The following is a 144,179-nucleotide window of genomic DNA, read 5'->3' on the forward strand; positions in this document are numbered from 1 at the left end:
GCCCTAGTTCCTTCTGCTGTGGTGTGAGAAATGGGAACATGTTCAGCAGTAGATGTGCGGTATAAAGTCAATGTGGCAGATACACACAACAATATTCCTCTGCAATACACTCCAGCTTAAATAGGTCTTATGCCATATCTTAAGACAGACAAAATGAGGTACAATTCATTTCATCCCAACTCATATGTCAAGTCTAGAGGGCAATGTTAATAGGGATGAAACTGAAATTCTGATAGTTGAAGAAAGGGTCAGAATAAGAATGAAGAAAAGCTTTTGTAAACCTCTTCTTGTCTCATCTTTACTATCTGACACACACACACACACAGAGAGAGAGTTCTTAGGGAAATTAAACCCTTCCTAATTAGAATGCAATATTGCAGGCCAACTCTGCCCACTGCCTGGAGTTCAATACTGACTGGCTCAAGGTTGATTCAGCCTTCCAATCCTTTCGAAGTCAGTAAAATGAGGCCCCAGATTGTTGGGGGCAATATGCTGACATTGTAAATTGTCATAGATTGCGGTAAAGCATATACGTTTAAGTGCTATCGCTACTGGTAACTATTGCTTTATATAGCTGCCATGTACCAAGGCTGGTATGTGGGAATGATCAGGGGAAAGGAAGAGCAGCAGCCTACAGAGTGGTCTGATAAATGAAATCTGAGCCTGAAGAAAGGGTGGAAAAGACATCTCAGAAAGGAATCCTCCTTAGATTTCAGGAGAGTAAAAGTAAGACAGGAGAGAGGTACTTTCAGACTTAGAAGATTCTATTAATGGAACCTTACAATAAAGGTAGAGTAGGTAGTCATTGTTGGTGGTTTTTGTCTGGATTGCCTCAAAGGGCTGACAGTTGGATATTTGTTTTCCTTATTGTGGGGCCCTGCAACATGTTGAGGTAGGTACAAGTACTCAAAATATGAGCATGGCCAGGAAAGAATAGGTGAAGTCAGAACAAAAGATGGGAGAACAATTAATATTTGATCAATAAACGCCAAGATAATTCTGCCTCTTTAGGAGATACCCAAGTGCTTCCAAGTGACCTAAATAGAGAATGTAAAATGTATCAGCCAAGATAGTTTGCTTTATATGCCACTCATCAGTATTTTTTCTTAAAGAATTTTTCTCGAATTAACTAGATAGTAAAAATATACCTATAGCAATTTGTAATCAGGTGTAGCATTTTAAAAAGATAAAAGGAGATGGTTTAAAAGACAAACCTTTCAATTCCAAAATACTTCTGAAGTTTAATTGAATAGGATCCAGGTGGGTTGAGGAGACTTACTAAGTTTTTTTTATTTTATCATATGTAGGCATCTGCGTTCTAAATGTTTTACATATGGACATCTTTAAATAAATACATTTTGAATGCAATTATCTTTTTAACTGCATTTCAGCCATTTCTTTAGTTTTCAGTATGTCAAAATTGTGCCTCTGTTTGACATCCAAAACGATGTACAAGAAGTTGTAGCTACCAACCCAAAGCCATTAGAGCTCCCAGATACAAGAGTGGGACCAGGCAGTTCTTCACTGCAGAATGATCCTGTGAAGAGATCGGGAAACAATGGCCATGGGAAGCATGCAGAGGTCCAAGATGCATCAATATCACCCCAAAAGCAAACCAGGAGTAGGCCTGTCATAGTGGAAACTGGTCAAAAATCAGCCAAGAAGAAAGAAAGGCCTTCATTAAACAAAACTCAAGCTAAAGAGAGTAAGGAGATACCTGCAGCAAGCCAAAACCATGCCAAAATTTTGGTTGAAACACGATCATTTAATAAAGATGGGAAGACTAATTCACCGGCCTCCAACAAAAAGGAAGAAACAAATAAAAGTATGGCACCAGGAAATGAAGAAAAGGAGAAAGCAAAGGCTAAACGGGTGACACCACTACCCATAAGAAAGCAGACTGCAGGAAAAGCAGCCAAACAACAACAGTTTCTTGGTAAAAATGCCACACTGCCCTCTAGAGCTAATCAAACTCACTGGAGAAAGCAATCCAACAAAACAAACTTCATTAAAGAACACTCTGCCAAGGCATCAGTATCTGATGTTCAACAAGTCACACATCCGGCTCCTTTAGCAACAACCCCTAAAAGGTTAAAAGCAGCTGACTTTAAATCTGAACCCCGCTGGGAGTTTGATGACGTTTACCTCTTGGATGATTCAACGCCACCGTCAGTAAGTACCATAGCCAGATTTTACCATAAATTTCCCGAAAACAAATATGCTTGCTGCAACATATACATATATAATAATTTATGATATAATAAAACAAGGGGTAGGTTTTATTACGATGCCTGATGCTTCCTGTTCACTTCACTTCATTTCACTTCATTTTTCTCGGAAACCATATATTATGAAGGCCCGTCCTGGGCTGCACCTTCTGCTTAACTTCGCTTCTAGCAGAACTCAGTGAGAGTAAATGTCATGCTTGCCTGCATGGTTGTTCCAACTTTCAGAGAACTTTGGGATTGAACTCTTCAATCACATAATCCAAATTTATTTTATTTACTTATTACATTTAGGCACTGCCCATCTAGCTAAATGGATAAGATTGCACAGTGGTAGGATTTCAAATTTTTTAACTACCAGTTCTGTGGGCATGGCTTGGTGGGCGTGGCAGGGGAAGGATACTGTAAAATCCCCATTCCCTCCCCACTCCTGGGGGAAGGTTATTGCAAAATTCCATTCCCTCCCCACTCCTCTAACCTGCTTTCCAGCTCTGTTCTCCTGTTCAGGGCAACAAAAGAGGACCCAGCAGATCAGGTGGGACTCGGGAGGCAGAGAATAGATGGGGGTGGAGCCAGTCAGAGTGGCATTTGCCGGTTCTTTGAACTACTCAAAATTTCCACTACCGGTTCTCCAGAACTGGTCAGAACCTGCTGAATACCACCTCTGGGATTGCATAGGATTTTATGGAATGAGAAAATAGCAATATTTCTTAAAGATACATTGCAACAATATCCACAGAAGATGAATCTAAAGACTAGATCTTGTTGTGATTGTGCTGTTGTACCCTGTCGGGGAGAAATAGTAATTCAGTGATTTTCATATACAGACATTAATATTAAGTAATCTAGCATCTACATTACGATTCCTTACACATGTTTGAGGATTTCGACTATTAATGTACTCAAATATTTCACCGATTCTTGTTGCTGCCAAACCAAGAATGTTTCCAGACATCTGGTTTCTAGTCCAGGTGGTCCTCGATTTATGATCTCAACTGAGCCCAAAATTTCTGTTGTTAAGCAAAACATTTGTTAAATGAGTTTTGCTCAATTTCACGACCTTTCTTGCTACAATTGTTAAGTGAATCACTGCAGTTGTTAATTAGTAAAACAGTTGTTAATTAAGTGAATCTGGTTTTCCCATTGACTTTGCTTGTCGGAAGCTCACAAAAGGGGAATTACATGACTATGGAGACACTGCAACCGTCATAAATATGAGTCAATTGCCAAGTGACTGAATTTTGATCACGTGACCATGGGGATGCTGCAATGGTCATAAGTGTGAAAAACGGTCATAAGTTACTTTTTCAGTGCCGTTGTAACTTTGAATGGTCAAATGAACTGTCGTAAGAACAAGACCACCTGTATTACTAGTCTCAAGGAATGTTGCGACTTTTAACAGATAAATTAAGAGAGAATAGTAGGAAAATACTAAGAACATTGGGGGATTATAATTGGAGAGCAGTATCTGGACGCCTCATAAAATTATTTGAAGAAAACTTAGTGTATGGAGGGTTTCTACAGCCATCACTAAAAAGAAAAAGGAAAGGAACACTCCATAGGGGAGAAAAATCAGCAAGAGTACGTTTACTTTAAAAAAACACACCCACACAGCCTTTGGACTATTTATTAGAATACCTGACAACATGCAGATCATTTTTACTCTGAGATCACATATCAATTATTGTCAGAACTCTGTAAGATAGTCAACAAGGATGGAAAGCTGCTGTGATTGGGCAATACTGTTTTTTTAAACAGTTGTCTTGTAACTTTTCTTCCCTTCTTTTTCCACTTCTTAGACCTGCCCAGATTCTTTGAGGAACAAGGCTGCCAAATCTGATTGGTTACATGATGTTTTCCTCCCCAACATCACAGTCTTCATGGACAGGAGTCACTTCAGTGACAGTGAATGGAAGCGTATGGACCATTTTGCTCCACCCTTTGGCTTCATGGAGCTAAACTTCTCATGTGAGCATGGGGTACATAGTATGGGTTAAAAGCAACACTACTTCTTCTGGTAGAAGGTATTAGAAGTCATATATTGAGCCAGTTATCAGTCCATCCACCCAAAACCTGCTTCATGTTTCCCCATCTTGTGATAAGGGAAAAGTCCATATTCTCAGCGTGATCCTAAGAAAAGAAGAAACATAAGTCATAAGATTATTGACATGTGATTGCATTAATATTTATTACAAAATTTATGGGCAGTAATAGGGTGGGTTTACTATGCACCATAAGATGATGCCGACAATTATACAGGACGATGTCGACAATTATAGCCTTTTTTAATGGCTTAAATTGTCTTATCTCCCAGTGGTGTTCTGCTTCAAAACCTGGGTGCAATATTACTGATCCTCAGGGCTAAATACAATGCCATTAAACACATGAGTGAAAATAGATCCTTCATACAGAAAAATTGTGAGGAAAGCCAATGAGAACAAATAGTAGCCTCCAGGGGTGGGATTCAAATTTTTAACAACCGGTTCTGTGGGAGTGGCTTGGTGGTGAGCGTCACTTGGTGGTCATGTGACTAGGTGGGCGTGGCTTTGTAGTCATGTTTTTGGCTGGGCGTGGCCAACTCAACATCACTCACATCGAGGCATGCATCTCCTCGCCTGGCCTCTCAAGACTGTGAGGATGCTGCAACAGTCGTAAGTGTGAAAATGGTCATAAGTCACTTTTTCCAGTGCCATTGTAAGTTTGAATGGTCACTCCACACAAGCAAAGTACCAGCAAAGGAGGGGGAAAAAAACTCCAGAGACGTTCCTGAGACGGAAGTCTAGTCCTGCCAAGAATGTAATAAGGGTTAATGGAGAGGCAGTTTCTATAAGCAACACCAGAATGTTTCCTTCCTGCCTTCCTTACAGGATTAGGCCAGTAATTTCTCCTAACAGCCGGTTCTTTGAACTGCTTTGAATATTAACAACCGGTTCTAGCGAATAGGTGCGAACTGGTAGAATCCCACCCCTGGTAGCCTCTCCTTTGATGACTAAAGCAAGCCACAGGGTCATATGATCATGGCACAGAACCAAGTTATTTGTGGGACCCCTTATCTCCAATTATTTCTGCCCATCCCACCTGATCTGACACAGCAGGCATGCTCCCCGTCTCTTCTATGAAACAGAGGAATGGGATCCCAAAAGCATGTGTTCTCTCTCGTGGTCTCTCCTTTATGAAAACACCCCACCTCCACCTCCAAAGACCCTCTTGGTCTTCCACTAGGCCTTTAAGATCTGGCTATTCCCTAAACCTTACGTGAACATGATTCATATAGCAATAGCACTTAAAGACTTATATACCGCTTCACAGTGCTTTTACAGCCCTCTCTAAACGGTTTACTGAGTCAGCTTATTGCCCCCAACAATCATGGATCCTGATTTTACCAACCTCGGAAGGATGGAAGGCTGAGTCAACCTTGAGCCTGGTGAGATTCGAACTGCCAAATTGCAGTCAGCCAGCAGTCAGCAGAAGTACTGCACTCTAACCACTGTGCCTCTACAGCTCAATGATTTCAGTGTTGGGAGGGTTTTACCAATTAAACCCCAATGAATTGTGCTGTATTGATCGATATTACCTGTACCGTTATTTTATTTATTATCAGTATTGTTGCTGATTTAAATTGTTGTTAGTTGCCCAGACTCTCATACTGAGAAAGATGGACATAAATAAAAACCTGCTAAAAGATTTGCCCTGGCTACAAGTTATCTACTATGTATAATTTAATTTTTACAACTCTATAAATGTCTTAGAACACAATTATCTGCAGGAGCACCTCTCCTGCTATGAACCTACCAGGTTACTTAGATTAGCTGGGGGGGGGGGGAAATCATCTGAAGATGGTCCTGCTGCTAGAAAGTAAACTTTTGGAACTATGGAAAAGGAACATGCTCCATAGGAAGCATGTTAATGAAAGTGATTGGCTTTCATTCAGAGTAGAGCAATACTGCCGTGCAATAGACTTGGCATGCAGGGGACCAAATTTCATTGCAATGTAATGATATAATTATGGACATTATAATATTAAGCAAATGATTCACTTTTTGCTATTGCATCTGTGGGCAAATACTACAGAATGCAGGTGGAGGGATTGCTACAAGGGGATGCATGCTAGGAAGTACAAGTTTCTTGGAATCCTGTCCACCATAACCAGGCTCCTCGGGGGGAACGGTGTGAGTGGGAGTGATTTACGATCTTCTCTGCCAGCTTCCCCATTGACTTTTCTTGTGGGAAGCTGGCAGGGAAGGTCCCAAATGACAATCCTGTGACCATGGGACACTGCAACCATCTTAAGTGTAAGCTGGTTGACAGTTGCTCAGATCATAATCACATCACCACAGAATATAAAGGACTGGTCGTAAGTATCTCTTATGCAGCACCACTGTAACTTTGGATGGCTGTTGAACAATCGTAAACTGAGGACTGCCTATATAATAATAGAATCTTGCAGGTATCTCTTTCTCCTTCCAATACTCCAGTGATTTCGGGAAAACATTTTAGCTTTTTATTTCCTGGTCAGGATTATGTAATGGCACTGACAATTCCAGATTCAGTTTGTATCAGAGAAGATCACAAGCTCTATGCACAACTGAACTTTCAATGCCAAAGACAAGATGGTCAGTGTAATATATTCTAATTTAGTTTTTCAGCTATGCCTGAATTATTTGTTGTGTCCCACCCTATTTGGACTTGTCTGATTTTATGTAACCTGCTAGCCTCTTCCTATGAATAATTGTGTCTCATTTCTTTCCAGTGGTAAAAGAAGTGATATCCATGCTTCCTTATAAACCCTACCATCACATTCTCTTTGCACGCAACAGCAGTCAGACCTCCAAGTGCATCACTTGTGCAGTAGTAGGAAATGGAGGGATACTGAATAATTCCAGAATGGGCAAGGAAATTGACTCTCATGATTATGTGTTCCGGTAAGAAGAACAGGAGTTCTGCAGAAAGTCTGAGGTTGTATGCAGCGTTATCTATTAAAATGCTACCTGCACAGTCACAATTCTTCTGCTGTCATCCCTGAAGCATAGCTACCTCCTCTTCTCCAGGTTAGTTGCTGCATCCTCTACGTTACAGCAGGGACTCTTTATCCAGGTAGTAAGTCTACCTTTCAGAAGACTTCTGGATGCAGGAAAAAAAAACTGGAGTACTGGAGTAGGCAGCTATATTTGCCCTGTTTGTATTCTGTGCTACGGCAAGATTTGCAGACACTGGCTAGTTCCACCCCACTTTTCTTACATCCATTTGGAGGAACAGAACTGGAAAATGACTCTTCAGCTGCCACTCCATAGAGAGAAGTAAGCTTTTTTGGGATCTGGAGAACTGGTACCAAATATACTTACTTCCAGAGGTGGTATTCAGCAGATTCTGACCAGATCTGGAGAAACGGTAGTGGAAATTTTGAGTAGTTCAGAGAACCAGCAAATACTACCTCTGACTGGCCAATCTATTCTCTGCCTCCCAAGTCCCAACCAATTGGCTGAGTCTTCTTTTGTTGCCCTGCCCAGGAGAACGGAGCCGGAAAGCAGGTTAGTGGGGTGGGGAGGGAATGGGGATTTTGCAGTATCCTTCCCCTGCCATGCCCACCAAGCCATGCCCACTAACCCACCCCCACAGAACCAGTAGTAAAAAAAATTGAATCCCACCATTGCTTCCTTCCTTCCTCCTCTTGCTACTTTTCTTGTCATCTGCTGATTACTAAAAGAGATGGGAGAGTTTTTTTTATTAAGAGAAGTGAGAGAGATGGGGAGGGTTTTTTTTTTTTTTTTTTAGCACAGAGTGGAAGCTGTCATTCACCCAGTGCCAGAAAGCAGATGGAGCTGAAAATCAGACATCAAAGATCAGAGAAAGGTCTATAGCAGCTTCAGTAGGCCAATTAACCTTGCTTCTAATCTTATCTTAGTCTGATGCTCTGTGTGACAGTCCAGATCCATGGCTACTACTGGAAGAAGCTGGAAAATATAACCTTGAAGCAATTTAAGAAGAGATAAGCAGTGGCTGCCTTTGCAGTGGACCAGAATAGATAGAGGACAATATTGTGTGTTCACATTCTCCACAAACAATGAGATATCTTCATGCCATGGCAAGCAGGATGTCTGGATGATTCCTTGATTTTACCCAAAGAGAAGCCAGGAATAGCCAGCTTTAGTTCTATTCTGTCAATACCAATATAATACTGCTAATAAAACATTTTCTTAAGGTTTATTGGAAAACAATGTGATTATTACTCTATCATATTTCAGTGATGGTGAACCTTTTTAATGTGGTGAGCCGAAAGCATGCATGCCTGCTGGCACCCACAATGCAATGCGCCCTGCCTCCCTGCTCATGTGCTCGCAACACCTCCACCCTGCCCCCTTACCTGCACTATGCATGTGCATGCCTCCCAGCTGATTTTCGGCCCGCTTGAGGCCGTTTTTGCCCTTCTAAGGCTTGAGGGAAGCCTCTGCAGCCTCAGGAGGCTGAAAAACGGAGGACTTCCAGTTTGAGCTTCTTCAGCGACAGACCGAAACCTCGTCTCTGCAAGGCTTCGATCTGTGCTCGCCGCTGGAGCGCCCTGAGCCGGCTGGTTTCGGGGCTAAGCCACCCCATAGAGGTGGTGAAGAGGGGGGAGACTGCTAGCAGGGTTGAGGAGAGCCGCATCTCTCCTCCCCAGCTGGCCATTACTCCCTTTCCTGAAGGCGGTTGCAGCGGTGGTCAGAAATGGCCACCACAAAGAAGAACTCGACCAGAAAAGAATGTGCAGGAGGAAGATAAGAAGATAAAGTTTTGGTTGACCGGGTCAAACAGCAAAAGCAACAAATAAGTTACCCTGGAATTGAAACTGTTAAAAAACAATAACATTGTTCCCTAAGAAGATTTTTAAGCTGCGAAGGAGAGAGAAAAGGGAAAAGATTTGGGTTTTTTTCCCCCTCCTTTTCCTATACTGACAGCTAAGAGATTTAAGCAAGAAATTGGAAAAAAAATCCACTTTGACATCAATAGGCATTTAATGCTGAAAATAAAAAGTCAAAGGGATAATACAAATTTCTGGATAATTAAAAGCTTTTGAAAACAGGAAAGGAGAGAAAAAGAATAAAAGGGTAGGATCTGGAAGGGAGGAGACTGCCTGGAATTAAAAAAGAATTTACAGCAAAATCTCAACAAGACTTCCAAAAGATACATTCTAACTGAAATATCGCAACAAAAACCCCAGGAAGAGAAAGTCGAAAAAGAAATAAGAAGATATAACTTGGGACTATCTGGATTACTTGATGATTTCTGGATTCTTGGTTATTGTTTTGAATGACTAAAATCAATCGGGTGGTTGTTTAAAACTGTTTAAAATGGCTCCACTTTTAGAAGAACTGAAAATGGAACTTAAAAATACAAAGAAGATGCACAAGAAGGGAAGGGTTCTTTTGGCTTCGTATTTCAGTTTTTAGAAATGGAGATTTGGAATTATGAGAAACAACAAGAAATGCCTGCAGAACAAGAAGATTGTGACAAAGAAGAAGCCATCTTTAATGAACAAGTAATCTTAGATGGGGGAAAAAAGGAAAGGGGGGGAAAGAGAATGGAAAGTTTAAGATTGAGAAAAACAACTCCCCCCCCCAAAAAAAATAGAGTGAAAAATAAGTATAAAATCAGAAAGCAACAGAAGAGGGAAATGCAGAAGAGAGAATTAGAACTAGAGAGACAAGGGGGTAAAAAGGGGAGGGAGAAGATGAGAGGGAAGAAAGAAAGGAAAAGAAGTTATAAAGGACAGAAGCAAAATATAGAGAAACAGGGCCTATTTAGAGATAATGGGGGGAAACTTAATGGAAAAAGGGATTCTGCAAAGGTGCATAAGATAGTATGGTTATATTAGAAGCAGAAATAATTTTAGAAAATATGAAACAATGTATGATTAAAATGTCTGATAAAATAGCTATCGTAATTCAGTGGAATGCTTGTCAATAAATAAATGTAACAAAAGGTATATTTAATGATTTATAAAACATATGTGAAGAGAAATAAGAGAAAAATTAATTATGGAGATTATATGTGTTTTTAAGGAATTATTATATTTAATTGAAAAGAAGTGTTAAAGATGTTAAGATTTTAATGATTATTAATGATAGAACTGAACTGGAATGGAATGAGGGTTTATAATTACATATATTTACAATCTTTCTTTAAAAAAAAAAAAAAAAAAGAATATAGTGTGTATTATAAGAATGTACCAAGCAGAATTTGATTGGAAGTTATGTATTATATTAAAGGTCATAAACCTAAGGTATATATTGAAGTTTAAATAAGAGTTGAATAGATGTAATTAAAAGATATAAAGGTGTCATACTCCAGGAGAAAACTTGTTTAATGAGAAAAGATAATATGAAATTGAAACAGAACAGACAACAGTATAAATATAATGATTTGAATTGAGATGAGATAATCAAAATAAAATTGAGAAAATTAAAAGAGGGGAAAAACTATATAGAAAATGTAAAATAGTATAAGATATGGAATAGAATACAAAAAGGAGCATGAAATTGAGTTTTGTGTCTGTATAAAGAAGTTCAACCCGGGACCATGCTATTTTCAAAAAAGATGTTTTACTTGTACTTTGTATGTGTGAAAACCCAAATAAAACTTTATTAAAAAAAAAAAAAAAGGAGGAGGCTGAAAAACGGACCTTCTGGAAATACCAGAAGTGCCCATTTTCAGCCTCTGGAGGCCCCAGGAGCCTCGGGAGGCTGAAAACGGGCCCGTTTCAGCACTTCTGGTATTTCCAGAAGGCCCATTTGTTTGGCCTCCTGAGGCTGCAGAGGCTTCCCTCGAACCTTGGGAGAGCGAAAACGGCCTCAAAGGGGCTGAAAATCAGCTGGGAGGTACACGAATATGCAGTGCAGGTAAGTTTGGCTGGGACTCGTCTTGTGCCTGCAGAAATGGCTCTGCGTGCCATCTGTGGCACACGTGCCATAGGTTCGCCATCACCATTACATTTGATAGGCTGAGGTTTCTTTCATATCTATGCCTGGGCAAGGAACTTGGGAAAGTGAGCTGATTAACTATCAGCTCGGTTCTTCTTCCAGAGGAGGGCACTTTTGCAAATTTCCTTCTAGAGCAGCAAGGAAGATGGATTCCCATTGATGGAAATTTTCATCTTGTTCCACTTCCTGGTCCCTATAACTTCTTCCTGCATCCTGAGATTTTCTGGCAGATCTTCTTCCCAGACAACTTCTCCACAGTGACTGGCTGGCTTTGATTTTTTTTTTTTCTTCTTCACATGAAAGCTGCTTTTTTGTACTTTCCCGTTGGCCAGCTGGAAGCATCAGAGAATGACTTACTGGAAGTCAGTGCTGTGGAAATTAGACAGTAGAAAAAAATGTTGCTAGTGGTTGGACACACAAAAAAGTCCACAGTGGTGCTCTGCAAAAACTTAAAGCTAAGACATTCTCTAAGTCCAATTGGAATTATGAGAGCAATTCTCACTCATCAACCGATGGGTATGCATGTATGGAATGTATCTTAATATTCTCCTGGAATCTTGTAAATTATGTATATGTATCTGAAGAAGCTCCACTTAGCTAACTTGGTAATTTTATATGATCCCTTTTACCAGAGTGAGTGGAGCTGTGATCAAAGGTTATGAAAAAGATGTGGGAACAAGAACTTCTTTCTATGGATTCACAGCTTACTCCTTAATGACTTCAATTATGATTCTGGGGAATCGTGGATTCAAGAAGATCCCTGCAGGAAAAGTAAGGCAGATATCCTTATATTTCTCCTCCTCCTAGTTGAACATTAGTTGTGAGAGCAACTTAAAGGCACATATCCTTTTATTTCTCCTACTACTACTTTGAACAGTAGTTGTGAGAGCAACTTAGATTAGAAAACTCTAAACTTTCCTTCAAGTTTCACAAGCCAACTCTGATTTATCCCTCTTTTACTCAAGACTAGCAGAGAGTGCCCAGCCCTATCTTTTATACTGTGGCACTCCATCTGCTGTGCCCCCTCCGAGTGTATCTGTGGCATGTTTCCTAGGAGATCAAGTATCTACACTTCCTGGAAGGGACAAGAGATTATGAATGGCTGAAAGCTCTTCTTCTGAACATCAATGTCAGGAAGGGATTTTTGGACGACTATGGGTGAGTAGTGCTGTGCTTTCTGGATAAGGGCTCCCACAATGGAAGGTAAGAGGGAGCAAATAGCAAGACATGCAGTGACAAGAGGTCATCATGCAAATGTTGTGATTTGCATAATCTCATAACCTCAGGTGTTGGGAAGCCAGTACATAATGGTATTGGATATGCCTGATGACATTGGCATGTCACTGTGTGGTTTGCTATGGACGCTGCTGAGGAGGAAAATGCAGAAATGAATACGTATGAATAGAATATGGGCATAAAATGCCCATTGAAATGCATACAAATAATGTAGCATAATAGACATGGACAAAGCTGGACAAAGCAGGTCCAGATGCCGAGGTTTATCCAAAGTATATCTGGATCAGGACAAAGTAGGCCTTTCAGTCTTTATTATCTTGCAATTTTTCTGCCTTGGCAGAGTGGAGAGTTTTTCTTGACCTTGCACTGCTGACCCCTTGCAAATATTTTGAGGATCTTTCTCCAGTGTGTAAAATGTTAATGAATAAGAATGGCTGCATTTTCATAATTTATTAACATTTTGGCACACTGTGCCCACATCTCATTTGGCAGAACAGAAAAATAACATTCTCAAATAAGAACTCTGAAAACATTCCCCCCACCTTCAATAATTTAATGAATAATCAGGTGATGAACCAGACAAAATTTAGATTAATTTTGTGAGTTCTGCTTTCAAGAATCTCTGGTGGCCCATCAGTTTCCTGTTAATGAAAATAAATGGCTAAGAGATTAAAAAAAATTGAGTATAACAATTTCTATTGGCTTTTTCATAGGGCTTATCCCTTCAGCCTTGTTATGATATGCTTTCTCCTGTTCTTACAATGGAAGTGAAGTGTGTTGTTTTGAAACCTACCATCCAATTTCTTGCCCTCTAGTGCCCTTTCCTTCCCTCACTGGGGGCTTACATGGCACTTTGACCAACAACTTTAAGAGTATTCTGAAGTTGGTTGTCCAGCTGACTTTCACCATTGCAGTGGCCCTCTCCATTTCTTGTTAAAGAGTTGTGGTGTGAAATGCTTGGAAATGAACATTTGTAGAGTGTTCAATTGTCCATTTCTATTTTGCGGAATGGCCCAGTTTCTTTGTCTACAATTTTCAGTCCCCCATAATTCTGTCAAAGATCAATTAACATCAAATAACATTCACCATCCCAGTAACATTTTAATAATTCCAAAAAGGAGGGGGGGAAAGCACACAGACAAATAAAGCTTGAACAGATTGGTGTATTTCCTGTGCACTGCTGTAATATTCCTTCCATGATTGACTAAGATGGAGGACCAAAGAGGAGAAGGACGAGCAAAATAAGTTTTTGTATCATTGCCCGTTTCACAAAGGCCTTCATCATGGTAGAAGATGCTACAGCAACAGAAAGTCTGACCTCAGAGAAGGAATTCCACAAAGTCAATATTCCCTGAGTTGAAAAAAAAAAAGAACATTTTAGTGAAGTTTTGTTTTCTCTTGCAACCAAAGAAGGGATGACTTTGGAGGCACAGAATCCCATTGCCAATGATATAGCATGGTCTTATCATTTGGAGCCCTGAAGGCTGCCAATGTTTCCTAGGAATACAGAATGTTTACACAGATGCTTTTGTTCCGTTTTCTGATGGAAAACGTTACTTTCCTTGACCTGTTCTCAGCCTGCCTCAGGAACAGGATGGCAATATAGAGGAAACACTGAGGGAAAGAAAAGTGCTCCACAAAGGATAAATGAACTTCTCAGACCTATGTAGATGAACCCACAGTTAGGCTGGGTAGAGTTCTAAGCAAATCGGAGGGAGGCCAAAATGTGCATAAAGGTATCCTTCAAAGACTGCCGTTAAGTACATATATCCTGACATATGTTTTATATCACACACATTTTGCCATATGCCTCTGGCCCCTTTTTAAACAATCACATTCCTTAACATTTTTGCCACCTTCTCTCTTTTCAAAAAAAAATAAAAGCTCTGTTGATCCACTATTTTTTTCTCACTTTTCCTTTTAATAATAGCTGTTATGTCAATGTGACTTTAACTGAAGAATACAGTTCAAAAATATACACACCTTTGACTCCTCAGTTTTCCCCATTCCGATCTTAGATACAGTGTGCAAAAAAATAAGACCTTTCATCATCACGTTAACTTATAGAAAAGCTAGCCAAACCAGCTTTGGTTTGAACTGTACATAGTTTGCCTAAAGATATACTTTTGTTTTTATAGACCAAGGCCCCGGGATAAATTTGACAATTTCAATTTGGATCAATACTTTGTGATTCATCCAGACTTTCTCAGATACACTAAAAACAGGTAAGACATAAGTAAAGTGAAGGTCAAACCTCAGGAACAGTTTCAAGATTTTAAATTAGCAGCATTGGCAGTATGGATAGATGTACAAAACAATGTCTTGTTTCAAACTTGCAACAAAGTACAAAACATTCCATCAAAATTATTACAAGCTGGCTGTTTTCTATTGGAATGAAACATAAAACAGGTTGAGCATTCAATAACTGGTCAAAACAAAACCCAAAATATTTTTTGTTCTGACTATAGGAAACAATGAGAACATGGAGCCAGCTGCTGCTGCCTTATTTTCATTCTAGGATTATAAGAATTAGATGGTGGTGGTGGTGGCATTTCATTGATTTATTTAAATTACAGGTAGTCTTCAACTTATGATCAGAATTGAGCTCCAATTTTTTTTCTGCTAAGTGAAATATTTGTTAAATGAATCTGGCCCCGTTTTATGCTCTTTTTGGCATAGTTGTTAAGTGAATCACTGCAGATGTTAAATTAGTAACATGGTTGTGAAATTAATCTGGTTTTCCTATTGACTTTGTCAGAAGGTTGCAAAAAGTAATCATATGACACTGCAACGGTCATAAATGTGAGCCAGTTGCAAAGTGTCTGAATTTTGATCATGAGACCATGGGGATGCTACAATGGTCATAAGTGGAAAACGGTCATAAATCCCTTTTTTCAATGCTTTAACTTTAAACGGTCACTAAGTCAACTGTTGTAAATCAGGACTACCACCCAGATTTATATGGTTGCCTTCTTGCTAAATGATTCTGGGTGGCTAAACAAGGATTACAAATATCTAGGAGAAGGAAAATGATAAAATATAAAATATAATGTGAAACACACTATACCAGCAACCAGATACATAGTTCATGTTGCACAGCAAGCTCCTCTAACTTCCTGGCCCAGTGGGGGAAGAACTGCTCTGCCATCAGGGCGACAAACTAAATTGAGGAAATCTGTTCCACAGCGCAGATGCTGCAACAGAGAATGCCACAATGCTCAAATGGAAGAACATTTGACCAAATTTGTGACTTTAAAAACATCAACCTATTACAACAAATCTCTGCTGAAAATAGTAGAAACAAATTTCAAAAACACCTGAAAGTTATATTTAGATTAGCATCTGTTATCAGCTCCTTTTCCATTCCCCTACCTCATTCTCAACAGAAATAATGTTTCTTAAAAGTAAATCTTCAGGGTCACTTACCCAACACATTAGGAGACAAAGAAAGCAACTAAACTCCCTAGCATTTCTTACAGTCTTTGGTGACTAATTCGTTTTCTTAAAATTTGTTTATGTTTTGGTTTACCTTTCCTTAGCTAAGTTTCAGAAGGCACAGATCTTTATTTTATTTTTCAGCCTGTTTGCCAGGTGCAATCCTGACAAAAGCAACATTATGATTTTCTGATGGTTTTGTTTCCACCCTGAGATGAACCAGCAGGTTGTTGATGTTTCCTAACTGAAAGAATAATTCTGTAAAGTTATGGTCAGATATGAGAGCACACAAGGGACATACACATACACATAGTTCAGCATGCCAATCCTCTATTATTAATCTTTGTATCTGAATCTCAGGAGCAGTATAGTTGAAAACTCTTATGGAGAAGACACAAAGTTCTGAATCTTCCCTTTGTATTATTTTCACCTTCTTTTGCCATGTATTTACCTTCATTATTTTTTCTTCCCCCTTAATATTCTATACTCACATTGCTCCATCCACTCTCAGACAACAGTAGCAGTAGTTCCAGCTTCTGAACTAGTCAGTATGAAACATTAAAGGAAGAAGCCCAAACACAAAACACAAAACAGCAGCTCCATCCCAGGATTTGGAGCAGTCAGAATCCTCAAAACTAGGCCTCTTGAAATTGCTCAAATTTTCTTTCGTGCTTGGAATAAAATAGTGGGAGTTTTATTTCATGCATGCACAGAATAAATTTCTCAAAGCACCTACACTCAGAACATTGAAACAGTTCTTTTGTGCTTGGCATATTCCAAGGTTGGGACTTTTTGCTATCTCCAGCTTCCAGATTCAGTTCAGGATGGGATTCTTGGAGTTTGAGTAATCAGGCTGGCATTAAGCAAGATTTGCCTGGAATGTAGCTGTGAAAACTAGTGTGTCTCCTGAAACTATTCCTCCTTCACAGCCTTAAAGGTAGAGAGGATCCCTTATCAGATTGAACCCAAGGCAAGTTTAAAAACAGACACAATTCATTGTGAGTCTATGGTCAGTTTTAAGAATGCCTTATAAATGTCTTTCAACCTGTTTGTTGAGTGCTGAACGCCAGCTCATTCTCTGAGAAGGCCTCAAGGAGAGGACCTGCTCAGATTTCATTGTCTTCCTGTACTACCTTTTGAAATCTCCTTTTATAACCCACCCCAGGTTTTTGAAGTCCAAAACTCTAGAAAAGCCCTACTGGCGCATATAGAGGCCTACAACAGGTGCCTTCCTTCTTTTGACTGCACTCCACCTCTGTGATCAGGTAAGGGTTCAAAGATGCTGCACAGAATTTAAAGGTGAGCCACAAAGTTAAGGGACATTTGTCTCTTGCACCATCCTTTAGGAAAAACTTATTTAGCAATCAGTGGATCTGCTGCTATTTCAACATTTGGTGTTTTTTCTCTACTTCACTAGAGAAATGCCTCAGGGCAGGGATAGATGCTTTTAGCCCTTGTCCCCTCGCATGACCATTTCTGTGCTGCTGTTCCTTTAATCATATTCTTTCAACCCTTCATTTCTTGACTTAAAACAACAGAAACCTCAAATTAAAACCCTTTCTGCCTGAGTGAGTTATCCTGGCCCTGATTTACTTCATGAACGCCACATCTGCATGCCAGCCACATAATGCAGTTCTAATGCTAAACTTGTGGCTAACCCTTTTCTACTGCATGTCTTTCTTAGTGAAGTTAATTTCAGTAAAAAAAAATGTTTGAAGGAACTCTGAAAGTCCCGTCATCCCCAAGGCTTCCCGAAGAGCAGATTTTAATGAGATAAGCTCATTTCTTTCCTCAACTTCCTCTACAGCTTTGCAAATTCTTGGATTTCTTTGACATCTCCACAGAGTTAATTCACCATATCCATAGAGGGGCAAAGTCATTTCCCATTCTTCCAAAAGGCTTTAAATTAATCTTGCCTTCTTCGTCTTCCCATTTCTCTTTCAAATTTAAACTGTTAAGTACCATTCCCCCTCATCTTCCAAAGCCACAATTCTCAGTTGCAGAAGAATGGTTGCTGTACTAGCACAGATTTTTCTCCCCACTAGCTTCACATAGCTGGTTTGAAGTTGTCTGTTTCCACATTATTCATGGGAATGCTCTCCAGAGGAAGGACGAGGTATGGATTAGTTATTCATTGAGCAACTAAGATCTAAGCTTTACAGACATTTACTCAGTGTCCTGGACAAAATATAAGAATACGTAACTCAACATCTTAATGGTCCCAGTGTTTTGGTCATAGCTCCTAGTTCTTGTTGTCTAAGGCAGTGGTCCCCAACCTTTTTTGTACCAGGGACCAGTTTCAAGCACAAACACTTTTTCAAGGACCGGGGAGAAAGAATCCGAGTTTGGTGGTTTGCTTGCAGACGTTTCATTACCTGACTAGGTAACATCTGATGTTGTTACCTAGTCGGGTAATAAAACGTCTGCCAGCAAACCACCAAGTTCAGGGAGCGCCTCGGCCCTGCCTCCCTCAGCCCCATCCCTCAGGTGTCTCCCTCCCTCCCTCAGGTGTCTGCCCCGTTCCTCTCTCAGTCGCTTTCTCGCTGCTCCACCAGCCCAGGAAGAAACTGCTTCAAAGAAGCCGGGGGTGGCTTTTCCTGTTGCCGCAGCTCCTCCTAAGCACCCGTTTACCCCCACCCCGCCCGCCCGCGCGCGGTTCAACCCAGTGCTCCGTTCTGCCTGCCTGCCTGCCTGCCTGCCTTCGTTTCGGAGCAGCTTCGGCTGATAAAAAGAGGCGAATAGTTATTATTCTCAGCCGAAGCTGCTCCGAATCAACCAGACAGGCAGGCAGGCAGAACAGAGCACTGAATTGAAGCGCGCGCGGGCGGGCGGGGTGGGGGTAAACGGGCGCTTCGGAGGAGCTGCGGCGACAGGAAAAGCCACCCCCCCCCGGCTTCTTTGAAGCAGTTTCTTCCTGGGCTGGTGGAGCAGCGAGAGAGCGACTGAGAGAGGAACGAGGCGGGAGGAAACCAGGCTGCTGAGCCAGAGAGCAGGACAGGCTTCGGTTGCTTCCTCCCTCCCCTTCTTTCATTTGTGTCCTTGATCCCCGATCCCAGCAGCATTCACCGAAGGCAAAGAAAGCCGCCATTTTTTTAAATTTTTTTTTCTTTGCGGCCTGGTACAGAGTGCTCCACGGACCGGGACCGGTCCGCGGCCCGGTGGTTGAGGACCCCTGGTCTAAGGAATGCATGTTTTATCTAGATAACAAACATGCATACTTTTATGTATGTTATCATCGATTTGCACTGTTCTCCATTTTCTCAAATCAAAGTTCTATAAGTCTGTGGATAATGTGTGGCATACTTGGTTAGGTCTGATGTCTCTTCACCATCTCTTGCAATTTATCCATTGTATTATAAGAGCTGCCTTTAAGATTGAGGAGTCAGTGCTCTGAAGAGGATTGATGCTTTCCCCACCAATCCCATAGGAGTAGCATTTAATGTAGTTTTGCCTTTTCTTCTTCATCATCATTAACCCTGGAGGAAAGAGCAAATCGCCACTATCCCAGTCTTCCCATGAAGCTATTGGTAGATGACGATATTAAAGAAGCTATGTCTGTAAATCCAATGAGCTCATGGGTTTATTTATTAAGTATCTTTCATGTATCTAGCTAGGCTTTTTTTTTTCCCAAACCAACCACATTTATTTCCCTCCCCAATGATAATCCTTTGCCTTCCCAGGTGAGCGCTTATGGATATATCACCGAAGGCTACCAAAAGTATTCAGATCACTATTATGATAAAGAACGGAAGCGTTTAATCTTTTATACCAACCATGACTTCAATCTGGAACGGAATGTATGGAAACAACTTCATGACGCAAATATTATGAAGCTCTATCAACGAACCTGACGGAACCAGATTATGAACTCCCGATTGGAGTGGGTTATTTTGCTATAGCACAGAAACTTTGAAAACAGGGGTGTTATTGGAACATGCTGCTATCTAAGATGCACTAGTAATTTTTTTTCTGAATGGTTCCATAACACTTAAGGTATTTCCAAAAATATCCATTCCATGAACCATTATTATCCATCTAGGACAAAAAGATACAAAAAGATTATGCAATTTAAGAGGATAATTTAATGTAGGAATAATTAAATCCTGAGTATGAGATTACATGAAGGAGAGAGGGAGTGTCACAGACAATTTATGATGTCTGACCACTTTTTTCCAAACGTTCAGACAAAGAGATTTTTGATATTGAGGTTAGAACTAATAAACCTGAATCCAAATAACTACTAAATAGGAGCAGATAACTCTTAGGTGCTACCTAGTGGCTCTTCCGATAATTGGAGCCCCCAATATACTTGCCCTACCTGAAATACTAGTGTTGAATCTTATCTGCATACATGTGAACCTTTTTTTCTTCACCAGTAAAACAAGAATCATGATAGCTTAGTTTTAATGTGAAGCCATTACCTTTTAATGTGAAAATGGACTTGGTTTAACAGTAAAAAAGTTTTTTTTTTTAATATGTAGATTATGAAGAGTGTTCTTTCTTTCTTTGCTCTAGAATCAAGCTAAAAAAATGGTGAAAGCAGATATTTATTTATATATATGAATCAAACTTATTAACCGCTCATCTCCCTCAAAGAGGGCCTCTCATATTTTGCACACGAAAGGGTCTCATTGAATCCCTGGAGTTTTAAGAGACCACGAAAAATCCCCTTATGACTCCCTGTAAAGCTGCTGGTTAACAGAGTAGGCACTACTGAGCAAGTTGACCTAAATTAAGGGACCCTCCTACAGGTATGTTGGAAAGGAGAGAGAAGTAAAATTTATTTCTCTAGAGAGAGGTTTCCCCATCCTTCGCACTCAGTTGCTTGCTCTCAAAGAGCAGAGCCTCAGCTTTTGAGTTCTCAGTAGGGTAGCAAGGAGTTATTGTTCTCCTTCCCACTCTGGAATCCAAATCATGCCACAGTGCTCCAGGTTGCTAAGTGACAACTCTGTCCTGGTATTCTTCAAGCCTGAATAGGACCTTTACAATTCCCAATAAGTTTTGTTTTTCAAACGTTTTTCTCTATAGAGAGGCCTCTTTCTCCTTGTGTTTTTTTTTTTGTTGCAGAGAGGGCATTAATCTTAGTCTCCTTCACAACATGGAAGATGGTGGAAAAGTCCTTTAGAAAGTAATTTACAAATTTTAGAATAAATAAGGATATAGAAACATGAGCAAAGATTATTTGTATAGCCCAGACTATCTCTATATTATTTCATACAATATCACATGAATGGTTTGAGATCAATAATAGTAGTTCTAGTGGAACAGAAATCATGATCTCATAAGATCCAGAAATAGTTAAAATATCAGCTAAATTTTATCTTTATGGTAAAATTGGAAATGGGATCAACTCTGAAATTTTTATATCAGAAACAGTCTGATGATATTAGGACTACTTGGATTTATTTTATAATTACAGGTGTACTGAATTTACCAAGAGGTCATACCCAAACACGTAATTGCATGCCATGTTTACAAATGGCTACAGTGGGTGCAGAGATTTTCAGTCAGGATTTTTTTGCACTTCCTATTGGTTGTTCATCTGTTTCAGTCTAGTGTAAGAGACCCCTGTTCCAGGTATCTGAGATGTACTGCATATACTTACTGGCCTTCAATAATGCACAGATAGAAATGAGTACAGCAGAAATCACTTATTATTGAAGATACATTACTCAGTTTCAGTCCTCCCAGGTTGCCAAGCTCAAGAAACAAGCAGTGGGGATTTTATTGTTGTAGGGTATAATGACAGCATCTTGAAGTCTGACAGAGTTTCTCTCTGCCCCATGAAACAGAATCAAAGTGGGGTTATTTTGAGTTTCTATCTCATGCTTTTTCTTGCTATTAAATTTGTGATTTCTTCTCCATTAATGTTTCATTGCTCTCTTCTCCCTTTCAAGGCCAGGTCTCTTTTTTTTTTACAATCAGCAAAAAAAATATATTCTATTTATATTCTAGGCTAATCTATACAGGTATTACCCACTTATAGGTAGTCTAGCGCATGACAAAGAACATTTGTTCACTTGGGGCTTGACTCAGAGCAGAGAGCATGGGAGCTAAGGAGAACTGCTTTCTAGTTTGAAAAATTTTCTTATATTTGGCATGTTTTCCTCTTAAGGATTCTATGTCCTAAATTTTTGTCAGCATGTTTCAGGAAGCATACACCCATTAAAACTCAAACATGGGCAACAGAACAAACCATAGTTAAACCCAACATGCCATAGCATGATGCATGAATCCAACCACTGCACAGGGAGATGATGAATTCTCATCAGAGTTTGAAGAAAAGGCTGGCCCACTAAGATCCTATACCAGCAGACTGCCTGCACTACTGTATATTTGATCTTCTAGATGATCTTTGATGACCTTTCTGATTCTGGGTATTTTACTAGTGCTTATTATGAAAATGCAGGAAAAACAGGTTTTATAAACAGCAAAGAACACATGACTAAATTGGACAGAGAGGCAGGGAAGGAAGACATTCTGATTCTAAAGACGGACATTTCCACTGGACAGCAGAGCTAAGCTCAACAAAGAAACCAAAAAGGTTGCTATAATTTGCTTTTATCATTTAAAGTCAAAACTCTTAATGCTACTAATAATAATAGATGTGATTATATAATGGCAATATGGCAAGTAGATGACAATAATGAAAAATATACCTCTCCAGATGTTACTTGAAAAGTTGTTTTTAGTTGGGATGACCAAAGATAATTGGTGCCATTAATTGTTATACACCAGCACACTGGAGCATCAAAGATTCCCCATCCTTGAAAGGTGGAGAAATCTGAAAAATAGGGCATAATTTTCTGAAATACTCAAATAGGTATTTTTGAATTTGAACATTGAAGGTACAAATAAGCATTATTCAGTGGCCAGTTCCCCATCTGAACCACACATGCCTATTATTCTGTTCTTTCTACAAGTCCACATTTCCACAAGTCTCTTGCTAGTAGTTTAAAACTACTGAATGTAGTTTGGATTTCCTTTGGAATTCATAAATGGATCAAGATATTATATGAGTCGCCTACATCTTAAGTGAAGGTTAATGGTATGTTTTCTCCTATGTTCTCACTATTTAGAGGAAATAGACAAGGATGTCCACTTTTATGCATTCCAAAGAAAATCCAAACTTGTCTAATATGGTAAACATGTATTGTTTATATATTTTGTCAAAGGCTTTTTCAGCAACTAATGATAAAATTACAAGTTGTTCTTTACCTTTATTCAAATCTCTTATGACTATAATTAACCTCATGTTGTCTGCTGCTTGCTGAATTTTTATAAACACTGCCTGATCAACAACAAACAATATCACTTGTTATATTTGCTAATACTGCTGTTAATATTTTTGTATCAACATTAATCAATAAGATTGGATGATAATTAGCACTTGAAGTGTGATCTTTACCTGAGTGTGATCTTTGGTATAACTGTAATATAAGCCTGGTTAAATGCTGCTGATAAAATTCCCTTATCAAATATCTCATCATACAATTAACTAAGTTTTGGCATCAAAAGATCTATAAATGTTTTATACCACTGAATAGGGAATGCATCCAATCCTGGTATTTTACCACTTCCCATGATTAAAATTATTTGTTTACTCTCTACCTCAGAGAGAGGTACAAATAAAAGTTGTTTTTGTGCATCAATTAAGTGAGGTAAATTAACTTATTTAAAAAAGATCTTTATATATTTTTATTCAATGTATTCTCTTTTTTGCTATATAATTCTAAATAAAAATGGTCAATTTATATGCAGTGAAGTTTTACGGTATATATTTAATCTCTAATAAGTGGAATCAGTGCCCTATTTTTTGTTTTTTAAATTTATTTTTGCTTTAAGTGATTAGCCATAATTTTACCAGGTCTTTCACTCTTCTCCCAATATCTTTGTCATAAATATATCCACATAAATTCGGTCTGTGTGATATTATAGTATGTTTTGCAATGTCCTATACTTACTAAGTTTTGGCAGAAAAAAATGGATTATATGAATATGGTTGTGTAACAAGAGCTAAAACTTTCAGAGGATAACATTCTCCTGAAATTATATATCTAGTATTGACAACCAGACAATGTTAATGGATTCTATGCCCTTACTATGGCCAAGACTGATACTGCAGCATTGCAAAGATAAATGTATTGCTCCATTCATTCAATGGAGTCAAGACCTGGTTGCATTTGCCACCATGAGCAGATTGCCTATAGACATAAAACTTTGTATGGAAAAGTAAAATGAAATATGGAACTTATTTATACAAAATACAGATAGTTAAAAAAGAATTGTATAGGTATACTATAAATATATACATACATGAATAATATTTGCATTGGATAAGTATATATAGCATTGTAACTGTTTACTGTTATAATATATCATACCATTTTTTCCCTTTATTTTAATTCTTCACTTTTTTGTTAAAACAGCGTCTATGTATTTCTTTTTCTTTGAAGTGTATCACAGTTACCTGTGTGTTCCTTTCTTTTGTTATTTTAAAAGCAATAAATAAAAAAAAAAATCTGAAACTTACATGTTTTAAACTCACCAAGTTTGCTATTTTAATCTTACCAAATCTGAAGATATTATTTTATTTTATTATTTGGAGGATTTGTATTGCCACTCAATTCACACGACAGAATTCTGTATTCTTCTTTACAAAATTATTTTGATTAATTTCTCCTAAATAATTTGGTGTTGTCGCTATTCCTGATTATCTGTCATCCCTAACAAAATTGGTTTCAGTGCTAATTTCATGCCACTGTTTGCATTTCTTTGTGAGGGCCCATTTTCTGTTTCCAGTTCATGAAAAAGTCACTAGTCCATATGAGGGCTTCTTCATTCTTCCCAAGGCTTTTTCAGGGTGACTTTAGTGCAGAATTTCACCAAAAGGCTATTGAAAATAGAAGGAATCATCCGCAAGTACAGTTGTGCACACATGTTGGTTCATTCTCTCTCAAGAACTTTAAATGGTGACTGAGGCAGAGGTTTCCTTTACAGTAAAAGTATGGCTTTTATTTTGGTAAGATTGCTCATCTCTCTGAGGGGTTATTTTCTCTTTAATAACGTTTTGACCAATTTATAGTAATTTCTATACTATTTATTAATTTATGAGCTAATTAGCCTTTAAAACCTTTCTAAAAATTCTGCTGTAACTAATCAAATGAGGGACAGTTTTGCAAAACATAAAAATAAAAAATAAAAATCAGATGAGATGTTTAAGCTAAATTCTTGGATAGCTTCTGAACTAGAAACTTTAGGTCAGTTAAGTTTTCCTGGAATTGATATTTTTACCTGACGAACTGATGATAGGAATGAAGAAAAGTTTTTTATTTATTTGGGAATGAATAAAGCCACTTATCTTAAGCAAATAATTCTGGATGGCTAACAATATAAGCTAATACAAAGCAATAAAGTATGGTACAATAAAGTACCTTATGATTCTTGACTCTTGACGAATGCATCTTTTCTTTTATGTACACTGAGAGCATATGCACCAAGACAAATTCCTTCTGTGTCCAATCACACTTGGCAAATAAAGAATTCTATTCTATTCTATTCTATTCTATAAAAATACAATTAAAAACCACCATAATGCATACAAAATACACCAGATTGTTACTTGAATTGCCCACTTAAATTTTTTCCTCTTTTTCTATGTTAGCTACTAAAATAAGCAGCCCTAGAACAAAATATTAACTTCGGTAGAGATTTATAGAATTATCTCTTGAGACACCAAGAAATTATTTATTCAATTTTAATTGTTGCTCTGCAGAGAAATGTTTCACTATCTGGACCTTAAACTGGATTCTCTTACTGTGGTAAGCAGTTACACTGTTTATAAAGTTTGGTTTTCTTGTATTGTGTAAACTCAACTATTATTTAATATTAGATTTATATCCTACTTTTGTTTTATGTAACTGAAGGCTGAAAGCCCATCTTCTATTTTGCCCATAGCAACAAACAAAAGTCTTCCAGCTGACTTTTATGCCTAAGGGAAGACTTGAACTCACTGGTTTCTAGTCTAGGCCTGAGCCACTGCAACCAAATAAATGTGACAAATTCTTTTCTCATTTCAACGTTATGCAAGACCAACCATGGCTTATTCGATAAATGTAACTCAACAATATATGAACTGAGAAAGAATCAGGAATGGAACAGAACTCAAATCAAATGGAGCTAAATCCAGCCAGGTAGCAGACTTCTTGCTAATGTTGACATTTTCATCAATTAGGCTGTATAAACTTTGCAAAGAGAGATCTAAAAGGCTTATAAAGATATGAAGGTTTAGCTGGGCTCAGAATCTTAAAAAGATAAAATCATCTGGTTAAATAAGTTTTGAATTTGAATTCTCTCAGCCTAGTCTACTTCATAGAGTTGTTATAAGGATAACATTAAGGGAGAGCCACGTCAGAACTACTGTCAGAGGTGTAAGCAACCAGAACAGTTTCCGTAATGGATCAGGTAGGTTTATTTATTGTTGATTGCCAGTTTATAAAAATCTGGCCAGATTGTCCGTCTTCCTTAGGGGAAGCCTGATATAAACATGTTTCCTCCCCTGCATGGCCTTTAAGCTGGAATACCTTTTAACCCTAGATATCTTTTAATATCTTTTAACATTGGGGCTTCCTCTCCTTCCTTCATGGTTCCATCAAAACTACCTTGAAGTTCATGAAAAAGAGCAGAATATGCCCAGTAAAATCATAAATTAAAAAAAAACCAAATGTTATATTCAAGCAGCTTTATTTGCTATATTTATACCCAGCTCTAGAAAGTATAGGATATTCCAGAAAATATCAAAGCTAAATATGGGGGCACCCTATTTTCAGACCTATAGTGCCTGTGGCCTGCCCCATATGAAAATACCCCTCATTCTACTCTCTCATAGTCTTTTTAATCAGTATTTTCCTTAATTTTGTATGTTCTAGCTATAGCTAGCTCTAGAGTTGCTTATTTCCCTCAAATTGCAGAACACTATTTTGTCATTAACTTTTTGACAAATGTACTGAGACTGCTTTTTATATTCTGACTCCATGCTTTACTGTAGTTGAGAACATCAGCAATTCTTACCATCAAATAGAAGGCAAAGCACTCAGTTTTTCCTCAGGATGAATTGAAGGGTGGATTTGATCTTTAGAGCACTGGTAGCTTCCCTCCCCATAATACAGAGCTGTCAAACTCCCCGCCCACAGGCTGGATGCCTCAAGCACTGCCCAATTTAGCAAAGGGGAAAGAGGTCTGGATATATCACATGCTGCCGTGATGTGAGTTTGATATCCCTGCAATAATATATAGGAAATACCTTACCTGTACACATACACACACACACTTTATCTTCCCCTAATTTTTGGAAGGTGCAAATGTATTTAAAAGCAAGGAAACAAAACAACTCTATAATGATATCAATTCTATTATTAGAACCACCCAGAGTTGTTGGGAGTCAAGCGGCATAAAAGTTTAATAAATTATGATTATTATACTACTGGAATAGTTCTAAATGCAAGACTGGTAGAACTAAAATAAGAATGATCATCTGGAGTGCTATGCCATCAGCAATCTGATTTCTGATTGAGGATAGAACACAGGCGCTCAGCTCCAGTTTGATTCTACCCCTTAGGCAATATTAAGGACACCTCCATACTACATCCTTGGCACAGGTTCGGAATCAACTCTATCCCTGTGCAATTACACAGCAATTTTTAAAAGGTGGGGAATCTACTGAAGTTTATTTGAAACAGTTCATTTGGTGTTTTCTTTGTTAATGTGCTGGCTCTGCTGATTTTCTGTAATTTATAGTATTATCACCTAATGATCTGCCAAACACATGCAGAATCTCAGGTCTCCAGAAACGTGTTTTGCACATCTCTCATTTTCCTAATTGGTGGGAACTGTTGGCTTCATGCTGCCTCTTGATCCTTGGATTTTAATCATTTATTATTTATTGATTATATTTACACCTGTGATAGAATGTAGTGAAGATTTGGATCCCCAGGAGAGAAGAGGTGCATTCCAGAGAAGTAATAAAATACTGTAACCCAGTCCATATATTATGTATAAGAGTTAAGATAACAGCCCCTCTTTTAATAGTTCATTTAATATTGTAGATTCAGTCTTTAATCTGAGACAATTTTGTCTATAGGTGTCAACAATAAAGCACTCAGCTTGGAAGAATTGCCACATTTCATTCTTGCTTTTGGATCTGACAACACCTCCTTCCACTGAGATTCACCTCCCTGGCCTGCTGTTTATAAGATATTCTTCCTCTCTCCAAACTCAGAAATGACGACAATAGCTGTAGCAGTAGAGGATGCACCCATTCGCAAAATGGTTACCATGCCATCATTTCCTTGCAGACTGTAAACAGTTTATAAATGCAGAAGGAAATAAAAGTTGTGAACCCAGTTTCCACTCAAACCAACTTGAGATAGCAATTTGGTTTTTGCAACCTACCAAATACACCCATGAAATAAAAACGGGGTTGGAAAAAAGGGACATGAGCAAGGGTGGTTTTTTGTTTTTTTTCTCCTTTTCTTTCTTTCTCCAAAACAGGTGACAACTCCAACTGGAGCAAATTGAATGATGTTCTTTGCACTCTTATTGGTCAGCTGCATATGGTACTGATTGGTTCATAGGGTGTTTTAAGCATGTTGAGGTTGGCAGAAAATCTCTCAATTTGCTCGTTCGACGTTAGGCCTTCCCTATGCGACCACCGTTCGCTTGTCGGTTTCTAATGACTGCTCGTTTGGCCAAGCCAAGCCGGCATTGAAGTATCGGATCATTTATTAAATGACTGCCACGAAGCACACTGTCAAAGAAGTTCCTCCACTGTCTCCCCCCACCCCATCTCACTTTTATGCACTGTAGAATAGGAGTTGGCAGAATTCACGCCGCAGCTTTTCCTTTCCGGATGTACCCTGGTCTTGCGTTTTGCACCGATCCGTGCAAAGTGTGGGTAAATAGGTGACTCTAGAAAAACCGCCCGGTATATCTCCGTGAAGTATTTTATTGTGTGATACTTCTTTTCAAGGTCGACGTGAAAGAAGAGAAGGGGCTTCGAAGGGAACCAGCTCCCAGGAGCGTCACCCCCTCTCCACCATTGCAAGCGAGTCCGAACCAGTTAGTCAGGCGCGGCGTTTCTCCCACCTCCGCCCCCCATTTTCTCGCTCTCTTAGCTAACCGGATGAAGGTACATCAAGCAGCGAGCAACAGATGGAAAGACTAGGCGAGTCCGAAGTCTTTATTGCGGGGCGACAAGGCACAACACCCGGGCTCCGGAGGAAGAGCTTTCTCGGCTGAGCTCCGTAACTTTTCCAAAGAGCGAAGAGGAGGAGGAGAAGGAGGGAGGAGGAGATAAAGCCTCCGCTGTTTAAAGCTTGCGGGGGGGCGTCGCTGGACGGTGGAGGTGACTTGATTTCTTCCCTACTCAGAGTTAGGGTGCTCCAGCCTAGCTAGTTAGACGAGTCCCCGCGGCGCAGGCGGCGCGTTTCCCCTCAGCGCGTCCTCCTTTTCCTGAATGGGGTCTCCCCGGAGGAAAAGGCTCTGCCTTTTGTTCCTGATAGGATTAGGATTCTCTGTCATTTTCCTCGGACATTACTACACCGCGGATTCGCCCCTCTGCGCCGGGACTGAAGCCAGGTAAGACGACTTGGAAGAGGCTCAAAAGGGAATCTTTCAAAATCAAAGCCTGGGGGGGGGTGGGACGGGACCCAAAACCTTTTAATGCTGTTGGTGGTTGGGAATAGAGATTTGCTCGGAAGCCAAGGGCAGCCACCCTGGTGCTGGATAAGAGGAGTGACGGTGGGAAAACAAGGTGTAATTCTTTTTTTTCCTTTTCCTTTTTTTGTGAAAACCAACAAATGCACAAGCTTACCATTGAAGTAGGACTTTGCAATCCTGTGGAAGAACAAAGTGCTCAAAGCAGCCAGGAAGGTGGTGGAGCTACTACTTAGTGTTCTTCACCAGCCTCCCAAGGAAGATGTTAAAAGTTTCAAAGTAGTCAGAGCCATAATTCAGAGGACCTCTTTCGTGTTTTTCTTTTAAGCTGAAGGGTTTGAGTACATTGTAAGTTGCTAATCGGCTTTCCCCTAACTCTGCGTCCTGCACACTTGTGTGGACTACACAGCTCCCAGAATGCCCATCCACCATGGCTAATAGCCCATGGTGGCTAGCAATTGTAATCACAACTGTATCTAGGAGCAGCAGGTAAAAGAAAGCTGTGGTAAGGGTTAGAATTGTGTTACTTCATATTTGTGGTCTAGCTCTGAGCGAGCAGTACATTCCATGGTTTCTTTGCTTGTGATCAAGAATCCATGTAGGAGGTAGAGAAGTTGCAAATGGACTTAATGCTAAAAAATCTTCACCTCGGTATTGGAAAAAAGATGCAGAAATTTAATAGGATGTGACTTATGTTTTAAAGGAGAAATCACACAGTGTATTATTGATTACTTAAGACATATACTTTTTGGGGGAGGGTACCTATTTTATAAACCAGGGAGAGTTTAAACATTCAGTTCAGTGCTTCCCAAACCTTACCCCAAATTGGGTAAAAATAGGTATGTTCTTTTGGATAATAACACACAAAACCCATTAACCAATCACAACAGGGATAAATGTTTAAATGGCCTTAAAGTGTTTTGCCTACATTGGGTAAAAAGGATTTTCTGATAAGCAGTTTCCGCTAATGAAAAAATATATGGGAAGGTCCCCTTTCCTCTAAGATTCTTGCATTGTGTAAAAGAGGATACACAATGCAAGAATCTTAGAGGAAAGGGGACCTTCCCATATATTTTTTCATTAGCGGAAACTGCTTATCAGAAAATCCTTTTTACCCAATGTAGGCAAAACACTTTAAGGCCATTTAAACATTTATCCCTGTTGTGATTGGTTAATGGGTTTTGTGTGTTATTATCCAAAAGAACATACCTATTTTTACCCAATTTGGGGTAAGGTTTGGGAAGCACTGAACTGAATGTTTAAACTCTCCCTGGTTTATAAAATAGGTACCCTCCCCCAAAAAGTATATGTCTTAAGTAATCAATAATACACTGTGTGATTTCTCCTTTAAAACATAAGTCACATCCTATTAAATTTCTGCATCTTTTTTCCAATACCGAGGTGAAGATTTTGAGCTTTTAGAGTTTTAAAATGAATGAAATATATTTAGAGATAGCTAAGGGGGAGGCCTGAATGGAGGTTCCTTGTGGACAAGATAAGTCATGTCAATTGGTTGTTGTTTTTTTAACTTTGTAAATGACAGTGGCCATTTCTTTACCTATTCTCCATATCGCACATGCTCAAAATATTTTTTGTAAAATTAAGAAATGATTAAAATGTTATCATATCCACATAAAGATGTATGAACTAATCTTTCCTGCCATGATAGTGTATGGGAGCAGTGTCCACTCTGATTCTTACCACATTTCAAAGCAGGATATAATTCTGAACAGTGTTATTTTTAAGAATGAAAAGTTCTTGCTTGCTCTGATAGACACTATATACATAAATGAATAAAACCACAAGTAAACCTTCATTGAGCCTTTCATTTCCTAGATCTCAGAAAATCTTTCTGCACCTGTTTGCTGGCTCCTGAAAATACATTCAGAAAGGGAAGAATGTTCCCATTCTTACAAAATATGCTTATAGCATAACCTATGTCAGATCCATCCTGGCTATATTCCAGTTGTGCCAATCGCTTATAAACGTGGTTTCAACCTGTCTAATGGAGGGGAATAACTACAAAAACCACAACAGCACAAAACAATCTGATCCTAGATAAACTTGCAAAACAGTATATCTGACTGGATTCTGAATGAAAAATGCATGAGCTGTAAGGGAAAAAAAAACAGTTCGTGTAGTTTTATGTAGGCCTAAAGATAGGCTGGGAAGCACCTACCTTTTAGAGCAATTGAACTTTCAAACTTTATCATGCTTATCTTTCTTGCAACAGCATCCCAGATCCCAGAGAGATCTTTGGCACACACAATTTCTATGTTCTGATTCTAATGATAGCATCTGTAATTGTGGTCAAATTTTCTGTGGCAGCAATCAAGAAGTCATCAAATAATGTGACCCTGGTTATGATAAGAGTAACTTTTTATATTCTTGTATATGCTAATGGGTATGGATTACTGATTCTAATAATGTAAAACGAAGTGCACTGTTACAGGACTCCAGAAGAATTTTGGAGATTTACTGGTTGTTCAATTACATCTAGGAAAGATGTGTGTATTCTATAAAAACTCAAAGTCATATTGGGAAACTTAATATTTTGATAATGTTTGCATATGGAAGCTATAGTATCAGAAAAAAATACTTTATAATCTTGTCTGAGTGGTTCAGCACTTTTGACTATACTATAAACTCTCTGTGAAACTAAAGGGAATAATTAAATTATTTATCTAGATCATCATAGTTTGGTAGAACTAAAAGGAATTCATGATTCTTTTTTCAATGTTATATTTTAAAAGGTCATATATGCTCATAATATATTGGAACCTTTGGTTCACTCTTCTACCATTCCATTTTAAAAAACTATTCTTAAGTCTTAGTAAACAAACTATTGAGGAGATATGGGATTTCAAGGCTGTATTGCATTATCTCTTTATCAAAAAGTTACAGAGAAGCCTTATTACATGTCTCAGAAGTGTGTTAAAGTCAGACACAGTATTTGTGAGCAACCCTGCTTTTATTAAGCTTTAAGGTATGCTTAAATATGGGAAAATGAGAGAAAACGATAGTTTGCAGATCTTTTAGGAACTACTGGGAGACTAATGCTTGTTTATTTTCTCCAGGAAAATGAAAGACTTGAAGCTAAGAGCAAGGTTGGACAACTTAATCCAGGATCTAAAGTGGGGACATGTCATGTAAAATGCAAGTTGCACAGGCAGGTTGTTTTATAGGCGGAAATACTGCTAAATATTCCATGTTCAAACCCTTCTTAATTTTAACAATCTTCTCATTTTGTTAGTGGTCATAGTAATTGTCATTTTTAGATTACAATCTTAATTCCACTAAAACAGCTTGCAAAATAAATCAGGCTGAATGGCTCAAACTCGTCACTGACTTTCCCTAGTTAACTATGGACTTGGATCTGCCTCACCTTATTCCCAATCCTACATGGCAGAGGACTTGGGTGTATTTACAGGACCATCTGTCTCCAATTATCTCTGCCCATCCTACAAGATCTGGCAGGGTTGGAGTGTTCCAGGTCTATCAATTTAACAGTGTCATCTAAAGCAGAACCTCAGGGACCACCAAACTCATAATTTTAAATCCCAGGGACCACTAACTGGTTCTGTGGGTGTGGCCTAATTTGTAGGTGTGGCTTGATGGTCATGTGACTGGCTGGGCATGGCTTGTGTGTAAATATAAATATTTATATAAATATTGATTTTTTTTAATAAAAAAGAGCAACTTTTACCCAAAATCAGGCCAGGCAGGCAGATTGAGTTGCTCACAGAATCACAGATTCATTCAGAGATCTATCTATCTGCCATTGGCTAGCTCAGTCTGTCACATAAAATTTTCTTGCAAGCAAACTCACAAAATTAACTCACAACACATCATGTATGTAAACATTGAATTTTTTATAAAAAAAGAGAGCAACTGTTACCCAAAATCAGGCAAAGCAGGCAGGCAGATTGAGTTGCTCACAGAATCATTCAGTGATCTGTCTATCTGCCATCGGCTAGCTCAGTCTGTCACATAAAATTTGCTTGCCGTGAGTCTGCACTGAATAATAGAACCTTCAGTCCTAAGGGAGGTTCAGCTGTGCTTAAAAGCAGAGCCGAAGATCTAAAGACTAGCTAGAAAGCAAGAAACCCAACCATTTCCCGCTTCCTAGCTAATCTAAATCTCCCGGCACAGCAGAACAGATGATGGTCAGAAAAAGGAAAAATAGCAATTTAGCAGGCAAGTTTGCCGGGTAAGGAATGAGTGGGCGAGGAGGGTTCCTACGGGCCATATGGGCGGCACAGCCTTGTGTTTCTGTGCAGCCTGGATTAATTGCTTTGGGGGGGATGCTTTGGGGGTGACATTTCTCTGCAGCCCACCAAAATTTTCTCGCAGCCCACCAATGGGCCGCAGCCCACCAGTTGGCAATCACTGATCTAAAGGGACTTATTTTAAATAAGCAGGTTAATAGATAAGCAGACAAATAAGCAGGGATTAACACCAGACAGACAATCAAGCAGAAAACAATACCCTAATCAAGGAACTGCCAAGGAGAAGACTATAGCCCTACTAATACTGTATATAAACGGAGAAAATCCCATACTTATTAGTACTGATGATATTGCTTAGTTGGGTGTTCAAATGTCTGCAAGGAAACAATCGAGTTTAGAGAGACCAAGGACTCCACCTTTTTAAAGCCTTTCTTGTAATTTCCTTGAGTTATTTGGTGAGTGGCAACCATGTCACTTCAATTAATAATTAGAATATATAAAAATAAATTACTCTTATCACCTCTCTACCTTTCAGTGTAATATTTAAAAAGTCAATTGCTGAAAAGATCACAGTAAAATAATATATTTGACTTATGTTATACTGAAGTTTAAGAGTTTATAGTGAAGTTAAGAATTGGGAGAAAAACAAAGAAAGTCAATTGTTTTTTGCTTTTTTTTTTTTTTTTTAGTCTGAACTTTTAAACTGAAGAATCCATACAGATTTCGCTAGGGCTTTCAGGTCTTTCCTATTCAAGTCTTACGACTTTTTTTTACCATAACTATTCATGATGGATGAAATAAATTTGGCTCAGAAATTCAGAATTGCCTGAGGTCTGCTAAGAAGTGATTTATTAGTAATTCTTCACTTCGCTGACAAAAGGTCTGCTTTTCATCTTAGTTCTAAAAAAAAGTGTTTTTCATTGTACAATGCATACTTAAAATAGAAATCACTGCTATCAGATGACAAGATAGTTTTAAAAGTAGCAGGGCAAATCAAGGAAGAATGGTCTTCAGTAGCAGTCCCTATTTGTGAGTTTCTTAAAAGCATCTGGTTGGCAATTTTATGTTACAGAATCCTAGATTAGATGGGTATTGCAGTTGAATTATTGGAGGAATTACCGAGAGGAAGATCAACTTCAATTTTTTTCTTAACATCCCCACTCCCCGTGGATTTCTGTAGATAAAAGTACAAAGAATCTTACAAAAGCAAAAGGCAGCCACAGGAAGAGCAGATTTGAAGTAGAAAAATACTCCTGTGGAAGTCTTTTTCACAGAAAGATAAGTGACTGAAATTAATAAGCAATTTCCCCAAACTCTCTAGTCTAGAGATGTTAGCTAAGTACACATCTCATTGCTTTAAATACATGGTGCTTTCTCTCACTTATGTGTGTCTACTTAGGCTCCCACTCTTTGTCCGTCTTACACCCAGCTTACTAGATCCAGCCATCATTGATTTTCCCCCCTCTCTCCCACTTTTAAATTTCCTAAAACTTCCATGTGCCCAGAAACAAGCACGTGGCCCTTTGCCAAGGCATGCCATTCCTTATCCATTGCTTTTGCAGACTCCCTGAGCTATTACAGCCCTATCTTAGTCTCCCAGCTTTTGTTGCCTCAAGTCATCCCCACCTCTCTCCTGCTTGCCTCACTGCCATTCTCAGAACCTTTCCTTATTAGGTAGTGGTAATGAGATCTGCCTGTCCAGCTTTTCCTTTCTTTTTTGCATCTTGAAAATGCTTCAGAACAAAGCCTCGCCTCCAGATACCTACCATCTTTGCTTCTAAAATGGCCTAGTTTCATCTGGGGAGTAAAATAACAGGTGGCTAGATGCCAGCCTTTCACTTTGAAGCATCCCTGCCACCATTCTTTAAAAGAAAGTGTGTATAATGCTTAATGAATTAACAACTAATTGTTAATGGAAAAAATGAAGGAGGTGTATAGTTTTGCTTCCTTTGGTTCAACTGTTGATAAAGATGCAGAGTGCTGGAGAAGTGAGGAAGACAAGACACTTAAAAAGAAATTATTTCTGTTTTATGACAGCAAGAACACAGTAAACTTAATTCTTTTTCCAGAGAAAATGTAGGGCTGTGAATGGTGGTCATTGAAGAGAAGGAGATGAAAGGATTTCAAGTTTTGGATTGAAAGATGATGAGTTCATAGTTCATTGGCTATAGGAAGGCTGCAGACTGCAAGATGAAACATCCAGACCCTCCTAGATGAAATATGGATAAATACTGGTTTTCTGATTTTGCTGAAGATATATGGCAGAAACTAGCTAACTTACAGACTCATGTAACATTCTTATTATCTGAAATAACTCACCATGTTGCATCTATTTGGGAATGAGTTGTACTTCAAGTAACAAAGCAACATCTGCCTGCATCTCTTTACTTAGTCACATTTGGAAATGTGCTCTCAGGGACACTTCCAGACCCTTTTAATATGAAATCAGGGATTTTTCTCAGCCAGTATATTTTGTAGAGAATAATAGGCAATATCTCTAGCGTATCGTCTTGTTTACAGATTTATTTCATGAACTTCATTTTATCATCTGGCATCACCAAAATTAACAATTTCTACCTGCTTGCAGTGTTACAGTTTGTTCTCAAGAAAAACGACAGTTAAGGGTTTAGACTGAACTTTAAGGATGCAAAGCTGTGCGTGTGTGCATGTGTTTGTACAAATGCTAAGTGTATGAATGAGGTAGTTTTTGTTTCTTGGTCTCATGGCTTCTTACGAAGAGAGCTTCCCCCAACCATTTTTAAAGTAATAATTGAAGTGCACGTTTTAGGGCAATCTTTTGATCTGAGGTACATAAGGTGCCTGGAGGGAATTCAAACTAAAACAGGGTAATATTAAAACATCCACAAATGTGCTTCTAGTGTCTTCAGAGTAAGAAGAGAGACTAGAATGTTTCTTAAAAGTTGTAAATGCCTTTGATGTGGTGTTTCTTATCTTCTTGTGAGTCATTTAAATGTGTCTCTGAAATGTTGACAACCAAAATGAAGAGTGTTAAGAACTGTAGAATCCCCTTTGGCCATGGTATATCTTTAGTCTCTTGCAGCAAAATAATAAAAGCCCTGTAGTACTTAAGAGAGTTAAAAGTCATTTTTCTTGGTGCTGTAACTTATATCAGCATTCTTCAACCTTACATCCTCAGATTAATTTGGACTACTACTTTCCTTCACCTTCCAACATCTTTTCCCTAGTCCAGATTACGCAACATGAGGAGTGACCATTTTCGAAAATGTCTTTCTCTCATCCAACCATTAGAATATATAGACAGAATTCCCACAGTCTAATTTCAATGGATATCTTACTCTGTCAATATAAGAGGTCCGTTTAAATTGGAAATGGAACTTTTGTCTACGCTTCCTAATCTGGGAATCACATGTTTATACTTCTTAATTCAATTACTGCAAGCCAAACTGTTGGTTTTCAAATCACTCTTTCTTCCTGTCAGCTAGAAACCAGATTTTACGCATTTTGGTGAATATCAATTTCTGTCTCTGTGTGTGATGCTCTATTTATATACAGTATTTCACCAGCAATTACTGAAGTTTCCACATTGGTTCTAGTTGACTATCATGCTTATCTGTTGGACCGCTTCAGCACATTGCAGAAGATTTGATTGCATGCTGCATGGCACAGATGAAGAGTTTTAATGTGCCCTGAAGTGCATCATTTAGTGGCCCAAGTCCATAACTCATAGTAGGTAGGGCTCAACCACCTTCGTTCACTTAGACACCATTCAGGTTTACCTTGCAGTACATGTAGGTGTGGGACTCTTCTTTGAAGAATACAGAAAGAATCCAGTCTGGATCAGTCATCGGGACCAGAGGTTTTCTCTTCCAAGCGTTTGGACTCATGCTGGAGCCCAAACTGGAAACTAGAGAGAGGATGGGCTCCAGCACGAGTCCAAAAGCTTGGAAGACAAAATCTGTGGTCCTGGGGACTGACCCAGATTGGATCCTGCAACATTATCCTAGGATACACATATTCACCTTCATTCATAGAAAATCATTCATAGAAATCTAGGAAGAAGTCATGGAGGAAGAGATACAATATCTTTCTCCCCTGCTTGCATTGTACATAGTCCTTCACTTATGACCACAGTTGGCACCAGAATATCTGTTACTAAGCAAGGCAGTGGTTAAATGAGTCGTACTCAATTTTACAACTTTTTTCCCCCACTGTTAAGAGAATCACAGATTTGTTGAGCAAACCCAACTTCCTCCCCATTGACTTTGCTTTTCAGAAGCTGGATGAGAAGATTGCAACCATGATCATGTGACATAGCAACCATTGTAAAGTAATGTTGGTTGCCAAGTGCCCGAATTTTGATCAGGTGACTGTGGGATGTTATGACAGTTGTAAGTGCAAAGACCGGGCATAAATGCAAGGACTGGTTCACTTCCAAGTCACTTTTTTCACTGCTATTGTATCTTTAGCCACTAAACAAATAGTTATAAGACCTGTTTTATATTTTCTCTGGGCTTACAGGGAGAAATACAGTAGCTATGTTCCCCAGAGCATACAAATAATCTAGTGAGAGAGAAAATCAAATATTTCCGTAGATTCCACTCTCTCATGTTTTGGGAGAAGTAAGGTTAAGATTTCTACCAAGGCTTCAGTGGAGCAGATGAGGAAGTAACAGAATAACAGAATAATAGATTGAAAGGGACCTAGGAGATCTTCTACTCCGAACCCCTGCCCAGGCAGGAAATCCCATACCATTTCAGACATTTTTTTTTCATTCCACTGGTTAATTATTCTCTATATTAAGCTATAGTTCTAGGTTGGTACTTTCCTTGATTAGTTTCCATCCATTGCTTCTTGTCCTGGCTTCAGGTGCTTTGGAAAATAGGTTGACCCCCTTTTCTTTGTCTTCAGGGGCTGGAAATTGTATTTATTCCTCAGTAATTGTCTGAATGTTTTGGGTTTTATTGGCTGATTAAACTGATTAAACAAATGACTCTTTTTATGCCATACTGCAAGAGAAAAAGCTTCCATATACTAGCTGAAGTTGCAGATTATGTGGAGAGTACCATGTTGTGAAATGCTGCCCTACTATAATTAACTAATTAGATTACCATTCTTCCCCATTCTCATTTTAGAAGCTACTAAGCCTGTTTCTGATTACAAAAAATATGAAAAAGTTGATTTCAGATATACTGTATATCACCCATGATTTTATCCCTGGTCTGTATTTGCTGTGTAATTCGAAGAATGATTGTGATGAAGCAAACCTAATTAGGAATACCAGCCTTCCATCTGCCCCAGACTCTGATCTCGCTTTACAATAAACGTTGATCTAAGCATTTATATCAAAGTTTAGTAGTTCATTCACAGAATGATTTTTGCAAATGTGCTCATTAAAATCAGTCAGCAGCTTAAAGTAGAATATGTGTCTCATTAAATATTAATTCAAAGCATATATTTTGGGGAAGGCTAAGAACAACATGCAGTCAAGAAATATGTCTAAGTCAAGTTTTAACAGAATAAGAAATTGGACATTTTTTCTTACTGGAAAAAACCTTATATTTTAGTTCTCGTTAATTTTAAGTTCCCTCTAAAAGCATCGAAATGATGTGGCAGATGCTTGAGCAAGTCAAATTATTTTAAACTCTGTTTACTAGCCTAAATAAATTTCTCAAACATTCCCTTATGCAGTAATATTTACTTTACTTTTTGTCCTCCAGGAAAAAACTTGATCAACTCTGAGAATCATTGGCAACACATAATATCCAGAGGCTGTGTTCCAATTTATATATTTCAACTAATTGTAATTAACATTCTTTATACACTTGCATAAAAATGATGCATGCCATTGAAACAGATGGAAATAAGTGCAGGGTTTCAAGGATATTTAAGTTATTAACTCCAAATGTGAAATCTTTCTTGGATGTTATTGGTGACAAATCAGGGTTATATATACAGTACATTTGTTTCTACAATGCCACATGGTGCTTTTATTCAATCGGGTGTTTGGGACTGGAATTCTCCAGATTCCAAGCCACCATTGTTATTGGCCATACCAAAAGCTACTAGAAAATACTTAATTGGAAAATAACTACTTCAGTGTACCTTGTAATAATTACCGTACTACAGACTACTTTAAACTTTCCATGACAATGAATAGGAATACTGCGGGGTTCCTTACATTCATAAGAATCAGGAACAAGGCAAATATACATCAAGGAACAACTTCATTGTTTATTTTGGCTGGCTTTCTCTCAGTACCATTCAACCCTTCATGAAATAACTATATAACATATGCAAGAAGTCAGAGGATCATTCATCACCTATGAATAACTCGGCATGAAACATGTGCTTGTAGTAGTTCTCAAAAATCAGATATTTTGGAAATAAGAGAAAATCCATAATTTCCTTTAATATTGATTGGGAGCCAACCAGAGTTTATTATAAGATAGCAACTACATAAATATGTAAGAGAAGGGCTAAGCAATGTCTGACTTCGCAGATGATGAATTCCAAACTTCCAACAACCTTGAGCCTTATGGGCATGTATTACTGGCCAATACCATTTGGAAAGCTACTTACTTAAAATCTAGAGAGTATTTTTGTGCTAACATAGATTTGGAGTTTTGACGGTATACTATAGCTAGTCTCTGAAGATGGCTGCCAGAGTGGGTATAATTAATCTGAAAAAAGTGCTCAATTTCAGAGACAAGAAACTGACTAAAGTTGTTTCTTCAGCCAGCACCATTATTATTTTATAATCAAGTTTAATGGCCTATGTGGAACTTAAAAATGTTCTTGGAATTAAAGCTATCACAGAGGCTGGTATTTTGCTATGTGGTGTATTATGGTCCCAACTGATTTTTAACACATTCAAAGTACATATTTACAACAATGAAGTTAAGTGAAATAGGGCTGTCAGGCTTCAGAGAAGTTGACTGTAGATATAATATGTACCACAGTCATTGAGGCTCTGCTAGAAAAGAAGTATGTTTCTTGGAAATTCAGACTATTTCATTATTTATCAGATACATGTAACAATCAGTCTTCTGTTCCTAACAATTTATCCAGAGTCTTGTATTGGTTATATGAATTATATTAAGAATAGCTTTGCTGCATCAGCTAAAGGCTTATATTATTGTAGCATTTTATTTCTCCCCTGGGACAATCATATGTCTTTTGAGAGCTTTCCAGGCAATGGAGATAGAGATGTCCCCTTAACTGGAATTTGAAGATTCCATTGTTTCTAAGACTGACAGCCGTTGGTGGACTTATCCTCAGTGAATTTATTCAGTCCCCTTTATGGTTCTCCCAAGTTTTAGTGACCATCACTGTATCTCATACTAAAGAATTCCACAACTTAAGTAAGGATATTATCCTTCTGCAATCAGATGCCATTCAGCTGCATTGGCCAGCGTATCTTTGAATTCCCAGGCTCTTCAGAAATCTAGAAGACTGCTAAACGACAACAGGGAGATGGCTTTCCTGTTTTACTTCACTTTCTTCTAATTATGATCAGGATTTTTGCAGCCCACATCCGTTAGTCATAGCTGTAGTTCAATATACTTGGTAAGTACCATAATAAGGAGAAGCGTGAGGTGAATAACTGAATTTTCAACTCTGACAAAAATATAAAATTAAATGAATACCAATGTTACAAAATGTGCCAGCATCTAGGAGGAAAATTATTGTACCATATGTACAGAACAATGCATTTTTATAAGTACTCTGTATCAGTCAGGTGCTTCTGAATTTAAAATAATACAATAAACTCTCTTGAAGGACAAAAACAGGTTGTTACTACTTAGGGAGACAGCTAATTTTGGAAAATTACTACAGGTCATCTTGGCCTAGACATGCCTCTGATGGTCTGTTTATATCCTGTGAAAGTTGTTGAAGCCTATTTATCATCACAACACAAGCATAGTGATTTTTTTTTACAAAAACAACTTTTGGCTCATTATCTGTTTGCTATCAGCTTCAGTCTCTGAAAAAGAAAGAATTGAACCACTGAAAGGAGGTAAATGTCTAAGTTATAATTATACCCCAGAACCATTAGTGAAAACGAAAGCATATTGGTGGGGATGAGTGCTTGTTTCACTTTTAGCATATTTTGACAATAATGCCAAGTTCTCAGGGAAATGGCTATCCCCTTTTTAAAAAGGGACAGTGTTGAGCACTAGCTATAGACCCATTAATCTCTTGGACATAATTATTTGGCTCTATGCTAGACAATTAACTTGGAAATTCCAGGATTGAATCAGGAAAATAGAAGAGAAGCAAGCTGGATTTAGAATTGATCAATCCACCACCATTGACTGGGGAACTGGATTTGGGTAAAAACATTCCATGAAGCCCAGAACTTCGTTGATTTCAGTGACAACTTTAGCTTTGATCTTAAGAAAAATCCTATGAGAAGAAAAATGTATTACTTTGTATATGAAATATATAACAATTCTGATGTGACCCACAAAACAAGCTATATAATCAATTTTCCACATAGAAGAAAGCTAAACAGGTTAGTGTATTAACACACTTTTTCAGGTGCTTCATTTATTAAGCATCTTAAAGATTTGGACTTTACAAACCCTCAATTAATTGGGAAATGCCTGTCCACCCATTGTATACTATTGAGGTTATGACCTCTCACAGTATCTTCCAGGCCTTAGGAAAACCTTAAGGTTTCTTAATACTGTGCTGCTACCCACCTTTGAATTAGTTATCAAAAGGTAAAAATTAATGGTCTTTGCTAAAAGACCAAGGATATGTAAACCCAGCACCAACTGTAAGGTTATTGATCTAGTTAGATGTTTAAACCTCCCAGGTGCAATATTTCATACTGCAGGAAGCAAGAAAGCTCAAGTCAATTAAGTGACCTTGTTGGCCAAAGAGAAGTCAGCAGCTGTTCTGCACTTTTTCCACTTGAAAGGAGTTGATTTTCTACTAGCAGCTATAAAGTTGTTTGTGACTAAATCACTAGCTCAGTTTCATTAGGGAGTCCAGATAGAGCAATGTTTCACTTTTGCCAACTTTAAGAGAGTTCAATTTAAATCTTAGGGCTCTCCTTCAAGGACCAGATTTGTATCTGATACAGTCTTTGCTTGGAAGCCGAAGTGCTGAACTTGCCTGTCCAAGTTTAGCTGGTTGGTTAAATTTTATCATTTGCTCTCTGCCTTTTGAGTATCTTGGTTTTTAAAAAATATATATAATTGGACTGTTTTCATTCCAGTAGTTCAAACTTTGGGGTAGTGTGACTTTCTAATTGCTCCTTTTCCTCATTTGTCTGACAGATTTGACAGCCTAGATTTATGTTATTCATTTCCTGACTGCAATAGTCGACTTCAATCCATCCCCTTCAAATCTATGATCACTGTAAATTTTTAAACCACATTACTCATCCTAGGTTTATATGGACAAATTTGAAAATTATATTGCTGACACTATATTATCACTAGCCTATGTTCTTCCAAATTATGACCTCCTGGAAAAATATCGCAGTTTTAAAAAGGGTATTTTGTGGATGCTAAGAATTTTAAACAGTGTGTCCACCTTCACATTTGTCCTCCTTCCCAATTGCCCCATCCTTCTAGCCTGTTCAGATATCTAAGCTGGTCTGTCTTTTTTAGTATGTATGTATGTATGTATGTATGTATGTATGTATGTATGTATTTATTTATTTATTTATTTATTTAATATTGCCGCCTATTCACCCATGACGACTCGAGGTGGCTTACACTGGTAATAGTCAACTTGAATGAAAGTGTATGTATGCTTGTTCTCCAGAGCTCCTACTACCTGTGAGTCATGACTGGCCTGGAAACATGCTTGGGTTTTGGATTGAGAACATTGTGATTTATGCAGAGCTCCCCCTTCATCCAAATCCAGAATTTGGAGGCTTAATCCCAGCTGAGAACCACCCTTTCGCCAGTTTTGGTTGGCCCTAGATACTAAAAAGGGAGCCTGTGTAATCTAATAGTTAAGTTATGAAACTAGAAAAAGGGCCAGTCACTTTTGCAAGGGCAAACCATTTCCTGAACCTTGCCAAGAAAATTACAGGGAAGACAACACTGACTTGGAAGCAGAGATATTAGAAAACCTTTGTAGGGAGCATGTTTTAATATATTGCCATTTACTCTATTTCATTGCCAATTACTGAACAACTAGATTCAATAATAGATTTAATCATTCCGTTTTTAATGAACCCATTTCCCCTGAATCCTGGAAATGGTTGGCTGGATTGTCTTAAGCTGTGATTTAAAAAAAAATACAGATAGAAACAATGGCTTGTTGTTGCCTTTTTAATTGTCTCTTTCTGGGTATTAAAATGAGTTTTTTGCATTCTTTATTTTCTTTCAAATAAACAGCCTATTGTTATATACAAGGTTGCTGGATTCGCTAGTAAAAAAGCCAGCTAAAATTATTGCAGGTTCACCCATTATCTGTTAATAGGTTGCATGTCTGTCAGTGTTTTATCTCCAGGATAAATTTTGCTGCTGTAGTGAGGTTGTAAATACCATCTAAGTGGTAATAGAGTGAATTTGTATTCCAGAGCTAAAACATTTAAATATTCCCTCTAGCTGAGATAAACATCTAGTGGGTTACACATGAATGTGATTTGGCACTGTCTTTCTGTGGGATATTTTTAACTTCACAGCCTAGTTTATAGTCCTGATTCTTCATTTTTCATTCACTTGGCTTTACCTTGCTTAGGTCCAGGGGACTCTACCAAATTTTAATGTATCCTTAACTTGAAATAATTCTCAATTTTTCTATATTTATGGTCTCTAGACCTGTGGAGATGAGTTTCTTGAAATCCATTCTAACTATTACAGCTTAAGGACTTGACCATATGCCAATATGTTGTGGCTAGAGCTAGACCAAGTTGTCTACCATAGAAAACCTTTCTGATGCCCAGATGGAAATCTGTACATTATTGTACATTAAGAAACCAAATATATAAAAATTTATTTGCATTAGCTTCTGCACTGAAAGCTTGAAATGCTAACTTAATCATATTTGAAGCTTTATATGAAGAATCCGTGCAGTTATCCAGCTAGGCATGGCTTATCTTGTAAAAGAACCATATTGATGAAAGTTTTTTGTGTGAAAGGCAGCTGCCAGAGCACAGGTCAAAACACCAAAGCAGTTAACCAGGACATACAGGTTTATAAACTATCTCAGTTGTTTGTGTTAGGATGTAGAAATTGTTCTCTTAGAGCCATTTACTGCTGGCTCCTACTTAGACTGCAAAATAGTCAAAATGTTCATAAGATTTTACTAGTTAGGTGCTGTTATCTGTTACAGATTCTGGAGGGTTAACCCTATTGAAAAATAACTGGACTTAACATCTGAGTACACCTCTGTATAATTGCAGGATTAGTATCATAGATGAAGCCAACTCTCGCTGGTCAGGGTTTTGAAAGACAGAAGCTTCTATCTGTTTATCAAATGAAATACAATTTTCATTATTCATTACAGGTAGTCCTCAACTTAACATAGTCCATTTAGTGACCGTTCCAAGTTACAATGGCACTGAAGAAAATTGACTTACAACCATTTTTCACACTTATGAATGTTGTAGCATCCCCATGGCACATGATTTACATTCGGATGCTTAGCAAATGGCTTACATTTATGACGATTGCAGTGTCCTGGGGTCATGTGCTCACCTTTTGTGACCTTCTGACAAGCAAAGTCAGTGGGGAAGCCAGATTCACTTAACCACTGTGTTCCTAATTTTAACAACTGCACCGATTCACTTAACAAATGTGGCAAGAAAAGTCACAAAATGGGGCAAAACTCACTTAACAAATTTCTCAGCAACATAAATTCTGGGTGCATTGTGGTTGTAAGTCGAGGACTACCTGTAATTTCATCATTCTGTAACAGTGTAAAATATTTGTGGAGAAAAATATTTTTAAGATGCCCTTTATTTTTTTATCAAATCTGTCCAGCGGAATGATTTTACAGCTTTCATGTGGCAATATGTGAATGCCTATATGGATTGTAGTCTTTGTTGCTGACCGGTCAGCTGCGTTCAGGGTCATCAGCAGGGTCAGGGGGGTAATCAGTGATGACAAACTGGTAGGCATAACTGGGGTTATCAAAGCCTCACCTCTTTGGATGGTATGCGTGCAACACACATTAAAAAAGGCTTTGATCACTTGATTCTACCAATCACTTTGACACTGTCAATTTTCTCTACTGATGCCCCTGGCTCTGATGTCTGTAATCAGGGAATGGGCTATTGAATAATAAATTAACATTGTTATTAGCAATCAGGTCTCACCAAAGCTGAAAAGGACTTGAATGCTAAAACACACTATTTCAGGCTAATACTATAGAGTTAGAAATGTTGCGCAGCTGGACATAAGAATTCTGTTCACATGCATTGTGGTTTATTGTTTCTGGAGAATGCAAAATCTCAGATCCAGAGAACCTGACTTCTCATTGTGTTTTGTGTTTGTGTGTCGCAATAGTGCTGTCAGACAGAGTTATTGGCTTTGTCAGTTCTGTGTCTAAGGTCTGTGGTGTTCTCCTACAGGCAATCAGTGATGCCTGAGCTGAGAATATTAATCATTTGGGTGATGAAGAGCAGTGGTGGGGTACAAGACGGCCCGAATCAGGATCAACATCTCCCTTTTGTTTCTAGCCTTTTTCAGCATGACGAAGAGTGAAAAGTTGTGCAAGGCTTTTAGTTCTGCAACTTATGTGTACTATCCCATATTAGTAGGTGATTGTGCAGGACAAAAAACTTGGTTAGCTATGGTTTGATAGACTTGCAAATTTCACTTAGGGCTGATGGCATAAAGAATGTCTTTTTGTGGTGACTGGATCACTGACATTCTACACCTCTCTTATAAGTTAGCCTCCCATGTTAATTTTTGTACGACTTGTCTTTTAAGAGATGGATTTAATTATTCCATAATACTGCTTTATAAACTGCTTCAGGAATGTGTGCTATGAGAAGCAGCATATAAATACTTTTGTCAAAAAAAAATCAGTAACATACTTCTTTCCTGTCATGTCTGCAACATCAGGGAAGATTTACATTTGAATGTAAATTGTTGAGATGATTAAAAAATGGATGTGTTTAAGATTGTTTCTCAACAGTTGCGCATGTAGTTTTTGTGAACTTGCGGAGTACTTGGCAAGTTCCAATCAACATTAGAAAGGGAGACTTGTAAACTTAATGTTCTTTAAAGGGCATTGCTGTGTTTGCAAGAAAGGTATGTTGAGAAAGAGTTATCCTTGTGGTAAGATGGGCAGCCAATAAATTGGATGGATGGATGGATGGATGGATGGATGGATGGATGGATGGATGGATGGATAGATAGATAGATAGATAGATAGATAGATAGATAGATAGATAGATAGATAGATAGATAAGAAAGATGGTTGATCCCTTCATCTCCCGGTGCTCAAACCTACAGAAAACTGCTGTCCTGTAGTCTGCTTGCAAGGAGCAACCGGAGTATTCGTAGGCGATCTCCTGTCCTCCCCTTTTCTGGAAAAGTTAAGAAGTATGGTTGCAGAAACCGGGTATGTCTAGTCTAACACAGAGAAAGAAGGACTACAGGTAGTCTTTGACTTATGACCACAATTGAGCCCCATATTTCTGTTCCTAGGTAAGACAATTGTTAAACGACTTTTATGACCTTTTTTTTTGCCACGGTTGTTAAATAAACCACTGCAATTGTTACGTAAATCTGGCTTCCCCATTGGTTTCGTCAGAAGCCAACTGGGAAGGTTACAAATGGTGATCACATGACCCCGGGACAGTGCAGCTGTCATAAATGCATGCCGGTTGCTAAGCACCCATATTTTGATCACGTGCCCATGGAGATGCTGCTACAGTTGTAAGTGTGAAGACACTTTGTTCCTTCTTGTTGAATGGTTCCAAGTTGAAGACTGTCTCTAGGCCAGCAACGCCACAAGCCTGTCTGTGGCCTCTTTCTAGCTCACTAATAAGGTACTCAGTGGATGTCTCATCCCGAGCTGTTCACTTCTCAGAGCAACAAAAACACAATCCCCTTTTTCCCTGTTTCATTTAGAAAGAAAATTGAATAAATTAGCTGCTCTTATATGTCCAAAATGTACTACGTGCATTTGTCTATAAATGTCTTATGTTCACTTGCTATAAATGAGAGGCTGTTAAGCTTCCATTCCTTCGTTGCACTTAAAAGCTTACTGGAAGTTGTGATGATGAAAGAGAGTATGCTGGTAATTGTACAATGAAATGCTTTCCCCGGTGACTGTAATAGGGGCTGCATTTTTTTTTATAGTGGAGATAAGAGTCTAAATCAGGGATGAGCAGCCTTTCGGCTTGCCACATTGAAGAGGAATTGTCTTGGGCCACAAATAAAATAGTTAATGTATATAAATCACATATTAATATTAAAGGTTACATTCTTGTGGGGCCTCATTACTGGCTGTCAATGGCAACATGTGGTGGGCCGTAGGTTGGACACGCTTGGTCTAAATAATGTCAACAGGCAGGGCGCCAAATATTGCTAGGGAGCGGGAGAGACCGCCTAGGAGAGACTGAAATCCTCTCCACACAGAAGGACCCCACACATGAGGCAGTTCAGTGATGGGATTCAAATTTTTTTTACTACTGGTTCTGTGGGTGTGGCTTGGTGGGCGCGGCAGGGAAAGGATACTGTAAAATCCCCATTCCCTCCCCACCCCACTAACCTGCTTGCCAGCTCCGTTCTCCTGTGCAGGGCAACAAAAGAAGACCCAGCCAATCAGCTGGGACTCGGGAGACATAGAGTAGGTGGGGGTGGGGACAGTCAGAGTATTTGCTGGTTCTCTGGAGTACTCAAAATTTCCTCTACCAGTTCTTCAGAACTGGTCAGAACCTGCTGAATACCACCTCTGAGGCAGTTGTGCTTTTTTGTTTTTAAAGGCAGCTTGGGACTGTGCAGTCAGCAGGTTCCTGGCAGAGACAAAGAAAGGAATAAAAAGACCCCATGCAAAATTCGTTCCAACTTTACATAGGCTAATGGCACATTGAGGAACAGTTGCAAGGATCATCATCAAAGAGTCAAGCACTCAAAATCAATCCTGGCTGCATTTTGATATGAAACCAGCAGCATGGTCTACATTTGCCTGGTTCTTTCCAAAGTAAATTTTAAGAAGTTAACAGGAAGGGAGACTTGTGAAGCTATCAAGCAATCTTTACAGAGCCTTCTGCAGGATGCTGCATCTGTTGGCAATGAGGAAAGTTGCCAATGGGAACAACAAAGAGCTCACAAATGCTGCTGAGCCTCGTTGTTACACATGGAAAGGTGTGTTGGTAAGAGAGAGGTGATTTCAACTGCCCCATAGCTGAGCCAAAATTAATTAGCTTGGCTGCTGATCAGAGATAGTAGCATGGAAACACAGCTCTGGAACAGAGGATCTGAAGAACTGCAACAAGAACTGGCATGGAAGCACCTTGTATTTTGTTTTGATCCGGCCAATTCAATTTCCCCTCTTAGCCAAATCACTTTATAGACCATATCAACTGTCTTTAGGGAGCCAAGGTGAAGTTGACACAGTCAGGTGTGGTAGATACAAACAAAGTGTAATAAGTAGGTTTTGGTATACTTTCATGGGTTGTTAGCCACTATCAGATTGTTATTCTAAATTACATTGGTGGATAGTTTGGAGGAAGGAGATACAGACAAACATAATTTGAGAAGGGGATTGTAAAATGTGAGGTCACAGAATAATATGGCTATTTTTCTAGAAATTTAAACAATATGCTTATCCAGTGTTTGTTTTAAAATTACTGCCTCTCTTAATTTAATCCATGCACCAATTGCAAGGGGTACAGCTATACTCCCATTATTCTTCACTGTGAAATGACTACTAACATACATCATGGCTTGCTTTACTTAAAATTTCCCACTTGCCTGTTATTTTCCAGAACACAGCAGCAAGAAACATGGGACCTAGAAGGTACAGAAATATTGCAAGATGTAAGAAATCACGACTTGATCAGAAGAGCCGTCATGAAGAGGTTAGGCTTCTCATAGAAGTGTAGTTTTCTTCTGATAAAATACCTTGGTGTTTCAACCATATCATTCCAGAATAGCAGGAGCCTGCAGCTAACTGATTTTGTTAGCTAAAATCAGCATTGCATGTGATCTTTTTTTGTGGTCTTCCTACACAATTAACTGCTACTGTTCCTGTTGCCAAGAGTGACCCAGGTTTGTCCTTAGAAATTGGTGATCAACAATAGTTTCTGCTGAGGTAAATACACAAAATACATTATGGAAGCAAGCCCTGCTTTCAGTGCCCTGTAGCTGACCTGATAGAAATCTGCAGTATTATGCTAAATTACTCAATTGTATTTCATATTTACTCTCAGAATGCTCTGGACATTTTTAAAGGCTGAAGCCACAGAGCAGTTTCCAGTTTAAATTAAACTAAACAAACTAACAGATTAAAGCTGGAGGAGGAGAATAAAAGGCAGTTTTTAGGACCTAATCCAAAGCATAAACCTCATGGCAATCAACCAACTGATAAGAAAGAAGGGAAATTCAACTACGAAGCAGGAGATGTAGGAAGTGAACATAGGGGTCAGTCAAAAAGGACTCATATGCCTTAACGTTCAAAATATGAGGAACAAACAGGGCAAATTTGAAGTCCTTGTACATGAGGGCAGATATGACATTGTTGCCATTACCCAAACTTGGTGAAACCCATGTCTGGAACGTACTGCTAGAAGGATTTAAATTGTTCAAAAGGAACAGGCTTAACAAAAGAGTAGGAGGAGTTGCATTATATGTAAGAGATATCTATATCTCTACAGAAATGCAAAAAAGGATGAAAACCTTCATGAATGCATTTGGGTTAATATAAAAGGAATGACATTGCTAAAAATGTGTACCACAAACCAGCCAACCAAACAGAGAAACTAGATGAACTTTCTGCTAATCAATTAGTTAGACTTTCAGAAAGCATATCACAATAAAAATGGGAGACTCTTAACTACCCTGGCATCAGTGGGGAGACAAACAGGTCTGAGAGTTAAATCTAATATTGCTATTTACATGCAGGTCTCTTGATTTGAATTGTAGCAAGTATAAGTTCCTCAGAAAACGTTATTGTGTCTGTGAATACAAAATCCATAGTTTTTGAACAATGGAGTGCAAGTTTTACTCCTTTTTCTTGTTACTTTATTTTCAGGAGAAATTCAACCAAAGATGTGTCTAGCCCAAAGGAGAAGGTAACAAGCATATCATGCATGTTAAATATCTTATTTGTCAGCCTATTGTTTCAGTGATAATGCTCAAATGACCATTTTGATGCGTTAGTAACCACTTTTGGATTCTCTGCTATACCTCCTTTACTAAGTACCCTTATTGAAGAAATGAAGGACTGAGGTCCTCTCAGCCCCTTGTGTATAGGGCTGCATACAGATGCACTTGTACTTTGAAAAATGCATCAGGACAAGATTCAGCAGTCCATCTGCATTTAAAAGACAAAGCCCATTCTTTTGAAGACAGTAAAGTCCATATTTTGGACAGAGAGGATGGCTGGTTTGAGAGAAGGGTCAAAGAAGCCATCTATGTCAAAACTGAACAGCCCTCTTTCAACAGTGGGGAGGGATATCTATCTCCAGTCTACAACACAGTCCTTTCAGCAGTTCCAAGAAGGCTCCATGCCCATTTGTACTACTCAGGTGACCCTGACGACACAGATAAATCTCCAGGTGGCCACAATGACATCAATGAAAAAAAAACAAGAAATCTAGTTGCCTCTTGAAAAAACACCTTTGGGACAACTATGATCTGGATGACTGAGAATCTCCATCTGGCTGTAGAATTCTGGGAGTTGAAGTCCACAAGTTAGCTGCTATAGACATTGGGACAGAATGTACCTTTGTACTGCTAAATTTGTTCAGGAGCCCTGCATGAAATAATTAGTCAAGGAGTTCTTTAATTTTAATATCCAAAGTTTAATGTGACAATATTTTAAAGCAAGAGTTCATTTTCAGGTGTAACTTTTTCTTATGTTCTTTAATGATTTGTTGTTATTAGTGGCAAAGTTATGTCCGACCCATCGCGACCCCATGAACAACGTTCCTCCACTCCTTCCTGTCCTCTACCATCCCCTGGAGTCCATTTAAGCTCACACCGATTATTTCAGTGACTCCGTCCAGCCACCTCATTCTCTGTCGTTCCCTTCTTTTGCCCTTAATCTTTCCCAGCATTAGGCTCTTCTCTATTGGGTCCTTCCTTCTCATTAGGTGGCCAAAGTATTTGAGTTTCAGCTTCAGGATCTGGCCTTCTAAACAGCAGTCAGGGTTGATCTCCTCTAGAACTGACCGGTTTGATTGCCTTGCAGTCCAAGGGACTCGCAGGAGTCTTCTCCAGCACCATAGTTCAAAGGCTTCAATTCTTTGGTGCTCAGCCTTCCTTATGGTCCAACTTTCACAGCCATACATTGCAACTGGAAAACCCATAGCCTTGACTATACGCACTTTTGTTGGCAAGAGTATCTTTAACGATACTCTTCTCCATTTTACATGGATGAGATGCTTACTTAACGGCTATCTCTTTTCAAAAATCAAAGTCACATTGGTTATTTCCCAGTTCTTGGGAATAGAGGTATCAAGCTTGAAAAAAGTGTCTTTTTTTGCCACAGTTAATTCAGTACTTTCAAGATTGAAGGAACTGGGATTAAGTTTATTGTTTACAGTTGAATAATATCAGTCTTATCTGTGAATTAATTAAGCAGATTAACTTTAAGTATGGGTAAGCCCTGGCCTAGCCTTGACAACTACTACCCTTTAGATTTTAACAAACAGTAAAGACCAGTGATTACTTGTCACATATAAGAAAACTTTCCAAGTAGCAGTAGATACTGCCTTCTTACTTCATACCAAGGTGAAATGGTTCGTTGGGTGATGACTCAGTGTGTTGAATTGATTTTTTTCAATGTGATTTATTCAAAAAGTATGGTTCAGCACAACTAGAGCACAGTGAATCTAGATAAACAGTTAACAAACTAGTGCTACTGTTCCTGTACATGTTTACATGATTTAAGCACATTTGGAATATTCTACTGTAGCACTTGGTGTACCCTACTTTAAGTGCAGTAAGAGATTTCCAGAGATTAAGAACCAAACTCCTAGACAATCTCGTAATACTCTGAATGGGTCAAAATGGAATCTATCTTTCAAATATTGCATTATTTTATTCTGAATCAAGAGTTGGATTTTCCACAAATTACAACAAATTACATTTGGGGTACAGATAATCCTTGAGTTAACAACCAGAATCGAGCCCCAAATTGATGTTGCTAAGTGAGACATTTACTAAGTGCCTTTTGCCCCATTTTACGACTTTTCTTGACACACGTTAAGTGAATCCCTGCCATGGTTAAATTCATTACACAGTTGCTAAGGGAATCTGGTTTCCCCAATGACTTTGCTTGTCAGAAAGTCGCAAAAGGGGATCACAGGACCTTGGGACTCTGCAGTCGTCATAAAAATGAGTCGGTTGCCAAGTGTCTGAATGTTGCTTACATGGCTATGGGGATGCTGTAATGGTCATAAGTGTGAAAAGCAGTCACAAGTCACTTTTTTCAATGCCGTTGTAACTTTAAACGGTCACTAAACGAACTGTTGTAAGTTGAGGACTACCTGTATTTTGGTAATCTAGATATGCTGTGCTATATTTAGGTTTGTTGGATGCACATTGCTCTGAATGGTCAGTGAAAAGTATTCTTTCCAAAAAAAACTATAGGTAAATTGTAGTGTTTCCTGCCTTTGAAATTTACTTACTTCTAATCTCTCTCAGTCTAGATCATGCCTCTCGTCAGTAAAATCCAGAGTGAAACACAATCCCACCTTTGAGAAGCAGTTTGATTTTGATATCCCTGTGTTTATGTGGGAGCAGCACTTCACTCCTGAGACTTGGGGGAGACTGAAGGATCGCAGTGTTCCATATGGTTGGCGTGATGTGCCATATCCAGGTATAAGAATCATATAGCGCTTCAGTGGTAGAAGATGAGGCTTTGATGAACGTTGCATCTTGTTGCATGCATGCAGTTGGACCAAATTGTTTGATTGTTGGCCTAACCTTATTGCTGCAACAGATGTCAAAATGGTTAGCAGACAAACCAGTGTTCATGATTCATATAAATTTTCTGAGAGTTTTAAACTTTCCAAATTTACAAGACACAGGGCCAGGAGTTGCGTATTACAATATTGCTCCTTCAGGGCACCTCCGTTCCCTTTTACAGATTTTAACACTGAAGTACCTTGCCTTGAACAACCGTGTATTTTTTTTTAAAAAGAAAGAAATTGATGCATATCAGAATTGATATTTTCATTTGAAATTATATAGATCACAGAGGACTTCCAGTCCTAATATGCATCAGATACTACATTAAAGATTTAAATTGCTCTTTGTATTAAAGATGAAGTCTGTCATCATCTGTGTCTGCATACGGATGTAGTTTTCTCTCAAAAGAGAAGTCATAGGGGCAGTGTTTCTCAACCTTGGCAAATTTAAGCTGAGTGGATGACAATTCCCAGAATTTCACAGTCAGCATTATTCACATCTCAAAGTTGTCAAGAAGCACTGCATAAAGGTCCATGATTAGGACAGCAGGAAAAGGTGGTTAATACTTTTTGTATTAAGGGCCCTATTGCCCTTAACCAAGAATCCCTCCCTCAATAAAAGTTGCAGCTTGAGTCCTTAAGGACTGCAGTATAAAGGATAAGGTTTAGCATCCTGGGGTGTACAAATTCAGATTCAATCACCTTGCAACTTTTTAAAACTTGCGAACAGTGAGTTAAATATGTCCCGTGGAACGTCTTGTAGATTAAATAGTACTGGGGCCAGGTAGACTTGCATTCATACAGCTTGTGCCCCCAACTAAGGATTAAAAGAAGGTGGCCAAGTGTATCTCGACCTGATGCTCTGTTGATGTAATTGGTCATTGGATTCTGGGAATTGTAGAATAGCAGGCATTACTGTCTGGGGTGGGTGAATGTAGCTTGTCAAATCAGATGGCTGATGGCTGGTTGTAGCATACAATTGAACCTCTGCACCTTTTGTACACGTTGATGTGTTGATGGGTAATGTGGACATCCCCTTGCCTGTTTGAATCTCCCCGTGGATGCTACTACTTATACATCCATAGACAGGAAATTGGGGGGGGGCTACGACTCTCAAACCATCTATTTATGATTCCCTAAAATGAGAAAATAATGTGCTCAACATCTCTGACACGTGGATAGATTTAGTTATTAGGCTTAGGCAAGAAATAAACACATTGCGTTTGATACATTTTAAATCTATATATCACAGAGGGATTGCAGTGCCTCAATAGCCCATTGTGAAGATGCACAAAAGAAGTACCCAACTGAGCAAGTCTTGCAGCCATTTTCTAATATCCTGATGTGCCAGTTTGACCCAAATAGATAAGAAGAGCACTATGGTTAGGAATACGCCGTACCTTTGGAGCGTGATCACTGTAGTTTCTGTGCCCAAGGGGAAACATATTTTGTTTATAACATTACTCTTTATAAATTCATTTGACTGGAAAAACCTCTTTATCTATCTAGTTGCAGCATCCAAAAGTTTTAACATATTGGATTGCTTAGCACCATTTTTATAATGTTCATGCAATCTGGTTGTTTTTCTTTAAAAGCTGAGATCTGGGAGGGGAGAAATCACAATTGGAAATGCTGGTACTATCCATGTCTTGTGATATTTGCCTGTATCAAAGGTCCCAGTGTCTTTCTGATGACTAGCTTGAAGAAAAAGGCTTTGACACAACCCACTCTATTGTTGCCTCTTCCCAGTGACTTCTGGGAATTATCTTGCTTCCTGCCCCATGCCCGTTCTTAGTCACTTGCCAAATATCTCTGGCTGATGCCATGCATCTCTTAGAGGGGAGTGAGCAAGGGACATACTTTGAATGAAGGAGAAGTGAAGCAGAGTAGGATTAAACTGGCTGTAGAGAGCTTTAGGAAGACCATGTGAGAATCCCCACTGTGTCTGGACTTAGAACTTGGTAAAGGATCAGTTGCAAGGTTGCTACTTTCCCGGACATTTCTTGTGTAAAAGTTATTTGTGACTGATGTACAAGAAAAAGAGGTAGCTCCAGTGCCAAGAGTAAGAAAAAAACAAAGGAATTCTTTTCACCACCACTCCTTGCAGGACCTCATGCTAATTCAAAAGGAATTATTAAAGCAGTAAAGCTAAAGTTCAGCGTCTGACATTTTAGAAGCAGGACTGAAACCATTAATCATTTTTGAGACATATAATTCATCAAAGATTGTTACTCAGTCCTAAAAATATTTCTGACACAAAAAGACTGTTCATAGTGGACATCAGTATCAGTATATCTTTTGTTTAGTAGAAATCGTGTTACCTTCATTAAATATGCTCAAACTGTATTGTTCAGTCTACAACATAGATGTATCTGTATTGTATAGATTCGTGGATGTCTTCAGGGGTCACATCGGAATTAAGTGTTCATTTCAACTATTACTCACACCATCGTTCCTTAAACTACTTCAATATAACAAAATAAAAGAGTTGGAAGGGACCTTGGAGGTCTTCTAATCCAACCCTGCTCAAGCAGGGGACCCCATACTCTTTCAAACAAATGGCTGTCCAATTTCTTCTTAAAAATCTCCAGTGATGGGGCACCCACAACTTCTAGAGGCAAGCTGTTCCACTGATTAATTGTTTTGTCAGGAAATTTCTCCTTAGCTCTAGGTTGGTTCTCTCCTTAATTAGTTTTGGCAGCTGCCAAAAAAGCCAATTGAATCCTAGGCTGCATTAACAGAGGGATAGAATCAAGATCACGGGAAGTGTTAATGCCACTTGATAATGCCTTGGTAAGGCCATACTTGGAATATGGCATCCAGTTTTTGTCACCACAATACAAAAAAGATGACCAAAACTGGATGTAGCCTAGGATTGAATTGGCTTTTTTGGCGGCTACAGCACACTGCTGGCTCATATTTAAATGATTGTTCACTAGGACTCCTGGATCCCTTTCACCATTACTGCTGTTGAGCCATGTACCATCTATTCCATATCTGGACATTTGTTTTTTCTTGCCTAAGTGTAAACCTTTTCTGCATATTTCCCTTCATGTAGATGTAATTCCGCAAGGACTACACGTTGAGTGTGGTTTGTCAGCCAGTTATGAAGCCATCTGGTTGTGATGCTGTCTATCCCATGATTTTCTATCTTATCAAGAAGTAGGTTGTGATCTGCTTACTGAAGTCCAAGTATACTTTGTCCACAGCATTTCTCTGATCTATTAATTTAGTTATTTTGTCAAAGAATGCAGTAAGATTGCAATGGTCAGTTTTTGACGATCCATGCAACAATATCAACTACAGAGAGGGATAGTTCAATCTTGCAGACACTGCATTGGTTGCAATGGCTCAATTCAAGGTTCTGGTTTTGATCTAAGTAGTCCTCAGTTTATAATGGCAATTGGGACTGGAATTTCTGTGACTAAGTAATAGCACTTAAACTTACATACTGCTTCACAGTGTTTTACAGCCCTCTATAAACAGTTTACAGAGTCAGCATATTACCCCCAACGATCATTTTACTGACCTCAGAAGGATGGAATGCTGAGTTGACCTTGAGCAGATGAGAATCGAACTGCTGGCAGTTGGCACAATTAGTCTGCAGTACTGCATTTTAACCACTGCACCACCACAACTGTATCAATGCAGTCGTAAAGCACAACTACCTTGCTTAACAACAGCAAACCCTGTAGTTTTGGCTGTTGTCATTAACTGAATCCTATGGTTGTTAGGTAAGGCAATTTTCTGCGGGCTTCTTACAACCAAATCAACGGACAAGCAAGCAGAACATTTCAAGTCCCAGGCTGGCTGGCAGGCAGATCAATGACTGCTTCGAGGTGGGATAGGGAGCATGGTGGAGCACTAGAGGTGCATTGTGGGTCGGAGAGGATGTGCAAAAGAATCCTAGGTCAGTGAAGGTGTGGCACAGGCCAGAGAGGGTACATGGGGCTGTTTAGCTGGTGCGCAAGCATAGAGGGACTGTGGGAGGTTATGCAAATGAGGGGAGACTTATCTCAGTGACTTGCACAACCTCCCCTGCTAATTCCCCCACTGACTTTCTGGGGAAGTCAGCAGGAAAGGTTACAAACTGTGATTGAAGAACACGACAGCATGGGAACCAGTTGCCAAGCACACAGATCACAAACATACGATTCAGGATGCTGACATGACAGAACTCCAAGGACCAGTCATAATGTTCACTGCCATTGCAATTTCAAATGGTTTCTGGATAAATGATCATAGATTGAGAATTACCTTATAGAGCTCAGTACAGTACATAACCACAAAATGGTCTTTCTCTCCCTCAGATTTAGCCTAAAATGTCCCATTTCCAAACGAGATGAAAGGTATGGAGTCCTCTGAAGAGCTTGTACCCAGCTATTAAATTGAGTGTTTTGCTTGTCTCATGACAATTAACCTCAGTGTAGTGTTCCCACTGCTTGCTTCTCTTGCTGCCTTGAATCTATAGTGTTTTCATTCTCTCGCTGGAGCCGTTGCTAGAACTTTTTCCTAACTTGCCTCATTGCATTGTTTTAATCTGCAGTTATTGCATCCACGTTGCAGCTTCTCACTGAGTCTGTCCACAGTCAGCTAGTCGATGAAACCAAGTTCCTTAACTGTTGCATCTGCTGTGCCGTGGTTGGGAATGGAGGAATTTTGAATGGGTCTCGCCAAGGGAAGAAGATAGATGCTCATGACTTTGTCTTCAGGTAGAAAACCTCTTCCTTTGAAAGGTAGAAAGGCACCATTTCTGGGTGGTTATAGAGTTTTAAAAAACCCACAAGATCCATGCTCTTAAACTTTCAGAATAAAATCTCAGACATTTGAGTTATTTACTCAGTTGTGGCTTGTTGACAACTATCAATTCTTAAGGCTTTGCTTCTGTTGTTCCTTGCAGGCTTAACGGGGCAGTCACCAAAGGTTTTGAGGAAGACGTTGGGACTAAGACTTCCTTCTATGGCTTTACAGTGAACACTATGAAGAATTCCCTTGTTGCTTATGCGGAATATGGCTTTACACAGATCCCACAGGGAAAAGTAAAAGCACAGCTACATTATTTTCAATTGCAGGAGTGAGGAGTTCTTGGTGCTCTCCGAGTTTGCTTGTTTTCTTGCAGACGTTTTATAACCCTAACTAGGTAACATCATCAGTGCTAGTAAGGAGTGCAGTTTGCTGTCAGTTTATATTCTGTCTGCGTGGGTGAGGGTGATCTTAGGGATTTTTGGGTTGGGCTGTTTACTGATGGCTGTTTGTTAGTTCCTGCAATGAAATACCTGCAAGAAAACAAGCAAGCTCACAGAGCACCAAGGACCCCTAAATTTTAACCATGAGCTACAAATATTCTCCTTAATTGCAGGCTTAGACTAAGATATTATTAACTTAAGTCACATTTGCTTTAATATGGGTAGGTGGTTTTGCAGATTATTGCCCGTAGAATACTTTTCAGTCCAGGAAGGTTGAAGCCAGAACAAATGCTTTATAAGAGTCTTTCCAGCTTCACTTTTAAAAATCTTGTATGATCTTCAGTGGTAGGTTTGATGCTAAAACAGCATCAATACGAAGATTTCCTGAATTAAGTCAACTATTTAAGCATATGTTAAAGCTTTCAAAAACAATCAAGATTATAGCTATACAGTGCCCACCAAATATTTATTGTAGAAGGAGTAAGAACTGGGAACAGAGATACAAAATGGTTTATCTGGGAAAAGGTATACATAAATGGCTGAAATTATACATGCTTAAACTGCAACATATTTTCCCTTGTCAAACCTCATGCTTACATTTCCTTCTATGTTGGTTGTAGGATGTACAGTACATATTCATTCCATCAAACATACGAGACTACATCATGCTTCGATCTGCCATTTTGGGCAGTCCTGTCCCAGAGGGCTATGACAAGGGTGATATGTAAGTAATTCTGTTTGCACGATTCTTGTTCCTCTACCTCATGGTTATGAACCACATACAATGTTATTTTAATGTTTTTAAACTTCTGGTTCAGCATGTGACCTCACCAAGACCTACTGACTACACAAATCCCCTATAAACAGAAGAAGACTGAAACCCCCTAAACTCCACTGAAGATGTTACCTAGCCTGGTAACGAAACGTTTGGAAACCAACCCACAAGCTCAGAAAACAAACCTTCACCCACAACACCTTCTCACATTTGGGGATTGGATTATGCTAATCCTAATCTGCATCTTGTGTTATGTTCCTCTCCCTTTTCAGAAACCTCGACTGTATTAAAAAGTTTCCATCTATAAAGCAGATTAAACTGTAGGCAACCCACTACATTTTTTTTAGATAGAATGTTTTCTATACAACTGTGTCACATATAGTAACATAACTGGAAAGGGCATCACAGAGACAGTTTATTTATTTATTTATTTATTTATTTATTTGATTTGCCAATTGTTTACAAGATAATAAGTATAAGTGTATACATAGTTGTGAATACATGAAATGGGTACATATAAGAAAAATAAAAGAATAAGAGAAATAATAGGACAGGGACGGTAGGCACGTTGGTGCGCTTATGCACGCCCCCTACAGACCTCTTAGGAAAGGGGTGAGGTCAATAGTAGACAGTCTAAGGTTAAAGTTTTTGGGGTTTGGGGAAGAAACTACAGAGTCGGGTAGAGTATTCCAGACATTGACCACTCTGTTGCTGAAGTCGTATTTCCTGCAATCAAGTTTAGTGCGGTTAACCTTGAGTTTGTATCTATTGTGTGCTCTTGTGTTGTTATGGTTGAAGCTGAAGTATTCATTGACAGGTAGGACATTGCAATGTATGATTTTATATACCATGCTTAAAGCAGACCGAAGACGGCGTAATTCAAGGTTTTCTAGTTTTAGAATTTCAAGTCTGGTGGCATAAGGTATTCTACAACGAGTAGAGGAGTGGAGAACTCTTCTTGTGATATTTCTGTCTTTCATTCACATATAACAATAGCACAACACATGCCTATGTAACATGCACAACTCCCCTACATCCCTTATAAACCTTCCTGCTGACAGCACAATTTATAGAAAGAAAGGTTCAAGAGGATAACTCTCCTTGCATGCCATGCTATCCTCTCTTTTGTGCCTCTTTCTTGAGCTGGAAAAAAAAAGTGTGATTATTGAAGATGATGACGACAAAACTTTAGCTAGATTGGGCAGGCTTGGTGTCCCGATAGGTCAGAGTGAAGGCCTCCATTGGCAGCATCGGAGGTCCCCTTTGACATCTTGATGCTATTAGGCTCCAAACCACGTCTTGAATATTTAGTCATAGTTTTTTTTTCATGTGAACACCTACTGTTTCAGATTTTACCAAGAGTGCTATTGTTTAATTGCTCAAATTTCTTTCCAGATATGGGGTTAAATGAACAGCTTAATCACAGAAATGTTACTAAAGCTTTTTCCCCCTTTTGTTTCTTTTTATAGCCCTTGGAAATACTTTGGATCTGAGACATCTGCAGGGAAATTCAAGTTGCTGCACCCAGAATTCATGCATTATCTTAAAGAAAGGTGACGTTTTTGAGCTTTTTATTCCTGCAACAAAACTTGCTATTAAGAGCAGTTGATTATTTACTGAGTAGCCATTTATGTGTGAATGGTACCTTTCACATACTTAGGGCAGGGGCAAGGCTGAGAAGGGGATTTAAATATTTTGTTGACTGGTGCAAACAACAGCATAGAAGCAACAGCAGCATAGAAGCATGTATACTATATACCAGTTCATCCTTTGGGTTTCCAATATTTGGGTTTTGTTCAACATTCCTACTCTTTTTGACCTGGAAACTCTAATGATATTTGAAGAGTGTTTCCCCAATAAAACAAACATGAAAGCAGGCACTTGAAGGCACTCCACATCAGATTTTGTCAGTTTGGAAACCTAGCACGTCAAGGAGATATGTGAAACCTTTCTATTTGCCAGTTTCTAACATGGAAACCAAGGAAAAATCAAAGTATTCTGATTTTTCCAATCAAAAATTCTGCTGAACCTGCCTCTTTCTCTTCCCAGGTTTTTAAAATCAGAAATTATTAATTCTCAGTTTGGTCATCTCTACATACCCAGCACTGGAGCACTTATGCTTTTAACAGCGCTACACACTTGTGATCAGGTAATAGTTCCCATAGTGACAACTTTTCCAATTTTTGCTAGCTGACTAACAGACCGTGAGGATTTAAAAATACTGGTGGGGTGAATTGGTACTTTATGAAAAACAATGAAACAACAAATGGCAGCCCTATCTTTTGCTTACAAGGTGCACTAATTCCATTTGTATGCTTTGGAGGAAATGGGAAAGTTGCTTGTTTGTTTTTTATTCCAATCCTGTGCCATTTGGGCATCTGCTTCATGCTGGCTGACATTTCATCTGATGCAGCTTTGTTTCTCCAAGGGAATTCCTGGCCATGTAAGCAACCAGCATGAAGGACTTGATCTCTTGGTCCATGCCTGTCCCTCATTCATCCTTTCACTTCTTCTCCTTCGTTAGGTCAGTGCCTATGGATTCATCACGGAGAATTACAAGTTGTTTTCGGATCATTACTATGAGCAGGAAAAAAAGCCCTTGGTGTTCTATGCCAATCATGATATGTTACTAGAAGCCGAGCTGTGGAAGAGCTTCAATCGAGTTGGCATCATTAAGCTCTTTCAGCGATGAAGATAAGCTGTTCTGTGGTGAGGGGAAACAAAGGGTGCATCTTCCCTTAACTCTCTTTGTATGAGAGCTCTTCTCATGAAGAGGAGCCCCTTTTTTTGTCTCCAAAAATGAAACTGATCAGCAGCACACTCCAAGCATATTGGACATAAAAGGACTCTGAGAATCATTCCCACTGGATTTGGTAAAGATCCATCTGCTGTTAACAACGGTGCAGCCAGGAGATGCAATCGCATTACTGCTGTACAGGAGAATCTCAAATACAGTTTTGTTTTATTTATTGTAGGCAAGGATTCTCCTATGCTTGCATACATTATGCAGATTTGGGCGTCAGTCCACTATCCTCCATTTAGGACGCATCCAGCTAATCAGTGCTGAGAACCACAGAACTGTGCTCATAACTATCATTATACAGTCTTAAATGCAGGTCCACAACCATTGGATAGGTGGTTGTGGCTCCTATTCACAAACTCAATAGGGCTCCTATTCACAAACTGCATGGCCTGCATCCAGAGAAAATGGCTTTATTGAAGGTGAATAAGTTCCAGTAAAGTGAGTCCAATAGTTGTTTTAGTAGGAAGGGACATCTTCGCCAATCTGTCTTGGACTATATACTCTCATCCATCACAAATTTGAACTCGGGGATCCTTTGAGGTGTACAAATATTGGCCCCCTTCTTTTTTCACAATCAGCTGACATGGTACTGAGTAATTCTTCCATCTCCACAGTAGGAGATACCAGCCTTCTAACTGGATGTTGTAAAGACTACTAAATACTATAAAATTCAAAATCAATCTGTGCTAAGGACGTTGTGGGCAATACCTCTGTAAATGTTTCAGTAGCCTGGAATTCTCTAAAGATGAATTATGGCTTGGGAAAAGGGATAGTTGCAGATGCAAACCGAACCAATTCAAGTGTTCTTATTAAATGTATTTATATATATAAAGTAGCAATAAATTTGAGTGTGTTACTGTTACTCAAATGATTAATTTTATTTTAAGAGGAGAACACATGTTTTGACATCACTGGAATATCAAAAAGCAAACTAGCCTTCCCATGAATAATTAAAAACATCCAGTTTAATCTAGTGATTAAGGCACCAGGCTAAAAGCAGAAAGCTGCGGGTTCTAGTTCCACCTTAATCATGAAAGCTAGCTGGGTGACCTTGGGCCAATCACTTTCAGCCCACAATATCAAGACTCCGACAAGCTGGTCAATCCCTGTCATAATGGATCAACACTCAATGATCTTAAAAATAAAAAAATTGACCCTGCATTTGTGGGAAAACACAAGGAAGAAAAAAACGGATAAACAAGAGACTAAAGGATCAGGAGGCAGAGTATTAAAGCAAAGCGTTGTGGGACTGTGGCACATGATTATTTTCACAATATGGCCTGTTAAGTTATCCTTTGTTCCAAGCCAACCTACTTGCCTTTTTAGATGGCAGCACAAGAGTAGGGCTATCTTAGCCCTCTGCCAATGGCTATTATAACTGGCCCTACCAGATATTGTAAAGAAAGTTGAAAGTTTCTCACTTTTCTGGTCTTTAATTTTTCCTCACTTTGGAGGTTGGCACCTATCAGCCCTTCAGCTGATCTGTTAGGAATGTCTGTATTACTACGGTGTTATAAGGTTACAGTAATAGAATCTTGCGAGTCTGGAAGTGCCTCCCCATTCCTCCTTAATGAGAACCAGAGAGAGTTGTCTGAGATACTTTCTTAAATTACTTTTCTGCCCTAAACTCAAGAGTTCATTTATCTGACTGGCCTTGGCAGTGGCTTTTTCTCCTATTCCTCAATATTATTCCTACTGCCCATCACAACACAAGTTCCAGCGTATCACTTCTTGCACTCATAGGGGTGAAAATAAGACCAGTCTAGGACTCCCATCTCAGATGGAAATCTTTGAAAGCCCAATAGGAACCCTCAAAGGGAGATCACAACAGGAAGGAGCTGACTGACTAGGGTTACTGTCTTAGACCAGGTCTGACAGGGTCAATTGGCTGGGTCAACTAGCTCAGTTCTGGAATACTATAATGCAGCTGTTCCCAACCTTTTTGGCTCCACATTGGCAGTGGAGGGAATAGTTTCATACATGTAATGTGATCCCACCCAAGTACAAATGAAGATTCACACGCTCCCGCATGCACAGCCCAGTTCCCAACAGCGGGAGTTGGGGGCCCTGCTTATAATGCACTTAACCACCTCATGAGAATTGCTAACAAGACTAGGATTTACATTTTCTAAATTTTTGGCAGGAGTTTGGATTGTCTTTTGCCTGTAGTCGTGTTCCTTGCCATGAAATGGCAATAAATACTGTTGCCAATTTCACACAATCTCAATTGGAGACCCAAGGTCGCATGAGGGATTGGGATGCTGGGATTGCAAATTGCCAATCATTGTGATACAACAACTTCTGTAATCTTTCCTTTGTTCTCACTGTTCTTTTTGGAACCTAGTGGTTGTCCTCATGGGCCAAAATTTCTTCTCGAGCTAATTAAACAACCACTAGGTTCCAAGAAGCAAAAGAAAAGGATATTGTTGACACAAGTAACCTTGCAAACACCTCACACTGGTGTTTGGTAAGAGAAGTGTAAATAGCAAACGAGAAGATCAGAATCACGTCTTTGTTCTGCTGAAAAGTAATGGCTTAGTGGCACAAGGTTGCAAGCACATAAGGGGAATAGGTAGATGTAACCTGAAACATTTCCCCACTTTGTATAATTGCATAAATGTTGAATGATCTTTGTGCTTTTCTTTTCATGGGGTGGAGGGTGGGAGAGCATAGAAGAAAATTGTCCTTCTGGCTGAATAAATAAAAAAGGCTTAGCTGAAGAAAAGAGGAGAAAACCTTGTTTTCCACTCATTATTGTAAAAAGAATGAGCAGACCCTACTCAGAAAATGCATTCAGTCCTGCCCATTAGCTGTTTCTGCGAGTCCTGCTACTAAGATAAAAGCAAGCAATAAGAGAGCACTTTCAAGCCAGCACAGAATACCATAGCCACTGCCCTCATTATCACAAACACAAGGCTCTCATAAGCTTGTCTGGAAGACCCTCAGGCGTTGTTTAACAAGACTGAGTCTTCACTGAGAAAATTACTGGTTCCAACCTTGGTTCATGAAAGTAATAATTCATTGTCCCCTCTAGTCTGTAATACAAAAATATTCAACTTGCAGAAAGCTTAGGTAGAATAGCAGACACACCTGTTGTTTTATGAAAAGCTGTGCTGTAGAGTTAAGTAGTAACATCAACATGGCTAATGCCCAGTGTGCTCCACAACTGCATTGCAAAATAGGGCCCAGATTCTTTCTGCCTATGGATGGCAAGCACTGAATAAAGGAATTATTGAAAGAATGGCCATCTCCTACAATTAATTATGTAAAACACTGAACAATGGGATGTGACACTAATTCACTTGGCTATCTCACCTCTAGGTCAGGGGTAGCGCATCTCTGGAATCCTAGTTATCTGAGAACATGAAGTGGATAGTAAAACTTGAGGGCTTCCTTGATGGACCTGATTGGTAACAAACTACAGGACAAGAGAGATCTTGTGTAATCTTTTAATGGCCTCCAGCTAGCCTAAAGACTTGAAACGTTCTTTTTTCAACAAGAGAAAAGGAGTCGGGCATTTTAAAACCAACAAATATTGCTGAAATGTATCCTCCTGTATTCTGGTCATAAAAAAACAGCTTTCCCTAAATCTTTTAATAAACATTAAAACCTTATAGATCTGTTGATGATGATGTTATCCATTCAATCGTGTTCGATTCTTGGTGATTCTATGGGCCAGGTCTCCCACATCATCCAATCCTGGGCTGCTTCCTTGAGTTATTTTATGGTCTGGCTGGTGTCAGCCTTGATAGTATCCAACCAGTGTTCTTTGGTGGCCTGATTTCCTTTTACCTCTTAATTCTTCCAAGCATAACTACTTTCTTCAGTGAATTCCCCGATACCATGGCCAAAATAAGTGAGACACAGTTTGGCGATTTTGCCTTCCAGGTGCATGTCTGGTGTCATCCGCTCCAAAGTCATATTCACAGTGCTTTTCTTTAAACAGGCAATTTATACCTAAGCCGTAAGAAATTAAGGGGTAAAAAATACAGTTAACACATGAATTTCACTCATCGCCCACTCTGACAACCTGAGAACATGCTACCAAGTCAGTTTGGCTGGATGCTCTGCAACACTACCAAGCTACCCTTGCTAACTACAAAAATGCAAAGAGAGGCTGCAGTCCTGAAATATAAAATCAAGGCAAGTGTTGCTGATCAAATCTTGAAAGGCAAAAGTTTCGGGACAGTTAGTACTGGAGTCTCCCTTTTGTGTGATCTTGCAAACCCCAAATGCGTCTCATCTCCAGAGGATCGTCAAACCTCAGAATCATAAATTAAGAACCTACACTAAAGAAATGTTCAGCTGTATTGGTTGGCATAACCTTTACATTTTTGTCTTGAAAAATGCCCGTGGCCTTTAAAACACTTACAGATAATGCAACAAAAGCCATTATGGTGCTTGTAAGGTACGTGTATCAAACATGGAATTTGCTAATACAACATTTGCTGTGAAAATGTATACATTAGAAGCACACCCAGCCATGCACTTTTTAAAATGCTCCTTACAAAGCTTGAGGAAATGGCTTTTTGATTTTTTGGGGGGGAAGGGGGGGGCAGTGACCATGCCTTCTTTTCCTATACTTTTGGAAAGTAGAGAAAGACACGGAACATTCTTAAAACATTCCTTTTAAAAACACAAGAGAATAAATACTCCTCCCTCTAGAAAACTCTAGGGAGTTAACTTCATTCCTTAGTTGTCTTGTTTTTATTTTCAATTTTTCCTCTTTGGAAGGGTAGAAAAAAAAGCTGTGGTGGCAGAAAGGCGTTCCACACCCTTCCCCCACTTCTTCACCATGGCTGGAAAAGATCAGCTGGAAAAAAAGACACCAACAAAAGAATCTGAATCACAAGGAATCAAATGCGTCTCGGTGTATATCGCACCTGGAGACAGCAAACACCATCCTTGCAGTCTTGAACTTAGTAGTTCTGCTTCGGTTTTGACAAATCTACAGTCTCTGACCAGATCATTTAATTTTCACTGTGCTATGAGATGAGGCTCACCAGACATACCCAATTCAAAATCTGGATCATTATCATTGTCTGTGACTGACTGGTGCATTGCAGCATCTTTGTCTGTTTCATCTAAGCTCCTTTTCTCTGGAGGGCTCAGTACTGGCGGATTGTCATGATATTGAACTGGCCTCAGACTGAGGTAATTGTCTTCCTCTGAGTCAAATGGCTGCCTAAATACTACTTCTGGGTATGTATGTGTACTCCCCTTATATTGCCGCTATGTTTGCTTGTATGTGTGTATTGGGAAGCACAGAACCTGCAGCATGAATTTTGACCCTGATCATTTGACACCGAGAGCAACATAAATTGGAGCGGCCAGTGGCATTCTGAGCTACTGCCCTATTGCCACTGAGATACATTGATGAAACTTGGTTTAGGAATGTTTTTCTTCACAGATCTAGCCCAGATTTGTCCCATTCCCAGTTTTTTTCCTGATGCCAGCTTCAACTATCCCTCCTAAAGTGATCCTGCCCTGTTTTGGAACTATTCAACCGACAGAGCGAGCCTTGAAAGACCTTTTACATTTGTTTTCTATGTCTCCTTGAGATGGAAAGAATTACCAAGGTAGGAAAAACTATGGAGTTTCTGTGTAATCAAATGACATGTTTGCTCAAACAGATGCTCTGGGAACCCTATGTTCTACTCTGGGTCACATGACCAAGATGGGAAGGGCTTAGAACGGAAGAGTTGGCAACAGTCCAAGCCGCTGCTTCCAATGACTTCTTCCATAAGATTGCATTTGGTTTCCTCCACACGCCCTAGCTGGACTGGATCCATTGTTAAATCCAATTTTTCTTTTGCCTGCCACGTCCAGAGACCAAATTTGGCTTGGCTGTGGTTTTAGAGAGTGATGCTGCTGACACCCAGATAATTGAAAGCTTACTTACTGAATTTAATTCCACATTTTCACTGGATTAGGTAGAATAGAAGGACCCTAAGTATAAATGTCTTCCTTTACTTCAATAAATGGTAATGTATAATCATATGACACTATTGCTGTATTACCATCACATGCTCACCCCCATGAACCAGATTATTTGTTTGAATCACCCAAGACACTGGTCCTCAAGCTAGTCAACCACAATTTAGTGTAGTTAATATCTGAAACATGTCAAAGTGCTACTCACATCCAGGTGTAATCTTGTCTCTCCCATTCCCTGCAGGTATACATGGGACTCTGCTTCCAGGGAAAAATTTCAGAGGTGGTTTGGACTGCTTTTATTACCCTCAAATGCTGATATCGTTCTAAAGGGAAAAAATATAATTGCTGTGTTTATCTTGAGAAGTCAATTTAATCATTTGCAAAGCAATTGCTCCAGAACACCACTCCCTGGGGGATAGCCTCAGCTGATATTAATTTTCCCTCACAGCTGAATTTTCAGACAGGGATAACATCACATCACAGGCTTGAGTGAGTGAGTATCAAGAGAACTGAAAAGCAGTGAAGATCCAGCTGGAGAAATAAGAACTCTTAACACTGCCTGATCTTGGAAAAACTAAGGCAGGGTCAACTTGCTTTGTACAAACAACTGAGGACATTTACCAACAGTACCTGGGGACCAGAAACTTCCCTAAGTCAGATGGTCATAAAACAGGATGTCACATGGCCGGATTTATAACCACTCCAGCAAGTTCACTTGCTATTAGGCGAATTCCATTTAGTTACAGTGTCTCTGAGTTACTTGACTGCCATTGATGAACTCCTTTCAGCTTACTCTTTTGACTTTGTTGGAAACTGGCAGTGAATGTTAAAAATGATGATCACGTGCTTATCATTAATTGCAAAGCCAGTTGCCAAATGCCAGAATCACAATCACATGATCACACTGACACTGGAATTGCTGCAACTATGAGCATGAGTTGTTAAGTCCCACTCGTTCAGCACATCGTTAACTTTGAACAGTCACTGAACAAGTGGTTGTTAAATGACTACCTATATTTGCACGAGGGACCAGGAAATCCCAAATGTATGCCTTTTGCTTTGTCTCAATGTAATTTTTAAACCCAACTTACTTGGTTTACAAATCATGATTTTATAAGGATTGTATAAACCTTCAATTCGATTTGATCAACTTGATCATACATGGCCCTGAACAAGCTGCCAGTAAGTCACTCAAGATCATGCAAGTGTAATTCAGGAGCAAATTAAGAGCTCTTAATCTTCAAGCAGCAAAGTAATATCTACACCTTATTGACTCTCCAAACAAAAAGAACGCATCACACTGGATGTGTTTAAAGAGTATTCAAGCACATTTGCTCACATAAAACACTATTTCTTGCTTCTGATTAATACTTCAATATTTGTTATCTTCAGAAGGACTACCAAGTTTTACAAATGGAAAGGTTACTGGGTAACTGACTGAGTGGAAAAGTTCAAGAGTTCTCTTGAACAGAGTTAAGTCCACTGAGCTCAGACTAGACTTCTACATGTCAGGCCAAAAAGAAAATCTGTTTGGAGCAATTGGCCATTGGATTTTTTTCCCCCAGAAGCATAGAGCATCACTCACATTTTTCAAATATTTGAAAATGGCAATTCTTTGCTTTATGTGTCCGACTTTCATAACTGCAGCCCTCAAGAGCATCCAAGCGCACACCTACCTTGGAATGTAGATCAGAAGAGATGCATCACTAACACCCTTTTCTCCAAAAAGGGATTTTCTTGGGATTAGAGCTTACAATGAAGGTAAGTCCTGCATTCCTGCCTGGGTTGACTCCCATGACAAATAAGTACAACCTGAGGATCAGTTAGACATATTATCAGAGACAGCTTTATTTTGACAACATCTGCTTTTAAATTTTCCAGGACTGAGCTTCAGAATCCACAATTCCACAAAAAGAATAACTTTCTCTTTTCAGACAGGGATAACTTTGTATCATCAGTAGCTCAGTTTTTTATAACTTTGATGAAAGTTACTAAACCAACCCCAATCTGTTTTTTTGAGCAGCAAAAAAATCCTAATACTGACCCCTAGTGAATTTTAAACATACCTCATGCATGCAAGCTGATGGAGAGTCATGTCTTCCAATCCGCAGAGACTTGAGATGTTTCCATGTTGTATGATAATGCTATAATGTTAGGAAATAAATTATATTATTCATACTTGTGAACAGATACCCAAGACATGCTGGGGAACACAGATACTCTCAACAAGGCTTTTCAAAATTAATTCCCTTCAGGTATCACGCAAGGGGGTGGGGATAGAGTTAAACTGAAGAATCCACATATTAATGTAGAAAAGTGTACAAACTATAAAACTATTCCCAAGATGAACAAAAGCCGGTCACCTATTCTGTGTAATCAATCCTCCTCTCCTTTTTTCTTCAAAAACAAACAAACCATGTTCCTTAAGCTTTCATTCCCGATAGTTTCCCCAATACCGGTTTCAGTTAAAGGGAAGTCCATAGTTACAGAATAAAAAGATAACCAGTGAACTTTTTTTTCCAAGCTAAAGAAACCTTTAACTTTGCATTTTATCAATACAGAGGTCTGCCCTCCATTTCGCTTTTGGAGACCAAGTGGGCTATTACGGACCGGACCTGCACGTTCCAGGGCGACTACGAAGCAGCAGCAAAGGCCATTCCGTCTCTGACTGCTGCCGTCTAATGACCGTCGGGATCTTTGCAATCGAGATCTGTCACCCCGACCGCCTCATGCCACCATCAGAAAACGCCCGCGTGGCCGAGGTTTCCAGCTCCTAGAAGCGAAACTCTTCGAACCTTAAAAAATAACCAAGAGGCCGATTCCCTTTTTCTCTCTCTCTCTCTCTCTTCTCTTCCCTCCCCATCCCCCGTCCTTACTTCGGCCCCGCATCCCCTTAGAAACAAAACTCCGCGAAGGATTGCACTGGATCCCGCCAGAGTCAATGCCTTACCCGCCATCACGCCACGCCGCACCACTCCAGCTGAAGAAAATGAACTCGCGCCTGCGCAAAATGGATCTCTATTTCCTCCGGTGCAGGAATGGAAGTCTCGTTCTTTCTCGCGCGACTCCAAAAACTCCCGGCAAACGCGTGGGGTATTCGACCAAATGTTCTGCAAACCTTGGAAAGCGGCGGGCCTTTTTAACGTAGGGGCTCGCTGCAGGAATGTGGTCGCTTCGTCTTCGCCAGACGTCTTTTTAGAGTGGCGCATGTTCTTTAAGATTTGTCACGGGTGGGCTGGGGGGGTACAGCTCTGTTGATATGTTGCAAAAAATCCCACGAAGAACCTGGAGATAGCATAAAAGTTTGCTTTTTTATTGTGACATCAAAGTTCCCCCCCCCCCCATCGCGGTTTATTTAATCCTGAAAGGCAACAACGGGTTTTCAATTCAATTGTATAGAATGTGAAGGAGGTGTGATTGTGTTTTATTTTTATAGTTATAATAGTACACTGAAGATGGCAGTTAATTTCGTTGTACGAGATGCAACAACAATAAACTAAACTCTGCATTAGAAATAAGATCCAAGCATATTTTAAAATAAATGTTAATTTGTTACGTTTTATATCCAGCATATTCTCTTGGGGATTTCAAAGCAGGTTACTAACACTTCCACCTCCCATCCCCCCCCCCCCATCTAAATATGAACATGTCATGCATTCGCATCTGAATCTGGGGAAGAGTTTTGATCCCATTTCTAATGATCCCTTAGTGAGGAAATCATTGTTTTTTTTTATAGCTGCGACAATTTTCAGGAGAATCCATGCAGTTCTCATGGCCTCTATTTGCTCTGACCTCAGCAGTTTCTGTGAATGTTAGGGTTGCCTTTCCACAATGCACCTCACTTTACATCTGCTTTGATAGAGCTACATTTTTAATTGTATTGCACATTTTCCACTCAAAGCAGATCTTTTGGAATTCTTTGTAATGCCTACTTTTAAATTCCCTAAATAAGATGCAGCCATCAATAAACAACGCACCTCAAACTGAAAATTCCACATCATTTATGATCGCTATGTTCATAACGATTCTCAGTGCAGATTCTTGAAAGGCTGTATTGTATTTACAGCTTCATTGCAAGAATTGTCCATTTATTCCTATTTTCTGCTTCAAATTCTTTAAAGTGATCCAGTGGAGATGATCTTAATATCCAGGCAAGTTCCCGTGTAAATAGAGATAAAGTTGGAATGCAGTTGTGGCGAAAAGTTAAGATCTAGTTCAAGTTGAGCCTTCTGTTAATCCTTTAATCTGCTTTAGTGGTAGGAAACTGACTTCTCTGACTGGTAAATAGATTATTACAGGTAGTCCTCGATTTACAACAGTTCATTTAATGATCATTCAAAGTTACAACAGCACTGAAAAAAGTAACATGGCTATTTTTCACATGACCCTTGAGGCATCCCCATTATCATGTGATCAAAATTCAGATACTTGGCAACTGGTTCATACTTATAACAGTTGCTGTGTCCCAAGGTCTTGTGATCACCTTTTGCAATCTTTGGTCAACAAAATCAATGGGGAAGCCAGATTCACTTAACAACTATGTTACTAATCAAGTGCAGTGATTCCCTTAACAACTGTGGCAAGAAAAGTCGTAAAATGGAGCAAACTCAAATGTCTCACTTAAAAACATAAATTTTGGGCTCAATTGTGGTCATACATTGAGGACTACCTGTATTATGCTTATAGAAGTCTCTCAGCAAGAGTGACCAATTCCAAAGTATATGAAAGTATATGAAAGTATATGAAATTTGGAGACACAGAATACATACAGTGAGGAACACTAGATGTCCAAGTGTATTCTTATAACATTCTTGAAAGCCAGAAAATAGATGGATTGGGGAACATAGTTAAGTTTTCAGGGTTTTTTCCCCTTTTCTTTCTGAAAAGCATGTTTTAGATTGTACTATAGTTTTCACATTGTTCCCTCCTCCTTGCAGGACTGCCTTTCTTCTAGGCAGTTTTTGCCCATCTCATCAAATTCTAGGGGAGAAGTCATGCCCTCGATCTCTTCTATCAAACAATCTTGTTGGACTTCTTAGTGGCAACAACTGTCTCCCCAGATTCCCCCAAGAGTTTGAGGCCAGACAGGATGGTATCTTACACTATGCATACTTTATAGTTTCTCTTTGGACACCAGTGTGGGAGAGTGTGTATGTTTTTAAACTTATAAACACACACACCCAAACGAAAATTATTCTATCACAAACGAAAATTATTTGCCAGCTTATGTTGAAAAATAATACATTATTAAAGCCCCATCAAGCAATTGTGAGAAATGCTAGCAGCACTGAAAGATTTTAATTTTTAATAAAGTAAATATTGATATGTATAACCCATAAAAACTTCTTTGGGGGTTGTCCATAATTTATAAACGTGGGAAGAGTTCTAAGGGAAAAACATTTAAGAAACATGGCTCTGGATTATTATAACATTTTGCTATTTTCATTTTGGATACATTTTACCACTAGGGTGCACTGCTGTCACACCCAGATTTCTTAACAGTTTCATTTTACTGTTTCATATGGCTTTTGCATTATATCATAGAAATTAGCAGGTTTGTCCTGCTAAAACATAATCCCCCAAATCTATATATATTTTTAAAATAAAAACTGCAGGCAAGATTCTTTATTGGCTCATTAGTACTTGACAAATAGGAAAAAGCTAGCAAAAGTTGCATGTTGTATAATATTCTGACATGGATTTAGCATAATTATCTTCAAAAGCATACGCATAAAATTGAAGAATAAGCTGTTTCACTTTTATCTGACACTTATCTGACAATTATTTTGTGAATAACAAAACAAAATTCTCTACAAATTAGGATACGTACAAAGTAGTAACAGCATTAGGTATTTATCCCAAGATTTGGATTGAAATGTGATGGACAAGGGTAATTAAAGAATTTGTAAACAAAAAAATCCCGTGATTTGATTTGCAGTATCAGAAGAACTGGAAGAAACCGCTCATTTGTGAAAAATGTGATGCCTTGCAAAAATTTGTACTGCCATGAGTAACGTTAATTAGCTGTTTCAAAATCACAAACACAAGAGAAAAATCCAAATAATGTTCACTCTTTATTGAAAATAACAGGAGAGATACTGGCCATTCATTTCATCCCATCTGTTTTGAAGTTTCGGACAGCTCATTAGTACATATGGACATAACTTTATAGAACGTGTGTGTGTGTGTGTGTCTTCCATGAATTTGGAACAGGAAATGAACTTCACAAAAAAATACTTAGTGGCACACTGTGCCTAGGACAGCTCATACAAATATATCTCCCCTTCGGGTTAGGTGTCTATGAATTCAGAGAGGAAAATAAATATCACCAATGCGTTTGGAGAGCTTGCTATGGTTAAGAGGCTCTTAACATTTCTAACCCAATTTATTTTCATTTCTTGGATAAATAAATGAGAAAATCCTATTGAGATGAAAATCCTCCTAGGATTAGGGCTAGGCTTCCATGAATTTGGAGTGGAAAACTAATATCAATAATAGATTCAGAGAAACTTGGTATGCTTAGGTTATGTGTTTGTGTCTCTGTGTGTTGGCATATATCTCAGAAATGAAAATATAGCTGGTATTTTCCAACTGACAGAAGATATCTCCATGCCATATTATTTTGAGTTTATACACAGAAAGACAAAGATAAGAAAAACATAGAAAATAGTATGGCATTTATACATTTCCTGTAGTTCTTGAAAACACCCTTCACATTTTCTCCTCCCGTTAGTCTGAATTCTTTGCACAGTGGCTTTCTGATACAGCTGCTGCTCCCATGTCCTCTTGAGGCCTGGATTTTCAATCAGAAGCGCTGCTCTGAATGCCGTTGGCATCTCACTGTTCTGAATTGCCCTGTTTTTGCCCCTCCCTTTTGTTCCCTATGGGCTCCCGTAGCCTAAGCAATGGAAATATTGCAGAAGCCAAAAAACTCCAATGCTCACATTCATGGGAGTGCATGGCTCTCTTCAGATGTTAAATCTCCCTTACGCCCATTCATCTCCCATCTGAATTGGCACTTTGGTCACCTTTATCCGAATGCAAATCCTGTTCCCTTTGTTGCTTTTGGACAATGCTAAGCTGGGAAAGGTGCTGCACTTTGAACTCGCCACTTGGAAGCTCAAGTTTTTGAAGCATGACGGTCCTTAGTTTTAAAAACGAAGGAATTGTATTGTTTTGTTTGGCTTCCTCTTGCTTTTCAGGTCCCCAGCTGAGACTCCTGTGCTTGTACTGCACATGGGCAGGAACCTAATGGTTATAACTGGTGAATGTGAAGAAGTTCTGAATGACAGAAGTTGTACACAATGTCATATCGCCTCTATTCCTCAGTGGGGAGCAGGGTCATCATGGCATGAATTGTCTCTAACTTTGCCCCCACTCTGTGGAAGATCATTCCCCAGAAGTGAGGTTGGCCCCAAGCCTGTGAGGTTGGCCCCAAGCCTGTTCACCTTGAAGGCCTTCAAAACAGGATTTTGCCAACTAACTTGGGGAATCCCATCATAGAGCTCAACCCATTAGGTGCTTATATGGTGGGTCACTGAGGCACTCACTGTATACTTTGTCGCCATTCTTTTCTCTTGCCTTTTACTTTAAATTGTAGCTTTAATGGTTTTTATGCATTTTGTTTTGTTATCTATGCTCCCCAGAGTCATTAGGTAAGATGGATAGCTATGCAAATGTGATATATAATAAATACAATAGATACTAGGCAAATTATAGCAATTCTCACACTATTTTTCAAGTGACTGAGGGCTTAAAGGTTAGGTACTCAAATTTTTAGAGAACATATACTTTTTAATTGGATTGTCTTGTGTCTTCATCCAAGATGTTGTGGGATCAGATAAGCTGGAGACAGCTGAGACATCTTTTAGACTTGAGTTGCCCCGGGGGTGGCTATTGTTTTAAAGCAAATGAAGTCTTCTTCCACACTTCTCCTGCCTTGCCCTGGTGGACTCTCAAGCCAGGTTAACCTCCCCTTGAACTCCTTTGTGCGCAAGAATGTCCTTTTGCTGAAGTCCAGCACATGCCTACTGGCAGGTGACACTGGTGAGGCAAATGTAATAATGTTTAGAAAGTATGTGGCAAATTACAAGTTGCAGGTTGGCCAACAATCAAAACACATATCAAAGCAAGCATAGTGTACAGCAGGGATATCAAACTCACATCATCACGGTTGCATCACGTGATGTATCGGGACTTTTTTCCACTTTGCTAAACCAGGTGTAGGCATGACCAGCATGTGATGCTTCCGGCCCATGGGCTGGGAGTTTGATAGCCCTGGTGCAGAATCTTTGGAGACAGAATAAAGTTTCTATATGAAATGTATTTTATGGATGTATTATATGCATTTCAGTTGTTTCTAACTCTATTTAGAGAGCTGTTCAATGTGTATTTTCATCCGTCTTTCCCGCTTCACATATACCCAATTTTGCTCCATGGAAATTTTACCCCAAATTCAGCTTTGTTACATCCCCCATTCCTCCAAATGTGGAAGGTGAGGTAGGGAATCACGTATCTGTTTAATTGAATGAACAGTATCCCTGGATATCACCTTGTTTTATTATTAGGTCTTAAACTTATACTGCACACCCTTTGGTGAACAGCAATGTACAAATATGATATCTAAGAAAAAAGCAGGTATTGTTTTGTGTGTAGATGCAATAAAATGCCTATTTGGATAGGGAAGTAATGGCCCCTAGTTATTTAAAGTTATTTAAATCTGGGTGTGTTTTCAACATTGGTAATCTAACTGAGAGATTAACATTCAGAAATATCTTCATTTTGTTAATTTTAGGATTTCTGTAAGTTTTTTCAGCGGCCTTACTGAACTGTTGCATTTTCAAGAATTTTGTTTAAAACAAAGACAGGGAAGGAAGATAACTAAGTTTAGAAATACAAATATTTACTGCTTGTATCATAATTTGTCTGCAGACCTTAGTTTTGCTGAGAAAAACACTCACGTAGCAGTCTTATGGTGTTACAGTATCATGAAGACTGAAAATAGCTTCACAGTTGGGGGTTAATCCTACTTTTCCCCTTCAAACTGATCAGTAATAGGAATATGTCTACAAGTGATTCCATATGAGGAAGACTCTGTCTCTGGAACAGGTCAATATATACAAATATTTCTTGACATCTGGGGCATTGGTAAGTTGAACTCTGGGGCATTGGTAAGTTTATTTCAGGTGTAGTTGAAATAGCAGCAAAACTGACTTGGTTTGTTCATTTGCTTTTGGTGTTGCTTTTCTCTTCATGAGGAATTCTTCCTTTCATCCTCCTGGCTCCTGAGCTGCAGGTCTGTTAAAAAGGAAAGACAGCTGGATAGCTTTGGCAGCACCCTTCTGAAATCCAGACTAGAATAGAGGAATAATTAAGATATTTGGATGAGCTTCCTCCTTCTCTTCAATAGAGATAAGTTAGCAGCCAAAGCACCATGCCACTGTTCTTTTTACATTACATCTGATTTGTTTAAACTGAAGATGTCAGGGACCGAATCTGGGACCTTCCTGTATCCAAAAAGCATGCATGGCTTCCACAGAAGCATCTGCCTGCCTAATGTCAGATTGATGCTTTCCAAGGCAGCCATCAAGTCTTACACAGCTTCCATGTAAACATGACTTTTTGTGTTCTTTTGGAAGAACTGCATGGGAAGTTTAGTTAAACAGTAACTGTGGGCCTGCCAACTCTGTGTGACTCGTTCTTTTTATTGCAGTTTTCTATTTTGCTTACAAGGAGTTTTCTGAGACTTTTTTTTTACTGTTTTTATTATGGGGGGTAGGGACACTATTTGTGTACTTGATTCCAGTTCCACGGCCATCCATAGGCTACTTCTGGATGTGGCCAGTCACAAAGTTAACTTTAAATTCCCAGTGTTGCCATTCTTTTATGGCTTTGTCAAGGACGGAGGCCATCAGCCGCTCCCTCTTGCTCCAGCCCATACCCCTCCTCTGCTCTTGTCACCTCTCAGCCAGGCCATTTCTGGACAAGGGCTTAGCACTCTTTGATAACAATGTTGGATTCATGCTCAGAAATTGCTTGGTTTGGAGTACCTCCATGCCTATACTCTGTTAGTCAGGCAATAGGTAGTTAAACCTGCTTTTCCGAGCCCTGGTTTGCATTTGACACTACCCCCATCCATTGGAGAGGCAAGTTGCCCCTGCCAAAATAGGAAATGAAATCAGGCAAAACAACCTTACCTTGTTACCTTACAATGGTACCTTGGTATTCAACTGTTTTGAAACTCATAAAATTTGGTACTCATTTGGTATGCATTTTGACACAAAAATTTTATACCTATACTCATCATTTGTTTGATATTTGATACATAAGCTAGAACTTATTGTGGTTGACTGCCTTGTGACTCACTATATTATTAGTTATGGGAAAAATTAGTTTGGTATTCATCATTTTTGGTACTCATCACGCCTCCTGGACTCAATTAACTATGAGTACCAAGATGTTGCTGTACTTAAATTGCAGTCCAGCACCAATCATTGATCTTGTGACTATGACAGAAAAGGGGAGTCAATTGTGTGTGTGTGTGTGTGTGTGTGTGTGTGTGTTTGTTTGTCTATCTATTGCTGGCATATATAAACTGAGTCAGTGGGTCAGTGTGGGACCTGGAAATTACAAAGCAACATTTCAGAACAGTTCTCCTGCTGTCAGTCATCTCCTGAAACACAAGACCAAGGGATAAGTGACATGTGATGAATTCAGTGGCCTCATGACAACAGCACCTTCGATATCAGTGCACACAGGCGAAAACAGACTGAAGGGTCAGGGGAAACAGAAGCACTGGAGCATCACAGTTACATAGCCTACAGCAAGGGGTAAACAGCTAGATGCTCAGCTAGAGCTCAGTGGTTCAGGCTCTTGGTTCAGAGGGGGAAGAGGAAAAAACAAGATAATTCAGTGCTTTATTCACCCTTTTAAATTCTTTTCCCAGCAAAGCAACAACAAAATCTTGACATGTATTTTTTTGTTGCCAGTTTTTCTGCTAGCTTTTTTTTTTTTAATGTGATGATTCTGGGACTGTGGACCCTGATGAGAAAGCCAAGGACTAGAAATGTGAATTGGTCTGTCACAGCTTTGATCTTAAACAATTATTATAACTCTATTGGACAATTGGGCAAAACAGCTACAGATTTTGGAGCTTTCTCATTCATACACAGTGTCAGGGTTCCAAGTAATACCCCCATAGCAAGCAGAACTCCAAGGCAGGCAGGTTCCTCAAATAATAGTTTTTAATGGCACAGGCTGGTGAAAATCAACTCTGAATGTTCCCACAGTTTTCACCTGATTAAAAGTAAAAGTTTTTCCCCTTCCTCAAACAATCAGTCACATGGTCCAATCAAGGTGCCACCTGGTTGCCTGGTAACTTCACTCCTCTTTTCGACCACCTGTGGAAATGTCCTTGGTTCCCAGGAGAAAGTATTTTGTTTTGGCTACACAACTGCAGTTATCTCTATTTCACCCACCCTATTCCTCAGCTCCAGTGTGGCAACCCTGAAGCTTCAAAATGGCCGATCAGCTTCAGGGTTGACACACAGGCCCCAATTTTCCTCTCTGATAGTTTTGACAAATAAACCAGTTTTGAAGGGGTAGTCTACATGAGCCTTCCCCACTCTGGATTGAACAGCTCCCATCAGATGTGGACAAGACTGACACAGCCCACCCCTTAAATTCTAACATATTGGCACAGAAGTACTGTATTCTTTACTATGTCACACTTTTCACTGTATGGCTGAAAATGATGGGTTGCTCAATCACAGCTGGTGAGGGGCTTCAGCAATTCAAACAATATGTGACAGGGACAGCAGCAATATAGCCAAAATGGGGCCATTTTGCTTTGCCAGCTGGACTATTTCTAGTGGAATCCAACTATTTTAGCATTCCAAACTCTTTTATCTCAGTAGTGCACAAATCATCTTTGTGTCCAAGATTAGGAAAGACAAAAGAAAGCAAACAAATCAATAGGATTCAGAATGTATCCAATTAAATAATTTGTTTAACTTCTGGGAACAGTACAACGCTATAGGATTCTGTCCAGATGCAATCTAAAATGAACCATTTATGTGAAGGCAGCAATCAAGGCATTGTATATGCCGCCATTACTATAGACCACAAGAGGTCCCAAGGTGTGCATTTCATCATGCAGTACAGTTGTTTCATTTGCAGAAAATTCTGGAATCTTTGTAATATTCTCTTTTGGTGTGGTCTGAAGCCTAATTGTAATTTCCTGAATAAGGCTCCCAGGATTGATTGGAACTTGCAAGCCATGTGGATGACTCCCAATAAGCATTTGCCAGAGATCCTGCTGCATCCAATAAATAAATGAATGAATGAGTGAATGAATTAGTATGTCATAACGTCACTGAAGAATCAGCTTCATGAAAATAATTATTTGGAATGAATGCCTCTCTTACCATCCAAGATTCTGTTTGTCGTTGACCAAACATCTGTACAAAATATGATATGGATCCTTCAGGGTCACTGTTTAACTTTGTTTTCTAAGATTCTGGTTGCATTGCCTGGACATTACTTTTTAAAGACAGAAGAAAAACATTTTAATATACTAAGGCAAAACTATTAAGTGTTTGGAGATAGAAAGATATTGAATGCAGTCCATCCAATTGTCTTTTATAGTGATTAGATATATAGGGCATCTGAAGTATCCCCAAGAAGTAAATTAAAAAGTTCCTGGAGTCCAGTAGGAAAGAAGACTAAGTGGCTGAAAATCTATCTGGTAGGTGTTACTGGTAGCCCATCACTTACGTCCACAATTGAACCCAGAATTTATGTTGCTAAGTGAGAAATTTGTTAAGTGAGTTTTGCCCACTTTTCAGCTTTTCTTGCCACATTTGTTAAGTAAATCACTGCAGTTGTTAAATTAGTAACATGGTTGTTAAGTGAATCTAGCTTCCTCATTGACTTAGCTTGTTGAAAGGTGACAAAAAATGATCACATGGCCCCAGAACACTGCAACCGTCATAAATATGAAACAGTTGCCAAGCATCCAAACGTACATCACATGACTATGGGGATGCTACAACATTCATAAGTCTGAAAAATGGTCATAAGTCTCTTTTTACAGTGCCATTATAATTTCAAATGGTCACTAAAGGAGTTGTTGTAAGTCGAGGGCTACCTGTATAGATTTATTATGATAGGTGACTGATCCACATGACCATGTTGCCCCAGTGAAAGCGTGGATCATTTTTTTCAATTGTAGAAACAGACAATTTCACCCTCTATTTACCTTCAATCCACAGGGAAGGTAGGATCCACCCCTATTTTTCTGCCACACTATGCTTTTTGACATCCAATTCAGAAGCCTTTTTTAGTTTATCTGTTGTGTTCCACAGCATTGTAAGCAAATCACTCCCCTCTAATTGGCTATTGGGCTCATGGCAGGAATGCCTCCCCCCCACCCATCACTGAGAGCTGCTCTCTGTTGTAATTTCCTCCAGGGCTACTCTGTTCACGAAATAAGGAACCTTTGAAAAAAAATGTTTACTGATTAAAAGTGAAAGATTGGGCAGGTTCAGTGAAGGACGAATGGAACCAGTGGATCATTTTTTTTTATTTCCCAGATGAAATCAACAAGAATACTGACATTTCCCCCTAAAGTGCAAGTGAGAGAAATAAATAAAGGTACAATTGTGTTTTAGAAAGAATCACTCTTCCTTCCTTTCTTGTTCAGATTCACCCATAGAACAATAAAATGTGGGCTATGCCTGTATCCCAGAAATATAGGTTGGGAGGGGGTGAGAATAGTAAGAACATAAAAGTGGGAATTGGCATCGTCTTTTTTTTTCTTTCACCATCTTACATTTGACAAAAGAAAATGGATCCACTGATTATATTTTATGAGGGTATTGATTAAAGGGGTAGCAACAGGCAAGGCATGAATGAACTGGTTTGGCAAAGTTTGTTATGAAAAAGCAATACAAAACTTATTCTTATTGGGCATGTTGAACTGGAGGAGGACCTTTCCAAACCAATTAAACATTCGCTTCCACAATTCCTTGTCAGCATGGCCATTTTTGAAAATGCCAAGAGTTGATGCAATGCATTGGAAAAGCAACACATTGGGAGAAACTGCTATGTTTTGTGCATCGATAAAAAGTGAAGGATTAAATCGGAGAAGACTAAAAGACAATGTTATTTGAAAATTCCAGTCTGGCTATCGACTATTGAAGCATTTTCTTATCCTATAATATATAAAAAGGAACAAACAGTTAGATATGGTGAAATATTGAATGAAAAGGGTGAACTTAAATCTATACAAAAATTAGAGGAACAAGGTATAAAGATGAATTGGTTTTCATATGCGCAAATACATTCAAGGTATGACAAAGACTCTAAAACAAGGTTTCTATGATAAATCGACTGATTTAGATAAGATTTTGACAGGTACTGATGAAAAGGTGATTAAAAAATTGTATGGATATTTATTAGAAATTAAACTAGAAGAAGAACAAGTTAAAGAAACAATGATTGCTTGGGGGAAGAATTTTGGATATGGGATTGATCTAGAGAAATGGCAAAAATTGTGGTCTCAAAATTATAAAATGACAATGTCAACAGCATATAAAGAAAATTTGTATAAGATGCTTTACAGGTGGCATTTCCCCCCGACAAGAATAGTAAGAATGTTCAAGAACAAATCTGAAAAATGTTGGAAATGTCATCAGATACCTGGCTCATATTACCATATGTGGTAGACTTGTGCGGATGCTAAAAAATATTGGACTAAAATCCACACATGGTTGGAAAAAATGACAAAAAAGCATATAGATCTGAAACCAGAGATATTTTTATTGGGAATTTTACCTGAAATATATAGTAAAGAATTGAAATACCTGATTGTAAATGTATTAACAGCGGCTAGGATTGTATTTGCTAAAAATTGGAAAAATGAGAAAATACCATCACCAGAGGAAATCATTAAGAAAATATTGGAATGTGCTGAAATGAGTAGATTGACATTTGAAATCAGAGAACAAGATGATAAACAATTTTATAAAATTTGTGATCTATTCTATCAATGGTTAGACAATAAAACATGGTAATGAAATATGTAGTTTCTTAGAAAATAATAAATATATAAAGAGGTATTCTTTTCTTATTATATCTACAAAATGATTGTAGGATAGATTTGAGATGATAATATGAACTGTTATGAAACAATTTAAGTTAAATATGATTATTTCATAAAACATGAATGAATAAAAGTATAGTCAAATGATTAACAATGATATTAACGTATTTAATACTTGACTGAAAATATGAGAATATATACAATGTAATTGTAATTGAAGACTATGAAATGGAAACACAATATAATTCGTAAACCAACTTGCACACTGTATGTATAGATAGGCTTGATGTTTTTATGTTTTGTTTGTCTATGTTTGTTTTAAAAACCAACAAAAATTTAAAAAAAGTGAAGGATTAAATGAGGGATTATCAAATATTGTTATATCACAATTCACCCCATGCAATAACCTTTATGGTCTCCATGAATAAAATAAATATTTTCACTGGAAATATTTAGGTTTGGACAAGTAAGAAAATATACCACTTTTATTAAATATACAGTATTTTGGAAAAAATATAAATTAAAAACTAATTTAAACCTATATGTCAAATAAGATCATGCTAGTGCAGCAACTGTTTAGCATCTGTTGAAATAGCAAAAATATTTTCCATCATTAACATGTCTACATATATTCCAAAGATTGTGGGTAGATTGCTATATGCCACAGAGATTTAAGTTGTTTAAAAGAAACAGGCCTAATAAAAGAGGAGGTAGAGTTGTGCTATATATATAAAAGAAACAACTGCATCTCTATAGAAATAACAGCAGAACAATGATGAAAACCATCTTGACTGCATTTGTATCAATATAAAAGAAAAAAAGGATGACATTGCCATAGGTATATACTACGGGCCACCCAACTGAACAGAGGAAATGGATGAACTTTTTGCTAGGGTATGTAGGAAGCACACCACAATAGTCATGGGCGAGTTTAATTAGCCTGACATCAACTGGGAGACAAGCTCTGCACCTAGTAGAACAGGGGTGTCAAACTCACTCGTCATGGCAGTGTCATGTGACATATTGGAACTTCCTCCCCCCTTCGCTAAACTGGGCATGGGCGTGGCCAGTGCGTGACACATCCAGTCAGCAGGCCGGGAGTTTGACCGCCCTGTAGTAGAAGACCAAGCACTGGTGAAGGTGCCAAATAAATACCTGCATGCTTGAGAAGCTCTTTGTGCTGCTTTGCTCTTTCCCCCTCTCATTTTTTTCTTTTGCAATTGTTTTCTTTTTCTTTTCCTTATTCTTTTTAATTTAAGCCACCCTTCCAAAATAAGTAACAATGTAAGAGCCACCATTTGATCTTGTTGGTGGTTCACAGAAACTCCCCCCCACACTTCTACTAAGAAAAAGGTGGAAAAGTAATTAACAAGCTTAGCAACATTTTAAAAATCCGAGTTTAACTTACCATAACAAACATTTGAAAATATAGTACAATCCTCCTGAATGCTGCTTATGAACCCTCTCACCCTCTGGGCTAAACAGAATTCCCAAATGAAAGACCCTACCTGGGCAGTTCATTAGGACTCATAGAACCACCGACTAAGGAAATGCACCTAGTTTGTTTTGCTTTTATGGCAGTCAGTCGTATAATTTCAAGCATTTCTGCCAACAGATGTCTGCCTCACTATACCATCCTCTCGTATTTTACACCAAATCAGACCCAGCCACAGAAAGTACACTGCAGCTTAACAATCTGCTGTGCTTTCAGCTTGCTTCTGCCCTTCCACATTTGAAAGCATTTTCCTTTTTTCCCCACAGCTGTCATCTCAAAGAGACTCCCTTGCCAAAGACAGAGTGGGAGGAAGGGGAAGACATGCTTCATGCAAGATGGCTGATCTTTTCTGGCATATACGTTTGTGTAGGAGAGAGAGGAATAACTCTCCTCTCCCTCCCCACCTCCGATACTTATCCAGGAGATGATACCCTGAAATCAACATGCAGCATGGCCATTTGGGGATAACAGCTCTGCTCATCTGTGCTGTTTGTATCAATGGACACTCTTGGGGCTGCTTTTGACTGGGTGCTTAAGTTTAGAAAGCCCACTGTTTCCTCCTCTGTTGTCTGTGGTCCTCTGTTTCCCTGTCATTAAACTTCTTCATAAATAGTGACCTTTGAGCCATGCAGATGTCTGCAAATAGAGAAATGTTCTTCCCAAAATGGAGATTGAGATCATTTGCAGCAATAAGATTTAGGGAAGCACTGTTAACTAGTTGAACGGGTGGTATGAGCCACAGGTAGATTTTGAATAAACACACACATATTTTTATTTTCACACTTGTTACAGAACCATCTAGTATGAATGATTTGCAGACAGAACCATAATACTATACCCCATTGACAGATGGTTGCAAACTACCTCCTTTCAAAGGATCACAGCATCATCAAAATCCCAGAATAACAAGAGTTGGAAGGGACCTTGGAGGTCTTCTAGTCCAACCTGTTCAAGCAGGAAACCTTATTAACATTTCAGACAAACCGTTGTCCAATCTCTTCTTAAAAACTCCAGTGTTGGTGCACCCACAACTTCTGGAGGCAAGTTGTTCCACTGATTAATTGTTTTGTCAGGAAATTTCTCCTTAGTTCTAGGTTGGTTCTCTCCTTGATTAGTTTCCTTCCGTTGTTTCTTGTCCTGCCCTCAGGTGCTTTGGAGAATAGGTTGACTCCCTCTTCTTTGTGGCAGCCCCTTAGATATTGGAATACTGCTATCATATCCCTAATGCTTCTTTTCTTTAAACTAGATGTACCCAATTCCTGCAACCATTCTTCATATGTTTGAGCTTCCAGTCCCCTAATTATTTTTGTTGTTCTCTGCACTCTTTCTAAAGTCTCAGCATCTTTTTTATATGGTGGCAACCCAAACCAGATGCAATATTCCAAGTGTGGTCTCATCAGGACATTATAAAATCATACTAACACTTCGTGTGATTTTGATTCTATCCCTCTGTCAATGCAATTGAAGATCACATTGGCTCTTTTGGCAGCTGCAGTACACTGCTGGCTCACATTTCAATGACTGTCCACTATGACTCCAAGATCCCTTTCACACTTAGCGCTATTGAGCCAAGTATCACGTGTTCTATACCTGTACATTTGGTTTTATCTCGCCTAAATGTAAAACCTTACATTTCTCAGCAGTGAATTTCATTTCATTAGATAGGGCCCAGTGTTCAATTCTGTTGAAATCCTTCTGTACCTTGAGCCTATCTTCTGGAGTGTTGGCTATTCCTGCCAGCTTGGTGTTATCTGCAAATTTGATCAGTTCCCTTTCTATCCCCTCATCTAAATCATTGATGAAGATATTGAAGAGTACTGGGCCTCAGACAGAGTCTTGGTGTACCTGACTGCATACTTCCCTCCATGTAGATGCAATTTATTAAGGACTACATGTTGAGTGTGGTTGGTCAGCTGGTTACAAATTCATCTGGTGGTGATGCTGTCTATCCCACAGACAGCACTGCGATAGTCTGCCCTTGAATTCACAAAGCACCAGTCATCTTGCTTGGTGCTCAGGTATCTGCAGAAGCCCCTGCTTCAAATAAAACTTATCTGTGAGGTTCATGCACCCTGATGAGGATGATGGTATTTTCTTCATGGGGAGATCCAGGGGGAGGGGTGAGAAGTCAATCTTTTCTGGGGTGGTCCTTCTGGAAGACCCACTTTCAAAATTCCACATGATACCATCCCTCCCAATCTTTAGGAAAGCAAGAAAATTGAGCTTTTCACAATGCTAATGGTAAAACTTTATATTAGTATACTATCAGATGATGATGTATAATTTTCATAATCGGTTTTATTCTGTATGAGTGGTTTTCAAACCTGGCGACTTTTAGATTTCTTGGAGAATTCTGGGAGTTAAAGTTTCATACGTTGTCAGGAAACCATTGGGTGTTTGTTGGTATAAGAAAGTAGATGAATTATGTTTTTCTGAGAAAGAAAAGCTGTTTGAAAATATTAATGGTCATTGGATAACTTGTCTTTGTTATTAAAACAAAGGATGTGTGCCAAGAAGCAACAAGAACATATCAATGGTACGATTTCCAATGGCTAAACCCACCCCATAGATTCCCCTTTCCTTTCCAAGAAAATGTCATAGATGCCCCCCCAAATGCTGAAAAAATGCTGAGATTTGTTCCATATGAAGGAAAATAATTGCTAGATGGTGCCTACAGCATTGCCTTATAATCACTCCAAGGAGCTCCTTATGCATTTGGAACAGGACCAAAACCCTAGTAAAAAAACCCATGTCTTTTGTGAGCAAGGAATGAGCAAAGCTTTTAAAATAATACCTGCAAGAACCAGACATGCTACTAATGATTTATGCTCCAAGTATAAACGGCCCTCTCTCAGATTATTCAGAGGAACTATCAGAGATTATTCTGATTGAATGTAGAATGTGGATTCTACCAAACGAAAAATTGTAGAGGAAACATGTGCATTCCACCTGCCTATCACATGTCTTACTTTTTAAAAATGAAGCTGTGGATAGCAACCCAAATTTAGTATTTGTTGGTTTTGGTGTATTTAATGATTGTTGTCTATACAAGCCATAAATGTTATTATTAAGTTTATACTCTACTATCCTGTTTATATAAGCACTCAAATGACTTCAAAAGAAGTGACTCACAAACCACATGTAATTGTGGCCCAATGATTTTACACACACACACACACACACACACACACACATCACTTTGGGAGAATATCAGGAGATGAGAAGCGGGTGGGTGTATTTATGTGTTTGATTTATGATTTCCTATCTTGCTACAACTCTGGGCAGCTGCCGGTAAAATGAAAACAAAAAACAGCAGCAACCCAAAACAATGAAAAAGGAAATTATAACAATAATCAATAGGCCATGTGTCAGAATGGCAAATACTGCAGATCTCTCCATCTTGCAAATTGATAATAAACAAGCTTGGTTTGGGATATATGCAAAGGCCCTACTAGCCATGACTGCCATCAGCTTCTTGAGCAGGAGCCATAATTTCAAGAGAATTGTCACATTGTGTACTAACTCTGTCTGGAGGAGTGTAAATCCCCTTTAAAGTTAAAAATGGAATGTATCCATAGCCGGGGTGCCACAACTCCTCTCCTCCACCCTCCCATCCCCCAGCCTTTTATCTTGCCAGGGTTGATTTGAAGCCTGTTCTTCCCCCTCCAATGTCAAACTAAGAAAGAACCTTGACAACATTACTACAACATTATCTAGGGCAGAGATGTACAGTTGAGTATCAACAGCAGAATCATTATACTTCATCTCAAGTCAAACATAGACCTTACCCAGTGACTTCATGTAGATACTAAATAGAGACTTGAAACAACCAAGAGAATGGGAGACTAGATCTAAATTCTCCCCAATATCAATTTGAACTATCCCTGGAGAAAGGAGGGAACCATTTTAATGACATGCATTCCATTCTTAATCCTCTGATGGAGGAATGCTATGATGGCGCCACCATGAAATGAAGGAGAGTCAGATGGATGCCCCACCACCATCCTACTCTTGCCAAAGGTTATCAACAAGCACTGATCAATATAATCTCAGTGTTAAAGCCAGATATTAAACCCAACTAAAAAGAGTTCAGCCAATTAATTCCTTCAGGGTCTTTGGAGTTGCACACCAACCTCAACAATCTTCTCTAAAAAGGGAAGATTGGAGACTAAACGAAAATCAGTTCTGTTATTTTGTGGCTTTTTGAGAAGAAGGAAGAGCACTACCTATTTCAAGGCAGGCAGAACCAAATCCTCCCTCAAAGAAGTATTATCCACCACAGTGATCCAATTACAAGTCACCTCCTGGAAGACCTTGACCAACCAGGATTTAAAACACAGATGGGCAAACTCAGAGCTCTATGTATCTTGTTTACTTTATCAAACATAGCAAATTCAAGCTCCTTCCAGACAAAATTGAGCCTCAAGCAACTACTTTGGATCTATACATTTAGGGTTCAGCTCCCTCAGGCTTCAACAACTCTGGGTGATTTTATCCAACAGCTGCTTAAACTAGTTCTCAAAGTGGCCCTGTAAATATTGATGCCTGTTTTAAGGGACCAGGTTACTGGGGTTTATGACAATTTGCCACAGCCAATTCGCCACGGCCAACTTGCAATGGGACAACTCGCCACAGTCAAGTTGTTGCAGGACAACTTGCTGCAGGATAAGAGTTACACTAATATCAAAGAAATTGTGGAATAGAATAATTAAAAAAAAGGATGCAAAAAGAGGGAAAGAATGAAATATGAATGACAAAAATTAAAATATTTTTTATTCATTTAAATAATTGGATTATAAAATTGTTTTGCGTTGAGTTGTCCCACGGCAACTCAACCATAGTGAGTTAGCCACAGCGAGTTGACTGCAGTGAGTTGTCCCATTCTGAGGTTACTGAAACACAGTCACTCCCCAGCATTCCATAAAAAATAATTGTTTTGTCATTCCTATTACAGCAATGTAATTCTTAGGAAAAGCTCTAACTTTTGCTTGGTCAGAATCCGTTTTATCTTCCTCAATGTTGCGTTAGGCATCTCTTATGCTGTTTCATCAGCCGATGTTCTTCTGAAAACCAGGTGGCCTTCCACAATCAAGAGACATAAAGAGTTCATGCAGGTACAATCCAATCTATGGCTGTCAACCAGAGGTGGTATTCAGCAGGTTCTGACCAGTTCTGGAGAACCAGTAGCGGAAATTTTGAATAGTTCAGAGAACTGGCAAATATCACCTCTGACTGGAGATTTTACAGTATCCTTCCCCTGCCGTGCCTACCAAGCCACGGCCACAGAACCAGTAGTAAACATTTTTGAATCCCACCACTGCTGTCAACCATTTCATTCCAAGGGTCCTGTAAGGCTAGGTTGAACTGTGCAACAGAATCCCAGAGACAGCAACACACTCCTTCTAAAGTTTGAAGAGTCCACCAGGTGCCTGGGCTGACCAAATGAATAATCCTATCTCCATGCAGCAGCATGCAATCGCAAACAATTCCAAGACCGAACGGAAATGATCTGCCCATGATAGAAGACAAATCATCAGATCTCCAATTCCAGATCACATAATCTCTTCTTCAAGATTAAAAAAAAAAACAGATTTAATATGTGAGCCCCATAGTGGGTCAGGGGCATGGTTGCCATTAACTCCTGAGCAGCCTTCACATGTCCACCCAAGGAAGGAAAATGGAAGTATCACACACACACCCCGCCCCAAGTATCATAAGGTTGGGCAACTCCATTGCCAAAACAATTTTTTGCTGGTTCACATTATTTCTGAGATTTCATACTCAGCTCAGATAGAAATGTTGGTAGATCATCAAAATCCCCTCTGATCTGTATAGCTCAACTTCACAGAGTCTCCCAACTAGCTATCTCCAGAGCCCTCAGGATTTCTCAGATAACCATAGCGATAGCCACAGCCCTGCTCCTCCCTGGAGGTACAGCTGATGCCACAGAGAGAACTCAGCTGGATGTATTTTCAAGAAAAGAAGTCTTCCCACTGCACCAAGTCAGGTTTTACCAAGGCATACAAGGTTGGCTCTCTCATCCATGACTAAGTTGTAGAGTTTTATTGCAGGCTAACCACACATGAAAACCAGGGCATCAGGAGAGAGAGCACAAGGGACTGGAAGATGGTACTAAATATTGTAACCCCCAACTCTCACTAAGGCAGAAGCGAACAGTTAACATAAACTCACAATTTCTTCTTACTAAAAGCCTTCCAACCCACAAATCTAAAATCCATCAGAGATATTCTATTACTCTACTGGTAACAGAAGCAAAAAATCTAGAGCCAAAACAAAAGTTGTAGGCTACAGTCCATTTAAACGTATGATGCAAGATGAGTGCAATTGACAAAATGGCCACTGATCCAAATAGCTGATCTGACAGCAATCAGAGGACATGGGCTGATTCTCTAGAGAGCCTGCTCCCATTGACACTGACACTGGCCTTGTCTGTCCACCTGTACTGTCACTCTGCAAACAAAAAACAGTCTAGAGTGTAACCAATTTTTTGCTAGCTCACATTATTTCTGAGATTTCATATTGCCTTTCTGTCAAAGCCTTTTTTGTGGTCCACAATTTTATATTAGAGCAAATAGACAAGTTACAAAAGACAAGAACAGTCCCTTTAAGAGCTGGTAGTTCTGCTGCTTTCTCTCAAGACATGGGGCACTTAAGGAGCCACAGGGAAAGGGCAGAAAGGGTTATCCCCCCTATTTGAAAATCTGTTTGGAGGGAAGGGAATTTATAGAGGGCAAGAGGCAGGCAAGAAAAAAGTTGGGCATCCCATTCTGTGTTCTTTCTGATAATTTCAATTGTCTTCCCTGGAAGTAGCTTCTGCTGGCCTAATGTGTATATTGCTTGGTCTACTTGTGGTATGAACATGAACAAGGAAAGTAGAATCAGTCCAGTGCTTCCAATTAAAAACAAAAACCAATGGGGCTGCTGGTTGTCAAAAAAAAAAAAAAACCACACTGAAAAACAAAAAAGGCTCACTTGAATATTACACAAGAAAAATGAAGCAATGGAAAGGAAAGGCTAGTACACAGCATGTGCACATAAAATTAGTCTTAGCCAGAATACAAGGGTCAACAAAGACACTACATAGGGCCAAACAAACAGAAGTGAAGTGCTCCCATCAGTCCACACAAGAAGATTTATTTACTATTCATTAAGCTCTGTTTATTGGCTATTTACAAGCATGAGTGGAATGCCCTGGAAAAAGTCAATTTTGCCCCTTGTCACTTGGATTGTCTCATCCAAACCATGATTTACACAGCTTTAACCCACTGCTTTTCATCCTGCAAAACATCATCCAGCTGCAGAACACACAGAGCAGTGTGGAGGGCATGAGGACAAGGCATTATTTTAGCCATAGAGCATGAGCTAGATTTCACTAAGATTCACTTGTAAGGGAAGGTCCTTTCTCTAGGCTGGTGCCTAGTCTTTCAAATGTTACTGAGTGTTTGAAGAACTCTAGTAATTGCTGCTGAATAGGGTTCAGAGACTTGTAAAAAATCCTAATAATTTGTTCCAGAAGTCCCAGGCTACATTCTTGAGCATGGACATAGATACTTAAGTTTACAGTACAGTCCCAGGAACAATTCATTTTAAATGTATTTCACAGGATTGTTGTGAGAATGAAATATTTCTCTTTAGCAGGATGCATGTAATGAAATGCAGAAACTATTATACATTTGTTGAGTGATGTATCCCTTCTAAGGAGACCTTGTTAGTCTTGATCTACAGAGGTAGCAATTGCACTTCCTTTAAGTGATTGTTTTCATGACAGTCATAAAGCAAGTTATCATGGATATTAAAATGAACCACATGGTTGTTAAGCTATTGCAGCATATCCAATGGGTGTTTTTTGCCATTTTCTGCTGGAAAACCAGCAAAAAAATTGTCACAAATCATAGGCATGTGACCATGTTTATGCAATCACATAAATGGGAGCTGGTTATCAAGAGCCTGCAATGCAATCACGTGACTACAGGGATGCGTGAGGCAGTTGTAACTTCAGGGACAAGCTCTAAGCAGCTATTTCGACGTTTGCTGTAACTGAAAATAGTTAAGCGGCCAGTAGTAAGTTGAGGACAGCCTGTACTTTACAACTTCTACATTTGCTGTCTTTTCTAAATGATGAAAACAGCCTGTCACAACTATCAAATATGAAACAATAGTCAAATTCCCTTTTGTTGTATTTGTGGCAACATAAGGATGCCCTTTAGGCACATCACTACAAAAGTTTCTAATGTATAGGAAAAATATAAAATACACCAAACCATACCAAACAAAGGAATACCAATACCATGCCATTAAACTCCCTTTACAATCCTATAATCCCTTAATTCAGGGTAGAGTCAGGGTGACTAGAGGAACTGAGCATTTACTGGCCGGATGCCCTTCTGGGTGCCACATGGAGTCCACAGCAGTTGTTTTTTTTTCTTTGCGCCTTAGGAGAGAAATATCTGCTTGCTACGTAGGATCAAACTCTCAACCTTCTGAGTGGGAGGAGAGCATCTTCATCACTAGGCTGTTACCAACACCACACCATAGTATCTTACAAATAGGCTCCATGACCCATAAGAAGCATAGTTATAGAAGCAGTACTCCCATCTTTCTTAGTGGGTCAGAGTGTAGGCAGAGAGCTGGAGAGTTCACTGAAAGCCAACATTGGACTCTGTAAAGATGCAGAGAATCTGGTGAATCTCTATTCTTTTCATTCCATTCAGCATCCAGGAAGCAGGGTGGAAAGCAAAAAGAGACTCTGGAGCCTCAGCAAACCAGGTGAAGAAGTCAGAGAAACTTTCAAGATCTAATGTTGAACCCAGGGGCAACCTGAGACTCTCTCTCCTGGTCTCTCAGCAATAGTTTCAATAGGTTCTCAGCAGATGGATAACCAGCACCCTCCTTGGATAGGCCAAGGCTCTCTTTTGACCTTCCTGATTGTGTGGCTTGAGAAACCAGCTCTCTTCCCTGGGAAGGCAGTGACTTTTGCCAAGAGCTGGCAGCATAGAAGGAGAGGGAAGTTTGTGCCAATGTGGAGAAGTTAATCTAGCAGCTCCCTCATCTCTTTTGGCCAAACACAGGCATCTCCCATCTCCTTCAACCCTTCTACATCTTCTCCTTCAACAGCGTGGTCTTCATGCTCTGCAAGGACTCAATCTGCAAATATTCCTCTTCTGCTGAGTTGGTTTACTCTCTGCACTCAGCAGTGGGTTGAGTTTAAACAGTGCACGAAGTGTGCATGATTCAGAGTCTGGGGCCTAAATTAAACTACAGTCATATTACACGGTCCTGTATAAAGCAAAATAGCAAGGCAAATTGAAGGCAGACTGTTTTGGAGGTAACCCTTAAGCTAAATTGTAGTCAGACTCAGTACTTTCTGATGCAGCAGCAATTGAGCAGAATTTTGTCACATTCCTGGAGGGAATGGTGGAAAATCTGCAAGCAGGAAGTGGATGTCTATGGAGATTCTCAATCATCCAGGTCATGGTTGTCCAGAAGGTGCCTTTTCAAAAGGTAACTGGATTTTCTTTGCTTTTGCATGAAAATGTTTTGCTTCTCATCAAAGAAGCTTCTTCAGCTCTGAAGAAATCCACTTCTGAACTGAAGAAGCTTCTTGGATGAGAAACGAAACGTCTTCAAGGAAAAACAAAGTCCAACTGCCTTTTGAAAAAGCACCTTGGAGACAGGAAGCAAATGATTTCTGACCATCTGACCATCCCAGGTGATCTGAAGCCCTTTGTTTTCAGGATTCTGAATTCAGTTTTAGTCTGATGTCTGAGAGTTTTCCTCCCTGTTTGGCAGTAAGAATACAATAACAATAACTGAAGAGATGGGATGACAACTAACAAAAGAATGAGGCAGCATAGTCTTCCTTCGGGTTCAGAAAGGTTTTTAGATCAAGGGTGCGAGCAGGAGAATGTGACAAGCAGTGACAGTTTTGGAAAACAAAAGTGAAGGGAACATGTTGATGGTGTCAGGAAACACGAAAGACAGCATTGTGGTGGCAGGTGCTTCTTGGCTTTCAGCTCTTTGTATTTAAATGCTTCTGGGAGAATATTAAAGGAAACTTTCTCAACTTTTGGCTTTGCTGATTGGGGTATTGTGGAAGCTGTCATTCCAAACATCTGACGGGCTGAAGGTTGAAGGAATGCTGGATTAAAAGAAAGAATTAATTGGTCAAATGGATAACTTGTAAGATTACAGAGATGTGGGAGGGAATCCCAGTTCTAGCTTCATGAGGAGTCCTATCCATTCCTCTCAAAAAGCCTTCTGCTTTCATCTATAATGCAGATATTGCTATAGATTAGAAGACTATATCTTCCAGAAACCACATAGCATGCATGTAATCAGGAAAGATTCCAGGAATTTGTCATGTTTACTTTAATGAAAAGAAAGACTAAGGGTGACATGTTAGCAATGTTTTAATATCTAAGGGGCTGCTACAAAGAAGAAAGGATCCACCTGTTGTGAATCAATAAAAGTAACTTGGCCCAAATGCAAAGCAGGTTTTGAAAGCCTGCACACCTGATTGGTCCTTAAACAATGAACAAGGATTGGTCCATAACAAGCCCCTGATTGGCCAATATTAGGACACTTCTTATTGGGTTTTAGTTGAACTTGTTGTATATGTTATTGGTTAATAGGGTAGCAGCCAACCCTATAAAAGGGTTACTGCTGCCCATAGCCTTGCTCTGTTCTATTCTATTTTACTGTTATTAAAAGAGTTGAAGTCACTGGTCAGATGTCTGGTCTCCATTATTCTCCAATCTTAACACTGGCGACGAGGATGGGATACGGAGACCGAAGAGCTGACTGATCTACAGAGCAACAAACAGAGCACGTGGTCGAACACGCACCATCAACGGCAACATGGCCAGCGGTGCCGTACCACCCGCTCCATTCGACCCAGAAACCGAAGACTGGGAGTCGTACATGGATAGGTTCCAGATGTTTCTGGAGACCAACAATTTGAAAGATGCAACAACCAGCAAAAAAAGAGCTATCTTTCTAACCCACTGCGGGCCTACCGTGTTTAAAATGGCAAAATCACTTGCCAAGCCAGCAGAGGTAAAAGAGATGGACTGGGACGTCCTCGAGCCTTTACTACGGGCCCACTACGCGCCCACCATGCCAACCTTAGTCAGAAGACATGAATATTACCAGAGGAACCAGCGGAAGGCGAGAGCCTTGCCAACTACGTCGCAGACCTCCGCAATCTTGGAGGCCTCTGCGGGTTCTCTGACTTAGAAGAAGCCCTCTGTGACCGCCTAGTCTTGGGCCTAGAAGACTGCTCAATCCAGAGTAAAATCATGGCTAAGGGGGACATCAGCCTCACCGATGCCCTTAAAGAAGCCACTGCAGCGGAGGCAACCAAAAAGTCGGCAGCCCGAATGCGTCGCACTAGCGCACCGCCACGCCAACTCGCCAACGATACCCTCGCTCAGAGAGACAACCGGTATCGACTCACCCCGAAGACCTAGAATCTCCGTCAGATAGTGATGAGGAAGAGGTCAACCGACTCCGAACGGAACGAGACCAGTCCACACAACGCTCACTTCGAACTTGTGCAGGATGTGGAGCGAATCACCCATGATCCAGCTGCAAATTCCTCGACGCAATCTGCCGCGTTTGCGGAAAAGAGGTCACATCGCAAAGGTTTGCAGAAGCAAACAAAACTCCAAACCCCGACAGGCGAATACCAGTCTTCAGGATTCTTCGGCACACCCCGAGACAAACTGAATCACCAATGGGGAAGCCACTCCTACAGAAACAAACCGTCCACCACTACCACCAGGCGTGAAGAAACCAGGCGGGAAGAGACCCACCAAACAATTACCATAGGCCACGCTACATCCCTTGATGCCGGGAAGATCAGAGTGAAGGTCGCTATCGAAAACAAACCTTGTGTAATGGAGGTAGACTCAGGATCATCCCTCTCGATGGTGTCCTGGAAGACGCTCCAACAGCTCATTCCGACGATTCGCCGCCAAGACCTCAACCCTCAAAGGGTTATACTCAAAGACTACCAGGGTAACCGAATTCCCGTTGTCGGGTCCCGCCGATTCCAGGTCTCTTTCAAGGACCGCACCGTCGCACTGCCACTGACTGTCGTGGACCGTGACCGGCCTAGTCTTTTAGGCCTGCAATGGTTCAGACCGCTCGGAATCACTGTAGCCGGAGTCCACCGTGCCAAGAGCAACGATTGGGAGGAAGCCCTCGTGCAAGAATTCCAAGACGCGAATGGACTAGGCAAGTACAAGGGGACCCCGATTTCATTTAACTTGAACTCTGAGGTAGCACCCATCCGCCTTAAGCCGCGTCGGGTACCGTTCACCCTGAAACCTAAAATCGACGAACAACTCGATAAGCTAATAGCACAGGGCGTGCTGGAACCCACCGACCACGCCCGGTGGAAACCCCGATAGTGACGCCTATCAAGCCTGATGGGTCACTGAGAATTTGCGGAGACTACCGGGCCACCCTAAACCACGCACTTCAGCAAAGTGCATATCCAGTGCTGGTAGTGCAACACCTGCTCCATTCCCTGGGCGGCGGGAAAGTTTTCGCTAAATTAGACCTAGCGCAGGCGTATCAACAACTGCCTGTAGATCCGACCACCGCGGAGGCGCAAACTATCGTCACGCATAGGGCGCATTTAAATGCAACCGGCTCCAGTTCGGGTAAGCGTTGCACCAGGAATCTTTCAGAGCTTAATGGAAAGGCTGTTACAAGGAATAAGAGGGGTCGTACCGTATTTCGACGATGTACTCATCGCCGCCCCTAACCGAGACATTCTAGGAAAACGACTCCGAGAGGTCTTACAAAGATTCCAAAACGCAGGCCTCAAAGTTAAAAAAATAAATGTCAGTTATGTACCGAAAAAGTGGAATTTTTGGGATACCTCCTGGACAGTCAAGGAATCCATCCCACTGAAGACAAATTAAAGGCAATTAAGAAGGCCCCCACTCCAAGGAACAAGGCAGATCTACAGGCGTTCCTTGGACTTATCAATTTTTATAACGTCTTTTTACCCAATAAAGCAACGGTAGCTGAACCATTACATAGACTCTTAGACAAAAAAGCAACGTGGGTTTGGGGACAACATGAACAATACGCTTTCCAACAAGTAAAGAAATTGCTAACTTCTGATTCTGTACTTATGCAGTACAACGAGACGCTCCCGCTAACTATTACTTGTGACGCCTCACCTTTTGGGGTTGGAGCAATCCTGGCCCACGTATACCGAACGGAGCGGAAGCTCCCATCGCATTTTTTCGCGAACTTTAGCTAAAGCTGAAAGAAATTATAGTCAGCTGGACAAAGAAGCTTTAGCTATTGTGGCTGCAGTTAAAAGATTTCATGAATATGTGTATGGGCGTGCGTTTACAATAATTACTGATCATAAACCACTGCTGGGGATTATTGCGGGTAATAAACAAACCCCGTATATATTGTCCCCCAGAATGACCCGCTGGTCTGAATTCTTGGCGGCGTACAACTACACCTTGCAACACCGCCCGGGAAATCAATTCTCCACGCTGATGCATTGAGCAGAACGCCGCTCCCAGAATCGGTTGAAGATCCAGCCCCAACCATCACAACGCTGCAAATTGAGGCTCTACACGATTACCACCACTGACAGCGAGAGACATTGCCCTCGAAACAAAACGTGATCCGGTTCTGCAACACATCCTACGCTGGGTTGAACGTGGTTGGCCAACAGAACAATTATCACCTGAATGGGCGCCTTTCAAAGCCCGCCAAACCGAACTGTTTTCCCAAAAGGGATGCATCTTGTGGGGGGATAGAGTCGTTATCCCGGACAAACTGCAAAAAACTGTTTTGGCGGTATTGCACGATGGACATCCGGGCATAGTGCGGATGAAAGCACTCGCACGGAGTTACGCCTGGTGGCCGGGAATCGACAAAAGAATCAAGGCCTGGGTCGCTACTTGTCAACGTTGCCAGGACGTCAGCAACGCCCCACCTAAAGCAAGCCCGACCGAATGGGAAACTCCGAGGGGACCATGGTCCCGTATTCATATTGACTTTGCGGGGCCTACAAAAGGACACACTTTCCTTATTACTGTCGACGCCTATTCAAATTGGCTGGAGATCCATCGAATGAACACAACTACAACGGACTCAGTCATCAACAAATTAAACAGACTATTTGCCACACATGGTTTTCTGGACATTTTGGTCTCGGATAACGGCCCACCATTCACAGCATTACCATTTGAACAATATCTTGCTGACCGGGGCATCCGCCATGCGCTCACCTCGCCCGCGCACCCTGCGGCGAACGGACGTACCGAGCGCATGGTACAGTTTGTAAAAAAGACCCTCCACAAAATGGAATTCGGCAACATTGATGAAAAAATCAATAGAATTTTATTGTTGCAGCACATCACGCCCCACAGCGTTACCAACAAAACGCCCGCTGAACTTCTCATGGGGCGGAAACTACGATCACACCTCGACCGGCTCCACCCCGCATACGCACCGAAAAGCCTTTTGGCTCCAGCAGCAAATGCCGGGAATTTAAGGTAGGTGACTTAATCTTTGCCAAAAACTTCTCCGGCGACCCGTTATGGATACCCGCAACCGTCACCCACCTCACAGGGCCTAGATCTTACCGCCTGCTAACAGATGATGGAAGGGTGTGGAAACGCCACATAGACCAACTCCGTTCGAGATTACCACCCAGCGCCCAGGGCTCCCGGGTTCACCAACTGAGGGGGAGGAAATATCGAGGAAATTGACTTTGAAATGACAAATAGCAGGCCAACGGAAACCCTACGGCCCAGCGAAGTCCCGGGAATTGAAGCGGGAGGGAGTTGACTGTCCCATGGGACCTTAACACGGGGAAACCGAACTGCGAAACCCCGAAGAAACACTGATTGGCGGAGACAACCATAGCGGTAGCAGCACGGAATCACCGTGCAGCGAAACGGAACTTAATAGAGATCATCCAAACGCTCCACCGGAACAGGACTTTAGGCCAAACCCGGTGGAGCCACGGAATCATCCAGACAGACCAAACGGCCTGTCTATCTTGAAGATTTTGTTACAGCTCCCTCAAACGGAACCCAAGGGGAGGGGTGTTGTGAATCAATAAAAGTAACTTGGCCCAAATGCAAAGCAGGTTTTGAAAGCCTGCACACCTGATTGGTCCTTAAACAATGAACAAGGATTGGTCCATAACAAGCCCCTGATTGGCCAATATTAGGACACTTCTTATTGGGTTTTAGTTGAACTTGTTGTATATGTTATTGGTTAATAGGGTAGCAGCCAACCCTATAAAAGGGTTACTGCTGCCCATAGCCTTGCTCTGTTCTATTCTATTTTACTGTTATTAAAAGAGTTGAAGTCACTGGTCAGATGTCTGGTCTCCATTATTCTCCAAACTTAACACCACCTATTCTCCAAAGCACCTGAAGGCAAGAAACAAGAAGCAATGGATGGAAACTAAGGTAATCAAGGAGAGAAGCAACCTAGAACTAAGAAAAAAGTTCCTGATAGAACAATTAATTAGTGGAACAACTTGCCTCCAGAAGTTGTAAATGCTCCAACACCTCTCCAAGGTTGGACAACCATTTGTCTGAAATGTTATAGGGTTTCCTTCTTGAGCAGGGGGTTGCACTAGAAGACCCCCAAGGTCCCTTCCAACTCTGTTATTCTGTTAAGGTGGAACTGACAATCAGCAATATCAAGAGCAGGGGTCTTCAAACTTGGCAGCTTTATTAAGACTTGTGAACTTCAACTCCCAGAATTCCTCCTCCAGTCATGTTAACTCAGGAATTCTGGGAGTTGAAGTCCACAAGTCTTAAATTCCACATTCCTCTTCTAAAAGGAGAGATAAATTAAGTTCCCTTTGCCCTTCTTTCTGTGAGTATTCAGGGATTCATTTGGTATAGCCACATCTTATGTTCAGTTTCCACTACTATCCTTCCCCCCCCCATCAACTGCAAATGATTCAAAATTGCAACTAGAATTATGTAAGTTCCACTTCTCAGAGCTCTGAAAACAGAGGCCCACATTGTTCTGAATATAAGGTTTGTAGTTTGTACATTCTTGGCATTGAGCTTTCTCTTCTCTTCTCTTCAATAAAAACATTTTGTTTTACATCATACATACCAGTAGCTGCTTTCGGAGAAGTTGATGGAGCAGAAGGCTTTTTCCTTTTCCACACAACTATTCAATTGTGGAGCTCCAACTTTGCTCTCATCTCAAAAACAGAACTGACAACACTCATAACCCTTCCCTTCTCTTAAACACACAAACTGAGGGCAAAAATGAATGATGGAGGCCCCAGTCTAAGCCAATGTTCTACTTTCCCATACATCAGATCAGCAAATTCTCCCTCCTGGTAAAACTGCCTTGGCTAAAAAAAAAAGTCTGCTAGCAAAGCAACTTTCTGATGTTTCAGCTGCTTGCTCCAAAGAGTCGATAGCTTCATTTCCCACTCCCAACACAGACACACAGTTGTTTCCCAGAAACAGTAATTTTACTGACTGCCCATCATTGCTTTCAAGAACATACCAATTAAGCTTTAAAGGGACTTGACTCAGGAGTTGTATTTCAAGCAGTTCTGCTGTTACATCTGTTGGAAAGAAATTGGCTAGAACCATCCAGCTACATTACTAGCCCAGCTCTCACAATCTCTCTTGTTATATACTGTAGTTTAGCTAAAGGGTACCATAGGCACAGAGATAGAGGAAGCATGCAGCCAAATAACAGCTCTTGATTACTCCTGCATCCTTCAAGATTGATGTGCAATCCCCAGGACAAGACAAAAGCCCCCAACAACCAGGCTGCTTTGAACTAATTAAGAACATGGGAAGTTCTCCCTCCCAGGGAAGTGGATGGTTAAGAGATATGAAATATAAAGAAAGAAACAAACACTGCGTGTAATTGTCTATCTGCAAAATATTGTGAACAGAGATTGGCAGTTACTATTTCAGATTTTTTTATGGGGACTTTTGCAGCCTTACCTAGAGGTGCCATAAACTAACCAAGTCCTTCACAATTAAGAACTGCCATGGTGCATTGGTTAGAATGCAGTACTGCAGGCTACTTCTGCTAATTGCCAGCTGCCAGCAGTTTGGCGGTTCAATTCTCACTGGCTCAAGGTTGAGTCAGCCTTCCATCATTCCAAGGTTGGTAAAATGAGGACCCAGATGTTGGGGGCAATATGTTGATTCTGTAAACAGCTTAGAGAGGGCTGTGAAGTGGTATATAAGTGCTATTGCTTTTAAAGTTGTTTTCCTTTAACTCCAGCTCCGAAGGATCCTTGCTACTCTCTCATCATCAGTAAGGAGTGGGGTTTACTCTCAGTTTACATTCTAGTGGCTTGCTCTATCAGTGTTGGTGAGAACGGTCTTGAAGATTCTTTGGTTGGGCTATTTACTGTTAGCAAACCCTGCTCCTTACTAGCACTGATGATGTTACCTCGTTTGGTAATGAAACGTCTGCAATAAAACAACCAAGTTCAGAGAGCACCAAGGATGCCTGATTTCTACCCTGAGTTACAAATATTTTCCTAAGTCCAGCTCTGACTGGCATTGCCAGAGCCAGATGCTAAAGAGGAATGTAGCAGAACAAACAGGAGACCTGTGAGTTAAAACTTACAACTTAACAAAACTTAAAACTTACAATCAATCGCTTCACAGAGTCATAATCAAAATCTTGTCCTCCTCCTTCTATCTTTATATAATATTGTTACTTCTTAGTTTCATCTCATGTCAGTCTTGCTTGCTATTCTGTGATTACATTCACAATTAAGTAATGCCAGGATTGGATGCCTAATTCAATCTCTTCAACTGGGATATCCAGCCTGTGGGAATAGTGCCCACCATTGCTGGTCAGCACATGTTCATTTCTTCCATGCTGGTGGGATTTGGTCCACTTCACTGTAAACTGCCGTTCTCCTTAGAACAGAGTTCCTCAACCTTAAGATGTGTGGACTTCAAAGTTGGGTGTGGGATCCTGGGAATTGAAGTCCACACATCTTAAGGTTGTCAAAGTTAACAAATACTACTTAGAAGTTATGGCATCTCTAGAAAAGAGGCATGTGGATAAATCTGCAGAAACTGCCCTTTGCATCCTTTGACAAGATGTGGGCAATGCCTACTGTGGTTCATCTGATGCACATCTTTCCCCATTGGGCAAGCTTACTAGATAACAAACAATTCAGACACAGACTTCAATGGATAGTTAGATTGCTACCAGCCTGCCTTCCATTGAGGACCTGTACACTGCATGAGACAGAAAGAGGGCTGTGAAAATATCTACAGACCCCCCACGTGCTGGACATAAACTGCTTGAACTTCTTCTCTCGAGACAATGCTATAGGGCATTGCACAACAAAACAACCAGAAACAAGGACAGTTTTCCCCCCATGCTAACACTGTTAAACAATTAATTTCAACAACACTATCCAATAGGGCTGCATTACTATTATTCTCCTTATCCTTCCCTATTATCCATTTCCTTATCTTCTTATGACTATAACTTTGTTGCTTGTATCTTATGATTTATATTGTTTTATTTAGCATTGTAGCATGATTTATGTTGATTGCTTATTTAGTATCCTATGACTATCACTTATGATGATGAATATATTTTATTATGATCATGATTTATCACCTGTTGCTTGTATGTACGCTGAGAGCTTTGCACTGGAGACAAATTCCTTGTGTGTCCAACCACATTTGGCTAATAAAGAATTCTACTCTATAAATCCATAGGACTTGACCTATTCAAGCAACTTTTGACAATCTGACTGGGTTCACCCTCATTCCTCCCCCCCTTTTCCTTCTCACCCTCCCCAGTTTTATACATTTTGAGAGCTTGCATAAGGCTACATTTTCTCTTCACTCCTAACTCAGCCTCTTCTCCCCAGTAACCTCAGCTCCTTGCATCATCTCTCCCTGTATCTCTTCCCAAATCAAAAGTGGCAGCTGTGATTTATAGGCTACCATGCTGAGAGGCTTCTCAATTTCTATTTATTTGGAAAGCAAGGCTGGGAAGAGAAAGCCAGAGGATTCCAAAGTCCTGCGTAGAGGGTTAAGAGGGGGAGAAGGGGAACAAGAGGCCACAGGACAAGTCTGAGCAAAGGGAGGTGAGTGAGACCAAGGCCTCCCTGTGCATGTGAGGGATTTTGGAAGTGATAAATGGATCCCAGACTGTTGCTTCCAGCGAGGTCTTGACCTGTTGCTGCTAGCAGTTTGGAGGAGACGTTGAGTGTTTTCTTGTCTCAGCCTCATACCAATGCAATGCTGTTCAAATCAGCTAGAGAGAGGAAACAAAGCTATCTTTTTGTAAAAACATGAGATATTTGCTATCTCACTTTCGACATACACAATACATGACCATTCATAAGTTTATCATTAAATCATATAAATCCAGTTCTCACTTTTTCTGAGGCTGATCAGCCACCCTTGTCCTCATGATAACAGCCCCCAGTTTTTTGTCTAATAAAGTACATTTTTGTCTAGCAAAGTACCTTTTCTGTTTTCATAAACCCTTATTCACCATAACAGAGTCATCGACAGAAGCATCCTGGCTAGCCTAACTTAAATAAATGCCAGATTAAGCCCCTTCTAGTTTAACACTAAAAAAAAAAAAAAAAAGGACATGGAGGCAGTGTTAGGCAAGTCACATGCAAAGTTTTCTCCACAGCCTTTTCTGGTTCAGACCACACTTACTACTCACTACTCACAGGGTGGTTGGGTGAGAATCCAGAAGTATACAGTGGCATAATGGTAGCAGTGTTGGTAGCTCCCAGTAATTCAAGTTGAAACAGTTTATGTCCGGGATGTGATATTTACAGACCCCTCACATCCCGGACATAGACATAAACTGTTTCAACTCCTAACCTCAAAACGACGCTATAGAGCACTGCACACCAGAACAACTAGACACAATGACAAGTTTTCCCCCCATGCCATCACTCTGCTAAACAACTAATTCCCACAACACTGTCAAATTATTTATAAAGTCTGCACTACTATTACTATTAATCTGCCCATCACTCCTTATCACCCATCCCCTACACTTGTGACTGTATGACTGTAACTTTGTCACTTGTATCCTTATGATTTATATTGACTGTTTCCTAGTATGATTTAATTGCTTATTGTACCCTATGACTATCATTAAGTGTTGTATGTTATGATTCTTGACTCTTGACAAATGTTATCTTTTCTTTTATGTATACTGAGAGCATTTGCACCAAGACAAATTCCTTGTGTGGAATTGGCCAATTGGCCAATACAGAATTCTATTCTAATTCAACTCTCTCAACTATTATATAAAATTTCCTTTTCTTAGGGGAACTTTCTTAACAGTGAGCACAATTAACTGGTGGAACAGCTTGCCTTCAGAAGTTGTGGATGTTCCATCATTGGAGGCTTTCAAGAAGGGACTGGACAGCCACCCATCTGAAATGGTATAGGTTCTCCTATTTGAGAAGGGGGTTGGGACTAGAAGATCTTCAAGGTCCCTTCCAACTCTGTTGTTCTGTTCTGTTCTGTATATGAAGAGATGCATGCAGCAAAAATGTTAAATTTGAAAACTTCTGCCCAGTATTCACCATTCATCTTTTCTACCAGGGTTTCTCATGTGATCTTTCTTCTTACTGTTCCCACGTTGTGCATTCCATGGATATTATATGTAGGCTTATTTGGAAGCTGCATTGGGTATGGCTCCAGAAGGAGACCTGTGCCTCCTGCCTAAACTAACATTTAATGATATTTCTAATCACATTAGGAATTGTAATTAGGACCATTGCTCCCATCTGTCATTTTTAAAACAAGCAATCCTCATCCAGGAATCTTACTTTGTTCCTCTCCCAAAATTACAGTTGCATTGCCCATCATCCACAGCATTGCCTCATGATAGCTCATGGGGAAGGGAGGCATCTCTCTTACCTCTTGAGCTACTATCAATTCAAATAGGACGGACCCATTTCTATCCAGTACATAAAATATGTCTGACAACATGACCCACATAGGAGATACTTAGGTACTACTAGACTTTAGCCTATTATTTCCTCTGCCTCGCCAGGATGAGCAAATGAGAAGTGACCGAATTAATGATAAGGAAAGAATGAGTGATAGAAAGTCTGAAGGAAGTTAAAGACGGTTACTACCGGGAGCATTCCATTGAAGTACCTGAGAATTAAAAAGAAGGGAAATGGGCAGGAAAATCCTCTAAGGGGCTCATCATTACCAGAACAAATGGCAATGTCTTATTCACCATTAAACAAGGAGACATTACCTCTGAAAGCACAAATCAGCATTTGCTACAGTTAAAAGAACTGAGGAAATACCATACATCCTTCCAGAATTTCCACTTGGGAATGAAAACACAGATACAATTAATGGAATTTGACAGCAGTTTCTCATTATAACTGGAGAGAGTCTTTGGGGACTTGTCATAAGAATCGAGACGCTGATTTCATATACAGGAAGTATCAGTACTGTATCACCCAATCTCCTTTCCAGTGCCTCTCAAGCCCAATGAGATGTTCAGAACATGTTTATATAATTCTGTTGCAGTTTATTAAACGCGCAGGATAAATAAAACCATAGGGAGCATTATTTGGGTCTGTCTATCTTTTTATCTACCCATCGAACTGATTTATAAAGCCACCTAATTTGCAAAACAGTTCTGAGCAACTTAGTTTTCCGAAAAACAACAGCAACAAAAACCAAAGAAGCAAACAACATAACAGCTGGAACAGAAAAAAAAAATCCAGAATAATTTAATAATAAAGTAACTGGGGCCATCGGACATATATCTCATTCAAGATCTTTCATTCTGGCTGGGCTTATCCCATATCATGGCCCAATATCTGGGTTTCAGTGCTTTTCAGAGGGCCGATAAAGTGTATCTTCTACATCCTGCCAGTTGTAAGTGTGAAAAGTGGTCATGTCACTTTTTTCTGTACCATTGTAACTTCAAACGATCACTAAACGAGGGCTACTTATACTTTTAAGGGATGCTGGCAGTTGTAGACCAGCCATATCTAGATATATAGTTGGAGGGATTTATTCTATGATCCAAAATCTATGGATGACATGATTACTCTTCCAAGACAGAGGGTAACAGGAAGGTATGTTACACTAAAGTTCATGATGGTATAATGCACCTGCCATCCTTGTGGACAATAGATAACTTTTATAAGCAATTTATAAAATAGCTAACAAAGAGCACTATAAGCCATTATAGTTTTGATGGCTGAAAATCTATATGTATGAATAGATGTTTCTTTGTTGACTCGGGAGTCTGACACACTCATAAACAAGGTGGGGGAGGGGGGAGACATTCATTGCAAACTCATTCATCCTCCCAGCCTATTTCATTCAGTTTTGGACGAATGTCATGCCCCTGGTGGAGTCTGACTCTGAGGAAGAGGAGGAACAGCCAACAGGGTGTGGGAGTGTGGCTCCAGAGGTGGTGGAGGAGGCTGGGGAAGGGCAGAGTCTGGCTAAGCAGTCAGAGGAGGATCCAGGCCCATCCCCTATCCATCCTAGGGCACGCAGGGAGGAGAGGATCAGAGAAAAGGGAGGTCTACTCAAAAGGAGATTACCATGATCCTCCTCGTGGCTTGCAGGTGGGAGCTATGTATATAAGTTTTTCAGCTATGTAGTTAGAATTGCTGGAGTCAGTTAGTGTTTACCTTGAAAGAGATTTATCTTCGTTAGCGTTCTTCCCATGGACTTTTCTCCTGGAATTATTTTCCTGGAGTTTATGATTAGTTACCTCGGCTTGCTTCGGAACTCTCATCAATGCGGTTTGTTTTGGTTTTCTGTTTGCCTCATTATATACTTTTGTGACCTTAAACTGTGCCTAATAAAACAGTGAAGGCCTTACCGGACTTTAATATATGTTTTGGGTTTGGGGTTATTTTGAGAGACTACGGGTCATCACAATGAATGAATACACACTCCATGCAAAACCAGGCTGGTGTGAATCAAAGGAAATATTTACTCAGTGATAAAAAGGCAGATTGCTGAATTAACTGAGAATGGCATAGTGAGAGTTGTTCTCGATGAAAGTAGTAGGCCTTTCCCGGTATATTTTAATCATTGAGGTGTCACACTCAAAACAGTAAAAGGGGGAAACCTATACTTGTTGGGTTTTTTTTAGTGTTAAAATTTGTATTGATCTAGAATTTATAAAAAGAATGTGTAATGGAAAGGGAACATGACACACTAAAGAACCAACTAAATTAATAAGTTAATATAGACTATTAAAAGGAAGGAGAGACATTGGTAACTTTTTTATTATTATCATATTATTATTATTATTATTATTATTATTATTATTATTATTATTATTATTATTATTATTATTATGCAAACACATATTGTTTATCTTTATTTTTAAAATAAATATTAAAGGATTATATTTGAAATAATTGAAATGAAACAAAAAGATGTTTCGATTGAGATTAATGAAAGAGGCTAGAATTAATGTGTTTGTTTCTCTCCTTACTGAAAATTTGGAATGGAAAAGGTAATAATAGAATTAAGTATGCATATATCAATGTATAATTGCTGTCATATTTGTATGTAAAGGTGATGACCCGGAAACATGTCATCCACTAAAAAGAGATTTTTGTTTTTAACGTGAAAAACTGAATAAAGTTTGTTTAAAAAAAAAAGAAAGAAAGTGGTAGGCCTTTCCCCACTTGTACCCAGCCATGATGGAAACTTAGTCTGGCATCTTTTGCTTGTTGTTTTGTCCTTTCAACCTGTCTTAGCTCAGGGAAACAAGTTCTCCTTAAGCAGGATTAAAGTGATGTTTTTCCTCCCCTGCCTACCCCACCTCTTATTTTGGTACCATCTAAAGCAGGGGTGTCCAACCTTGGCAACTTTAAGACTTGTGGACTTCAACTCCCAGAATTCTCTAGCCAGCATAGTCTTAAAGTTGCCAAGTTTGGGGACTCCTGTGAGAGAGTTTTCTTCTGAGTAGGAGATGGGTGGATGGAACTTTAACTCAGGGGTGGAGAAAGGCTCTACTTTCACCCTGCTCCTTTTTGTTTTTGTTTTTTTTAACATTTGTAAAACAAATCCAGAGACATTTTGGGCGTCAGCTCCCATCTGCTTCAGACAACACAGCAAAGGGAAAGGCCTGCAGGGCTTTTAACCTAAAATCAGGGGTGGGATCCTACCAGTTCGCACCTATTCTCTAGAACCGGTTGTTAACATTCTAAACAGTTCAGAGAACTGGTTGTTAGAAGAAATTACTGGCCTAATCCTGTAAGGAAGGCAAGAAGGAAACATTCTGGTGTTGCTTACAGAATTACATTCTTGGAAGGACTAGACTTCCTGTCTCAGGAATGTCTCTGGAGTTTTTTTCCTCTCCTTTGCTGGTACTTTCCTTGTGTGGAGTGACCATTCAAAGTTACAATGACACTGAAAAAAGTGACTTATGACTATTTTTCACACTTACGACTGTTGCAGCATCCCCACAGTCATGAGAGGCCAGGCGAGGAGATGCGTGCCTCGATGTGAGTGATATTGAGTTGGCCACGTCCAGCAAGTCACATGACCACCAAGCCATGTCCACCCAGTCACATGACCACCAAGACGCACCCACCACCTAAGCCATGCCCACAGAACCGGTTGTTAAAAATTATGAATCCCACCCCTGCCTAAAATGTATCAGGTTCTGCAACCAGAACGTATTACAACTTCTGGGACTTCATCAGTGTTGCTTTTAGAACACCAGGAGGCGATGAGGCATCTTCTCAAGATGAAGTGCAAAGGTGATTTGCAGCCACTACTAACCTCAGAGGAATGGAAATTATGCTAAGGAACCTGGTTGTGCAATGCTCACGGCTCAGTGAGGCGTGCTTAGATTGGAAGTTATGACTTTTGATAACAACCAAGCTGGAGAGCTTCCTAGAATTGTATTTGGGTGGTGAATTGGAACGATCGGTAGATTCTTTAGTGAGTGAAATAACCTCTGGATAACAGCTGGGATGGCTGACCAGACGGAACACCCATGCTGTGGTTTAGCCTAGACTCCTAATGGGACAAATTAAAGGCAGTGTTTCTTCTTAGGGCACTGATCCCAGATTTCTCAATCTCAGTGACTCCAGGCCCTTCCTGTTGATCTTCCTGAATTAATGGAGACAAGTTAATCCCTACTTAGACAGTGAGGCTCATGTGTGGGTGCCCATCCTTCCCTCTCCAATTCACTAAAGTCAGGGAAGATTTGTACTGTCCATATTTTATAGGAATAGTTGCAAATTTACAGTGAAATACGCAACGCATAGCGGGGGAAATCGTGAACAGGCAGTCTAAGGAGTGCTGTGGCCTCGCACTCCATTTTAAATACTTCATTGTCTTTAAGCTGACTGCAGCAGGTGGCAGTACCTACCTGATTTTAGTTGACCTAAAAAAGCTAAACAAGGTTGGACTTGGATAGTTTGCATGGAAGATCGCTGGGAAATTCCAGGGCTAGACAAGATGAAGTCAAACAAACAACCTGGAAGAAAGCAACGGCAAATCATGTCTACATTGTTACTTTAAAAATACACAGGTGTTCAGATGATTACCAAGAGTCAAGCTTGACCTGAGGGTTGCTGTGTGTATGTGTGCCTTTGAATCATTGTTGGCCCCTGAAGACTGTGTGGATAAGTCCCTGCAGTTTCCTTGGCAATGCTTTTCAGAAGTGCTTTACCATTATCTTCTTTCTGGGGCTGAAAGAAAGTAACTGACCCAAGGTCATCCAGCTAGTTTGTACATGAGGCAGGATTTGAACTCGCCACCTCCTGGTTTCTAGCCTGATGCCTTAACAACTACCAGATTGGTTCTCTTTATCTTTACTATGCCTTTAAGTCAGATTTGGATAACCCTTCAAATTAAGGGGTCTTTCAAACAGGAGGCTAAATACTGTGTTATGGGAGCCTCTTTTTCGTTTCATTGGGAACTTGTATAAAATCATTTCCCATAAATTGTCCTTCCGGTTTTATTAATATATCCAAGTAAGTATCAGCCAAAATCAGTATTTTTATTAAATGATCTCTAAATCCAACAGCCTGCAGTTTGAGCTACTCCCTTGGCTCTTATAAGCCTCCATTTCAGGAAAGTACATCCAGTTATATTCATTTTAATTGATGGAAGCTTCCATCAATATCTCTATTCTCTCTAATTCCCCATATCACTGGTCCCACATCACTGGTTAACATTCTGCCCTAAGTGACTTATCAGTACAAATTCATTTTGTGGGAATTCGTTTGCAGGGTGACGTTCCGCATAAAATGGATGTTAGTGTTAGATCCTCTGTTTGCAGGAATCAGTGCTCAATTCAATCTTGCAAGGAAGCCCCTTATCTTCCTACTCCATTTACAGAGTTTGTGTGAATGGAGCAAACTGGTCAAAGAACTCTTTCTTCAGTCCCTGGATCAGAGGTGGTATTCAGCAGGTTCTGACCAGTTCTGAAGAACCGGTAGCGGAAAATTTTGAGTAGTTCAAAGAACTGGCAAATGCCACCTCTGACTGGCCCTGCCCCCATCTATTGTCTGCCACCTGAGTCCCAGCTGATCGGCTGGGTCTTCTTTTGTTGCCCTGCACAGGAGAAAGGAGCCAGAAACCAGGTTAGTGGGCTGGGGAGGGAATGGGATTTTCCAGTAACTTTCCCCCAGGAGTGGGGAGGGAATGGGGATTTTGCAGTATCCTTCCCCTGCCATGCCCATCAAGCCATGCCATGCCATGCCCACCAAGCCACACCCACAGAGCCTGTAGTAAAACAATTTGAATCCCACCACTGCCCTGGATAACAAGCAACACCATCGGTGGCCAGTTGGAGAGCACAAGTATCTCTAGATGAATGTCATCCCCACAAGGTAGTCCAGACAAGAAACACAATCAGGTGTCTTCTGCTCCGTCTTTATTTTAAGATTACATTAACAGAATCTTGCAAGACTGTATGTATCCGCCCCCTTCTTTTATTCTCTGGTAAACTAGGGAGGGTCCCTTCTGAAACATTTTCCATGCCCTTACTCATTCTGTGGACCGAGACATCTTTTATCTGCTGGTTGTCCAGTGTGCATCTCTTCTCCCCATCTTCTAAGGTCATTCTCTATAACATTACACTGGATTGCTGAGTGAGCAGGAGAACAAATAGCCGTTACTCCGATTTCCAATTAAAAGGTCACTCCAAAGAACTATGCACATCTGCATCAATAATGTTCAGCCTTGGCAGAATTTATATGTTCTTTCCCCTAACACACTACAGGTCCTTAGTTTGAATAAACCTTGTTCATCATAGGCAATTTAGACCAATGCCACAGACTAGACTACAATGTTATTCTTCCTGGCTCTCAATTTCCAATAGACTGGGCATTGCTTTTCATTCAAATGTAATTTTCACATCTGTTCTGTTTCCTTTCTGCCCTTTAGTCCTTAAACTACATCCGTACTCTGTCTTGTTTTTCTGGTCTTACTTCTAGCCTCAGATAATCCTTCCCCAGAACAATTTCCTTTCCTGTCTTGCCAGGCCTTGTCAGTAATTCTATCCACCAGGGATTTTGCATCAACACTGACCGCTCACACTTTTATGGGAATTGGAGCAAAGGAAAAAAGAAAGACATTAATGGATGTTGGAGTCCATGGTTGTGCTTCTCCAACTATCCTCATAAACGAGAGCTCGTATAAACCTTACGTTCTGCTATGATCCTTAAACATTTAGAGTTTCTCATTTACTATAAACATGTTCATCTCCACTAAAACACGAGTAACATTAAATGGGATAGTTAAAATGTTTGGAGGCCTGGTGTTAGTCTACAACGGATGGTTTTCTTCCTCCCACAGTTGCATTTCGTCCTGTTTGGTTCTGCCTGTGTTTTTTCTGAGCAACTTAAAAGGGAAGGCATGCAATTAATTATCTTTCCCATCCTCCTCTCCACCCAGAAAATGGGAAGAGAAAAGCTTAGTTCAGCATGAATTTGCCTCACTCTCTCTTGGCCCAATTTACCCATTAGGGTTGTTGTTGTTGCGAAGATTAACAAAAGATGCTTTCAATGGAAGCAGAACGGAACTCCTGGAGAAAAAGCGAGCTACAAATCGGATATTACTAGCCTCCCAACATTTACTCCAAATGCTGGATCAATTGTCTTCTCATAATTCTGCATAATTTCCCATTCAAGGAATGTCTGATGAATCAGACCTGACAATATCTCTGACCTTCAACCAGGGGAGGCTTTTTATTTGTCCCGAGTGTCAGTGAACTTCAAAAAATGAAGCTGAATCTTCAAGCTTTGGGGCAGTTCTCCCCACTCCCACCCCAAGTAAGTGGGAAAGCAGGAGAGTTCACCTCTGCCCTTTGCATACAGCTCGTGCATTAATGTGCTCTCCTGAGCATCTGATCAAGGTGTAATCACCAGCATGATAAATGAACTTATGGCTTTGAATTGCAGCGTCTTGCTTTGGGACCGCACATGGAAAATAATAAAACGTTTGCTACAAAAATGGAAGTCAAAAATGGAAGTCACAGTCCTACATAGGTAATGTAAATGAAGTCTGTTGTCATGTTGTTTTGGTGAAAGTCATTCTTCTGAGAGGGAACTCTGATAGATTAATCTGGCCCACTTTTTCTGCCTGCAGATGCAAAATGTCCTTCTGACTGTGGTATTGTGGTGAAAGATTTGGAGTAGGATCTGAGCAAACCCAGGCTCAAATGCAACATCAGTTCTGCAGACTCAGTTGGATAATGTGGGGCCAGGCATTTCACTGAGTCCAAAGGGTGTTTGTTGTTGTTGTTGTCATCAGAAAAGCAGGAGAGTATAGTGTTATACAAGATACTTTTTGCTCCTAGAGGAAAAGTAGGATCTAAATCTGACAAATAAAAGCTACACTGGTTGAGTTTCATCAAATACCAAATGTGCCTCATATGGCTATCTTAACATACAGATAATCAGAGTTGGAAGGGACCTTGTAGGTCATCTAGTCCACCCCCCGCCCAAGCGGGAGACCCTACACCATTTCTGACCAATGGCAGTCCAATCTCTTCTTGAAGGTCTCAACTGATGGCGCTCCCACAACTTCCGAGGGCAAGCTGTTCCATTGGTTGATTGTTCTCACTGTCAGAAAGTTTCTCCTTGTTTCCAGGTTAAATCTCTCCTTGTTTAGTTTCCATCCATTATTCCTTGTCTGGCCTACAGGCGCTTTAGAAAATAGTTTGACCCCTTCCTCCCTGTGGCAGCCCCTCAAATATTGGAAGACCACTATCATGTCTCCCCTGGTCCTTCTCTTTACTAAGCCCATTTCCTGCAACCGTTCGTTGTATGTTTTAGCCTCCAGTCCCCTAATCACCCTGGTTGCTCTTCTCTGTACTTTTTCTAGAGTCTCAACATCTTTTTTATAATGTGGTGACCAAAACTGGATGCAGTACTAAGGCTTTATAGAGTGGTATGAGTACTTCCCTTGATCTTGACTGTATCCCTCTGTTAATACAACTTAGGATTGCATTAGCTTTTTTGGCGGCGGCTGCACACTGCTGGCTCATATTTAGCTGGTTGTCCAGTAAGACTCCAAGATCCCTCTCACAGTTACTGCTATTGAGCCTGGTTTCACCCAGTCTATATGTGTACTTTTGGTTTTTCTTGCCATACGATCCCACTGATCATATAGAAGGCTGTTAGCATGTTAGCTGAATGGAATAGACTTTTCCCCCAACTTTACAGAATTTTTTAAAAGTGCAACTAAGAAAAAAAGAGGAACAAACTAAAAATAAATTTGAAAATGTTCACAAGCTATGTAAAACTGAATACATATTTTCAAAGTAATATTAAATTAATTCTACATATAAAGATACTCCTATTTCATTTTTTATTAAAGTCTACTGTTAAGAATAGCCAGAAACATAGCAAGCATCACAAATCAGAATAAACACTAATATAATGTTTTCCCTGATTTAAGAAAGTCTAGCCTTATTGTAAACAATCAGGCAAGATTTAACATTTAAGAGCCTTATATTAAGAGAAGTTCATTTCAGCTGCAATTTCACTGAATGTGCAGAGTTACAACCTATAAATAGCTCCAGGATAAGTTCGTTCCATTATCAGAGTTGTTTTAAAATACTAAGTTATTTTGGATATTGAAAAACACCCTCATAGCTGAATTACTAAATGACATTTTTTGACTTCAGTGATTGCTAGTTTAATTGGCAAGTTACATTATGTATTTCTAGGCAAATTTCATCTTTTCTGATGTAATATATTATATTAAACCAAAATGATAACTAAAAGAAGATTAAGTAAGAAGATATAAGAAAATGCAAGATAATTTCAAACAGAAAATATTATCTCAGTATATCTCTCGATCATACATTCTTGTATTCATAGAAGAGAAAGCAAATATGGACTGGCTGATGGATTGATGCTCCAGGCAAACCAGACCTCCAAGCATTCTAGTCCTGGACTCAAGGCCTTCGTCTGGGCTCTAAGCCTCTGCTTTTCAGTGAGAAGCACTTCAATCCTTGGTATCTTGAAGTGGGGCAAGTTGGCTGTCTAAAAAAGCTCGTAGATATTACGTAGTTGAACAGGCAAAGGAGGACATGGACAATTGGAAAGGAGTACAAGTTGGGGTGGTGGTGATAAGGAGGCCACACTAATTGTTCAACTTTCTTGGCATACATGATAAAAATGAATGGAATGGAATGGAATGGAATAGGAATAGAATTCTTTATTGGCTATGTGTGATTGGACACACAAGGAATTTGTCCCCAGTGCATAAGCTGACAGTCTACATATAAACAGCAAATAATAAATTACCATAAAAAAAAAAACCAGCAGAAAAAGTACATAGGCCTATATGTATATGAAATTATTTTTTCCAGCATCAGAAAGATTGGTTTTTCAATCACAGGAATGTGCTACAGCAGTTAGAAAGCAAAAGCCTTCAGAGTGTAACTAATTAAGATCGTGTCAATTTCGGACAGGGTATACTAATCAAGGTCACCCAGTAGAGCTTGTTAATTTGCAGTTAGTCCTTATAGTCCTTATAGGGAAGCCCTGAGCAGTGGAGAACAGCTGCTCAGGAAGAGGTTCGTTTGTAGATACGCCAAAAGCCAGACAAGATTTGATGTTAAGACTATGTATGCCAGATGGAGGAAATGAGGACAGAAAGGAGAAGAAGTCCTCTTTTTGCTGGTGGCCTGGAAATCTTGCTTGTGGATGAAGAGCCTTTCTGGAAAAGGGTCCACTGCAATTTACAGTTTCTTCTCACTGCTCCATTTTCTCTGTGGAAGTGTTATGCTCCCCTTCAGTCTCTGGAGTAGGATATTTGCTATTTTCTTAGGCCAAATTACAGGGAGGAAAAAACACAGAGATATGTTGTTTGGATATGGCTTGCAAGTGGAATCAGCAGTGATGTGGCAGAATTCAAAGATAACAAAGGAACAACAGATCTTAGCACGTCCTATGTGGAGACTTCCAAGATTTATTTCACACTGGATAACCATCACATCAATAAATCTGTCCAGCACAAAAAACAGATACATAATATAAAGTATACAAAGAGACTGCTTCCAACCGACTGTAAGGCAAGTTTTGAGTCAGTCATATTGTTAATACCACACTTCAGTCCAAGAGCTCACAAATTCAGAATCAAGGCTCTTTTTTGTTCAAATAAAACTGCAAATCACGTAAATGTTCAAGCAGATGTACAACTATGAGTTGCGTCTTTTATCCTAGAGATTCTCTGGGAATACAAAGATATTGGGCATAAGTACAGATTTGCCTTGCAATGTACCCAAGCCTTTGAAAAAGTTAATGGAAAAAGAGATTGAAAACCCTGCTCTTGTTCATTCAGACATCCCATCCACATTATCATGAGATGACCAGTGGTGGGAAGGGAGACTATGAGAAGGAGGAAAAAAGGGGGAGTGGGCAGAAAAACTGGGAAATAAAAGCACCTTACACCCCATCCCAAGGCGTCTTATCCAAGATCTCTTCAACTTTCACTTTTACACCATTGCCTTGAAATGTCAGAAGATACAAATCTATGTCATGTTTGACTCTACAGTACAGATAAAGAGAAATATGGCCTAGAGTCAAGATCACCCTTATTTCCAGTGAAGGTTTTCCAGCTAAAGGTTCAACTACGTAGAGTTGCTTTGTGATAGAGTCTCCCAAAATCCAAGCAGGCCCAATGATTGTCAAAACAAGGACTTTGAAAGAGACCAGCAGTTCCTTCTCTGAGGCCTATTGGCCCAATATAATCAACATCAATTTTGTTTCGTTTTTTCTCATAAAAACTAGCTGTGGTTTTTGGGTGATGGGAAAATAGCAGAATGGAGAGTTGCCCATTCCCACTCATCAGGAACCTTCTGGGACAAACACAAATCTCACTCCAGACAGTAAAGGCTTGGGGTGGGCCAGAAATCCTTGCTCAAAAAAAGCAAATCCACCCACTATTAGGTCAGCCAGGGCAGTTCTCCCAGCGGATCTTCTTCCATGGAATACTATGAGCAATATGTTGTCTGTTTTCAAATAATAGGATGTTTCATGTCTAAAAATGGATTACTCGGCATAGCATTATTAATTCTTGGCTGAAAAATATTATGTACCTGGAGGTAGAATTGGACTGAAGATAAACTTGTCGAGTTTTATGTACTCTGCTGTTTTAAGTAGAATATACTTGTTTTGTCCATTTTTCAATATATGTATGAGTCCCCTGTTCCCAAATAATGCCACCCATGCTTGAAGTCAAGACCATCCAATTATATTCCATGTCCCAGTTAGAAAGCTGTCATTGAGATAGCCCCACTGCAGTGATTTCCTTTCATCCTCAAGATAGAAGGAAAAATGCCATTTTGACAACTGTATCCCCCCACTGTTGTTCTATGCCTCAGAAATAAGGCTCATAAAGTCGCTGCACTTTCTTCCAGATGTCAGCGATGCTCTCCAGAAAGCTGCCAGGATGGGAACAAGAGGAAAGATAACAGCAGCACTGCCATGAGAAGAACAGGAGAGAAAAGAGCTCCACCCCTGCCCCTTTACTCTATCCCTCTGCTCATACACGTGGAACAGTTTTCCCACAACTGCTTTTCATTTTCTATCCATATCAAATTGAAAGGAAAGGAGATACCACTAGCTTTTCTGCACCTCAATTCCTTCCAGCTGATTCTGGGCATCACTTACTATCAAACTATTTGGAGAAATTGAGTTTGCTAAGTAAGGGTCCTTCCCCAATGTAGATTCTGGAATTTTCTTGCAGCTGTGTTTTTATACCTTTTGTAATTAGTATCCATGTATGGGAAAGAGAGAGAAATGAGAAATGAAATCCTTAAGATATTGTGCTAATTTTTCTAGAATAAACAAGCAGAACTGTAAGATAAGTAAAAGTTGCTAGTGAAGTCCTGCTATCTCCTTACTGGTGGGAATACAGTGTAGGGACCAAATTTTGATTTTCCATGTGGCAAATATTCCTCTCACTATACCACAAAAAAGAAAGAAAAGAGACTGCCCTGGAGAGCCACAATACAGTAAAAATGGCTATCAACAGAGGCAAAGAGCTCAATCACCAGATGGAAGAGAATGGTCCTTCAGCCATCCATCGGAGCTCAGCAGTTCATTGACCCTTGGAAGACAATTCTGCAAATTGACACAGAATGCCTACATAGATTACCTCAGAAAATTCCATTTTCCTGCTCGGTCATCTTGAACTGCCTTCCATCTGCCTCAGCAGCTGTTAGGCAACCAGATGTCAGCTCAAGAAATGACATGTAAACCATCTTGGAATTGGGATTAGAAGGTTTATAGTGATGAGCCCAGGGAACAACCTATGTTCAGAGCTAAAGAATAAGAATTAAATGCTGAAGAAGTACAATTTTGAGTTTCTTCTTTGTAAAAGATATTGCACATTTGTCTTACCATCTCTGAATTAGAAACTACTTTTCTAAACAATTATGATCAATTGCTTAAAAAAATAAACATGGTTAAAATATATCTTGCCATTTAACACCAAATGTCTTCCTTAATTTCAGAAGAATTCAATTAAGTATGGATAAAGGAAACCAGTTTCTTGCATATTGCCCACAGCTATCTTGCATACTTGTGTTTGTGTGTATATACATATGCACATACATACATATGTATGTATGCATGTATATACACATACACACATATTTAAATTAGCTAGAATGGAGTCATAAAAACATTTTATTAATAATAATCAAATTTGTCCAAATGTAATGGGACATCAATGCTAAGTCTTAAAATTGCAAAAACTCAAAATTGTACTTCTTCAGTATTTAATTATTATTTATTATGATAAAGCTGCAACATATAGGAAAGTGGAGAACAAGTTACAACAGATGGTACATAGTACTTCTCAGGCTTTACCAACCTTTTCCAATGTCTATTTATAAGCTTCCACGGTCCAGAGTTGACCAGCCATATTTCTACTTCATAGAATTTCTCTTTCTTCAGCCTTTTCAGCTTCTGTTCTCTATTCCTATTTCTCTTTAATTAGGTGTTCCTTCTGTGTCCTCCCCTCTCTCTGTTTGCTAGTAATCAGCTACAAAAATGAAGAAGGCCCCAACAGACTAGTGATTTTGATGACACACATTATTTCCGGACCAAAAAACCTCATTAAGGATATGGAATGGGAGTTGTTAAAGACTTAATGAAATGTTCCTAGAGGAGCAAGAAAATCTTATTACAAGAACTTGCTAGTCATTAAGGTTTTTTTTTTTTAAAAAAAAAAAGCCTGAGTTAAAGGAAAAGTTAGGAAAATGTAAGAACTGAAATGTAAGCTTTTATTAACTACCTCTTGGAGTTGATATTATTTACTATTTATAATCTCTATTGCCCCATGATCAAACACTTCCTCCAACCTTCAATATAGCAGAGGGAGGGAATGTGGTACCTAGGATCATTTTCCTGGCCGTTATTGCTCCCTTTGATCTTTTTTTTTTTTAAAAAAAACTTTTACAATTCAAAATAAATAAGTTGGCATGCAGAGAGCAAATGCAGTAGACTCTAGCATTACAGCAATGTGATTATACAGAAAGCAGTCTATACCCTCAGATAAAACACAGAACGTATTTAGGATTATCCCATACCATTAGTGAGGGGGGCAGAGAAGATGATGGGGAACCTCATTTGCCTGCTTTTTGGCAGATGGGTGCTTTGCAGTTGGGCACTATCACCATGGCAACTCTTTCAGGAAGTGATCAGTCCCTTGATACCATTTTGTTAAGGTATTCATGCCATGTCCTCAACATTCAGAATGTGCTTTCTCCTTCCTATTAAGTTAACCTATCTTCTGGATCTGTGAAACTTTCGCACCACTGTATAAATCTTGAGTGGAAACAATTCAAGCCTTCCCTAAAGATACTTCAGTTATTCCATTCTCTTAAGCAAATGGTGAACTAACATGAATAGTAGCCCCACTGATGAGTAGTGTTGCTCTTCTAGCTGCTGTTTAGATTTTACATTTTAGTGGCTGTGAGCAAGTGAATTCAGGGCAAAATATCTGGGTTAAATGTTTTCCAATTGAGTATGGACATATAATAGCTGAATGATTCCTAGCTTTGCATCTCTATTTTTTTTTTTTTTTTAATATTTAAATCCCCATTTTGGATATCTTGGTAGCCTTTCTTCCCTTGTTTCCATTGTTGTAAGATAATAGTCTTCTCATCATTCAAAACACCAGTTCTGAAATGTGCCATATTGCTAATGGCATTTCTTCCATCTGATAGTTCTAGTTACGTTGCAATTACAACTCCCAGTAGCATGACCCCCTTGTCTTGAGATTGTATGTACATTACTTCTAGGATGCAGCAAATTAGAGAAAGTGAGGTTAATGCTTGGGATCTGATCAACCTGATGATCTCTTCTAACCATATGGAGGTGCTCTGGCCTGGGTTGGAGAAAGTTGGAGCAGTATTTATCATTTGTGTGGAATTTCCAGTTGGAGTGGGAGGAAGCATGAAGAGAAGGGTTAAGCAAAGCAGGAAGTGGTGCAGATATTATTTCTCCCCCAAGAAACCCTGAAGCCTTATCTGGCAGTTCTGAAGAAAATGCAGTCAGATTTTTGCAAATAGGCATGCAACAAATAAAGAAATAACTTTGATCAGCTCACGGTGTCATTCTGGCTCCTTGTGCCTGACATATTTCTTATATATAAGGAAACTGTGACTCAGAGCAGCAAAGTAGATGTTTTGCATGTAACATCCTGGTTGCATTTAAGCCTTAAGTGCCTGAGCCTTTTGACTTCTTTCCCGCCCAGCCTGCATTTTTATCACACTATTTTTCCCAGTCACCACTCCATTTTTTCATACATAATTTTTATTGAAAGTTTTAAGAATAATAATTAGAAGAACTTATATATACTAGAGAGAACAGAAGAGGGGAAGAAAAACAACAGAAAAGACCCTAACATTGCAATAATAGAAGAAAGTAGGGGGAAAAGGTATAAAGAAGTAGCTTCCAATATTCTTCACAGCTGTTATAAGTACAATTATATTCTAAGCCCTCTCTCTAAAATTATATCGTGACTCTTTTCTTTCTATAATCTATCCTGTCTAATCATCAAAACCATAAACCTCAAGTTGATTTTTCCCCATTTCAGAAAGTCTACAACAGAGATCTCATTCTCGCGGCCCACAGGCCAATTGCGGCCCGCAGGACGATATCCTGTGGCCCCCACCGTGATATGAAAGTATAACATTTGAGGATATTTTTTTAACACGTTTTTTGTGGAATCCCTTATGCGGCCCAGCCTCACCCAGACTCTGCCTCCAGCGGCCCCCAGGTAAATTGAGTTGAGACCCCTGGTCTACAAGATGTATCCAGTCACCAATAAATGTACTTAGCCACCATTCCTGGTATCTTTATGTAAAATATAGTTTGCTGTTTCTGCCAAATCTGCAAGCTATGTATCTTTATATTAAGCATGGAAGGAAGACACTGTCATGTGCAGGAAGAGGACAAAGCAAAGGAATTGGACCTGTTTCAAGTTCATATGAGAACCCTTCCAAATTCATATGGATAGTACCCAACATGCTTTCAGGTGAATGTTGAAACACCTATGGTGCCAAGAACATGCCATCAAATGGTTGAGTGACTGAAAACTCCAGTCACACCCGTAAACCCTCTGTTTCATCTGGTAGCTTGTATTCCTTGTTGATCCAAGAATAATTCAAGTGTTTTGACTTCTGCTGAGCTCATGGGGCTATTTATTTCTTTATTTCTTTAGGGATTTACATCTTGGGAAAAAATTAAAACCACAACACATGTAATTTTCTCAATTTAGGCCATGGAAAATGTTTCCTCCAGGGTATCTCTTCCCATTACTTTGCAACAGCATGTTTCTGTAGGAGATCTGTAGGAGATGCTGCCTTGTGGCTTCTTTCTTTCTGTCTTACAACTTAAAGGCGCAGTGACTTCATTTCTTCTTTCCCGAACTCTACTGAAAAACAATGGCCATGTGGTTACGAATAGTTTATAAAATACGTTCTTGAGATTTTTTTTCCTGGCTAGATCTTCTGCCTGGAATAAAGCATAATACTTGTTTGATACAGTAGGTGTGATACTTCCTGCATGCCCCAGCATGAGCTCAACCCCCACCTGCTGTTTTTGGAGACCAGAATATACACCAGTGGTGGCTAACCTTTTTGGGATCCTGTGCCAAAAATTGTGCATGCGCTTGCATGTGCATGCTCGCATGCCAGCACCCAGCAGGCAATGTGCCCCCACGCCCCTTGCGCATGCACACATAATCCCCCCGGCTGCCCCTTACCTGCACTGCACCTCACAGCTGATTTTCAGTCGATTTGGGGCCTTTTTTGGCCTCCCAGAGGCTTGAAAAAAACCTCTGCAGGCTTTGCAGGATGAATAATAGGCCCGTTTCATCACTTCCGCTTTTACAGGAAGTGACAAAATGGATCTATTATTTGGCCTGCAAAGCCTGCAGACCCTTTTTTCAAGCCTCTGGGAGGCCGAAAAAGGCCTCAAACCGGCCAAAAATCAACTGCAAGGCATGCGCATGTGCAGTGAGGTAAGTTTGCCTGCGGCTTGCGTGCCAGCACAAATGGCTCTGTGTGCCACCTGTGGCACATGTGCCATAGGTTCGCCATCATGGATATATACTGTAGTTCTCATCCCATCCCAGGCTGCAGCAAATGTAACCTCCATCCTGTGTTCCTTCACTGCCTCAAAACCAGGGTTTTCCACTTTCCAACAAAGGTGAGATAACCAACTGGTTTGTCTAGTTGTGCCTCACTGGAATCTCCGCACCTCTCTTCACTGTGATTGGCTAGTGTGCAGTGCTGCAAAAATTCCCCTCTGGGCCCTGCCTTTTACTGCCATTTTTCTTGGGCTGCTGAATTCCATCCCATTCAAAGGCCACTTTCCAAGAGTGATAAGCTGAACCTAAGGAAAGCAAGATCATATAACCTAGTACTCAGACTTTAATTGATCTGGTTATTTATATGACCAGTTTCTTATTCTTGCTGGTAGTTAAGCATTGTCAAAGTAGTTATTTGCCTTGGTTTATTTTATAATATATCTGGAAATATTGCTATTTACAGAGTTGAAGCGTTCAAAAGGCACATGTATGCAGGCAGAGCAATCAGCTTTAAAATAAAAGTCCCTGCATTGCCTTTGGTCAAAAATGGCTGCCTAATTTCTGATTAATCTGTTTGAGCTGTGCTTCAAAAGGCTGGTGGGTACCACACTTGCCTTATATAGGAACTGTTTTGAACTAAGCAAGCTCGCTGGCTTGCAATTCTACAATTGTTTTAAAATAATATTAGTTTTCTTTCCCTGGGCTATCTCCTTTCCCACTGGGCTTTTTTTCATTTGGAGCATGCTTTTCAATTCACTGCACAGATGGTATTCAGCAGGTTCTGAACAGTTCTGGAGAACTGGTAGCAGAAATTTTTAACAGTTCAGAGAACCGGCAAATCCCACCTCTGACTGGCTCTGCCCCCATCTCTTCTCTGCCTCCCGAGTCCCAGTTGATCAGCTGGGTCTTCTTTTGTTGCCCTGCACAGCAGTGGTGGGATTTGAATTTTTTTACTACCAGTTCTGTGGGTGTGGCTTGGTGGGTGTGGCTTGGGTTGGTGGGCGTGGCTTGGGTTGGTGGGCGTGGGTTGGTGGGTATGGCAGAGGAAGGATACTGTAAAATCCCCATTCCCTCCCCATCCCACTAACCTGCTTTCCAGCTCTGTTCTCCTGTGCAGGGCAACAAAAGAAGACTCAGCTGGGACTCGGGAGACAGAGAATAGATGGGGGCAGGGCCAGTAAGAGGTGGTATTTGCCAGTTCTCTGAACTACTCAAACTTTCCGCTACCGGTTCTCCAGAACTGGTCAGAACTTGCTGAATACCATCTCTCTTGCACAGGAGAACGGAGCTGGAAAGCAGGTTAGTGGGGTGGGGAGGAACGGAAGTTTTACAGTATCCTTCCCCTGCCACGCCCACCAAGCCACACCCACAGAACCGGTAGTAAAAAAATTGAATCCCCCCACTGATTCACTGGTAGACTGTTGAAAAGCTGGGTCTTTCTTTGCTTTTTTTAATAACTGGGCCTACGTAAATGGCGTGGTAGTCCTTACTGACCTGAGGTATTTCAAAACTGGAGTGAAACTGTTCTACCTGAAAGGACGTCATGAATGAGTGAACCATCCACTGGTGAGATTTTTGTTTGTTTAATGGGTGGCTCAAGGAAAGAGAAATAGTACAGGTAGTCCTCGACTTACAACAGCTTGTTTAGTGACCATTCGAAGTTACAACAGCACTGAACAAAGTGACTTATGACCGTTTTTCACACTTACAACCATTACAGCATCCTCCTGGCCACATGATCAAAGTTCAGATGCTTGGCAAATGGTTCATATTTAGAATGGTTGCCGTGTCTTGGAGTTGTGCAATCACCTTTTTTCAACCTTCTGACAAGCAAAGTCAATGGGGAGGTCAGATTCCCTTAACAACCGTGTTACCAACTGAACTTACCATGATATAGTCAATAGTGGATTGTGAATTTTCCTCCAGGTGATACTATAATACAGGGAAGCATATTTCTCTTCCATTTCTATACTTCGTGCAGGGCCAGAGTCAATTTCCTGCTTCTCTGTAGAGAAATGCAAAACACAATACAGCTTACTGTACATTCACTGCAACAGGATATTTAAGATAGGCCCTTTTTAACTTTCAGGGTGTTTGAAACTAGACTACTGGCAGCTTAATAATGCTGGTAAATCATTCTAGTTCTGTATAAATAATTGCTTAATTCTGTAAGAATTTTCTCAGAAATAGGTCCTATTAAACCAAATAGCTTGCTTTGAAGTTGGAAAATTGCAGCAAGCTTTGTGTTTAATTCTATTAATGGGTCTAAATAGGAATGATCACAGTACTATAGTCTGATTTAAAGTCTGGATGTAACCCAGTCAGGAGTTTCTGCTATGAAAACTTTACTGAAATGAATGCACTTATATAAATGGACTGTGTTACCTTTTAGAAGAATCTGATACAGTCTCCTTGGGTTCTTCTGTTGTTTCTCTGAAGTTTGGGAGGGAAAAGAGAGTCTATTTATTTTGGGTAGCAATAAGAACAGCAGCAGCCTTTCCTCGTGTTTGGCATTTGTTTATTTTATTTATTCATTTAAAACATTTGTATAGCTACCCATCTTTCAAACAACTCTGGGCAGCTCCCAATAAGATGACATCAGATGCTCTACACTGCTGGCAGTGCATACAATACTATCTACCATATCTTGTGCTAAAATATTTGTGCTTATTATCAGGATTCTAGCTCATTAGCTGATATAATATCTGTATATCATTGCATACAAAATGGGAGTGCAAATCAGCTTTTGCTAGGTAAGATTGAATACTTTGCATCTGAGAACCTTGGTTAGTTTCAGAATTTTGTAGGTCAGGGAAAGACTTAGTGCCTTCTAGATTTTGGGACAAGCAGTTTTCACAATCCTTTACCAGTAATGATGCTGATACAGGACTGATAGAAACTGAAATTCAACATTTTTGGAAGCAATATTTGCCTTCCTTTGTCAAAGGGCCCTCATAATATTATCAACATATGAAGGAGAACACTCCTTGATTTCTCTCTGGTACAGATTAAAGAGACAGCAAGTATCACCATTTATTATTTCGGTTTATGTGCTCCCATCCAGAAGGACTCTGAGCAGCTTACATTGCATTCTTTCAGTAAGAAGATTAAAAGACAAAAACAATATAACAAAAGAGCAAACTAACAATAGCTAATCTGGTTAAGTCCCACTAATATTGAGAACAAAACGTTTGCTCGACCAATACTCAAATACAGCTCATCAGTCTGGAACCCACATTACATATCTAATATTAGCACAGTTGAGAAGGTCCAGAAATATTTCACAAGAAGAGTTCTCCACTCCTCTACTCCTTGTAGAATACCTTATGCCACCAGACTTGAAATTCTAGACCTAGAAAACCTTGAATTACGCCGTCTTCGGTCTGATCTAAGTATGGTATATAAAATCATACATTGCAATGTCCTACCTGCAAATGAATACTTCAGCTTCAACCATAACAACACAAGAGCAAACAATAGATACAAACTCAAGGTTAACTGCACCAAACTTGATTGCAGGAAATACGACTTCAGCAACAGAGTGGTCAATGTCTGGAATACTCTACCTGACTCTGTAGTTTCTTCCCCAAACCCCAAAAACTTTAACCTTAGACTGTCTACTATTGACCTCACCCCTTTCCTAAGAGAGGTCTGTAGGGGGGCTGTATAAGTGCACCAATGTGCCTACCGTCCTTGTCCTATTGTTTCTTTTATTTTTCTTATATGTACCCATTTCATGTATTCGTAACTATGTATATACTTATACCTATTATCTTGTAAGTGATTGACAAGTCAAAATAAATAAATAAAATAAAATAAAAAACACTGATGGAAGGACTTACTCTCAGGGAGTCTGTGAATGGCCCTGAGCTCCCAATTTCAGGAACAACACAGAAGGAACTGACTGGATCTTTTATATCACATTTAATTATACAGGTAGTCCTCAACGTACAACCACAATTGAGCCTAAAATTTCTGTTGCTAAGCGAGACACTTTTTAAGTTAGTAATTAGTACCATAGTTAAGTGAATCTGGCTTCCCCATTGACTTTGCTTGTCAGAAGGTCACAAAAGGGGATCAATTCAACTGTCATAAATATGAGTTAGTTGCCAAGCATCTGAAATTTGATCATGTGACCATGGGAATGCTGCAATGGTCATAAGTGTGAAAAATGGTCCCAAGTCACTTTTTTTTGGTACCATTCTAACTTTGAGCAGTCACTAAATTTACTGTTGTAAGTCAAGGACTACCTGTATTGTTGTTCTCAAGAACGGCACTATGGAAAGATGCATTTTCTTTATTCACTGCAATTCAGAGGAAGAAGTGGGAATGCTGAATATATTGAGCAAATAAAAATTGTTCTAGAGAATGAGTACAGAATATTGTTTTATGTAAATCACCATTTCAATGAAGCCGATCTGAGAGAGAAGAAGTGTTACAGATTTCTCAATGAATTCACTCTTTCAAAAATCAGTCTTCTTTTGAAAACAATCCAGATCACCTCACCAGGAAGAAATCAACATAAGTGTACACGAAAAAAGAGAAAGAGAGAGAGAGAGAGAGAGGTGGGGTGGGGAAAGTATGCCACAAAACATCTATTTGTAAAGGAAGGAAGAAGAACTGCTTTGTGTGCACACAATGGATTTGGAGGTCTAAGGACTGGCAAGAAATTCAGCTTGTATTTTTGTCTTCAGTTGCTGGTTGGCTTGGGCAGAGCAGCGCCCTCTGTAAGCTCAGGGGTAACAAGCACATGGGTGGCACTTTGCAATATGTCTTTTGGATTTGGAGAAGGCAGGGATACAATGGGGAAATTGTGCATTGGGCTTGCTGTGCTGCCCCACTCACTCACACACAGACACATAACTGTGGTTCAGCGGCTTTATTAATCTTTCCCAGCAATTCCCTTCACCAAAAAACCCAGAACTATCTTAATTAAGTCTAGCCACAAACAGACCAATGTTACTCCACAAAGCAATGGCCAAAGAATGCACAAAGCGCTTGAAAGTTTCTCAAACAAAATATATCCAGCAGGCAAATTTGAATCCACAACACAAGAGAGTTCACAAGTCAAGAAAAGTCCAGACTTTCCGAGGCACGATTCAAGTCAAGGCCCGGTGTCAATCCAAAGCGAGGTAGGAATCATCACATCGGAAAACACACAGCTAGGAAACAAACACATTGTTCCCAGCAATGTCGCCCTCCATCCGCTGTGCCAAATAGGCAGCTTCCGGTGCAGCTCATCAAGAAAGGTGAGGCTTCCTCCTCTCAAGTAGTCTGGCTGATTGTCTCTGCTTCTGCCTTTTCTCTGCCCTATCTGTTCTTGCATCAGTACAGAAGGCACATCCTCCTCCTCCTCACTAACCCTTTGCAACCACATGCTTTCCCTAGCTGGAACCTCAGCCAAATCCCTTCCAGATAGCTGCTCAGGGCCATCAATTAAGTCAGCTCCCTGACATGCCAAGAACTGGTTCATCCTCCCCTGAGCTGACATCTAAAGAGGTATCTGTGGAATCATCCAGGAGAGTCCTCACAGTGGGCATACAGGTAGTCCTGGACTTCCAACCACAATTGAGCCCAAAATTTCTGTTGCCTTAGTGCCAAGGTTGTTCAGTGAATCTAGCTTCCTCATTGATTTTGCTTGTCAGAGGTTGTAGAATGTGATTACCTGATCCAAGGACACTGCAATCATCATAAATATGTGTTAGTGAATTTTGATCACGTGACCATGTGGATGTTGCAATGGTTGTGTGAAAAATGGTCATAAGTGCCGTTATTTCAGTGCCGTTGTAACTTTGAATAGTCACTAAACGAACTGTTGTAACTATCTATTGCAATCTGGTTGTGGTAAGGCTCAAGAAGTGATCAAATAGTATGCTGGATAAGTTTTTTTTTCTTTTGACCAATTAGAATGGAATTATATAAGAATCAGGATCAGAGGCACGGTGGGAAAGTGCTTAAAAAGTTGTGCTGTGGCCCCAATCCATTTTCTCATGCTCAGGCTGTCATTTGGTTTGTCTTTTAGCCTCTCCAGTCTTGATGTTATCTCAATCCAAAATATCACCCCACTTAAAGAAAGATTGATTGAGTTATGAAAAGAAATTTGAGCAAATGTTTGACAGCTATCTGCAAACATCCGTATTCCAAGTAATTAATTGTCAATGAGCAACTTAATAGAAAATGTGCTGAGAGTCAAGTCAAGGTAGAGCAGGAACTAGCAGCAATAGGCTATAAATGCAGCTATGTTTTAGAGAACTGGATAAAGTTGCATTGGGGATTTTCATACTGAAGACGATAGGTAATGAATCCTGCTGTTTGCATGGTATATCACAATCTGTGGGGGCTGCAGGGAAGAAACAGAGTGTGCTGAGAACAAAATTTGATATAAAATCTAATTGTACAAACTCCTACTAAATTCATGCAAATTTTTCTCATAACTTATTTTTTCTTCCAAATCAATTCAATTACAATATACCGGCAGTACAGAATCACCAATTACCCACTCTGAATCCATGACAAATGCATATTATGAAAATTCCATAGCCACTGCAATTACTGTAATTCTTTAGGTAGAGGTCACACCTCATAGAGACAAATTTGACAACATTTGTTGAAAAGATTATTTTGATGTCTAATTATATTGTTCTCTAGAGAGCCAGTTTGGTGTAGTGGTTAAGGTATTACGGCTAGAAAGCAGGAGGCCGTGAGTTCTAGTCCCAGCCTAGGATCAACCCAGCTGGGTGGTCTTGGGTCAGTCACTTTCTCTCAGCCCTAGAAAGGACGCAATGACAAACCACTTCTGAAAAACCTTTCCAAGGAAACTGCAGAGATATGTCCAGGCAGTCTTTGAGAATTGGATACAATTGAATGGAAGAAAAATAATAATTCTCTAACTAGAATAAATTCCTGCTGATATTTTGGTTGGCATTGCTTTGTCTTTTGTGACTAAAAATGTTATCTTGCCTTTTAGCCTCTCTAATCTTGATGTTATCTCAATCCAAAATATCATCCCACTGAAGGACAAAATATTGATTTCCTAAAAGCCATGGGGAATATTTAAGATAAGCTACAATTCACATCTGTTAACCTGCTTTTTTTCACTCAGGTTTGAATAGTTTAAGGTAGGAACTATAATTTAACATGTGATATAGCAAGTAAAAGATAACAAGTAGGTTTTTTTTCCTTGTCAAACTCTGTTGTAAAAAAAAAAAGTTCCATTTTGAAAACAATAATGCTGGCCAAATCTATCAAGTTCTGCTTTTCTCTTCCTTTTCTATTTACATTCTTGTGATATTTCATGAAATATCTGCTTCAAGAAATGCCTTAATGTTTGCTGTCTCTATAGTATATACAGTTCTGCTTGATCTTCAGTCTTTTATTGAACTATATAAAAGTATTTTTTGCCACTTAATTCATTTAATACTTGTCTTCAATTCTTGGTAAAGTATTCATTTTTACCACTGCAGTTCTTCCTACAAATAACTATATTAGATTTCTCCTTCTTAAAATAGCCACCATCATGTTTTTCCAAAACTGCAAATAATTATTTTGAAAAAAGTAATTATTGTTTTTGTAAAGTAATTATTTGTTTGTTTTATTAGTTCGCACTTCTGGACTGCCCGCTCCCTCAGATTTCCTATACCTGCTTTTTGCAATTATATTAAAACCTGTGATTTGCTGAAGATATTCTATTTTTTCTTCAGTAAATTCCAAATGATTTGAATCTTATTAATCCAATATCCTGACACTAAATTGTACTCCTATATATGTTCCACTATTAATTCTAGGCAATTCTTTGGATGGGTAACTATAAGTGCAATATTATTTGCCTGTGGTTTTAGTTTGTGTTCTTCATTTGCCAATGTAATTATTAAAATGTTATTTTCTTGGTATGCCTTCTTGGAAATGGTTCCAATAACAGTAGAAATAAAGAAGAAGAGGAACAGACATATTTTCCTCGTTTTGTTACACCGTATTTTCTGACAAAACTCCAGGATCTTGGTTTCTTATTCTTTATGCTTTACATTCAAACCACAGTTCATCTTATCTGGAATCACTGAAAGGCCATTCTAAATTACACTATCAAATGCTTTCTTGTATTAAGAAAAATTATAGCTACTTGCTTTTTTATTTATATTATCAATTTACTTATATTATTAATATATTCAAATATTTAGCTTATCCAACATGAGTCTCTTCGGAACAAATCCAGTTTGATCTAATCAATGATTTCAGTTAAAAGACCTTTTAAGGCTTTTTCAATGGAGGTTGCTTGCTGCAGCATTATTAACCACAACACTCCAAATACATATACCAAAGAGATTTTTCTAATAAACTGGAACATTGCCAATGGAATTTCTACATATCATTTTGGTATGGTTTTATAACTCTACCTCTTATGTCTAAGTAATTTATCTGTTTAAGGCACATTTGGATAGCCCTTGGAAAAGGGTTTTAGTAACCTTGGGATATGTAGTATTTATCTAACTGAAGGATAATCTCTGAACTGTGGAGAGGAAATCTACTGTTCAGATCTCTCCTCCTTGCCAGCCTTTATGTAGTAGGATTCTTTCTCATATGAATTAAAAGTCCCTTGAGAGAATATTATTAGACATGGCAAGATGGAGTGGACTGATGATTTAAAGAATCCCCAATAAAATTAAAGATTTTCAACAAATACTTGAAACATTTAGCCCAATCCTAAATCTTGATTTAAAGAACAGTTAATATTCTTTCTCCCTGCACTTCTGTCTTATTAGTTGGTAACCAGAAAGTTTTGGACTTGCCATAATATTCCACCAGAATAGTAAGAGAGCTCTTTTTGTTTATTTATGAAATTTATTTGCCATCCATTTTGCATCCAATGACTCTGGGCAGCTAACAAAGTGAAAGCAATGAAAAACATTAAAATCTTCCATTGTAAAAACACGCCAGACAAAAAAATTAACAGATAAAATGTTTATTCTCTAATATCCAGAAATGGTCTAATGTAACATTGTGCTTGATTAAGAGACCCAAAGGACTTAAAAACAATATTGACTGTGCTGAAGAAAGGTATTGCCTGACCAAAGATGTCAAGATTTTTCAAAGAAAGATCTTGACATCTTTGGTCAGGCAATACCTTTCTTCAGCACTGTTTACATTATTCTGTGTTGAATGAAAATATTTCAAAAGTTATTTGGAACCCCCCCGCCCCCAAAAAATGATACAGTACAGAATTGTTTGTACAGACTACACCTCAGACAAATGTAAGTAGTTTTCACAGGCATTTTATCCCAACACCATGATATTTATGTCACCCTCGATTCTTATGCCATGCTGTCCTATCCATTTATTGAAGCTGTTTTCCCTCAATATATTGTCTCTCTTTTTTCCCCCCTCCTGTCTGCTTTCAGAGATATGGCATTTAATTTCCCCATAGGCTTTTGGCTGGGACTGCATCTGGCAAAGCACCACCTCTTTTAAGAGCCACAAAGGCTGCTGGTATTGAGGCAGAAGAAATGGGTGGTTAGAGCAAGAAGAAGACAAATTGCTTAGGTCTTCTGGGGAAGTTTTAAGATTGGGCAGCAAATACTTGGATTCATTTATTAAAATTTTATTTTCAGTAAAAGAAAGTTAAGTTTGCATATGCCCAAGCATGACACTTTAAAAAAAGAAAGAAATATGCTATGGCTTAGTCATACAGAGAAAATGAATGAGGATTTAGATTTAAAGGACAAAGATAGTGTTAAAGCATGTGTGGATTTGTGGAAGCAAAGTTATAAATTATGGAGTGAGTGGGGTTGGTGTAAATGAATTGCATGCATCTATTTATTTTTCTTATCTTATAACTTTAATTTATCCGGATGACACTTATTCCTTTTCTATGCTTTGCATAATGTTGCTTATCCTCAATAGGAAAGGTGTGATGTGTGTATATGGGCATATGTATATTAGATTTAAAACAGAAAAAAAGAAATATGGGCCTAAATTATTGTAATAAGTTGTATTGAAATAGTTTTATTCTTTTAAAATGTTTCTTTGCTAATTCAACTTTAGCTTACTTATTTGTTAGAACTGGAAAATTTGCTCCCAATCAAACAAGGTTCCAAGCAATTTTCTATCCCTACATACAATAATTAAAATGATAGAAATACCCCAAAATTCTAAAATATTAAACAACCCCTTACCAATAACTGGCATCACACTCTTCACTCTTTCCATTCCCAAATCCTACAGAAGAACCAGGTCAACAGAAATCTTCAGAAATGTAAAGAGGCACTACTCTTATTCCTATTATTCCATAGGAAGGGGGGGAGGGGGACAAAAAGCCTTATCCTGGAGTCTCTGATGACAACATTTCCTCAGAGATAAAACCTGAAAGATGCTTTCCCTCATACCCTGTTTCTCCAACAATACGGCCTCCCCCAATAGGAAGTCCCAGCATGTTTTGTAGGCATGAAAAGCCATTTTTTCGGGGCTCAAAAAAAAATAAGACCCAGCCTTATTATATGAGAAACACGGTAGATCTCACAGGATGGGCAGATTCCACCCAGAGCAGGTGGTGTTAGAGCTATCCAGAACCAAAATAATAGAGAGCTTTAATGGTAACAACCAGGATCTCCAATTTATATCAGCCAAATCCTGATAGACCTGGGTAAGTATAGTCAAACTGATAGCTATCTGGGCTGCTGCCTTTAGAATCAACTGTAAGGAGAGCTCCATATTGAGTGAACTGCAACAGTCCAGTACAGATTGGATGCGATAAGGGTATGACCCACCATCAGCAAAGCTCCCATTCCAGAAATGGCTGCAAGTGGCACCAGATGAATTAGTGCAAAGTTTCTCCTGGCCATGACCTCCAACTGCTTTTCCAGCATATGTTGCTGAATCTAAGGACATCCCTTGATTGTTAACTTGCTTCACCAGATGGGCTTCCTTTGAAGTAATCCTCTTCCTTATCCCCTACCATTGCCTTGCTGGGATTAAGTGTCAACCTGTTTCTTCACATCCAGACCCTAACAGTTTCTAAGCATCAGAATATAACAGTAACTGCAGCTGCTGATTGACCCAAGGTAACAGCTCTACAACTGAATATCATCCACATATTAATGATACCTCTCTTTCTGACCACCTGTGTCTATCCAGTGGTCTACATTAAAATGTAAGGGAAAAAGAGCCAAACTTGCTCGCATCCCTATGACCATGACTGACCATTTAGGAAGGAGAAGAACCCATTCAGCGTGTCCTTCACTCCCATCTCCATAGTGAGTTGAATGAGAATGGATTTTCAGACCATTCTAAAATGGTCTTGGCTGTTTGCCCATAAATATAAAATAACTGTTTTCTTTATGTTGAATAAAATATACAGGTGTGAGGGTTGGGGGGGTTTTAGTGCTTCCCAGTAGGAACAAAAGAGCATGCTCAAATGTTCAATTTCGGATATATTGTTCTATGGAAAGAAAACAGATGGGAATACATTGGAGAGTTACCCGTGTAAGGTGGCCATGTTTGGATGTGATTGAAGCAACCAAATGGTACATTAAAAGCCTCACTGGGAACTGAAAATGAATGAAATAAATAGTGAGAATTTCTTGTCAGAAGTTAGAGATGGATTTAGGACATGTTTATCAACCTAAGAAAGGAAACTGACAGATAAGCAGTCAAAACACGAGTTACCACTGGAGACAGCTAATAGCTGGTTTCAAATAAATAATTATTATTATATTCTAAAAATAGGCATTTTATCCCCACAGAGAAGGAAGAAAAGTAGGTATTGAATCATTATGTATGACAATAGGTAGCACTATTTGGTGGGTCAGTCCATCAGCTTCCTTTATTTCAAGCATTATTATTAATGGTAACAGTTGTTTTCTTTTCTGTTATGTTCTTAGCTGTTCATTTAGAAAGAAAATCTGTTCAGAGCAGAGCGAACCGTGTACATAATCCTGAAATTTAAAAGATGGCAATTTTACTAGCAAATTGTGTAATGGTGGGTGTTAGATCGGGTACGGAAGAGACGCGAGACCAGTGTACTTCAAGCTCTTTATTTTTTGTATAGATCTGTGCAAGATCTTGGAGCCGTGGCAGCCCTTCATATAGGGATTGCTCGCAGCTCGCCAGCCAATGACAGGTCTTTGAATCTCCCACGATCGGCACGGCCAATCGCAGTTGATTCTTAGCGGACCAATCACGGCCTTTCAGTGGACCCATCACAATGCCGTTTGTGTGGACCAATCAGAAGTCAGTATTTGGAGTATGTTAATACAGAACAGTGGGCATTTCCAAATTTGGTGCAGGATATATCTGAAATTGCACTGTAATTCGTCAAAAATAGAAACATTCCCTCAGGTCTTTTCCTTCAAGAAGTTATACTCTTGATGATTAAGGACAAATTTCCACCATATACAAGCCTTTCATAACAATCCCTTTTTGCAGCTGGAAATTACCTGCACTAAATATATAAAATTCAGTCAATGTGTACAATCTGTAAATCATTTGTGAATAATGCATAGATATAGAAAACTCTAGACATCTTAGTGCATATGACTGACTGCATGACACACATATTTAAGACATATTCTTGACCTGTTCTTTCAAAATATATCAATGTCTAGATTGAAATCCAAAATAATTTAAAAAAATTTCCATCAATGAAAGTCCCCTATTCATCTGATTGATAACGAGAAGAAATTTTCAGTATTTTTTTAAAAAAGATTTCTATAGGTAAGAAAATGATCTTCTCCACACAGAAGGTTCTTTTTCATTCTAGATTACAGGAAATTACCTAATAGGTTGAAGTTTCAAATCCAGCTGAATATTTGACAAAAGCTTTCTAACATTAAGAACAGTTTAAGAACGGAACCAATTCGCCAGAGAAATGGCAGACTTTCCTTCGCTGGATATACTCAAAGAGATGTTAGATAGTCGTCCATTGAGGTGCTTTAATTCAGATTTCAGCCCAGAGAGAGGGATTGTTCAACTCCATAATTACAAGATCAAAGAGAGAGAAAAGCTGTTAAAACAGCGAAAGGAAATGAGATGGATAACATAGGAAAGATGGATTCAGCCACATAATTTCTGTTGATTGCCTATTGTTTTACTGCACTGCTTAATCAGAAGTGTTAATCAACATGATGTTTTCTGGACAGCACACATCTCTTCCCTCTTCCCCCTTGTATATTTGAAAAAGAGAGTGAAAGAGAAGGATAGGAAGAGGGGACTAAATAATTTAATGTTTTGACAAATATTTCCCAAATAGCAAAATGAAAATTAGTACGAGAAAGGAAGGAGGAACTCCCAGCTAAGCACAATGCATCGCTTGTACTGATCACATATTGTATTTCCTACAGGGTTGCTGCAGAAGATCACTAGGGCTCAAACTATTTAGTATTTTAAAGGTGAAGAGTAGATTTGGATTGTATTCTAGTAGCAACCTCTTGTCAATACAACACATATTTACTAATATGTCTCATTTAAATATAAGGAAAAACTTCTTGATGCAAAGAGCTTTAAAACAATGGATCAGACCGCTACCTCTGTAGGATTTTAAGAAGAAGTTGGACAATCATTGCTCATGGATGATTAAGATAACCATTGTTTATTAAATTAATTCAACTGGGTAGCTGTGCATCAAACACTAAATCATAAATTAACTACCCAAGTTGGATCTAAACATTACGCTAGAAAAATATGGGATTGCTTAGTGTTTTGTGACTAAAAAAAATCCCTTGACTTAAGCTTGATTCCTTGAGATTTATACAGACAGATCAAATAAAGTTTACACATCTTGGCAAACAAATTGTATATGCAACTGGGTTACCTGGGTTGTTTTTATAACTCCTAGGAGTAGATAATCTGGCATTTCCTCATAGTTTCCTAATCAGATGTATCCAATGGAAGAGAATAAACTACTACTAAAACTAAAATTTTATGGTATCTCTGGACACCTGCATAACTGGATAGAAGCATTCTTGTCAAACAGACAACAAATGGTCAAAATTAGGGGCGTCGTATCAAATTCTGTACCTGTCAACAGTGGTGTTCCCCAAGGCAGTGTTCTAGGACCAGCTCTCTTCATACTCTACATAAATGACCTCTGTGATCATATTAAGAACAACTGCGTTCTCTTCGCTGATGATGTAAATCTATTCAACACCACAGAAAATACTGCTACTCTTCAAAAAGACCTCAACTATGTATCAGAATGGTCAAACAAATGGCAACTTCAAATCTCAACAAACAAATCTCTTACATGTTGGCAAAAAAAAAATCAGAAAATAAAATACAAGCTGAATAGTCAAGACCTTGTTGATGATCCAAACTCTGTCAAGGACCTTGGAGTACTCATCTCTAATGATCTGAGTGCTAGAGCCCACTGTAACTACATAGCCAAAAAGGCATTAAGAGTTGTTAACCTAATCCTATGTAGCTTTTTCTCTGATAATATCACACTACTAACTAGAGCATACAAAATATTTGTTAGACCAATACTTGAATACAGCTTATCAGTTTGGAACCCACATTATGTATCTGATAGTAACACAGTTGAGAAAGTCCAGAAATATTTCACAATAAGAGTTCTCCACTCCTCTACTCGTTGCAGAATACCTTATGCCACCAGACTCGAAACTCTAGACCTAGAAAACCTAGAACTATGCCACCTCCGGTCCGACCTAAGTATAGTATATAAAACCATACATTGCAATGTCCTACCTGTCAACGAATACTTCAGCTTTAACCATAACAACACAAGAGCAAACAATAGATACAAACTCAAAGTTAACCGCACCAAACTTGATTGCAGGAAATATGACTTCAGCAACAGAGTGGTCAATGTCTGGAATACTCTATCTGACTCTGTGGTTTCTTCCCCAAACCCCAAAAACTTTAACCTTAGACTGTCTACTATTGACCTCACCCCTTTTCTAAGAGGTCTGTAGGGGGCCTGTATAAGCGCACCAATGTGCCTACTGTCCCTTTCCTATTGTTTCTTTTTTATATTTTTTATTTTTCTTATATGTATCCATGTATTCATAACTATGTTTTTACTTATACCTATTATCTTGTAAGTGATTGACAAATCAAATAAATAAATAAATAAAAAATATATGTAAATCAGGATTGAATTGGGGAATCCTTGGTGCCCCCAAGCCTGGCTGTTTGCTTGCAGACATTTCATTATCTGACTAGGTAACATTATTAGTGCTAGCCACTATCAGTTCTGGAACTGATAATGTTACTTAATTAGGTAACAGACTGTCCACAAGCAAATAACCAAGTTTAGAGGAGCACTAAGGACCTCATATAATCGTATATGATCAGGCTTGCTTATTTCTTTATGAGATTTATTTATTGCTATCCAGTAATATAGGATTTTATATTCAGTTCCATCAAACACATGCATCAAAGCACCGGAAGGAAGCAGACCAGATTTCCCATATATGCAACACACATTAATTCTTTACTGTGAATATGAACTAACCACAATAAAGATTTGGTTTGATGTAAATAATTTGTTCAAATGACTTCCTGATTTTCCAGGTCTGGGACTCAAGCAATGTCCAGTTCACAGGACTTCCAAATTCTTAAGGGAATACACAATTCCTCTCTAATTTCCTTTTTAAAAAGTGAACCATTAAAATGTAAACATTGTATGCTAACAACTGGTTAATCTACAAACATTTGTCAGTGCACCTCAGTTTGCTTTGAAAAGGACTTGCTATCCCCTCATCTATATAACTAAGGATAACTATATGGACTCTATTTGGCTGAAATAATGTGAATCTTTAAGTGTCAACCATTTTTCAGTCGAAAAATAGCTTTGTGCATTTGTAACCCAAATATATCCCAGAGGGAAGGCTTCTATTTGCAGACATCAATTCTCCTTGTAGAGATGCCTTGCGGCCAGAACTATGTTCTGGATTGTTAAGATGCATTGAAATAACAAGATATTTGGTAGATGAGGAAGAAGAGAAGGAAAATAAAATATTTACTATTGTTAGAGTGAGTAAGTACTACCATTCAATAGGATCTCGGGGGAGAGGCCTAATCATTTAGACAATTATCTGGGGTGTCTTTTAATATTCTCTAATTTAATTTAGAGAACTCAGCTAGGTTTGGTTCTTTTAAACAATCATTGTCAGCTCCATTAATGAGCCAGACCAAAAATTCAGCTCCAAGAAAGCTAAAACTAATTTTATTTAGACTGATTCTAATAACAGAATCTTTTAAGCTTGATTGTGCTGCAAGCTCTCCATTTTCTTAATAGGACAGTGAATCAGCAAGGTGCATGAGTTGCTTCCAAACATTACCTGGACATTCTGTGTTTAAAATGTGCTTGAGTTCTTTTACCCAGGCAATAGATCCTGCATATTTCTGTCAAGGACATACATCTTCCTTCTTCTCTATAGTCATTTGGCATAAATAATAGGCATGCTCCACACACATCTAAGTTGTTTCAAAGAGATACTTAAACCATAACCGGAGTCTGACCCTGCAAAATCCACATGCTTCACAACCTACTTGGAAAGCAGGATTGGTTTTCATTTGCATACAGCCTACTGCAAATGTCCATTATCTCTATTAATTTGGCACTAAAGGAGCTTGCAGTAAAAAAAAAAAAAAAAAACAACTTCTTTCCAAAAATCTAATTCTCTCGTATCATAACCTCACCATTGTATGCTATCTTCTCCTACTTTTTTTAAAAAAAGGTTTTAGTAATTATAGATCATGAAGGCACATTCAAATATTTGCATATTAAAAAACTGATTGATTGGGAAGTTATTTTCAGTTTCTACAATTAATGCCATATAAAGTAATAGAAAATTGAATGTAAAATCTTGCTATTTGAAACCATATATCAGAGTAATATAAAATAAATAAAGCTCAAAAGAGAAGGATTAATTTATCTTAAAGTCACTACTGTTCCTATATTTCCTTATCTCATTTTCCTTTTTTCCCAATTGCTAACTGGTATTATCTTTTCTCCCCAACTATTAGAGATTGAAGATTTGCGTTTCAACAGGACTAAAAGACTGTATTATACAGTACCATTACAACTAAACGAATGCAGTGAAAATAAGGGAAATAAATAAACCACATTTCGTACAGCAGAGCTCACCACTGCCAACAACCAAGGCATTTTAGAAGGTAACTGCTGAATGTGGAAGCCCATTTTAGGATGTGTTCGTATGGTATGACAAGGAACTCTAAATCTCAGTATCTTTACTGGGATCTAAAAGGTTCTGCTTGATGTTTTGGCACAGAAGAAAAACCCTGCACAGCATTTCATCTCATACTAGCTATAATTCAATATATGCCACAAAATTCCATATACAGACTCTGCCATTCAATCCCACCTTCCCTGCTCAGTCTAACTTCAGAGCATTACTAAGCAAAGGAAGGCAAAACATGTCTTGATTAAGCATCAAACAAACATTAATGCATCTTATTGTTCCATAATCACCTTAAACTAACTCATCTTGGGATGGTGAATGTTCCTAATAAAAACCTGAATTTTGGGGGCTGGGGGAGGAAGTATTCATGGTGACTGATAATTCAGCCCTAGATCAACAGGCTAAATGTTACTTCAAAGACTAGTTAGGGAATGTAAGAGTATTATTATACAAATTTAAAAAGAAAAATCTGCCTCGGAAGCCTTGTTGTGTCCTACATTGAGCAGTGCCACCCCAAATATACCAGGGCTCTGTTTCATATAGCTTCCTAGACAGCCATACTGAAATTTTCTTGTGGAGAATCATTTCTATGTAATCCCTAATACCTACTCACTGAAATAAAATTGTTTGGGTAGAATATGCACTGGCACCAGAGATAAAAACCCACAGCATCATCTATCTCAGAAAGTAGATTAAAACCTGAGCAGAAACAGCCATTTTGATATCTCAAGATCCACTTTCCAAAAGTCAACAACAAAACAACAATAATGCATGCATACATACAAACGACAGCTCTTTATGGCGAAGAAGCAGACAACCACCCATCCCTAGGCTCACTGCCAGAAAAGCTGCTCAAACTGCTTCCCTAAAGTAAGAGGAAGATGAGGAGACCTACGGTTCAACTTTGTTGAAGAAGCATCGACGTAGCAGCAGTATTAGAGTTGTGATGGCCAAGAAGGTGGTGCACATGGTTCTTCCTCCATTACCAAACCAGGGGCATTATTGGGCTACCCAGAAAGCAACAGGCAGACTGGCATTGCTGCCCTTGAACAGACTCCCTGCTAGCGTGGGAAGGAGGCTAGGCAGAAGAAGGGGGGGCTGTTTTGTTCCTGGTCACCTGTGGGCTCTCCTGACCCTTTCAGAGAAGATTAGAGGAGGATAAGATGGAATTAATGAGGACAAAAATGAGGGCACGGGCCTCTAGTTTTTCAGAGAGTAGGGCTCAAGATGGACCGAATCATGCCATGGCTCTGAGTCACAAGCTGAGAAAGGTAAAGGTTTTTTCTTCTGGGGAAAATCTCCCCTCTTCTCGTTTGCACAGGATTCGGGTTCTATTCTAAGACCCCGCTGAAACAAACAGTGTTTTTTCAGAACATCAGATGTTACGCACACATCATAATCTGAAGTCTTGGAAGGTCTTAATCTTTCCTACGCTTATTCCTGGCATAAGGAATTGTGTAAAATAATGCGGTGAGAGAAAAAAATATTGCAGAATCATCTGGAAATCATATGAGAATCACCTGGAAATCGTTTCTCCCTCAATATTTTCCTCTGGAATACTATTTTGCTCAACAAATGACAGACTTTGCTGATACTTCTGTTTTCATGCCGTCTCCCAACTCCTCCACAGTGTCTACCCCTCCTCTTGGCTGCAGCATTTCTTCTCTCTTTTTTGTTGTTGGCACATGATCTTCAGAGTTATTTTCCTCTCCACTCAATGCTTTCCCTTCTTTCCTCTAATACTGCCATCTGCCCCTCCCCCCTCCCCGATAATCTGCAAATCCTTTTGGTTCTGGCCAGCCACCTGTTCTTTCAGCGACCATTGTATTGTTTTCCATGCTTTGCCTTCTTGCTGATACCCTCTTTCACAATTTATCTGACGTCTGTCCACCTCTGTTATTTTGTACTATAAGTATTTCTTCAACAATCCCTCCTGAAAGAAGCCCTTCAATATGTTGTCACGTGAAAGATAAAATGCTAGATAATTAGCTGGTTTTGAGCACTTGTAAAGAGAGAATCCTCTAATGGAAATATTAATGCCAGCTAATGTTAGTAACACTATGCACTAATTCAATCTGTTGTAGGGTGCTGCCTACTTCTTTGCAGATGACAAAAAAGGCCACTGTGAGCACAAGCTCAGCTTTCTTGACTAAGCTGAAGTAAACATCCCTTAGAGCAGATTTAGAAGTTTTTTTCTCTCTCTCAAAATGCTCCCCAATACCATCTTTCTTCTCTGAGATGCACTGGTGTTGTCTATCTCGGATCAAAAAAGAGAAACTTAAGTTCTTCAGAATATGAATAGTCTTCCCCCTAACATCAGCTTGTTCCCAAAAGCTGAACATGATTGTGAAACAATATAATGCTTACCTATTACCACACTCTGCCCAAACACATCATAAAATCAATTGTCCATAGCTAATCCCTTAGAATGCAATTTAGCTTACAATGCAATTTTATATCTTTTGACATCAAACAGAAGCTCACAGCTCAACCTTTAAACCAGATGTTTGTCAAACCAAATACCCACCTAATAAAACGGCAAAAAAATAATAATCAACAAGCAGTCTTTCCTGTTTTTCCATTCCTTTAATCAACTTTGAAGATACATTGGTTTGCAGTAGGACATTTATCTGCCAATAACAAGACAGTAGGAATAAGGAGAAAAGAAAGCCATTGAATTATTGCTCCATTCCAGGCTGCCAGATATCCTGCAGTAACAGACACACATTACACATATACATACAGACACAAGGAAATGCCTTAGATTGCCTGCTGTCCACCATCCTGCTGTATGCTTCTGCCTGGGCAAATACAAAGCAAACAAACTTAAGCAGGCTTTATAGTAGGGAGCTGGGAAGCTCTCAAGCCACTTTTTCCCTTGAAAGGCCAGCAAAGATTTGGGAGATGGGAAACAGTTCTGCAAGGGAACAGGAATTGCTCATAAGCTTCAGAACTTCAAAGAAAAGTCAAGTTGTCAGCAATTTAAAATATATTACAGCTTCAAGCAAGAGCGGCTTCAATACATATTACACATTATGCAGCAAGGCAAAAATAAATATATGTTAGGCATGCTTGCCAAAGTTTATATTAAAATATATTGCAAATTGGTTGGAGAATGAAGAATGGAAGAGCCGGAAATCCAACATTTATATATATTGCTTAGGGATGTTATTCTTTCCTCCCCCCTTCCCCCCCCCATTTCTAAATAATAACATAGTGGAGACAGTGTTACTTGCTAAAAAAAAACAAATTTCTTTTTCCCTGTTTAATATTAGGAAAGCAATGTACTTTGCTTGGTATCTTTGTTAATATTATTTTGCCATCAGTTATACAACTGTGGTAACTGTGTATCCATGTATAGACTTTAAAAATTAAACCCATTAAAAATAAAAAGACTAAAATATTCCATAGTTAAACTAGAAATAGGTTAATGTAAGAAGTGAATCAGGTAAGATCCTCTGAGGGGGGGGGAAAAGCCCTTTATTTGAAATTATCTGTATAGAACCATATGTGTGTTATTTGTTAAGCCACAAATTATAAGCACAAACTACCTATCTAAAAGCACTACAAGAATACACTTAGTTGTAATTTAGAGAACAAGATGTGTTTATTTGGAAAGTTTGCGTTTTTCCCCACCTTTCAATACATGGGCGACAAAACTGCATTTCCTTAAAACCAACAGGTCCTTATAGTTCTTATCAATAGCCAAAGATTGAGTCATAGTAACATGTAGACTCCATCCTGCAGCAGACTCAACCTACTCGTTTCCTTAGAACTCTAGAA

At 39.4% G+C, this 144,179-nt stretch overlaps 2 protein-coding genes, 3 long non-coding RNA genes and 1 other non-coding gene across 8 annotated transcripts; 2 read left to right on the forward strand and 4 right to left on the reverse strand.

Moving 5' to 3' along the window:
* The first annotated feature begins 884 nt into the window (after positions 1 to 884).
* ST6GALNAC1 (ST6 N-acetylgalactosaminide alpha-2,6-sialyltransferase 1) lies at positions 885 to 24,262 on the forward strand. The gene is given in 9 exon segments (XM_087954185.1): positions 885 to 892; positions 1,392 to 2,172; positions 4,025 to 4,193; positions 6,976 to 7,147; positions 11,812 to 11,950; positions 12,234 to 12,337; positions 14,554 to 14,640; positions 17,016 to 17,115; positions 19,531 to 24,262. Coding segments are annotated over 9 exon segments (1,731 nt in total). The 3' UTR covers positions 19,702 to 24,262.
* A 4,429-nt stretch (positions 24,263 to 28,691) lies between these two features.
* On the forward strand, positions 28,692 to 63,462 carry ST6GALNAC2 (ST6 N-acetylgalactosaminide alpha-2,6-sialyltransferase 2). Of its 2 annotated transcripts, none has more exons than XM_026667524.2 (10): positions 28,692 to 29,485; positions 49,688 to 49,780; positions 50,953 to 50,992; positions 53,571 to 53,745; positions 58,383 to 58,548; positions 58,737 to 58,875; positions 59,643 to 59,746; positions 61,267 to 61,350; positions 61,847 to 61,946; positions 62,322 to 63,462. In XM_026667524.2, exons 1-10 carry the CDS (start codon positions 29,364 to 29,366, stop codon positions 62,487 to 62,489), a joined length of 1,191 nt encoding a protein of 396 aa, XP_026523309.1. In that variant the 5' UTR covers positions 28,692 to 29,363; the 3' UTR covers positions 62,490 to 63,462. The 2 variants fall into 2 exon arrangements, with proteins under 2 accessions (XP_026523309.1, XP_087811852.1); XM_087955726.1 differs by having other exon boundaries at positions 29,463 to 29,485; positions 53,576 to 53,745.
* A 2,573-nt stretch (positions 63,463 to 66,035) lies between these two features.
* Positions 66,036 to 71,569, reverse strand: LOC113412103 (uncharacterized). Of its 2 annotated transcripts, XR_003370877.2 has the most exons (5): positions 71,488 to 71,568; positions 70,604 to 70,681; positions 70,214 to 70,349; positions 68,743 to 68,860; positions 66,036 to 66,557 (listed from the first exon to the last, which is right to left on the reverse strand). It is a non-coding gene; the product is annotated as an uncharacterized LOC113412103 (long non-coding RNA). The 2 variants fall into 2 exon arrangements; XR_015747659.1 differs by lacking the exon at positions 68,743 to 68,860 and having other exon boundaries at positions 71,488 to 71,569.
* Positions 70,421 to 70,503, reverse strand: LOC113412159 (small nucleolar RNA R38). The gene has a single exon (XR_003370890.1). It is a non-coding gene; the product is annotated as a small nucleolar RNA R38 (small nucleolar RNA).
* Positions 71,570 to 75,730: 4,161 nt separating the features above from the next.
* Positions 75,731 to 119,815, reverse strand: LOC148132173 (uncharacterized). The gene is made up of 3 exons (XR_015747658.1): positions 119,518 to 119,815; positions 80,963 to 81,067; positions 75,731 to 77,834 (listed from the first exon to the last, which is right to left on the reverse strand). It is a non-coding gene; the product is annotated as an uncharacterized LOC148132173 (long non-coding RNA).
* Positions 119,816 to 122,336: 2,521 nt separating this feature from the next.
* LOC113411917 (uncharacterized) lies at positions 122,337 to 141,537 on the reverse strand. Its single transcript, XR_003370849.2, has 4 exons — positions 141,292 to 141,537; positions 125,629 to 125,676; positions 125,131 to 125,248; positions 122,337 to 122,586 (listed from the first exon to the last, which is right to left on the reverse strand). It is a non-coding gene; the product is annotated as an uncharacterized LOC113411917 (long non-coding RNA).
* Between the last annotated feature and the right edge of the window lie 2,642 nt (positions 141,538 to 144,179).

The sequence above is a fragment of the Notechis scutatus genome, chromosome 2 (genome assembly GCF_049901735.1).
Source record: "Notechis scutatus isolate UNSWTSFEM ecotype Mainland chromosome 2, rNotScu1.2, whole genome shotgun sequence".
In the NCBI taxonomy this organism is placed as follows: domain Eukaryota; kingdom Metazoa; phylum Chordata; class Lepidosauria; order Squamata; family Elapidae; genus Notechis; species Notechis scutatus.

Coding starts and splice junctions, on each gene's coding strand:
- ST6GALNAC2 (XM_026667524.2), top strand. CDS start 29,364: ATGGGGTCTCCCCGGAGGAAAAGGCTCTGCCTTTTGTTCCTGATAGGA. Junction 29,486..49,687: donor TGCGCCGGGACTGAAGCCAG/GTAAGACGACTT, acceptor GTTATTTTCCAG/AACACAGCAGCAAGAAACAT. Junction 59,747..61,266: donor GGCTATGACAAGGGTGATAT/GTAAGTAATTCT, acceptor TTCTTTTTATAG/CCCTTGGAAATACTTTGGAT.